At 40.1% G+C, this 137549-nt stretch overlaps 17 protein-coding genes and 1 non-coding gene across 26 annotated transcripts; 7 read left to right on the forward strand and 11 right to left on the reverse strand.

Moving 5' to 3' along the window:
- The first annotated feature begins 1380 nt into the window (after positions 1-1380).
- On the forward strand, positions 1381-5003 carry LOC104449979 (beta-fructofuranosidase, insoluble isoenzyme CWINV1). Its single transcript, XM_010064339.3, has 7 exons — positions 1381-1750; positions 1899-1907; positions 2394-3256; positions 3411-3569; positions 3722-3960; positions 4069-4159; positions 4593-5003. Exons 1-7 carry the CDS (start codon positions 1552-1554, stop codon positions 4770-4772), a joined length of 1740 nt encoding a protein of 579 aa, XP_010062641.2. The 5' UTR covers positions 1381-1551; the 3' UTR covers positions 4773-5003.
- Positions 5004-5525: 522 nt separating this feature from the next.
- On the reverse strand, positions 5526-11315 carry LOC104449978 (glyoxylate/succinic semialdehyde reductase 2, chloroplastic). Of its 3 annotated transcripts, none has more exons than XM_010064337.3 (12): positions 10841-11314; positions 10455-10536; positions 10166-10231; positions 9761-9836; positions 9629-9684; positions 8993-9077; positions 8803-8863; positions 8524-8576; positions 8377-8447; positions 8200-8272; positions 6014-6118; positions 5526-5937 (listed from the first exon to the last, which is right to left on the reverse strand). In XM_010064337.3, the coding sequence occupies exons 1-12, from the start codon at positions 11052-11054 to the stop codon at positions 5785-5787; spliced, it is 1095 nt and encodes a 364-aa protein (XP_010062639.2). In that variant the 5' UTR covers positions 11055-11314; the 3' UTR covers positions 5526-5784. The 3 variants fall into 3 exon arrangements, with proteins under 3 accessions (XP_010062639.2, XP_039170710.1, XP_018731471.2); XM_039314776.1 differs by having other exon boundaries at positions 8212-8272; positions 10841-11096; XM_018875926.2 differs by lacking the exon at positions 10166-10231 and having other exon boundaries at positions 10841-11315.
- A 461-nt stretch (positions 11316-11776) lies between these two features.
- LOC104449977 (cyclic nucleotide-gated cation channel beta-1) lies at positions 11777-14138 on the reverse strand. The gene is made up of 2 exons (XM_039315516.1): positions 13550-14138; positions 11777-12565 (listed from the first exon to the last, which is right to left on the reverse strand). The coding sequence occupies exons 1-2, from the start codon at positions 13977-13979 to the stop codon at positions 12063-12065; spliced, it is 933 nt and encodes a 310-aa protein (XP_039171450.1). The 5' UTR covers positions 13980-14138; the 3' UTR covers positions 11777-12062.
- A 161-nt stretch (positions 14139-14299) lies between these two features.
- On the reverse strand, positions 14300-20944 carry LOC104449975 (serine/threonine-protein phosphatase 7). 3 transcript variants are annotated; one of them, XM_018875924.2, is made up of 14 exons: positions 20728-20941; positions 20237-20407; positions 20087-20137; positions 19838-20002; positions 19175-19768; positions 18337-18804; positions 17860-18000; positions 16823-16924; positions 16339-16410; positions 15801-16007; positions 15660-15731; positions 15543-15575; positions 14929-15466; positions 14300-14788 (listed from the first exon to the last, which is right to left on the reverse strand). In XM_018875924.2, the coding sequence occupies exons 2-13, from the start codon at positions 20387-20389 to the stop codon at positions 15200-15202; spliced, it is 2325 nt and encodes a 774-aa protein (XP_018731469.2). In that variant the 5' UTR covers positions 20390-20407; positions 20728-20941; the 3' UTR covers positions 14300-14788; positions 14929-15199. The 3 variants fall into 3 exon arrangements, with proteins under 3 accessions (XP_018731469.2, XP_039171449.1, XP_039171448.1); XM_039315515.1 differs by lacking the exon at positions 14300-14788 and having other exon boundaries at positions 15357-15466; positions 15872-16007; positions 20728-20944; XM_039315514.1 differs by lacking the exon at positions 14300-14788 and having other exon boundaries at positions 15387-15466; positions 15660-15685; positions 20728-20943.
- Positions 20945-23157: 2213 nt separating this feature from the next.
- Positions 23158-25806, forward strand: LOC104449981. The gene is made up of 3 exons (XM_010064340.3): positions 23158-23482; positions 24090-24189; positions 25356-25806. The coding sequence occupies exons 1-3, from the start codon at positions 23218-23220 to the stop codon at positions 25426-25428; spliced, it is 438 nt and encodes a 145-aa protein (XP_010062642.2). The 5' UTR covers positions 23158-23217; the 3' UTR covers positions 25429-25806.
- Positions 25807-30758: 4952 nt separating this feature from the next.
- Positions 30759-32779, reverse strand: LOC104449983 (transcription factor MYB26). 2 transcript variants are annotated; one of them, XM_039315267.1, is made up of 4 exons: positions 32608-32779; positions 32201-32330; positions 31799-32012; positions 31193-31602 (listed from the first exon to the last, which is right to left on the reverse strand). In XM_039315267.1, the coding sequence occupies exons 1-4, from the start codon at positions 32738-32740 to the stop codon at positions 31345-31347; spliced, it is 735 nt and encodes a 244-aa protein (XP_039171201.1). In that variant the 5' UTR covers positions 32741-32779; the 3' UTR covers positions 31193-31344. The 2 variants fall into 2 exon arrangements, with proteins under 2 accessions (XP_010062643.1, XP_039171201.1); XM_010064341.3 differs by having other exon boundaries at positions 30759-32012; positions 32608-32778.
- Positions 32780-41231: 8452 nt separating this feature from the next.
- LOC104449984 (protein IQ-DOMAIN 1) lies at positions 41232-44289 on the reverse strand. Its single transcript, XM_010064342.3, has 5 exons — positions 44000-44289; positions 43352-43606; positions 42674-42901; positions 42435-42548; positions 41232-42156 (listed from the first exon to the last, which is right to left on the reverse strand). The coding sequence occupies exons 1-5, from the start codon at positions 44072-44074 to the stop codon at positions 41476-41478; spliced, it is 1353 nt and encodes a 450-aa protein (XP_010062644.2). The 5' UTR covers positions 44075-44289; the 3' UTR covers positions 41232-41475.
- Positions 44290-48634: 4345 nt separating this feature from the next.
- On the forward strand, positions 48635-54006 carry LOC104449986 (transcription factor GTE1). 3 transcript variants are annotated; one of them, XM_010064346.3, is made up of 9 exons: positions 48635-48763; positions 49117-49230; positions 49387-49590; positions 50380-50457; positions 51711-51929; positions 52095-52199; positions 52376-52434; positions 53000-53150; positions 53263-54006. In XM_010064346.3, the coding sequence occupies exons 2-9, from the start codon at positions 49126-49128 to the stop codon at positions 53470-53472; spliced, it is 1131 nt and encodes a 376-aa protein (XP_010062648.2). In that variant the 5' UTR covers positions 48635-48763; positions 49117-49125; the 3' UTR covers positions 53473-54006. The 3 variants fall into 3 exon arrangements, with proteins under 3 accessions (XP_010062648.2, XP_010062647.2, XP_018732040.2); XM_010064345.3 differs by having other exon boundaries at positions 48720-49019; XM_018876495.2 differs by lacking the exons at positions 48635-48763; positions 49117-49230 and having other exon boundaries at positions 49448-50205.
- Positions 54007-54913: 907 nt separating this feature from the next.
- Positions 54914-56370, forward strand: LOC104449987 (EPIDERMAL PATTERNING FACTOR-like protein 2). Its single transcript, XM_010064347.3, has 2 exons — positions 54914-55540; positions 55805-56370. Exons 1-2 carry the CDS (start codon positions 55417-55419, stop codon positions 56089-56091), a joined length of 411 nt encoding a protein of 136 aa, XP_010062649.1. The 5' UTR covers positions 54914-55416; the 3' UTR covers positions 56092-56370.
- Positions 56371-57894: 1524 nt separating this feature from the next.
- On the reverse strand, positions 57895-61936 carry LOC104452037 (probable LRR receptor-like serine/threonine-protein kinase At3g47570). Of its 2 annotated transcripts, none has more exons than XM_018875355.2 (3): positions 59193-61936; positions 58536-58999; positions 57895-58283 (listed from the first exon to the last, which is right to left on the reverse strand). In XM_018875355.2, the coding sequence occupies exon 1, from the start codon at positions 61879-61881 to the stop codon at positions 59548-59550; it is 2334 nt and encodes a 777-aa protein (XP_018730900.2). In that variant the 5' UTR covers positions 61882-61936; the 3' UTR covers positions 57895-58283; positions 58536-58999; positions 59193-59547. The 2 variants fall into 2 exon arrangements, with proteins under 2 accessions (XP_018730900.2, XP_039171295.1); XM_039315361.1 differs by having other exon boundaries at positions 59193-59547.
- A 1653-nt stretch (positions 61937-63589) lies between these two features.
- LOC104449989 (mitochondrial carrier protein CoAc1) lies at positions 63590-64916 on the reverse strand. Its single transcript, XM_039315167.1, has 5 exons — positions 64733-64916; positions 64562-64666; positions 64284-64468; positions 63991-64110; positions 63590-63743 (listed from the first exon to the last, which is right to left on the reverse strand). The coding sequence occupies exons 1-5, from the start codon at positions 64914-64916 to the stop codon at positions 63630-63632; spliced, it is 708 nt and encodes a 235-aa protein (XP_039171101.1). The 3' UTR covers positions 63590-63629.
- A 2691-nt stretch (positions 64917-67607) lies between these two features.
- On the forward strand, positions 67608-70678 carry LOC104449990 (coatomer subunit zeta-3). The gene is made up of 6 exons (XM_010064350.3): positions 67608-67745; positions 68723-68882; positions 69529-69676; positions 69783-69860; positions 70039-70123; positions 70345-70678. Exons 1-6 carry the CDS (start codon positions 67722-67724, stop codon positions 70402-70404), a joined length of 555 nt encoding a protein of 184 aa, XP_010062652.1. The 5' UTR covers positions 67608-67721; the 3' UTR covers positions 70405-70678.
- A 7963-nt stretch (positions 70679-78641) lies between these two features.
- LOC104449992 (probable phospholipid-transporting ATPase 4) lies at positions 78642-85351 on the forward strand. Its single transcript, XM_010064352.3, has 11 exons — positions 78642-78966; positions 79498-81523; positions 81622-81732; positions 82395-82671; positions 82772-82860; positions 83007-83094; positions 83186-83395; positions 83540-83665; positions 83828-83926; positions 84085-84276; positions 84406-85351. Exons 2-11 carry the CDS (start codon positions 79725-79727, stop codon positions 85054-85056), a joined length of 3642 nt encoding a protein of 1213 aa, XP_010062654.2. The 5' UTR covers positions 78642-78966; positions 79498-79724; the 3' UTR covers positions 85057-85351.
- Positions 85352-86603: 1252 nt separating this feature from the next.
- On the forward strand, positions 86604-92366 carry LOC104449993 (casein kinase 1-like protein 2). The gene is made up of 14 exons (XM_039315536.1): positions 86604-86888; positions 87005-87045; positions 88615-88684; positions 88801-88949; positions 89028-89123; positions 89235-89305; positions 89720-89781; positions 89906-89969; positions 90106-90190; positions 90309-90435; positions 90594-90676; positions 90764-90827; positions 90945-91087; positions 91707-92366. The coding sequence occupies exons 1-14, from the start codon at positions 86813-86815 to the stop codon at positions 91998-92000; spliced, it is 1425 nt and encodes a 474-aa protein (XP_039171470.1). The 5' UTR covers positions 86604-86812; the 3' UTR covers positions 92001-92366.
- Positions 92367-94218: 1852 nt separating this feature from the next.
- LOC104449994 lies at positions 94219-95049 on the reverse strand. Its single transcript, XM_010064355.3, has one exon. The coding sequence runs from the start codon at positions 94791-94793 to the stop codon at positions 94419-94421; it is 375 nt and encodes a 124-aa protein (XP_010062657.1). The 5' UTR covers positions 94794-95049; the 3' UTR covers positions 94219-94418.
- Positions 95050-96406: 1357 nt separating this feature from the next.
- On the reverse strand, positions 96407-100145 carry LOC104449995 (eukaryotic initiation factor 4A-14). The gene is made up of 5 exons (XM_010064357.3): positions 99989-100145; positions 98923-98991; positions 98710-98813; positions 97945-98375; positions 96407-97363 (listed from the first exon to the last, which is right to left on the reverse strand). Exons 2-5 carry the CDS (start codon positions 98988-98990, stop codon positions 96728-96730), a joined length of 1239 nt encoding a protein of 412 aa, XP_010062659.1. The 5' UTR covers position 98991; positions 99989-100145; the 3' UTR covers positions 96407-96727.
- LOC120295207 lies at positions 99124-99236 on the reverse strand. The gene has a single exon (XR_005552565.1). It is a non-coding gene; the product is annotated as a small nucleolar RNA snoR98 (small nucleolar RNA).
- A 19647-nt stretch (positions 100146-119792) lies between the features above and the next one.
- On the reverse strand, positions 119793-126184 carry LOC104449996. Its single transcript, XM_039315819.1, has 8 exons — positions 125686-126184; positions 124763-125296; positions 123198-124394; positions 122763-123090; positions 122095-122350; positions 121090-121999; positions 120634-120986; positions 119793-120481 (listed from the first exon to the last, which is right to left on the reverse strand). The coding sequence occupies exons 1-8, from the start codon at positions 125815-125817 to the stop codon at positions 120163-120165; spliced, it is 4029 nt and encodes a 1342-aa protein (XP_039171753.1). The 5' UTR covers positions 125818-126184; the 3' UTR covers positions 119793-120162.
- Positions 126185-137549: the final 11365 nt, after the last annotated feature.

The following is a 137549-nucleotide window of genomic DNA, read 5'->3' on the forward strand; positions in this document are numbered from 1 at the left end:
GTTCATAACCCTCTCGAATATTTAAACCAAGCTCTCCCCAAGGATTAGACTATGGACTTGTGGAGTTTGATGGAGTCGAAAAAACACCAAATCCGAAAGACTTTTCACTACTGATAACGTACACGTGATTTCCATGTTTAAGAAGAGCAGAGAGCGTTGTTGCTAATGACATGCATGTAATTTCTATCGTTACTATGTATGCTCTAATGTGGCACCACGATTCATCCATGTTCGATTAAGAATTTGTGTGTCCGTCTCTCTGTTATTTCTCTTCAAACGCTGGAAACCGAATATCATTTCGCTTCTTATTTACCAGAAAACTGACCTTTCCAACCCTTTGTAAATTGGTCCAAATTTGATTTGAATTTTGAACACGTGGAAGACTTCAAAGGTTCTATGTCCTTACGCCTTCGGCTGGGCCTCCAAAGAACGGTCAGCTCGTCAACAACCCCAAACGTTACATCAAATGGATATTGAAAAACCACACGAAAAGATACACGGATTAGGAAAAAGTCTTTTTGTCATTTGATGGCGAATCCACAAATCCAAGTGTTTGGCAGCGAATCTTATAGTGTACGTAATTGAATGCGAATTTATGATTTGATGCATATATATCAGTCGTATAGTTTTCAACTATGATATCGTGGACAACTATTAGAATGATATTATGCAAGTTTTTCCACATTCTACATCGCATCATTAATCTAAAGGTGCATCGTTATGATTAAGATAGTCCTAGGGTTCAATACACAACACAGGTCACGATATCTTCTTACGTAAATATGTACCCGGAACTAAGATGAATTCATCAGGACAAAATACTTGCTTTAGGCATTTATCGAATTTTAGTTTTGTCTGGCTTCTTCATAATTTCAACAAGCATCCCATCCAAAAAACTTCCTCAACCAATTGGGTAGATGAAGAAAACGGCAGTAGAAGCCGCAACAGGCGTAACTCGAGTTATAAATAAGAATAAATGCATGAAAAAAAAAATCCTATTTTTATAAATCACCAACTACTGTATTCTTTCTCCTCAACGCTCCCTTTCAATTCACGCATGGCCAAACCAAGTTATCAATTCGCAGCAGGAGAGTTTTAGGCAGCTGCAGAGTGCAGGCTCAAAAATGGGGACAGCCATAGCTGTCTTTCTCAGCCTCTGTCTTAACCTGTAGCATCATCCCCAATTATTTTAGTCAGCAAAAACCAGCTCCGAACGTTGACTTCACAACCGGCAACGAAAGATATGACAAAAAAAAAAAAAAAAAGTAAAGAAAAGAGAATCACGTTATTTTCTCTTTCCTGGAAGTTTCTGTGATATGAGAAGACCCTCTGATTCTTCAACCTCCTCCTCTTCGGCCCTTATCTCTTCTGCAGCCCCTATCTTTCTGTGAAAAAAGTTCCCCACTAACATGATGTGACCATTAGTCCCCACCGCTCGAAAAACACAACATCTTGCTGCCTATATATATATCCGTTCTCCTCGCAGCTCGTACTCAGAAAGCCGTAGGGAAGCACCATTCTTCCCAACATAGGAGATAGATACGCCTCACCATGGCCAAACCCAGCTCTCTTCTTCATCTTCTTGCTTCTGCTGTTCTTGCCATCTCTGTCTTGCTTGGCCATGGCGTCCTCCATGTTGGAGCCTCTCACAAAGTCTACCGGCATCTGCAGACCACTGTTGAATCAACCTCCGTGAAGCAGCCTTACCGGACATCTTATCATTTCCAACCTCCCAAGAACTGGATCAATGGTTCTCTCTCTCTCTCTCTCTCTCTCTCACGTTGCTATCTCCCACGAATGTAGCTAACAGTTTTGTTTTGCTTTGCTGGTTTATTCTTCGTGCTGATTTGACCTGGTCTGGTGGTGAAATGGACAAACTGGATTCATGGGATTCTCAGATCCAAATGGTCAGTCAGTTTCTCTCTCCCTCCCCTAGTTTGCTTACTGTCTTGATTTCTTCCCCCTAATAATTTAACTTATTTCTTGGTGTTAACTCATTATTTTATCATACCAAGACCATCAATAATTTTATTTTTTTGTTCCCCTGGTACCTACTATTAATATCTATATGAGTTGAATAATTAACAAATATGCAGCATCAGTCCATTTTCTTCATTTCTCAAATGCTTCAGTATATATTCCGTCACGGTCATAAAGAGCATATTTGTTGTCTACCTCAAATATTATTGGTTTTCAAATCTTGGGAAATTACCTGCTAAACTTAAAGCGCCGAATATTTTATCTTATGGGGCTAGGACCACATAGACCAGAGCGTTTGTTTTGATTGTAGAAACTATAATATGCTCGTCTCTTTGTATCACTTATTTACTACGTTAAAATTATGTGGAAATGACCTGCTAAAATTAAAAACAAACGGACACATTGCACTGCAGGGCCGATGATTTACAAGGGCATATACCATCTGTTTTACCAATACAACCCGAAAGGCGCGGTCTGGGGCAACATCGTCTGGGCCCATTCCACGTCGAAGGACCTCGTGAACTGGACCCCACACGTCCCTGCCATCTTCCCGTCTCAGAAGTCCGACATCAACGGTTGCTGGTCGGGCTCGGCCACCATCCTCCCGGGGTACAAACCGGCCATCCTGTACACCGGAATTAACCCCCAGAACCAGCAGGTCCAAAACTTAGCAGTGCCCAAGAATTTATCAGACCCGTATCTGATTGAATGGGTGAAATCACCCCGCAATCCTCTGATGGCACCCACAGCCATGAACGGGATTAATGCAAGCTCATTCAGAGACCCCACAACTGGTTGGGTGGGACCTGATGGGAGGTGGAGGGTGATCATTGGGAGCAAAAAAGACAGGATGGGAATGGCCATTTTGTACAGAAGCAAAGACTTTGTTCACTGGACCGAGGCTCAACACCCACTTCACTCTGCTGAGAACACTGGGATGTGGGAGTGCCCAGATTTTTTCCCCGTCTCTGTTCAAGTCCCTGTTGGCTTGGACACCTCCATTAATGGGCCAAATGTCAAGCACGTGCTCAAGGTGAGCTTGGATGACACTAAGCATGAATACTACACTGTCGGGACTTATAACTCCGTCACGGATAAGTATGTCCCTGACGAGGGATCAGTAGACAGCGATTCGGGGTTGAGATACGATTACGGCAAGTTTTATGCTTCCAAGACCTTCTTCGACAGTGAGAAGAAACGGCGGATCTTGTGGGGTTGGATCAACGAGTCGTCGAGCGTGGATGATGACATCAAGAAAGGATGGTCTGGGATCCAGGTAAATAATTTTTGTTCTTATTAATCTGATAATTGTTAAAGATGAGTGAATGGGTAAAAATCAAACGTTAGATTCAGTTAAAATTAGGTGAAGTCGGGTTTATTATGTTTAGTGGCCTATGCCAGTGCTGATGTTAGGAATGGTTGTGTGGCAGGCAATTCCAAGGACCCTTTGGCTGGACAAATCTGGAAAGCAGTTAGTGCAATGGCCGATAGTGGAAATAGAAAAGCTACGTACCAACCAAGTTGATTTGCCCAACAAATTGATTAAGGGAGGAACAGTTCTTGAAGTTTCTGGTATTACAGCTGCACAGGTGAGATTTTCTGGTCACATTTCCATCAGGCATGTTGATAGGTTTTGTTTCCAGCGGCACTATAGGCAGACCCGATTCTTTTGCGAACCTAACTCCCTGTTCTAGAATGCTGACTTGGGTGTGGTTCCCTACAATCTCCTTTTTCATTGCAGGCAGATGTAGAGGTCTCATTTGAAGTAAAGGAGCTAGAGAAGGCAGAAGTGTTAGACCCAACTTGGACCAACCCACAGATGCTGTGTAGCCAAAAGGGTGCTTCGGTTAAAGGTAGTCTTGGACCATTTGGATTGCTGGTCATGGCTTCAAAAGGATTGCAAGAATACACGGCAGTTTTCTTCAGAATTTTCAAAGGCCAGAACAAATATGTTGTCCTCATGTGTAGTGACCAGAGCAGGTCCGACCTCCCTCTCTTTAATTCGTTTCTTTATCTTAAGGGCATATGTCGCACCCACCACCACCTAAAAAGTACCTAATTTTTCTGGTCTGATTTTTTGGCTTTCAGATCTTCCCTTAACAATAACAATGATAAGACCACTTATGGAGCCTTTTTGGATGTGGACCCTCTTCACGAGAAGCTGTCGTTGAGGACCTTGGTGAGTTCATCCATAGATATGAACACTTTATGTTTTTAATCTAGACTTGGAAATTCTTTCGGCATGTGAAATCTGGTCGATCTCTCCATTATGTTCATAAACAAATGGATCATTATAAGTGTTAGTTGTAAAGTGCAACCCCAAGGTGCTGACGTCCATCTATGTTTAGTTGTCGTCGCTTGTCATGCCAATTTGGTATGATTGTCCCTCTTTTGCATGCTGTAAAAGCGAAAAGTTTCTCGAACCATCCCCTATTTTTAGCAAGATCCGTTTAATTTAGGCGCTCGTATGTTGCACTCCACAAAGGAAACAAAGATGGCAATTCAATGGCGAGAAGCCACGTTTCTGAATCCTAGAATATTTTAATTCACGATTTCAAATTATGGTTAACTTGCTTTGACTCTCCCTCTTTTTGCCCTTCTGCCTTCAACAGATTGATCATTCTATCGTGGAGAGCTTTGGTGGTGGGGGGAAGAGTTGCATCACAGCTAGGGTTTACCCTGTATTGGCTGTGGAAAATGGATCCCACTTGCATGTCTTCAACAATGGGACTCAGAGTGTTGGGGTGCCAAAGTTGACTGCTTGGAGCATGAAGAAAGCTCATATTTATTGATCCCATCTGTTAAAAGTAAAATGAGGGGAATGGCGCATGCAGGAAAGAGCACGGGCAAGAATCAGTGTGATCGAGATTCTTTATGGTTGAATAAAGATGTGAGAAAGATAAAATCGTTTGCTTGTTCAGTTATCAAATAAAAGAATTTCGAGTAACCGTTGCTACCGGAAAAAATAATCAGGGGTTTCCAATGTTCCCTCAACTTATAACAGAAGGTTATTTTCCGTCTTAGTTAGCTGAGCACCTGTGATTTGATATGGAGGAAATTGGCACAGATGTTGAAAGACATGGTTTGGGGGTTAAAACCTGAAAAATGCTAAGAAATATATCTTCCGCAACCAAAAGGACGCTAGTTTATAAAAGACAGCAGACCGTGTCGGTGAGTCCAACTTAAACAATTATAAGCACAAAATACGTACATCGCCACTAGGAAAATTGCAGGGAAAAAATGCGAAAGAAAAGCACGGATTTGACCTTATCGTTGCTACAAGCCTACTCCTCTTTCATCCCATTCCCCATCACGTCGATTCATTTGGAAACTGTGAGAGAATTCTCTATTCTTCACTTGACAACAATTGGCCCATGTTACTATGAAGTTAATCATGCGGAAACAATTACACTTCGTGGTTTATTTAACCAAAATTCTCCGATAGACAGATGATGAACAGTCTTTAGTCCATTACATCAAATAGATAACACGGTTCAAAGGAGACTAAGATCAACATTCTACGTAAAGGCATACAAATTCAAGCATATTGCAAACACTTCATTTTATTTTGCCTATGTTAAATTAATCGTGGAATGTCCCGTAACTACAGTCAATCAGATGCCAAAATCATAGAATTGAACTTGTTACAAATCATATGGATAAGACATGCACAAAATGAGGCATTTATCATCCATGGAGGAAGAACAATGTAAGCAACACAGCAGGAGGCATTGCCAACTTAACATATGACCCAGGGCATCGAAAGAAAGTAATCCGTGTTAACTAAGAAAATGCAGGCGTAGCTCATTGTTTTGCTTTAAGCGCCTCGATGACTGCTGAAAAGTCCTGGTCACTCAGACCATAAGACTTTGCTACTTTGTACAGTTCATTTGCTGCTGCTGCAATGGGTGTGGATTGGGAAACAGATTCTGCTAACCCCAGAGCAAGCCTCATATCCTGCCAAAGTAAATGATATTAAGAGAACACGCACTGCTTGTATATAGTTGACGGTTGTCCTTACAAATTTACAAACCTTCTGCTGATGCTTCAAAGGAAATGCCGTGGGATACTGGGATTGGACCATCGAAGGACCTTTGACTGAGTACATGGGTGCACTAATGGCTCCCTGTGACACCACCTGCAATATCACTAGGTCCCAGTCTCAATGTGTCCTAGGAAAGAGCTTAGTTTGATTGATAAGAGTAAACAATAATAACCAAACCGATGAAAGATAGGATTTATCTAAACAGTAATCATTTTGCCTGTCACTTGAGTTCAAACCCTTACTTGCGAGCTTCAGGCATTGTTCATTCACTTATCCCGTATAGTCAACAATCTGATTTGAAATGGAGTATGCTCTTGACTTGAACAGTTCTGTGGCATTTATATTACTTCGTTTACAAAATATCGTTAAATGGTTTTGAGTCTTGTTAAATTTTACACACAAAAAAACTCCATGGTTGCAATTTAGACATTTAGCATGCAAGGTTAAATCTGGTAGACTAAGGGGTTGTTTGTTTGTTCCCATAATAGAAACGTGTTTGTTAAACGTTTTTGTTCGAGACTTGTTTCTATTCTAGGAAACAAATTTGGAATAAAATAAAAAACAAAAAAACTTATTTCATGTTCCCGGGAACATTTAACATTTTTCTCTTTCCTATTTTTCCTTCTTCTTCTTTTCTTCTTTTTTCTTTGGCCAACGACTAGCCGTCGAGGGCCAGCGACCCCACCTGGAGCATCGTCGCGACCTCACTGGAGCGTCATCGGCCCTCGGTGATGCTCGGCCTCGCCTTAGTTGGGCAAGCTCAAGCTCACCCAAATCCGGCGAGGCCGCCAGCAACATCGGCCGGTCGCCGGCCATGGCCGAGGCTGGTGATTGGCCAAAAGGAAGAAAAAAAAAAAATTAAAAAATTAAAATAAACAAAAAAATTATACAAGTTTATCAAACGTGTTTCTATTCTTTTTCTATTTCGGAATAGAAATTTTGTGCAATTACAAAACGTGTTCTTCGTTAAAAAATTGTTCTCAGGAAACAGAAATAATTTTTTCTATTTCTGTTCTCTAGAATGGTTTTTTAACAAAAACGTTACCAAACGCATCTTAATAGACCTTTAGACTTCATTTGTTTTGTAAAAAATATACCATTTCTGGAAATGTTTTCCAAGATAAAATGACTATTTTCTAATATTTAGTTGAAAGCTGAATATGAATATGAACTAGAAAATATTTTCTTCCGTTTGGTGTGGAAAATCTAATCTTGAGGAAATTTTCTATTTCTTCCTCCTTGGCCAATCACCGACCGTGGTGACAGTCGGCAACGGGACATAGGTGAGCTCGAGCTTGCCCAAGGCTGGCAAAGGCCTACCAAGATTGGTGAGCTCAAGCCTTGCCACAAGTGTTTGGCAATGCCTCTCGAGCTCACCTGTGGCTAGTCACCGATTGGCGATTGGCCAAGGAAGAGGTAGAAAGAAAAAAAGAGAAAAAAAAAAAAAAAAAAAAAAAAAGAAAAAGAAAAAGAAATAAAAAATTTGAGTCTTCAAAATAAGAAAAGGGAAAAAAATAAAATAATTAAACGGAGTGCACAAATGAGAACAGGCTTGGTCAGAGTGAAAGAAAGAGGTGGGAAAATGATTCTCTTTTAAAAAGAGGAAATCATTTTTACCACTTTTGAAGGTGTTTTTTCCATCGGCGATAAATGTTTTTGTTGACTAGTTTACTTTCTATGAACTGAACAACGAAAAATTTCATGGAAGTTGTTTTCCGTGAAATAAAACGGAGCCTAAGCATGATGAATGAGCAAAGAGATCAAGCATCAAGTTTCTAAGCCAAGTTTAAGACCGTTCCGCCAGTGAACCTGACAAAATTCATGCAATAGATATCCCTACAATTTTGTGGTGTTAGAATTGACATAGCACAAATCAAAGGAAGATGATGCCATTGACTGGAGCAACAGAAAGATATAAACTCTGATCATCTTATATCAACAATACGTAATTCATCGATGCACTGACATCCTTTCAGAAACAGTAAAGTCAATTCAAGACATCCATATTTTATCAAAACCATATCGCAAATTATGATTTATAGACAAATTAGAGTGCATGCCATCAACAAGATGTAATTTAGATAAGTCATTACCAAGTGCATAAAGCACATATGCAGACAAAAAACAGCGTATGAAGCACATATTAACATAGATCTTCTGGTTATGAGAAATACCTCTACAAGTACCTTAGGATCCAACCCTACTTTCTCGCTAAGGAGTAATCCTTCGGAAAATGATGCCATCATACTAGTCAATGTCAAGAGAAGAGTGAGTTAGGGTTAGCAAGCATAATGATCAGCAAAGCATTCATGAAATAGATGAAACGGGGAAAAAAAAATATTCTGCAGCACCTTCCCATGATCATGTTGACAACAAGTTTCATAGCAGCTCCATTTCCAACATCGCCAAGGTAGAATTTTGACTGGGTAGAAACGCCATTACTATAAGCACAAGGATCATATTGGGCAAAAGGAGAACTCTAGAAAAAAAGAGACTACCTTTCCCATGATGTCAAGAAATGGAGCAACCATCTCATACAGAGCTTTGTCACCTGAACAATAATTAATACTACAATTACTCTAAGGCGTACTTCACTGCCAAAGAGATGTCAGTTGTATCTCAGAGCAAAATATATTCTTCAAAGTTACTAGGAACTATGCTACTGCTGTAGTACTCCATTCCAGGTATTTCATACAAGAATTAACATTGAATAGGAAACATACCATGAACCCACAGTTTAACTACTTAATGGATAAACAAAATGGAAGGGGGCCTACCTGCTGTGAGAAAGATCAATTGCCCATCTTCAGCGGGCTTTTTGGAGCCCGAAACAGGAGCCTGGAGGAAATGCACTTGCTCATGAAAAGAGTTTCACGAACTCTAATCATATCACAGTGTTTCAATTAAAATTTATTGATATGCTTCATCACAGTATAATCAGTATAAATACAAGATAAATAACCTTACCTCCAGAAATAGTGCTCCAGTGCCCTTGATATGACCACAAATCAACTTAGAAGTGGCCCCATCAACTGTCGAAACATCCACATACCTGCCAATGAAAATGCACACTATTCAATTTTCCTGCAATATGTTATTTTGCATGAAAAGAAGTATTTGAATATGTATAAGCAGACACCTACAAGATTGACTTGGAGACTGTCAGTAGAGCAATCATGCATGCAGTTCCCAAGTTAATGAGCAAGCCGTCAAAGATTGATGCAGATAGGCAGAGTGGACAGAGAAGATAGGAATTGCAAATCTGATAATATAATATAGGCTAGAGACAACTTGAAATGGCCATGGAATTTAACAAAATCAGGCTTCATATGTTATCTGCTTCAATGCATCAGAAACTATTCTTAAAGTTAACAAATGACTTTGAAGATTTTCTTTTGGCCAAACTAACTTCAATGATTAGAACCAAAGTTATGTAATAACTGAGCCTCTAACAATCAAAGGGACACAAAACATGCACCACAACAACGGAAAAGATAATGCACCATCTCCTCAAATGGTCTCTCACCAAATACATAGCACAGATGGCCATCTCATACAAATGTAAGCAGTACTCACAGAGAAAAAGAAACAAATTAATAGTACCCTTTTCCTGGACTCATTCCATTAGCAGCTCCATGCTTCCCACATGCAACATCAACCTATGTTCAAGCAGCTCTTAGTCACTGTGAAAAAGATTGAGCCACAACAAGAAAAGCAATATTGAAACATACGCACTGCACTTTCAGGGTCAGCGAGCATGGCAATTGTGACATCACAAGCTGCGGCGACTTCTTCAGGAGAGGATTTATATCTGCAATAAGGGCCAACAAGGAATTCTCATATTTGATCTTCCCTGACATGACTTTTGCATCCCAATCAGTTGAACATAGAGGCAACCAGTGCCTTTGACCCATTGTAGTTGGGATGATCCATTTGGAAAATACTAAGCAGCAGATTTGCAGAGATATAAATTTCCCAATACCAGTGCACTGTCAAAAAGATGATCTTCTTACAGAATTAAGAATCAAATGTCCAGAAACAAAAAATCACATTGTTAACTCAATTCCAGAGACAAAATGCATCACACAGTTCACTTGTGAACATGCTTATAGGTAGAATGGTCCGAAAGCAACGACTTACTGTGCACCCAGGCTTACAAGAGGATCACATTTGCTCTTGGTTCTGTTCCAGACGGTCAGATCACATCTAAAACGAAAGCAGAAAATCAGATTGTGGATTATACTAGTCGCTTCAGTTTGTCACTGACAAAGGGTGGCTTATGCAGGGCTTCAGCTTCTAAACAGAGTCACTCTTAAGTCTAAACACGTTTTGCTATAATGAAACTAAAAACCCAGCTACTAGTCCAACAAGTGAAAAGAGCAAAGGGAAAGAATAATATCAAGTAAAAAAGACAAAAAAGTTCCCCTACCCAGCCTTGATGAGATTCTGCGCCATTGGCGTACCCATGATTCCAAGACCCAAAAACCCAATTCGTCCGGGCAATTCATTCGCTGCAAGGACAAGAAGAAAAAGAGTCCAGCTGAGAGTCACATAACAATTGCACCAATCCCCCATCGTGACAACATCGCTACAACGAAAACAGAGTAACAAGAACTAAAAAACCCTTCACCAAGATGTCATTCAAGCAAAGCAACCCCGAACTCGTTACAAGAAGTAGATGCACACAACCAAATGGTTCCGAAAAAGGTTGAAACTTTGCACAGAGACAGCCGTCATCTAAAGAGCCCACTGCGCGACCATGCAAAATTTTTCCTCCAACCACTCTAGAGATAAGAGTAGGCAGGTTGAAATTACCAGGGGACGAGGAGGCGGAACTCGAAGCTCGAGCTGGGGAAGACAGAGCCCTCGCGGAGAGCCGCAACGGCGACGCTGGCGGGATCGAATGGAGGGCCGGCGTCGCTCCGAGGAAGGAGCGGCGGGGAACGCGAGGGCAGAAGGCGGAGCACATTGCCATGGCCATGGCCGCTGAAGATAAGCCGCGGCCGCTCCTGTGCACCCACGCGTTCATGCACCGTGCGGCGTCGGGAGCACTCTGCTAGGCTCGCGCTCCGATGCTCGCCCCCACCCTTGCGGATTTCGGCGTCGAGGATAAGACGAAAGACGGAGCGACTCGCGTTCAGATGACGAGATTCTCAGGGGCTGTTCAGTAAATCTGTGTGCTCAGAAGTAAATATTCCGAGAGGTTTATCTTCAGAAGGAAGGGAAACGGAAGAAGACAGCTTTCCATATGCGAAACTCCATTATCAAGCAAGGCAAAATGGACATTTTCGTTCTTTCGAATGTTGAATCGGCAAACTCGCTTTTTCTACTTTCGTCAATCTGAAATGATGACGTTCGATCCAACTGAAGTGAACGTCATCCGATCAAGAAATACTTACAGGGTTCTTAATTCGGAACTTAGAATCTACCAATAACGATTAATTTGCTCTTTTATTATGATTAATTCATCTCATTCATTCCAAAATTAGATTAATTAATCGAACAATGGTGCATTATTGACGTAGTGTCTGTCATTATGATATCTTCAAGATTGTGGTGACTTCGAGATGCACTAAGCGACCGCAGCTACTAGGAAGAATGAGCCTAACTTTGAACAATCCGTTGCCTTGGTGTGGGCAGTCAAACTGTTTTGTTAGAACGGTAATCTATGAGGAAACACTCTAAGATTGTGCCGGAAACTTAAGAAAGTAGAGCCAGTCAGAACTATGATAAGCCCATGGATTACTTTGCTTACAGTTACATCCACAACCGTTGATGTCCTACTTGGCATTGATCAACAGCAGAAACCAGCAAAACTGGAGAAAACTGACACCCGTAAATGATGGATGATCTATCATTTTCTCCAAAAAAACATATCTCACAACGTAAGAGTCAGCGACAGCCTATGGTACAGGACTTCTAACACTAATAACAAGGAGAGTGAAAAGACCAGATTACATGGTTTTCATTAAACATACAGCGTTCACCTCAGCTATGCACGTCAAAATTTTCTTACATCCCAAGTAAATTACTTGAACTATTCATCTTCCTCATCATCAGTGAATTCCTCCTCTTCCTCTCCCTCTCCCTCATCCTCACTTTCTTCTTTTTGTTCTCCTTCAACATCCTCCTCATCTACAATGAACCCTCCCAACGTTTCATCGTCTTCTTCATCTTCTGAACGAGGACTTCTCTTCTTCTGAGATGTTCTATCACTTCTTGTACTCTTCGGAGGTTTCACTTTCCTGTTGTCCTTGGATCTTGTCCGGTAAGATGGTTTCTTAGCCTTTCTCACAGTAGCCAAAACACCCTTCTCGTCTTCGCTCTCACCAGTCCATTCATCATCATCTCCGTTATCGCCCTCAACCCGTCTCCTCTTTCTCCTACCTCTGCACTTGGCTTTTGTCCCTTCATCTTCATCCCCACTGTCATCACTGCCTTTACTCGGGTCCTCAAGAAACCAATCCCAATGCTTTGCATTGCGAAGCATTTGCTTAGGATATTGATCAAACTCGTGTCCAATCACAAGAAAACCAAACTCTGCATCCACAATATAAGATCTTGATCTTGACTAACGAATTTTAGTAGCAACATACAGCAAACTACCAGTCAAATGAATTCATACAAAACAGAAAAACTGCCTTGAACATAATGTAAATTTTGCTATCAAGCCGGCAAAGGAGAAAAATTATCCCATTTCAGGAATATTTAACTCGCAAGATAACAGCAAAGCTTTTCCAGGCTAAAAGTCATGGACAACTTCAGTCCCTTATCGATAATTTACCCAGTTAAGAAAAGAAATAACATGTCCAATTTCAACTTATTCTATTTAAAAGCAAATGTGTCTGTTATAAACATCGCAGAAATTTATTTCCAACGATTGTCTACCCGAAAAATTTTTGTGCAAAACTCAACTCACAAAAAACTGCTGTGCTTTTCTCAACGCAATGGCATATACAGACAAACAAGACTTCAATCCACATGTCCAAAATTTCAAAAGAAATTAAATAACTCGTCTCAAATTATTTTGAATCATTTTATAAACAATTCTGGATAAGACTTGTTCTCCAGAAACTAAACTCAGCACAGTCAACTATCTCGAGGAAGCTACAAAATAAACTACCGACAGGGTCGATATTCAAGAAATCGACTTTCTTCCCTAATTTATTGACTAATTGCTAATTGCATAAAAACCGAACCGGGCTAAACCAGTTCCATAGCAAGAAACAAACTAAACTTCGCTCCAATGAAATAAGCTGGAAATTCTAGACTTTGGCAGCGTTATTAATTACAGAAGGAAGAGCGGATTATCTGGTCATTCAAAATGGAACTGACAAGGATGAAAGAAAGCGTTTCTAAAGCAACAGTTTCACAAGTCACAGACGCGCAAGAGCTCGACAGGAACGAAACTGCGCGTCTTACATGCTTGCTCTTCATCAACAAAGTTCGACTAACCTCCTCTTCCAGCAATCAAAATGAGCAGAGACGAACTCCAAAGAGGAAAGAGAAAGCTACCCAACTAACCTTTCACAGGGTCAATACTCGAGACATCAACAGATTCAGCACTCTCTGCCAATTCGCTCTCGCATTCCGAGTTCCTCTCGCTTCCGCTTCCGCCTCTGCCTCCTCCTTCAATCTTCCTCAGATCAAACCAAACGGGCCTCCTCCCGGAGACACAGAACCGGTCGCCGACTCCGATTTCGCCGCTCTCCGACCTCCGGTACACCCGAATCCCCCCGCCGCTCCTGCTCCGGACCCACACCGGGTTCTTCCCCAGGACCTGGAACGAAACCCTAGGCTCCACGGTCCCATCGTCGCCGACGCCTTGGAGGAGAAGGTGCTTGCGAGACACGCTCCGGTCGTCGGTGCTGAACCCCAGTCCTCGGCCGAAGACCGTCGTCGCCGGAGCTCTTCCGAGCGCGACCTTCGAACCTTCTTCGCCTTCAATCTCCATAAGAGCGAGCGAGCAGATTGAAGAAAGAAAACGCGCCAAGAGAACGAGCGAGAAAACGGTCGGCCGGTGAAGGGACGGGGAAGAGCGGCGCCGGGACACCAAAAACGGAGCTTCGTTTCGTCTACATGTTTCGCCTTTGAGGGGGTGGTACCGGTTGTCGTTTTAGCTGTTCGCATTTGGGAAGTTGTTTTCCCTTTCTCGTTTCACAATCAAGGCATCCATCTCGCCTGAATTTTCCGATGGAATCCCTTTCGTCCTAGCTCGACACTCGTTCTGCCAAACAGATTGACCTAATAATTCTCATGGTTAAAAAAGCAAAATTAATCGAAATTATCTCGTTCGTATAATTGCTCTGCATCAGCAAAGGTTGCTTTCAGGCCTATTTTAACAAAGTTACACATTTACTATTGCGGTACAACATGACCATTGCCGAGGTAATAAATATCCATTCCCAACAAAAGCGAGTTGCTAAGTAGAGAGCGACAGTGTGTGACGGACAGCATCGCCCCAGCCGGTTGATTCCTGCGTAAGCTTGTGAGAGGATAACCTCTGCACCACACAAGGAAGCGGAGCTGGGTGAACTCATGTGTGCGCTGACCCAACAAGCCTTCTTCATTGTCGCACGTCATTGTGTGTGAACCGCTTGAAGCCATCTCCAACTGGCGTGTGTTTCCTCACGCAAGCGGCAAGTCGCATATCAAGCTCCGCTTAGCAACCTGTGCTTCCTAAGTTAAGTTCAAAGGCCAATTCGGGCACTGATTAAATTCTCAAGGCCATTTGACATCCACCCGGCAGCTTGAAATCCCCATCTGGAGATACAATCTTTTAGTACCAATATTTAATTCTCAATACATAAAATTCTAGATCAATGACATAGTCGAACTTCCGCATGATAAACCTAATCACATGCACATATCGTGCTATCCAAACCAAAATTAACTGCAGTTACCTCCAGAGGTGCATTGACGTAAGCTGAATTGCCGACTGCTCTTCCAGAAAGCTGTTAAAATGGGTGATTTCATACAGCAGAGCTGCATAGTTCCATTGCAGGTTGTTGCTTAAACTCTGTTCCTCTTGTAGGAATTCTCATTGTCTGGGCTGGTAAATACCCATTTCTAGGGAGTAAATATCATTGTCGTCGTTTGAAAAGATTCTTTTCCCCAGTGAAACATTTATAGTTTAATGTAGAACCCTCCAGAGCAAGCATCTTCCCAATGAACCTAGTCCTTTGGACCACCCCGACTTCGGACTCTCTTATATGTTATTATTTGTTTAGAAGCATGATGAGGAACAGCCCTTTTATAACTAGACCTCAATTCATATGCTTCCTGATATGCACTCTCCTCTGCTTTAAGAGAGCCAGTTGGTGGGAGGGTGGAACTTTTCTCCACAACTTCAGTCTTGTCAGGGTTAGTATTTTTGCCAACTTCAATCCTATGTTCTTCTCTAGGATAAGCAACAGTCTTCCTTGTTTCCATCTCTTTTATCTGGTGAATTGAAAACACAGGACCAATAAGAAATTACATCAAGTCTTGCCCGAGACAAAAAAAGAATGCAACTTACCAACTCATGCATACGACTCCTACTCTGAGCATCCTATAGAGAATCTTATGTTAGAATTGTGAACTTTGGGAAAGAAGAAAATAATAATTAACTTCACTTGAGGTGGGCTTCACATACCCTTCTTTGGAGCTCATGTTTCAGGGCTGCAATCAATTTCAATAAGTACTCGTAAGCAGACTTGTGAGGTTCCTGTGTTATTGAAACATTTATTAAGACAAGCATGCCATAAAACTGGAGCAATTCTAGCAAATCCATCACCTGGGAATTGGAAGATAAGGGCAACCCTTCGACATCAGGAACTTCTGGAAGCTGAACACACTGTGGGTTACCTGCTTCATCTGACAAAAGCACACTCCAAGAAGGGGGATTGTGAATCCCTACTGCCCCAAAATCAACTTCAGAATTCATCCCGGCCATACAATGCAAGTGGTCCATTGCAACGGAATCACCCAAAGCCTCCAGACTCTAATATCAACAGAAAAAATGAGAGTAAATTTTAGCGCAACCAGTTAATCTATCTTCTAAGGGCTCAGGAGATCACAAAACTAAGAAATTTGAGCATAAATGTTAAGTGACATATCATGCACCATTTAAACTAGGGCACTAGCGTACAAGATAAGCTCATCTATGTTCTTACTTGATGAACTCCTTTCACTAGACATTTATAAGTACTAAATATCAGGCCTTTCCATCAATAGAAGATAGTTGCCGACACCAAGATCACTGCCATATCTAGAATCAAAATATTTGTTAAATAAAGATTAGCTTGTTTCCCCTAGAAGAGCTACTAACTTACCATGGATGTTGAGTCTTCTTCTTCATAAAAATCCACCTCATCTTCATCGTTTCTGACAACGTAATGGCATGCCTGCACAATGGATTCCACCAAATGGATTAGACACACCTACCTGATGAAAGACATAAGATATTCCAAAAAGGCTATTGCCTTAGTGAGATCTTCCTTTCTTCCAAAAGTAAGGGTCTACTCTAGAGTACAAACCTCAAACCTCGGGTGGTTTGAATTAAAAACAGGAGATACTGAAAGAAATCATACTATTAGAGTAACAGGCTTATGGATAGCCTATCCCCAAAAGAGAAATAACTCATCAAAACTTGGGCCTGGTGGATATTTCATAATATCCTCATATTTGCATCACCAAAAAGATAAATCCTCACATTCATAACTTTTCTGCTAACTATCCTAGAACGCACAGATCCATATTTGATTCCTGATATAGGAGTATGCATAATTTCGCAAGTTCAGACTGTAGCATCTATACCTTTGGTCTATCTACGGCTCTGAATGAGCAGAACATGGGCTTAAAATTGGGTGGCTTCAAGATAGCATATGCTCCTTCATTTTTTCCCATCTCTTCAGGAAGCTGCATGACACAAGCAGTGGGAGAATCCTTTAGCTTAGATATACTAGCCTGATTGCTCATGCTACATGTGTGCCAACTGAAAGAAAATACATGAAAGATTTGCTTCAATTAAAAAGAGAGAGAACAAAGTAAACAAATTTGAGCCAATTCTGGAAAACCCAATGCCAATGGACAGAAGTTGAACTGTTTCTTCAAAACAAAAATTTAAGCCTCAGGAGCAGAGATCATAGATGCCATTATTGTGATTATTAAGCTCCTCTAGCAACCAACATCCAGTGGGAAATAGAAGAAAATATCAAAGCACAAAAAAATAATGGAGGTGTGGCCAGTGGGAGTGGAACATTTGCAGGAGAGTGTCACAGACATTATGGAATAAACCAACACGAAAGTTTCTATTCATTTATTAAATATTCTCTAAACTATCTTGACTCTTCTGGATGGTGACCGAAAGATGGACAAAATATGGGAAGACATGAGAAATTTCATCAACAATAATTGCCTCAAAATATTTTAAAGATGGTAAAGATGCACAGCAGATATCCATATTCAACTTATCAAATAGGAGCTGATATTAGCTATGATAATGAGAAAATCAATGAAGATTAAATATGATAATGAGAAAACCAACAAAGATTAAAAAAAACAGTTTCTACTATTTCACATGTACCAACATTCCCGTGTCCAATTCTTCCCTAACTCCTTTTATCAAAAAACAATCAAACGGGAAACCTTGGAATTTATTTTATGAATTCAATGGCACTCGGTAGCATGAATAAAGCTTGTGCGGGGCAATATGAAACTCAACTTGAAGACAGTTACCAAAAAGAAGCATGATATCAAGGACCATGGAAAGATCCAAATAAAGCCATAATCACATGTTATAAAAACCTGTTACTGTTAGCAACTGGAAGTAAATAGGAACCAAAAAAGAGGACCTGCGTATATTCTGGAGCACTGAACAGAGTAAACAGCTTCCCTGATGCTCCACTGTGATCCTCACTGTAGCCTTTGGACAGTGCTTCTAAAACTTTTCGACAAGCCCTTTTTTTAGGCCCTTCGTGTGATCTAATGATGAACTGCAGCAAGATAGCCCTTAACAATCACTCAGCTGTCGTAACATACACAGGGTAAAAGCCCGAGACTCAAACATGACCAAAATCATATTCGAATGAGCACCAAAATTAAAATTCAGCAAGGTTAACTTTCTAGTTTATACATTTTGAGTGACAGTTCATACCATTTCTTTGATCATCACTTCATTCTCGTATTCAAAGGAAAACCATAAGCTGAGTGTGTAGGGTATTGAATTTGTCCAACGCCCGTCACTTACCAGCGAGAACAAATGTACATATGCTAAGCTGCATCATTAAAAACAAGACATTGAATGACATAACTAGAACTATTCACATTACCTTTAAGTTAGACTGGCTCAGAAAAGTCTCTGTGCAATCTGGGCCCCACCATAGACCTGCTTGGCGTACTCTTTTTTCCCTAAGACCTTCAACAGGTGATGGGTCTGAGCAGAGCACGTCATTTAAGATTAGCGAACCTCCGTGAATATGATCATCATCTAGAGTGTCTATCGTGTATCTATTAACTCTAGAAAGTTCATCCAAAGAACCAACCATCATCAGTCCTTTGATCGCTTCAAAAGATAGAACTTGTGTGCTTTGGAATAGCCCACCATGGGTAGTATATACACTATTGCTTATTATCGAGGCCAAGGGAAGGTTTTTGAAACATCCCAAAAACTTCTTATAGACATAGTCACCATGATCACCATATTTGGTCAGCACCTCCTCCTTAAAGCCACAGGATGATGAGAAAGACTTTGTTTCATGATTTCCACGGAGAAGATAGACTCTACTGGGCATTACTACCTAAACACCAAATATTAGATGTAAATAACAGCTCAGACATAGTCAACCGACAGAAAAAAGAACACATATCTGTTCAAGTACTAAATCTGAGAGAACGGGAGGGGGTGGAGGGATATTGACAAGTTGGTATTAACAGAGGAAGAGGATGCCAAATGGGAAAGGATCCGGATCAGAAATTAAGGTTTGGAAGACGTCAAATCCTACATAATGCCAGTAAACATGTATATGAAGTCATAACACTATCCAAAACCACTCTTCATTCTTTCCAGGTTGTATTTAATATGGGCTATGGAGACAAAAGTGCTCCTTTTCCAGAGTATGCTCCTACGGAAGTATCTACTCGTTATGGATAAAGAAAAAGATGGCTTACCTTCCAGGCCAACAACACGAGAAGTACTTCCAAACCCCATGGCTCTTTACCGACATAATTACCGTTGAAAACAAAGAATAGTTCCTCTGAAGGCACACCGACATGGTCATACATGAGAGACAATAAGTCATGGAACTGTCCCTCAATATCACCAATTACAAGCACTGTCGAATCCTTGCCAGTGCAATTAATAATCACACAGTTTGGTTCTTGACTTAAAATGTTGTTGGCTGAATCGACCAATTTGTCAACCACACCGACAGGCATAACAAATTGAAGGTCAGAGGGGACACCTTCCCATGAAGATTTCTTCAATGCCAACATCAAATCTTCAACCCAATCCAAAGTTACTTCATCATTTTGAGGCCAAAATATTGAGGTATGAGAAATTGACTGTGATATAAGTTCCACGTTATCATTTTGTTCTACCAATTCTCCACCCATAAAATAGTCCTCATTCTTCATTGCAACCCCTGTTAGTTCGTCCATTAACACCTGTCCTTCCATATTCAGAATGTGAACATCCTCATGGTTTGTTTGCATTGCACAGTCCATAGTGCTCTCTCCGATCCCGGCATCATCAGTCTCGTTAATCTGTTAAAAAATAATCTAAACTTAAAATCACTATGCGAGAAAGTAGGCTAATCTATTTTTTCGCCTTACTCTTTCAGCAAATTCATAATGCCATGCACTGCCGGTGTCCGCTTTTCTATCAGCAATGGCACCAGCGATTTCCTTAATCCTCGACATTAACTGAACTCTATGATCATCTAAGCCCTCATGCGACATCCTACTTATGATATCTAGAGTTTCCTTGCATGTGACCACCTGCACCATATCGGCGTGCGTTAAACACATTAAACACATAAACCTTAGGGAGTTTGCCAGCAAAATACTGCAATTTGGACCTACAATATCGTCAATAGTAGAGCGCAATGCCCTAGTCACATCGATCTTCGAAACCTGCCAGGCCAAAATAGCATTAAGTCAACAAAAGACTAAGGCAACGGAAGAAGAGACCGCTTCATAGAAGCCTGCGAAATATTCCGTTTTTCCACCCACCCCCTGAAACCGACCGCTGACGACCTGGCGCGCTATTTCTCTCATCGTCACCAGCTTGTGCACTTGCTCCTCGCTCAAATTCGCAAAAGACATCAAGCTTATGACCTCCAGAATCTCCTGGCATCCCCTGACCTGCTCGTCCCGCGATTCCATCGCCGCCCCCGGCCCAACCTGCAGTCCCCCGAGATGTAAACACAAAAACATCCGCCAGCCACAATTCAGCCGCAAAATCGAGAACTCTCAGCTGTTCGATCACAAACCAAAACTAAAACTAAAACTAAAACAGGACGGGCCACGACGATCGACTCGATCATTCATTTCCACCGGAAAACATGCTTGCTCGCCGATAAATTCCAGAAATCACGACGATGACGCGAATTTGACGAAACGGATTGGGCGATGCATCATTTCATCGTTCCCGCGCGATTGAGAGACGACGTCGAGCTCGGTTTCTCGTGCATGCGTGTGCGAGAGGGGCGCGAAGCGTGTACCTGGAAGCTCGTCCTCCGATGAAGGGAGAGGGAAGCGAAGCGGGGGGAAGTTTCAAACAAAAAAAAACTGGGAAACGGGGACGCCAGCGAGACCTGAAAGCGAGGCGTCGTTTGATGGAGAGAGAGAGAGAGAGAGAGAATGCAAACGACTCGCCGGCGCCGGGGAGGGGATTGAGTGTGTTTAGGTAGGGCAAACCACGAAACGACGTCCGCGTTTTATCTCATCCTCTCATCCAGTGTGCGTGCGCCGAAGCTTGGGTTCAATTTCATTCATTTTCTTGGTTAAAAGCCTTTCTTTTTCTCTCTTTTTTTTTTTTTTTTTTTGCCTTTTCGGTATATAGGAAATTCCACAAATCATGCCCGGCTCTCTCTTATTTTAACTTTTACCTCTTTTACTTTCGTTGAGGCACTGATGGTGTATATATATTGAGTATATATCCAACTTTCAAATATTTATTTATATATGTCATGGCAAAAATCGGTTAGAAAGTTATAATTCATTTTTATTAGTTAAGTTTTTATCGAAATGCAAATTATGCATTTTACACTTTGAGTCTTTGCAAAAATATAAACTTCGGAAGGTAAAAATTATTCAGGTATTTTGAGATCTTAAATGTGAAGTGTGAACTTTTGGTGCGAGCATAGAGTTAAAGATAAAGAATGGCATAATTGATTAAGAAAAATTTAGTGAATAATATTTGTAATTTTTTTTCAAAAAAGAAAAAAGAAAAAAAAGACCCATTGAATTCCATTTTTCAAATTAAAATGTTAGCTTGGGTTTGATACTATATGATGTTTTGAACTTGACTAAGAAATTAAAATATCCCTATGTCTAATATCATTATTAGAGATAGTTTTGTGATTTTTAAGGGACTATGTATTTATTATGATGATCTTATTGCGCATTAATTTTCGGGTGACGTTTTTCAACAATATCGCGCATCATTAATAATCCAAATGATCAGATCGTCTCTTTTCATACGTAATGTATTTTGATTCGTCTAGTTGATTTGAGAAGGGGATCTCCTACCAAAAGAAAAAAAAGGAAGGAAATCGAAAAATATGACATGGATATAATGTTTTTCTATGTATGAATAGAGGTGATTTACTCTGCTTGTCGACGAGCTTAGGAAAGTACGACGTGAATTGTAGATCATATAGTGGCACTTTGAACCGTGAAATGGCTTTATTTTATTTTTTTAAAATTAATTTCCCTTGCACCCACTGGATACCACTTGGCTTTTCCAATCTTTTTTCTCGAGGAAATAGCTGAAAGGGAGAATTACATTTAACCCAGAGATTTTTTGGGATTGTGGCATATCGCCCGCCCTAACATTTCAATTTTTGCAATTTGACATCCTGATTTTATTAGAATTACGATAATGTGTGTATATACATATGTGTGTGTATGTATGTATGTATGTATGAAAAAATTATTGGGAGTGCTCAAAGATATATTTTATAATCCTACATCAATGTGTATGTGATGTTAACTCAAGGTTAAATTCTTGCTGAGTACTTTAATGACATGCTCTCATGTGTAATATGTTTTTGAATTTTTTCTACTATTTTGTATGTATATCGTTATATGACGAATTTTCCCTATGCAAATTAGTCACGTACCATTGCAAGTGGTAGCTACTTCAAGTATCAAGAGGGATGTATACAATACAAGTTATAATCTCAAGTGTAGTTACTTGTTGTGGGTATTATAATAAGAGAGTGGAATTTTGCTTTGGAAATGCAGTCAATTTGATTGGGTATCAAGAGCTCGTAAAATTAAATGACTTACCAATTAAAGGATGATATGAGTATATTTTAGTATTAATTTTTCTCACGTGAAGCGACATCACATTTAAGATTGTTCAAATGAAAAGGAAGTAAAGAGTGATGAAATCAAAATGGAAAAAAGAAAGAACTTCATAAAATGATATGTTATTTATTCGAGAGAACTTGATTTTTCCGATTATTGCAATAACTATGCCTTCATGTGATTGTAATTTAATTTAGATATCTAATAGGAAAAGCACATGCAAATCAATCACTGCCTGCGGTGGTCTAGTTTGATAAGTACTCCCATGATCATTTGTGAGAGGGAAGGAGTTCGAATTCCGCTGGCCGCACGAAATCTTAAATGCGATGTCGGGGTGGTGGGTCCTCCACTAGCGTCGCCTGGGTTTTCGTTCTTGTTGCGCCAGGTTGTCGGGTTGTCGTGTTGATACGGTGCGTGGGTTCTTGGGTCATAAAAAAAAAAAAAAAAAAAGCACATGCAAATCAAACTTCTGATTTTTGCACATTGTAATTCAACTAGAGCCCAAGCATTGCACGGGCCTGGCCCATCGAAGACCTGATGCCCGGGTCCCCCGTAGTTCGAATTCGGGTCGGGTTCCGGCTCCGAATCAGGCACCTTCGCCTTCTTCACCGGTCGATTGAATCTCTCTAGGGTTTTAGCAGAGTCTACGCAACTCCAATCGAAGTCCGAGAACAAGGATGGCGACCAAATCGCTGATCCGAAACGGAGCTTCGCTGGCGAGCCGCCTCCTGACGAATCCTCTCCTCCGTTGGAACCCTAGCCCGGCCCAACGCCTCGTTTCTCCGAGCCTCGAGATCGCGCCGAGGCTGTTCCCTTCCGTCTCCAAACCCGATGCCGCTCTCCATTTGTACCAGAGCGACGCCGATTCGCTCGAACGAGTCTCTTCCCACCGTTTCCTTCATCCTTTCGGCCTCCCGTCTCTTAGCTTCTTCTTACCCGACGGTACTCTCTCTGTCTCTGTCTCTGTGATTGGTGTTTAGTTTTTCGTTGCTTGTCGATAGCTACTGCGTTGTTGCCTTGGCGATGCAAATTCATGGTACTACTACTACTGGGTGTACCGTGTACCGAAAATTTGTTTTTTTTTTTTTTTAAAGAATATGGTTTCTGGTGAATTTGACAGTTTTAGATTTGATGAAATAAACTGTTATTGACCATCTTAATCGCTCGAATGCATCGTCCTTCCCGTGACTTTAGTGGGGTTGGCAGGATAGTTCGTTTTCAGCTTAAAATTTGACTTGCAAGCTTTCTGATATTCAGAGTACTCCCTGCTTCTTTAAGGCTCGTGATAGTAGCTCTGTTTCCTTTTTGACATGACAGTGTTTCTTCAATTTGTGATTGTATAAATTCTCCTGTTTGTGTAGTCACTTTTGCTATATTTAGATTTAGATCGGATAATGTTTGTAGCAATCTGGCCTTGTGTAATGGGCGACCAAATCATCAATAATCTGGGATAAGGTTGACAACCCACTGTGTCTCTCTTGCATATGCTTGCTTGTCCGATACCTTTCTACATTCTCTTTATGTTTGCAAGGTTCGTTCTCGTGTGCAGGTGATGTCAACTCGTCGAGTGATCCAATGCTCATGGCCACAAAGCGGACATACCAGCCCAGTACCATTAGGCGCAAGAGGACGCATGGATTCTTTGCTCGGTATGGCTTGCTTTCTTCTTCTTCTTCTCTCCCAATGTGCGTGGTTGCATGTGAGCTTGCCCGTCAATGTGAGTTGTTTAAATCTGGTGACTGTGCCTGAGGAACGAAAAATAATGGATTAAGATAAGACTGTTAGGGTGCGCATGGATTTGTTTCTGTTCTTTTTTTGTTCCTGGGAACAGAAACAAAAAAAAGTGTTTCTGTTCCGGGGAACAGTTTTTGAACAAAAGAACACGTTTGGTAACGTTTGGTCCGGGAATAAAAAATGAACAGAAACACGTTTGGTAAATTTTATTATTTTTTTGTTTCTTTTAATTTTTTAAACAATTTTTTTATTTTTTATTTTTCCTTTCTTTTTATTTTTCTTTTCTTCGGCCGGTCACCGGCCTCCGGCGACCCCGGCCGACGGGGCCGGCAGCCTCGCCCAGCCACGGCGAGGCTCGCCGGCCCACGGCGAGGCCGAGCCGGCCGTGGTTGGGCGAGGCTCGGCCTCGCCTTGGCGGGCGAGCTCGGGCTCGCCCGAGCCTCGCCGGGGGCGGCGACGCTCGGCCTCGCCGGATCTGGGCGAGCCCGAGCCTCGACGGCCGGTCGCCGGCCATGGCCGAGGCCGGCGACCGGCCAAAATGAAAAAGAAGAAAAAAAGAAGAAAAGAAGAAGAGAAGAAGAAAGAGAGAAGAGTGATTTTTGTTCTTTTGTTCCTTCCAAGAAGTGTTTCTTTCGGGAGAAACAACTTTTTTTTTTTTTTTTTCTGTTTCTATTTCGTTCCAGAAACAAAAAAAAAAAAGAACAGAAACGCAACCAAACGCGTTTCTGTTCCTTTTTTGTTCCCGGGAACACTTTCCGTACAGAAGTGTGCCGGAAACACTTTTTTGGAGTGTTTCCATGCATGCCCTTAGTTCGGAACTAGCTCAAGAAATCATTCTTAGCTGGTGAATGACCCAGCTACTGCCTTGAGGAGGGTTATATACTGACCATGCTGTGATTGCTATGGCAAATGGAAAGGCTTCATTCACAATAGCTTTCCACCCGTTGCTGTTTCTCTCACTTTCATAGCATTGTTTGTCCTGCTTTTCGACAATATATTTTCCTCGAGCTATTTGTTGTTATGGAATTAATATTATTCGAAAGTTTTTCTTATGAATTGTAACACTTTGCTACATAAACAGAAAGTCAACCAAGGGTGGTCGGAGAGTCATTGCTCGAAGAATAGCAAAAGGCAGGTCGAGAATTACAGCTTAGTATCTCTATCATGGCCCAGTTGCAATCGATATCGTTGCAGACCTGTACCTTCCATCACAATGAGCCAATTTTTTAGTTAGAAGAGTCCGCTCAAGGACAGCTCAGCATGCTACTAACGTCCGATGTGGAATGTGAACTCATTTCTTAAATGACAGCAACGTTTTCTGTTGAAGTCTTCTTCCCTCTCTGTCATGCTTCTTGGAATGATCCTTTAAGAATTTCTCTTTGGTTCAACCATGTGTCTGTGTCGTCAGTTCGCATTCTATTTTGGCTCTTCTGGAAATAATAATGGAGCAATGACTTAATGTATCATGAATTTTCCAAATGCCCGGGATGTTTAATCTTTAGGGTGAGCTTTCTAGGGGAGCTCTGAATATCGTTTGGCTCTATGTCGGCGAGTCACCTACTTTGCTTTACTTTATTCTTATCGAGTAGTCCATTGTTTAAATAGTGGTATTACTGATGCTTCGGAGGGGACCTATAACAGAATAGTGGATCTGGTGGTTATTTTGTCTGATCTTGTCTGATCATACATAGCTTGAGAAATTGAATTTCCAAGGTTGACTTGGAACTTGGTAATGCTAATCTTGTTTTCCTTTTAGCCCTGTTGTGTAAAGCATTTGCGTTCTGGCATGATCTAAACAGCATCAAGTTCTTTCCCAAAACCTCACAATGTCATTGAGGCTAACGTTCTTCACACGACGAGGACATTTATAAAAGAAAATAAGGAGTATAATCCATGATCCCCTAGTCACCCATGTCTTAAATCTCAACATACTCTCTTGTTTTTCAGTTGGACACATTGTCCGAACAATAGGTATATTGCATACCAATAACCCGCTTGATGGGGAGAAAAAGCAATTTAAATTGAGAGATAGACGCAAAATAGGATGAGGATGCATATCATACCCGTTGAGACGGATGCATGCACAGCAAATACATAGCCTGTAGGCCCGTCAAATGGAGGAGTTGGGTCGGGTAGGAAGGAAAAATGGTCTAGCCCAAATTGACTCATTTAACTTATATTAATAACTTTTTATGTAATATAATTTTAGCAACCTAATCCATATTATTAAAACACGTCCATATGCATATTGAGACATTTAATCTATTCTTCATAAGAATATGTTACTTGGAAAGGCTACTAAATAAAATTTGTTAGTAAATAAAAGAAAAAAAACATAAAAAGCCTAAAGATTAAAATGCACATAAAGATTTACGTGACATGATCGGCGTCGGCGTGGATAATTATATAATTTTTTTAATTTTTTTTCTTTTCTATGTTCTTTTCTTTATTTTTATTTTCCCTTTTTCCTTCATTTTTCTTCTAAGTCCGACAAGGGTTGCTGGCAAGGATCGGGCTCTCGCCTAGACTTGACAAGGGCCGCAACCCTCTCATGGCCAATGAAGGCTTCACGGCCCTAGCCCGACCCTCACCTGCAATCGGGGGAGGCGAGGGCTATGACCCTCACCCATGGCAAGTGAAGACTTTGCAGCTCTAACTAGATTTGGGTGAGGGTCTCAACCTTCACCCACGATCAGGGAGGCTTCGTGGCCATTGCCCAATGGCCATGTCTTTGCTAAGTGTCAGCGAGGGTTGGTCGGCCCTTACCAGACTTTGTAGGATAAAAAAGAAAACAAAGAAGTAAAGAAAAAAGAAAAAAAAGAAGATAAAATTATGAAAAAATTATAAAAATTGTTCTAACATCTTCAACTCCACCTATGCATTGGACGTTTATTTATTACTAAGGGCGCGCATGACAAAATTTATGTTTCTCGATTTCTCTGTTTCTCTGTTTCCCAGAACAGGTTTGAAATAGAAATCCGTTTGGTAACACAATTTGATTTCTCTATTTTTGAAATAGATTTCTATTCTAGAAATAGAGAAATTGAAGAAATCGAAGTTGAAATTTTTAACTTCTCGGTTTGAAATAGAAATCAGAAACTGAAATCAAATCATATAAAATAATATTGCGTTTTCTTGCTAACTTAATTCACTCATAACCACAACTTCACAAATTATTGCTAATTTTCTTTTTCTTATTTTGCTCGTGTTTTTTTTGCATTTTTTTTTTATAACTTCCTCTTTAGGATGAAAGGCAATTGAATGGGTCCCCAATTTTAAAAAATGACCAAAGTTCTTAAATGCTTACTTAAAAATAATGAGGCTCTTTCCTCCTAGAAAAGGCACGCGCATGGCCAGTTGAAGAAAAAGTTCTTACGTAATAGATGAATAAAAAACGTGCCTAGAAATTTAACCTTATTTTTTTATGGATTCAAAATTCTTGCAAAAACAAAATAATTAGATTGTTACACAATCTTGAATTTTAATTCGAAGGCAAGAGATTCAAGAGAATCTCTCTCTTTGCTATGCAAGGGCCATTAAAGGTTCATTGAGCAACAATAAAGAAATTAGGGATGAGCAATTGGACTGATTCAATTCGAGAATCAAAATAACCTGATTGGTTCCTAACCATAAATATTACTTTAAGGGAGAATTCTCATATATTCCTTTACACCATTAATTTTATTTTGTTGATAATATTGTATAATACTAGTTTTTGATAAAATGACAAGGCTGTATAGGCGCCATTGATGGCACCCATATTCATGCTTCCGCAGTATTTGTCTGAACCTACGTAGGATGAGCTTGCAAACGATACATTGACCGAGGAGGGAAACCAAATAAATACGCTTAGGAAAATAATTGCTAATAAAATGTCAAGAGATAATAATATGCCGGAAATTCCATGAAATTGTATTTTCAACTTTTGTAATGTATTAGTATTATTTCGACTATTATTTTGTATTTGAGGATTTCCCATGTTGTTTTAGTATTATTTCGACTATTATTTTGTATTTGAAGATTTCCTATGTTGTTATCTAATCAATTTCTATTCCTAAAAATAGAAATTTTGTTTTGTTATCAAACGGAATTCTGTTTCAGAAATAGAAATTTTGAGTCGTTATCAAACGGGTTTTTTTGCTTAGAAACTTGTCCGGGAAATAGAAATTAAGAAATTGATTTTTTGCCAGAAATCAATTTCTGTTTCAGAAATTTTGTCATGCGCAGCCTAAAAGACCGGTGAAAAAGTTCTCTATTTTTCATGTAGTCCAAAAGACCCATTAAATTGTTAAGCATTTATTTCTTAGATTCACTCAAACTTGCTTTCAAAATTAAGGCAATTCATTCATGACCTGCACAATTAAATACAGATTAAAATGAGTTCTAAGACTCATTTTTCCATCTCCACTCAGAACTTAAACTTCAGTCGCCCTCTCCATCAGCCATCCTTTTGTCTGACTTCGGCATGCTGCAGGGTGATCACTACTGATCAGTACCACATTCGGTTCAGGACCAGGGTTTGTTTCTCCCTTCCAAAAAATTTCGAGGAGGGAGATGTGACCTTACACCAACTGGTGAAGGGCAACCTCCTCGAGCTCCTCCGTTTCCATTATAATGTCGTTCCTTCTGCCGCGAGCACCCTTGTTTTGTCGTCTTCACCTGGTTGAATTTTGCCCGATTCAATTCCATCCCTCTTCTTTTTGTTTTTGCCCTTAGAAGGTCCCTAATGGAATTAGGGACTACAACCCACAACTACTTTTTCTTTCTATCATTGTCTTATAGAAGGGAATTAGGAGCCCAGTCACATATGTTCATCTATATTGATATATTGTAATTAAGTATACATCATCCTATTCGTAGGTAATGTATATCGATAATGTATATCACTTAATATGCACCATCAAAGAGAGATATATTGTGCAATTTGAGAGATACACAAAACTAGCATAGATATTCTAATTATATCTAATATAGGAAAACATCCTAAAAAATTATGCTAATTATCTCTCCCTCAAACTTAAGGTAATTAAGTTAGCTTGAGTTTAGTTAATTAAGATATATATCTCATCTGGCTTTGTTGACTAAAACAGTGAGGATGTATGCGGCTGATGTGGTTGGCTTTGCCTTCAAAATAGTTACTAAACGACACAACTTGTGCATGACGTATGAGAATCAAAGGGATACATGAGTGGTTGATGCGGCTACCTTTGCTAATAAAAGGGTAACTTGATGGCGCATCCTTAGATGACAAGGCTCTACAGACTATGCCACAATAGTACAATCCAACATTGGCAAGATGAACAATGTTGAAATCAACATTGACAAGGATTTTAAGACACATTGGAAAAAATGACAAGAAGGGTTTCTTCAAGTACAATGCTCTGATACCAAAATATAAATAGTGTAAAAAAGACATTCAATGAATTTTGGTAGATTTCAATAAGGCATGTGAGATGACTATGTAAGCTAACATATATTAATCAGGACAATCAAATGAAGATATACGCGTAATTTTGAGAGATATAAAAAATCAATAAAAAGTATTATAATTATCTTTAAATATTTTAGAGAATTATCCTAATTATCTCTAATAAGTAGATAAGGCTCATCGAGATGTGTAACCGATTCTACCCCCAAATATGAGGGGCAACCGAGAGAAGCGGCTATGAGGAGCCGAACCACTTGCCTCTTGGTTGTCGAAAACCAAAGCTCAATGCACAGAGACTGTTGAGCTGACACTTGAGCGGAAAGACGTACATCATGAAATTTTTCGCCAACTTTTACTTATGGAAAGAAGAGAAAGGCATCAGCACCTGATAATTCATTTAATCACACTTTAGTTTCTGGTCCTCAGCCTTTGAGTGTGTCCAGACGGAATCATAAAGGTTCGCAGGAACCACGTCACGTTAGGACGCCATTCGCTCGAAATTCGCTAAGGGACATCGCTCGCTCAAAGGTCAACTCTCTGCACGGAGTGAATGCTCCCCCTTCAGATAAAATCGTACTCTCCTCTCACTCAGAGTCTCCTTCCCCACTTCCCCGTACTACGTGCGTATCCTATACATATGATAACAGACTGATTTACAATTGGCTTGAAAAGTGGCAATGCCATGTCGCAAGTGAGCACTCAAGTAATGGGAAAATCAGAATATACATGAAGAAACCTTTACACAAAGGGTCTCAACCGCCCTTAATTTGAAGGTAGGTGGGAAGGTGGATAACTAAGATCCTTAGATCAACTGATTGACTGTGTGAAAACTTGTTTCATCTTGCCACTGTATGCTAGAGTTACCGTTTAAGAATCTGCCGGACAAAGTTTACTGGCCGTTTTATGATTTGTCCTTACCGAGATTTCTTTTTTTTTTTTAATATCGAAATACTCCATAACAAATCGCTTCTTGTGAATATAATCAATATTAGAATCACTCATAGCATAAAACAATTGTCCAACACAGTGAGAGAGAGAGAGAGAGAGAGAGAGAGAGAGAGAGAGTAAATGATGTACATATAAGTGGGAAAACACTCGACAGGAGTCCCAGGTTTGTGAGATACAAAAATATAGTCGAGCTTGTAATAAGGTGAATAACCGTGTGCAAGAACTTACAACACATTTTCATGAATCTGCGGTGAGCATTTCTCTCTCTGCAAAGCATGCATCGACAAGGATGCCAAATCATAAGTTGTCCCAGATCCAGTATTTATCATGCTCTTTACCTTATTCAGAATATGTCTTCGAGAAGAAATAAATGCATTATTTTGCATTTAATGACTATATTCCATGAACACCGCTCACCCCCACATGATCAATTTCTATTTGGAGTCCAAGGTTGTCTGCTGCCGCCAGGTGGATGTGAGGCTAGGGTTCATACCAAATGGGCCACTTGGTGATAAATCTGCTACTAAAGAAGATGAAGAAGATGACGACATCACAGATGCATCAATGGCATTGTTGCAGTCCATTTGATTGATGGCGGTAGGAATGTATGGGGGATAAATTTCTTGACACGATGATGAAGACACTGTCGGAAGAAAAAGGCATGATGATGCTGAGAGTTTGGCGCCCAGTGGGTCTAATAACATTTCTTGTGAGGAAGAGGAAGAGGAAGTCGTAACTGGTATATTGCAGAAACCACCATCCATGATCTCGCAGAGCTTCGGCATCCCCAGGACCATCGGCGAGTATTCGTCATAAGATTGGAGAATCTCATCGGGATCAACAATCTTATTATCTCCATCGTCAGCGTAGTGTTCAGCGCCTTCACTTGTGAAGGGTCGATCTTCTTGATTCGGACCAATGATCTGATGAAGCGGGTGTCCAAAAGGCAAACCTTGATCATACAAAGAAGCTAAGTTGTTGCCCGATAAATGGGAGATCTGATGTGGGTAATGGACCAAATGATCTAAACTGAAACTGGGCATTTCTTGTTGTTGTGGCGCATCAAATTCAAAGTTGCCTTGACAAGGATTTTGCATCACATGAGGTAGTGTTGAAGCAGTTGTACTATTAGGTGTAGGGAAATAAACCTGGTCTTCTCCTGGAGATGCTAAGATCAGGCTAGGGTTTGAAAGAAGAGAGAAAAACCCTTCTTGATCAGCAGCATAAGGATTGTGGATCACATGATGATGGAGGTGATGGTGATGATCATGAGACATGAGCTTTTTCTTGATGCTTGAATTCCAAAAGTTCTTCACTTCATTATCTGTTCTTCCGGGGAGGTGCTTGGCTATTTGAGCCCATCTGTGTAAACGCAAAATTTATTGAACACGAAAAATAATTGCAGGAAAAAAAGCATAGCATTATATACTTGTAAACAGATGTCGGTCCAACCATATATTCTAATATGTTAAAAATTGATTTAAATCTTATAAAACCCGGATAAGAAAATAGTAGAATTTTCCGTATAGTGTACGTTTATAAGAATGAACCTGTTGCCCAAAATGCTATGGAGTTCAATGATGAGAGCTGCTTCCTGCTGAGAGAAGCTGCCCCGTTTCAAGTCAGGTCTGAGATAGTTTATCCATCTTAGTCTGCAGCTCTTTCCACATCTCTGAAGGCCTATAATTCAAGAGCAAGATAAACATTATATAGCGAAACAATGAATGAGTTTATGGTAATTAAAGACCATAGGACCAAAAAATAGGCAAGGAAAGGAATACCGATCAAGATGGTGAATTCAAAGAATGTGCGTGTATGAACTGGTTCAAAAACTTCATGAAATTCTAGTGTTAGCAACATATTTCAAGAAGAAATGCTGATCTATGCACAGGAATGTGAAGAATAATATGAAGGGAAAAAAGACTGCTTTGAGGCGGAAGGTATATATGATCATAACCTGCATGCTTAGGAACAGAGCTCCAGCATCCATGTCCATAAGTGGAGATGTAGTTTATGAGCTTCTCATCTTCTTCAGGCGACCACAACCCCCTCTTAACCTTCTGCTTGTTGCAGCATGAATGGTGTCCCATCTCTCTCTCTCTCTCTCTCTCAGAGAAAGCCAATGGCCACGACAGAGAAATAATTGGGGTGCTTGGTATTTAAGAAAAAGTGAGGAGGAAGAAAGATGACTTCATCAGCTGGATCTCTGTAGCCCTAGAACCAACAGGTTAAAAAATCATGACACTTCAAGAAAGCAACGGACAAAAAAGAAAAAGAAAAAAAACGGAGTGAGACAAACTATTAAATGAATGGAACATATCATAGATAATATGCATCATATGTGAGTCTGAGATACTCTCAGAGAGAGAGAGAGAGAGAGAGAGTTGTTATTATGAATTTAATATCGGGTTGCAGTACAATACGGCCGATGGTGGCCCAAGATTTGGAGACTTTGTTGGAGGGAGTGGAAAAAAATGAAAAGGTTAACTTACATGAGAAGACATTGAATGCTACTTGCGGGTCACGTAGGATGGCTCCACTACATGTGTCGAGCATCATACAATTCAGTCCAAATAGACGCACAAAAAAGCCGAGAGACTTTTTGTGTAGGTTAAATCTAATAGGTTAAGTCGTCAATATTACATCTATACAACGATAGCTATTTCATAAATTGTCCGATAAATCCAAAGATAAATTCATCTTCAAATTCGACAAAACGATTTAAGACCACGCAAAATCTTCCTTTCATTTTTATTTACTTAACCATCAAAATATGGTTGGGATCGACCTTTGAGAATGGTCCGTCATAGCTAGAGCTAGGAATGTGGTGCAAACAATCGTCTTTGGTAGATTGCATGCATGTGATCAGCTCTAAATTTGCCTCTTTTCCCTATAGGATGATATTTAGAAATTACTTGTAAAAATAGGAAATACTTCAAATAGACTATTTCAAATTTAAACAGATCGAAAAGTTTATTTATACACTAGGCTTAAAAATCAATGGATCTAACGTAATATAGTGATTAACATATGATTAATGTTTTTGTTAACATGAATAGTTTGATTTTGATTCAAAGACAGCAATGTCTAAAAGTATCATTTTCCACGAGTCCCGATGATTATGCTTATATATATATTAATACCAACTGTCAATTAATCAAGCAGGTACAATTTATAAAGATCTGCTTTCTTAGACCTTCTAAGCTTCCGTTATACTTGAAGCTCTTAACTTTTAATGACACAACCCCTCATGAAATTCATGATTTCCGTTTGAGCAAAGTTAAGAAAATCCCTATCCATGTTATAGTTGGTTTTGCAAGGAAAGAGAGTCTAATTACTCATTTTTTGAGATTTTATGATTTCAATATCATGTCATGGTTCACCAAACGATGCTTAAAAAAGGACCTAATTGCACTTCTTTAATTAGCTAAACTGACTTAGCTAAACAACAAAAAACACATTATCGTTGCATGAAATTTCATTATCAATCTGTGAAAATTTTGCCGCATCTATCCTACAACAAACAGAAAAAGCCTATACTAGAAAACAAAATATGGAAAATTCTATTTTAAAAGTCAGATGATTCCCCTTTATATCATTTAAGGCTAATCGTTGCCTTTTAAATTACACTAGTGTCATGTCCATGTGATGCATGGCTTTTCATATATAGTTTTGTTGTTATTAAGCTAATACAATCAATCTTTTGTGTTGTCCATGACTTTTTGCATATGATTATGTGATAATTAAGCTAGGGCGATAAAGTTAATAGTTCTTTCATTCTTGTACTTCCACACATCCATTTTTCTCTTAGAATTATGCTTCTTCCCCCTTTTTTTTTTTTGAGGTTTGCATTTTTTTTGCCTTTGTATTACGCATTGGTTTTGTAGGATGAGAAGTCATTCGGGAGAAATTGCATCATAGTCAATACGAGGAGTGGAGTTAATTAGTAATTAACTTGTGCAATGAAAAATAAATGTAATTTCTTTGAAAAATCATAATGTAACACTATACTATAGAACATCTCGAAAGTCCTGTTCTTGGTAAAGTTTCTTCAAACAAATTGATTATTCTTTATGTCCTTTCACCCACTTTCAACAGGAAGACTTGCAATCCAATACACGCCCATGTCAAATCCACATCAACATGACATCGGGTGCTTAAAAATCCTCTTTTGATGGGATACGATTATAATGATGATGAAGGTTGCCTCATGCACTTTAAAGTTCAGCCTTTGATGGCGAAGGTTGCCTCATGCACTTTAAAGTTCAGCCTTGATTAATCACAATCAAAATCGCAAAGGAGGTGAAACGTGCGGTCCATGCAATTGCCAAATCAAGACCTCCTGCTTGAGCACGAAAATGGAAGGACAATAGAAGTGAGGAAACCAAGGTCCGAGATGTTCATAATGAAAAGTATGGTAGTTCATTGCATTCATAAATGTCCCCAAGCCATGAGAAAGAAGGAAGAAAAAGAAAAGATCCATTCCATTAGTGTGTTTCTGTTTGTGGATGCTCTTTATTGCGTGTTCTCCCAAAATCTAGAGTTGATGTTGATGAGGACCTGTTGGAGATGACAGCGGTGACGGTGATATGATTAGGGTTTGACTGTGCCCAGAGGGAACAAAAAAATTAATGCGAATTTCAAGATCACTTTCCTGATTTTGCAAATCATGGCGGAAGTTTCTGGGTATTTTGTGCATAGGTAATAAAAAATCCAAACTTGCAAAGGCAAGAGAAGGTGCATGATGTCAGGATCGGATGCAGGGTTTTCAAAGTCATGATGAGTGTAATCACTTTCAGGGGTTGCGCCATTTTCATGCATTGAATGCCGCTCCACTTTTTCTCTTGGAAATACCCCCAGTTTCTTGAAGCCCTTTCCGGAAGTGGAGTAACTTGTTAGCAAATTCCCCTTGGCTAATCCGAAGTTGGTTCGAGTGGAGAAACCATTGAAAAGCCATGTGGATCATGAGGCGACGACTTCTTGCGACTTTCTTGGTCTTTTATGAAAGACAGGCCTTTAATCGGATTGATTATCAAGAACGTCACATGATCTCTACAGGACGAGAAAAAAAACAACTTGGGACTGAGTTGGTTATGATTTTTCCAATTTAAGGGTGGTTGAATTCTATCGATTACAAATTAAAATTTCCAAGGCATTTGTTAAGTAATCAAACGTGAAAATACTATGATTGTCTTGTAATATGTCTAATAAGTGCTTTAGAAATTGTAAATTATCTTATTATACACGCTTAATAAGTATATCATAACCTTCAACCAGAAATTTTTCCTTTGGGGTCTGAATAAATTGTGGGTTAGTTGGGAATAATCATGACTTCATCCATATTAAATACAAGACCCTCCCTCCTGCTTGAAATCCCTTGGCCTTTTCCAAGAGTTGGGAAGCTAAGCTTTATTGGGTAAGATTGTGTAATTAGGAAATGCTACCTTCATTATCATGGACGCAATTTATTCGATCGCAGAGTGATATCTGCATTTCAATGTCAGTTTTTCATAATTTTCTCTATTTTAGTCATTTGAAAGGGAGAACAAGCTGTATAAAAAAATTTGCTAATATTTATTACTTTCCCTTAAAAACTTTGAAATATCATTTGAAAAGCCACCATATATGTGCAACTCCACATGTCAATATTTTGAATATTTTGAAAGATTTCAAATGTTTCGGGATTAAATAAGAATCTGAGAGTGAAATTTGTATAATTTACATGAAGCCAAAGGGTTGAAAAATAAAAAGCTTAATCCCTCTTTACTTCTCTTTGTTTTTGTGTGGATTACTAATTCTTTAATGAACCGGCAATATGGACATAATTAATCCAGTATGTGAGAACCACTCACGATCCCACCATTATTGAAAAAGCAAAACTAAAGCTCGAACATACCAAATGACCCCAAAAGCTTAGATTTATATAGCATTTCTCTGATACTGCAAAACCAGATGAAGATCTTCTACCCCTTCTCGATGTTCTTTTCAGTGTCTCGACGGATTTTAACCGTTGGTAAACACTTCATTTTCATGTATCAAGTTTGAGATCTATGCAGAGATCAAAGGGATCATCCAAGGAGATAGAAGATCCACGTCCCACAGAACCTTTCTGGATCCATTTCACCGCAGCGTCAAGTTTTGTCTTAGGAAATAATTACCGTAAAAACAACGAACAGAAGCTCTTGTGTCAACGTTAATGATGGTTGGATGATTAGTTACCCTATCTACGACCCACACATGAAAATTACGGGGCATCTGACGCTGTTCTGAAAACGTTTATTACCCGATGCAAGACATTGAGAGAGGGAGAGGGAGAGAGAGAGATTGAAGAATCTTCAATCAACCTTTTTCAAACATCTTATCGAAACGCAAGTGCTTAAAGCAGGAGAAACATCTAAATTTTCACATTCGTTTTGAAGATTCTTCCTCGTTGTACCCAATAAGTTGCTTTCTGTCTTTTCTCTACAGGGCCGTTGTTTTCCATTATTGGTGCTGCGATCTTACGGTATTTTCAGCCAGTTTAGCAGTTTAAATTAAGTCTACCTCATCGCCTTTGTCGGAGACAGGCCATTCGCACACAAATTAAGGAAACTTGGATATGATGTACGTTGTCGCTATAGTTAACTCGTTCCTCATATTGTATCCTATGTTGATCAATGGTGCTTGTGGATGATTCTTTCGATACTAATAATGGGAGATCTACTTATTGGTTGTTTAATGGGATGATACGACATATTGAATCGATGGCATTCCAAAATCACATCAAACCTACATAAGTCTTATCATTTACCGACTATTTTATATATGATTATTATATAATTTATGATGGATCCAGTGCGTCTGATCATATTCTTAATATATTAATTGCCTAAAAAAATATTTTTTTAAGGTGATAAGTACAATCTCCCCTTTAAATGATTTGGCCTCTTTTTCCAATTTGCAATGATGCATGCCAGCCTAAAAACTTTATTCTCCTGTCCCTTGATTTCCAAAAAGTCTTGCAAATTTGATTGTAAAGCAAACTCCTAAGGAAAGAGTCATGCAAAACGTGGTTAGGGTGGCCATGCACGGAGAAGCAAGAGACAAACTATTTCACAGTTCCCTTTTTCGACAAAGTACAGAATCTCTTTTCTCATCTTCTTCTCAAAACAAGCACAGGCTCCATATATATTTAGTAGGATATGTTGCTAATAGAATATACAACTTGCTTTTGCAGGTCTTTTCAAGAAAGAGATTTTGTTGGAGAATAATCGTTTTCTTTTTATTATTGCTTTTTTTCTCTCGTGCCTGCACGCTCTACCGAAACAAGAGTAAGGAAGAGGCAAGTGGGTTTGTGATGGAAGATAAAGGGACCAAACAAGATTCTAGGTTAAATGTTGCCCATGCAACAATTAATACAAGCAGACCCCTTTTGCTTTATTTGTGGAGCCATTAGAGGACAATAGCTGTAGGAGTTCCTTTTTTTTCCCCACTCATGTCATTAGGGAATCAAAAGGCAAGTACATGAAAGAATGAGATTGGAAATTCTTTGTCCTCTCTTGAGTAAAGATTGGTTTTGGTATAACTCCTTTTCAATGCAAGTGCTAATTTTTCCCCCATATATATATTCTGTATAACATGGCTATTCAAACATTTCGAATCTCACTGATACTTTTGGAAATATACAAACTATTCCATCGTCGTGCATGGGAAATGATCCATCCATAGGAGGTAACGGAAGAATTATCTAAAAAGTCTTAAACACATTATAATTATGTTAATTCAATCTTGAACCTTCTGTTATTATGACAATTTAGTTTATTTGGCCAATTTTGACTAGCTGGTGCTAATGTGGATGTCAGTCGACATCCATTGCTCTATTGATTTGATGTGATAATTTTTTAATAATATTTTATTTTTTTGAATTCTTTTATTAATTTTTTCTTTTCCTTTTCTTTCCCCTTTTCCTTCCCCCACACTGGCCAACGAGGCTTCAACAAGGCTTGCCGACCATTGGGCGAGGGCCGCAAAGCCCTTGCCAGATACAAGCATAGCTGCATAAGGATTGTTACTGCATGCAATTCATTTATCTCCTATCTGCACTGTTTCAGCATCTCACGCTAGCAAAATCCAAGACTGATAATGGTTAAATTAAAGCACATCTTTCGGAGAGAGAGAGAGAGAGCTCTAGCCCTGATTCATGGCATTTTCTCAGGGGAATAATGAAAATGATGGACAACTCAACTGTGAAAAGGACATCCTTTACAAGAATCATTTTTGCACCTTTGACAAGATACAGACAATCCATTAAATCGAAAGGCATCACAGAGGATGAGAACGGTCGATTGAAAATTTGATTCTTCTTTTTTCCCTTTCGTCTGGTCACCAATTATGCCAGAGAGACATGCTACTGCAAGTCACTCCGGGATTTGTAAAGAAGATGAAAAGAAACGCAAGATGAGAATATCTTTTGGCCTTCAAAAGGCAATGCAACAAATCAAGAATGCCCCCACACAGATCAAATTGGCATACAAAGAATAAATGCGCCAAGTTAATATATACCCCACTGTCCCTACACTCTTGTTTCCTTCTCTTCATGGCAACATCCCCATGAAAGAAAGTCCATTGATTTTACTCAATTTTGAAGAAACCGTCTCATCTCATACACACCGTCTTTTGCTCTCTACTAAACTTCAGAATCCCATGCATTCAAGATCATCATGGAAGCTTTCAGCTTTTTGGAGTTGTCCGGATCGTTTTGCTTATTTGGTCTCTCAGCGACCCACGTGGGGCCAATCAGTGATCCTCGCTGGAAACAACGCTTGCATGCAAGTTCGAGAAGTCAAACTCTAACAGATTCCCGAAGCTGCCCACGAATCCTCTAGAAATGTGAAATTGACTTGCGAACTGTTGCATCGTCTGGTCTTTTTACACTGCAACTGCTTGTTTGATCATTTGATTTCTCTTTTCTCTTTCTTCTTATTTGTTTTATGGTTTCCTTTTCATGTCATTGCTTTACGATACAATGATTAAACAGCTCGCAATGACATCAGGTTAGGATGATAACAACCCGGGTGGTCCTAGCATCTTGCTTGAATGACGGGACCATAACAGATGGCTCATCGAACTAGTCACGATAATCAACTACCATAATTTGTGCATGTCTAATTCATCCCTACGGCTTTATCATCTCAGTAATCAGTTTTACCACTGTGATTTATCAGATTAATTAATATTATGGATCAAGGCCAGTAGATTCCAGTGTTAAAATCCTACTACCCACAGTAATGTGCACGAGTATGCTAGTACTACCAGGGGTCTGCAATCCGTAAAAGGATATGTTAGATTCCTATTTTCCTGCCCTAATGCTTCCAATATCAATTCTGGTTATTCAAGAACTGAAGTTTGAAAGAGAAACTCCAAAACCACGTCAATGCGTGCTATTCTTTTCCTAAATTTGAGTGACTAAGGGCGCGAATGATAATTATTCTGATCAGAAATTGATTTATGGAAGAGAAATAGATTTTTCTATTTCTATTTCTAGATGAGTTTCTAAGCAAAAATAATCATTTGATAATGATATAAAATTTCTACTCCAAAAATAGAAATTCGTTTGATAACGACAAAAAATTTCTTCTTTTTGGATGGTGGCGGATCGGCGGACGGCGGTGGACTGGTGATTGGTGATGGTGGCCGGCGATCAGTGGTAGCGTCCAGTGTCCAGTGACTGGCGATCGACGGTAGCGTCCGGCGGCGACAATCGATAGCGGTGGTGGCGGCCAGCAACCGGCGGGTGGCGACCAGTGGCGACGGTGAATGGTGGTTGGCGGAGATGGATGGAGGACACGATAAGAAGAATTTTTATTTCTCATTTCTATTCCGAGATATAAATAATTATAAAATTTTTATTTCGATTTATATTCGAACCTATTTAGAACAAAAATCTATTTCATAAATAGAAAAATAGAATAATTTTATCAAACGGATTTTTATTCTAAAAACAAGTTTAGAATAGAAAAATTGTTTCTGGAATGGAAATTACTGGTTGTCATGCACCCCCTAAAAAGCCTTCCACAAATCATTAGCCAATGAATTTTGATAGTTAAAAAAATGATTATTCTTTCTCTATTGAAGATCCTGCAATATCACCTTACCTTAGAAAAGGAGTCCTTTCTTCTGAAATGCTTTTAAGCTAAAAGTGGCTCAATCAACCTCCTTGACGATAGTTTTAAAATTAACACGAAAAAGGTAAGGATAATCTTGTTTATCTGTTTCTTCTTTTTGCAGGCTTTAGTGAATTACTAATTAGTCTATTCAAGAGATGACTGATTGGATCGGAATGATCATAATGGCAAACAGTATACAGATCCACAATCTCCAACGCCATTCATTTCGATGAGCAATACGAGGAAGAATATTTGCCAACTTTGTTCAATTTGCCATGCCTCTATCAATTATAGATCGAGAAGAATTCTCTACACAATAACGACAAGATTCAAAGTTGAAAACACGAATATGGTTCAGTGACCATCATCGGTGCAAATCAACTGTGAATCCTATTCATCGCGTACACGCATGAAGCTAGAAATCAGGATCGTTTAATCAAGGCATAAAAAATTCAGCAATCATAAGTTATAAGTAAGTATCTCAATCCAGTTCAAGGAAAAGTAATTCGACTTCTATGAACACAATCGCTATAATTTCTATCATGATACACTCCTGTAACTGTCCCTAATTTGTTTTGACAATGTTTGTATCTTCAGCATCAACAAGTCCTTTGATGCCATTGTATATAGCTTCACAGTCTGAGTTTACAACAAGCCGTTGAACCCATCTGATGGACTCTTCAATGAAGCTGATTGCTTACCTTATCTTGTCTCTCGAATTGTATAGGGGGATAAAGATCCCTAGAAAAATTCATTGACTGAATGGAACCAGAGATACTTCTTGTATCCCCACTGCAAAGTGCCATCGATTTGTTACAATACTGTAGCTCTTCCATTAATTGTCTCTGCATATCATGATAAGAATATCTGCAAGCTTGTTTAGCCTTAGCTGATTCAGTGAGATTCATGTAGCCTGGTTTATAAACTTTGGTCTCCTCTCCTCTTTCCACCATCAGCACCTTAGACACTGGAGTCAGGGAGGCAGATGTTGAAGCTGACGTTGTGCTATCGCCATAAAGGGATTCTGAAATTGGATCTGAAGATGAGCCAGTAATTTGACCGCTGGTAGGAGGTTTAGCACAGACTTTGGTAGTCATATTGTTACGTCTCACTCTAACCAAATCATGTTCAGAAGAACATGAATGGTTACTGACATGATGGTCTTGACTTTTTCGAGAAAAAGCAGTTGTTTCTGACTGTCTACTATGGGTCTCTTCCATCAACCTGTTCTCCCACGGCTTAGCGGCCATCCAACGATCTAGCCAGCTCCATCCAGAGCTACTCTTATCCAATCTATTATGTCCGAGAGACTCTGCAGGCTTGTATTTCCTTGAATTTGGGCTGGCACTTGATCTTAATTGCTGATACAAAGTATGCATCAAAAGATCAACCATATTGCACACAAATTTGAGTAATAATTAATATTCACCAACATGAAAAATCCTTCAACAATGCAAAATTATGAAATTATGCAAGCATTCTTTCGAGCTTCCAGAAAATGAATGTAATCGCAATGGAAAAAGGAGACGGTTGGCAAAGACTTCGCAAATCCTTGCAAAGAGTTAAGCCTATGCTTTCAGAAAATGAATGTGTAACTGAAAAAGGACACAGTTGCCAGAGATTTTTGCAAATCCATTACTTGTTGAGATAGAGAGTATGCCATTGCTCTCTCTCGCTTAATGATTCCTTCTTGTCTCATTTGTAGCTTTGTCCTAACGTCTTGCAGAGTACCAGGGCTAGCACACCAACGTTGCTGAAAATCACCGTAGCATTGAGATTTGATTATAATTCCCATACCAAAGCAACAGTAAAAGAAAGAGGATCAGGTGAAAAGAGTCCCATTTTTTCATGATAAGCAAAAGTGGCCTTCAGCTATACCTCTGCCTGCTTAGAGGGATCTGCTTGAACGGAATGGTCACCAAATAAATTCTGGACATCTTGCCCTTCTAAAGATGTTCTTACAGACTGTGCCCTCGCACGAGCTTGAGCTCGAACAAGGGCCTGCATGCACCTAAGTGTTATGGCAGCTTGCTTACGGACCTGGCGGCCCCGAAAAATGGCTTGAATACGGACAACTGCTCTCAATGCCCTCAAAGCACGCCTCGCCTGTTGACACAACCATGAGTTGACTCCGATACTAAGCATGCACAATGCTGCTAAGAACTGCTTACTCAAACTGAGATGATTTCAAATGCATTAAAAATGACAATTTCAATGGAACTTAGCCAATAAACGAGGTTTCTGACCTACACAAAAGATCATGAGTGCCTAAAATATTAGCTTGCAGAAGATAAACCCATAAGCAAATCAGAGGATTCTTCATGACCCTAAAAACGAGTGAAGTTCTACAATTTCCGTAAGCACCAAGTAACATGCTAAGGAAAATCAACTTTTAATCTAGCATTATGCAGATTCAAGACCTTGGATCACTCAGGATTAAACAGCAATCCATAGCAAAGCAAGAACAGAACTCATAAAAACAACATTTCTTAATTTAGCTTGAATCTATGACTTAAAAAAGCGGAACCGGAACCGGAACCGGGAGAACAAACGTACCAAGAAAGCCCTAAATGCAGTCTGGATCCGGATTGCAGCCCATTCTTGCTTGATGACCACAAAATTCTTGGGCGGGGCGCGAAGCAGAGTAGCCATCGCGGCGGCCAGTGCGGCATCATCAAGGGCGTACGAGGAATCGGAGAGCTCCGAAGCCGCCCTGTGGCCCCCCTTCAACCCCTTCACCATCAACCCGACCCCCTCGGAGGAGCTCCTCCATAGCCTCCATTTCTTCTTTCCCTTCTCCACAACCTTCTCCTGCGCGACATTTGCACACATCCAATTCAAAAATCCACGAAAGGACGATAACATAGACCCCTCTAAGATTCGACTAAATGCGACCCGACCGAGCGATCCAAATCCTCAAAATGCAGACTTGATTCAGGTGCCCAGTTCTACGTAGCTTCAAAAACGCTGGACACTAACTGGGCACCCCTAAAATCCGTCACCACCGCCAGAAAATCTAAACGGCTAAAGAACCTCAGGAGACAATAGATGTTTTCTGTAGTTTGGAACGAAGGTTCAGCCCGGAAGTAGAAGGAAACGGCCTAAGACGCGATTCGCTGCGGCGAAGAAGATTAGACTTCTTTCTTTTTCGGTGGACAGAGCGGCACGCGAACATGACCCGAGCGCCACCATGACGTGCTTTACCTGATCGCCGCTGCTGGGTTGGGACTTCCTCTGAGGGAGAAGCGACTTGAGCCATTTGCCTCCCGACGCGCCCATCGAAGACGAACGAGAGAGAGAGACGACGACGACGACGACGACGACGAAGGAGAAGGAGAAGAAGAGGTGGAATGAGGCTGTAAGTAAGTACGTACGTGAGCTATAGAAAGGGAGATGAAGCGTGAAGTTGGCTGCTGGTTCAGAGAGGGAGAAAGAGAGACGTTTGAATTTCGAATTTCGAATTTCGAGAGGAAAAGGAAGGGGACGACGACACCACGCACGCACGCCGTAACGGCCATGGAGGCACCCCATAATTGACTTCCCTTTCCCTTTTCTTTAATGCAGCCATCCATGGTGTTCTTCTTCCTTTTTCTTTTCTTTTTTTCATCTTTCGTCTCTTTTTTTTTTTCAATTGTTCCGTCTAATCTCTCTTTTTCTTTTTCTTTTTCTTTGTTTGGGGGCCTTGCTTAGAGTCCTTTACTACTTCCTCCTCCAACATTTTTTGAATTGGGTTTGTTGTCTTCTGTTTGATTTGTACAATTAAATTTCGATCGTGGACCTTAAGATTTTGCCCGTTTCGTCTCCTTGCTTTAATAAGGGTCGATAATCCTACCAATCAAAAATTGCTAAAATTGCGGGATGTGTGCATTGATTTAAGTGAGGGTTGATGACCCTTGGACGATGGTGACGAGCCGTGTCTGATAGTGATCAAGGCTAGGTAATGGGCTCCATCACGATGTACAAGTCGATCTGTCGTGACTAAGATTGCTGCTCCTCTAACACATTGTAGACTAATAAGGATAATTGGAGCTAACAAGCATTCTCGAAGGTCTCACTATCTTTGTCTGGCTGTGATCTTCGCTATCTTTCTTTTTAATGAAAGTAAAAATTTAAATTATTTAGTTTAATTCATGATATTGTTGTTATGGCGAAAACAAATCAGCATTGTAAGAATACTTGTGAAAATAAAACAAAATAAAACAAGTGATCGAGATGTAAATGTCCATAAACAATATTAATTTGCCAATTACCGAGAAAAAAGTGGATGATTTAGTGCACGGTCTAGAGAGAGAGTATCTTTAGTTCTCTGATGCTTCAACGCACTTTCAATCTCCTCCATATCTGAACTTACCATACACAGCAACTCTGCTACCTTGGACGGATTGTCAATAGGGGTAACCCTACAGCTTGGGCTTTCACCATGGGCCTTTATTGTGGGTTACCGGTAGATCTGCTTTAAACTGGAGGCCCATCTCACTCCATTTTCTGGATTCTGACGCACATCATTTTTCACTCCTCGACGCTGGAAAATGGTGTGCCCAAGAACCAGTTCCTCTCAAAACATAAAAAGCAAGGGATATTGACAAAAATAGTTACTGAATTTTGATTCAATATACAATGTAGTCCCTAAATTTTAAATTTATTCAATAAATCCTTTGAACTTCATCCCTATGTGCAAGACAGTAGTTTAATTTTCGATTTATTCAATATAATTCACTGATTTTTAGTGCATATTCAATTTAATTCTTAAACTATATGGAAAAAATTCAATGTTGGATGTTCACATTGTTGTCACGTAATGTGGATACTCACATGGACATCCACATTGGAAAACATCCTGAGCATTCATAGTGGTTAAATTCAATCCACGTCATACTTCAGCACGGTCTTAACTTTAGTTAAATCTTTCCAGGCATGTCTACCAGGCTACCACGACTGAAGTTAGTGGGATGCGGGACCGGGAGATTTGATGAAAAAATTTGTAAGGTGGCATTACCTAGGCGGTTGCTTTCCACGAACCTACCTGTGAGAAACGAAAAAATGTTGACCCCACATTAGCATCGGTAAAAATTAAAATCACCGTCTTTCATTTTACTAACTAACTCCATTTGATAAAGCTCTGCAGTTTCTGACCCTTCTCGGAGATCTGATTCTCTTTTCTTTAGCAGGAGGGGTGGAGGGAATAAATGGTGTCTGCAACTTTTGATTTCTTTCTTCCTTTTATGGGAGTAAGGCCACAGCCATCAGATGAAAAGAGGAAGTCCCATTTCACCATTTGTAATATGTCTCCAGCACAATACACAGCTAATAAGAATTGTCTTACTTCGACCCAAAAAAGAAAGAAAAAGAATTGTCTTCTTCCAGAGATTTTATTAGTTATTCATGAGGTACCTCCTGCCAGGGACCTTCTCAGAGATACCCCAGAGAAAAAGATTCTTCCATAGAGCAGTATCTTTAAGGCTGGTCACAGAGAGAGAGTAGTTGACTTGCATTCCGTCGAAAGGAAAAATATTTGGTTTTCTCTAGGGAGGGGGAGAGAGATGATTGCACCAGCTTTTGAGTTGTCAAATGGATAAGGAGAAACTGATGACTCCACCAGGCTTTTCTTCTTCTTAGCTATGTAAGCTAGAAACGACTTTGCTTGTAGAAGGAAAGAAGATATCTCCACTCCAACCCACCAATGCCAGAGGAGCAGCAGATTCAGAGAGATAAAAAAACCCTCTGAAAGAAAAGAATATATTTGACACGAGAACTTTTGATTGCTTTTCGGGAACTGGGCTCTTTTGGCAACTTCCATTAAAGAGAGATATATATACGTCTGTCGATCGTCGTCATCCGTCGCCTTCCGCATCCGCTTCCAAGCCGATCCCTTTCGCTAATCATCATCTTCATCATCATTAGCTGAAGCAAGGGAAAGAAAGGATCAGAAATATTCCCATCATTTGAGATCGAGGCTGAGCGAGCGAGAGCGGAGTGGAGAGTAGGGATGATGATGAAGAGAAGTTGCCTGACTCTCGTGGTGGTTCTGCAGTTGCTGAGTGGGGTCTCCGCAAGGAGCTCGATTTTTGCACATAATGGTGATGATCCTCACGGTGCTGCTCTTCCTCAAACTGGTTAGCTAACTTTGCCTGCTCCTCACTCTTTCCTTCGTGACGGAAACCCAGTTCACGTGTCATGATTTATCTTTTTAGGAGATCCCACAACGTATCTTCATCATCCTCAATTGAATTAAACGAGCATTATTGACCCATATCACCATATGTTTCAATAATGGCCAAGCAGAGACCAATCCGGAGGCGCTCCCTTCTTCGAAGCACCCAAGGACATCACCAGAGAGAGCACAAGAGATCAGGAAGTAGCGAACAAGGAGAAGAAAGGAATCAAATGGGAGGGAGCAAGATCGGGTCGAGGCCACCGAGGTGCGAGCACAAGTGCTATGGCTGCACGCCCTGCGAACCCACCCAAGTGCCGGCCACCCACAACGGGCACGCCCATGTCAGGGTCCAATACACCAACTACGAGCCCGAGGGCTGGAAGTGCAAGTGCGGCCCTTCCCTGTATTCCCCTTGACCCCACCTCCATAGACGCAGAAAACCGCAAGATTTCTCAGTTCTCTTTTCTTCAAATTCGGTGGAATTGCTTGGCGTTTCGATATGCCTAGGCTTGTGGGGCTGACCTGAGGATGATCATCGGTTCTGTCATGTGAACCCACTTTTGTATAGAAGAGCTGAAGGTTCGCAAGCGATCTTATGTTGGTAGTTGTCACCTAGTTTCAAGCTTTCATTTGAATGTCGCTTACGACTCTGAGGCAGATATAACTATTATAAATTTTGAAAAAAAATTATTCTGTGTCTCTTTATTTCTTGGTTATTTAACTCATCATAGACACAGCACAATTCAACTCTCGAAGACGATTTATTTTTTAATTTTTTCCCCTTAATTTACTGACACCTGAAAGCGTTGTTTCACGAAAAGAATAGACAAGGGGAAAAAAAGAAGAAGAGTACCCCTATGAATTTTTATTTTTAAAGAGAAAGGCTTGGAGCCTTGTGCTGATTACTATGGCGTCAGCACTATTAAAGTGAGTTGAGCTTTTATCCCTTGTGCTGATCACTATGCAAATGACGACACATTCCTCACAGTGTTCGAGCAATTGCGTACGTGACTTTAGCTTCGATTGCGTTCCCTGAAAAGGACCGGCTTTCAAGATAGAAATTGCAGTCTCGGATCCAGCCACGAGTGAACTCAATTCGATTGATTACCAACATGAAGTTGCATTAATGTCCAGTCGGCCTCCTCTCTATATTTGCCGAGCTTTGATGCCAAACCATGAACTGCGCATTGAAGGATTTAGCTTCAGTCGAAGCCGTCATGCTATGTCTGCAACATGTCATAGAGAAGAATGCGCCGGTTTAGTAAAATTCGTGTCGAAAGAAAATATTGAGAAAAGAAGAACAATAATAACCAGAATCTTTGAAGAGGAGGCATGGGGCTCTGATTGAGATCAGAAAGTTCCAAGCAGGACGGACCTGAGCGATAGAAGGAAGAGCATGACCGGTAGCTCCGACGCCACTTTTCCGGCGACCAAAAGAGGGAAATAGGCCTTGGGCCATTGAAGTCTACTGCAATTATTGCGTCTAACCCATGGCCTTGGTCATCATATATGTGAATATTGATATATTTGGGCTGTGTTATTTGAAACGGTCGGATCAAATCGGGTCATGACCCATGATAAATTTGTTTATTGAATCATAAAACGGTGAGATTAAATTTGTTTTCTGAATCAAATATATATATTTTTTTAGAAATAAGTTTTTGTCGGAGGATTATTCAAGATAACATAGACGTGCGGAGAATTACGATGAATATTCTAATTATCTGAAAATATCTCACCAAAAATATCTCGAACTCATCCGTGTCGGGTTTTCTTACCGTTTTGACTCTCAACAGCAAGCTCGTCTTCTTCCGGTAATCTCTCCCTCACGTTCTCTCTGCTTTTCTTGTATAATCTCTTGCCTTCCATTGATGGAATCAAGTCCACACGTTGGGTTCGCCGGGGGAGCAATTGTTTGTCGTTTGATCGCGTGGAAAGATTCGAGGGAACAGAAACTTCGACGAAAAGGAGAGGCGGGGTGTACTTGTTAGGCACGTTTTAGGAGCTGCGAGCTTGAATTGAGGCCCCTTTCGGCGGAGTTCTTGCTCGATTGCGCTTTCTTTCTCTGCCGTATGGAGTTTTTATCTAACCCACATGACTTCTCTGTTCAGCTGTTCACAGTAAACACTCAAATTCAGGCCTTTTTTCTCTTCTTTTTTTGTGCCAGATAGGAGCAATGGAGTTGGATGGTTCGATTCCGTATGTGGGGACGGGAAATTCAACGTTGGAGATTGAAGCATATAAGCAAGAAGTGGATCAAATTCTCGAAAGGGTTAATGAGGTAAGGTTGTGTTGTTCGTTATCAACTAGCGTCAGCCTCTGAAAATTGCACCCCAATTTTGCTTCTCATGATTCTTGTCATGTTTATATATGTATGCTTAGTTTTGTTGTATCTGGAAAACTGGGATTTCGTTGTGATTTTTTCACTCCCTTACAGCTGGAGAAAAGGGTTAACGGGGTCGAGCAATTCTATCAAGATCAAAGTAAAAAGCAATTAAGTACCACCAGAGGAAGCACGCTCAGCAAGGACGAAAGGCAGGTGAATGGTCTCAAGAAGCTGCAACAGGGAGGTTGTAGCAGGGGAGACACTGCAGTGAAGAGAACGCGACTTATCAGTCAGTTTGGCGTAATACTCCGCCAGGCAAGAGGTTTCTTGCTTGCATGAGCGGACAGCAATTGTGCTAGAATCATGCATCCATCCTATCATTGCTCTAGTAAATCTTGAGCACGTTTGGTTCTAGTCGATATTAGAACATTTATTTGGATGGTACTTTGACCTCGCTTGTCCTATTTTATGTCCCATGCTGACAATTGACACTCCTCTTTTTCATTCCAAATTCACGAATACAGACCACATGCTCGTTTCTTTGCGCTTCTCTTATTATCTTTTTGCACCCTGATGTTCGAAATTTAGAAAGGGATCCTTCTGGATCAAAATCGATTTGGCCAAACTTAATCTCATCCCTTATCATCTTTCCAGATTCATGTGCTGCTCACTGAGAACCAGTTGAGGATGCTTCCTTACATGATATTTAGTTTGCTGAGATATAATTCATCATGCTATTCACTTTGCCGTGGCAGAATTTGATCTTGTAGTTGTCCATCATTTTATTGTCACGGTATTCAAAGCTGCAATACCAGAGGAAGTATTATGTTTCTTAAATATGTCTCTGCCTTTTTTTGTTCAATTACTGGGAGCATAGTCTTGGTCCAGAAGAGGCATAGTCATTCTCCCAATTGGGCAACAAGTATTAAGTTCAGTGGTTTTGCTCTATACTCCCAATCAGTATTTTGCAGTACTTTTTGCCTCTTATTTATGGTGAAAAAGGTTTTGCTGGGAGCACCAAGGAATTTTGCCTTTTAAGGAAGAGAAATTTGGCATCCTTCAATGATATTGATAGGAGATATGTATTTTACATTTTGCTCTCAGATCACTCAGCACAAAAACGCGTGGCCCTTCCTGCAACCTGTAGATGTCGAAGCTCTTGGTTTACATGACTATCACAAGGTATGGCTTATGTACTTCCGATCTCTTCATCTATCTGATTCACATGCTCAGATATTATTTTGATAGGTGTTCAGAGTGTTTAATGTTGCTGTCAATGTTTGTTGAGCGTTGCTAATGTTCTCTACACCTATAGCTTCTTGCATCTAAGAATGATGCAACTTTTGTGAAGATCAAACTTTTGTTGTCAATGTCAAGTACTCCTATATTCAAGCAAGTGGATTTCCAAACTAGCTAAAAGTGATGTACTGAGATGTAATCACAATTTTTGTCTAGCATGTTTTTCCATGGATAAAAAAATTGATGTATTCACAATGCTTACCTCAGAAGAATGTGCGCAGTTGTGAAGTAAGTTCTCTGGTAACATTTGCCACATAATGTTATTGGGATCTGAGAGATGATCTACCCGGCCATCCTCATATGTAGGTCAACAATTGCAGGATCAGTTTTCCTGTTCATATATGTCATTGGTTTGTTGGAGATTGATACCCTGGCCCAAAATGCACCAAAGTTGTTGTAGATTGTTTATAAGAGATTATTGGGTAGCTCTATGTATAAGACACTTGGCTATTTGAGACAGTGTTTTTTGAAAATTGCCTCTACACAGATGTGGATTATGCAATTTGTGCTTGGTAAGAAGTAAATCATGTTAATGTAGAGGAACCTGTAGGGCTTTCTCATCTTATGTATATAGTTGCATTTGGAGAAGGAAAAAAAAAAACTCTCTCTTCCATTGAAAGAATAGCTTTTTTGTTGAACCATCTTCGATGACATCTGCATCACGTATTTTAGCAACTTGTTGATGATCATTTTCTATGATATTTGGCGTATTTTTGTATACCTTTTCCCTGGCATAGTGTTTGTCCTTTAGTGGAAGTTTTGGCTCATACTGTCCTTTGGTAAGACTGCAAGCATATTTTTGGTCCAGCTATATAGGAATAGTTGACATCTCTTTATTCATTTTCATTTTTTTTCCTTTTGGGTGGGTGTTGGTGAAAAGTGATTGGCCAATAACAGTGTTAGAGGGGAAAACATGAAGAATGGAAAGTGAGGAACATTGCCTCTTGGGCCACACTACTCATTTCGTTCAATGTGGGAAAGATGAGAGTAATATTTAAAAAAAATCATAGAAGTGCTCAATTTTGTCGATAGAATCTATTTATGACAGTGCACTGCCTGGTTTAAATATGGCTACATCTTTTGTGAATGTCTTCTACCACTTTTTTTTTATCTATTGGGTTCGTGATATATTCTAGGTAATTGAGAAGCCAATGGACTTCGGTACGATTAAGAAGCAAATGGAGGCCACTGATGGTACTGCTTATAAGAATGTCCGAGAGATATGTGCTGACGTGAGGCTGGTCTTTGAAAATGCAATGAAGTACAATGATAAAAAGAATGAGATTCATGTCATGGCCAAGACTTTGCTCGAAAAATTTGAGGGGCTCCCACAACTTCGTAAAGTTATGGAGGAGGTTAGTTGGTCTCTAAGGATCCAATCATGATTGGTTGTTTGGGTTTTCATTACCGGTTTGGCAGTCTGCTGAATGTGCTCAAGTGTTAATAGGTTTCTTCTACTTTGAGGTACTAATCTTTTGACAATTAGTTTGGCTTTTCATTTCGTAACCACGTTTGTGTAGGAAAAAAGACTAGAACAGGAAGAGGCAGAGGCAGGGGCACAGTTAGATATGGAACTTGCTAAGGAAGCTGCTTATGCCAGGATGGCCAGAGAAATAAGTAATGAGGTACTTTCATATGAACAGGACTGCTAAAGATTTTTTGTTGTAATGGAGAAATACTCCATCAAGGACGGTCAAGCCTTTTCATTCAGAGTATAGTCAGCTAATAAATGGGAAAGACACCATCTTCTTTGGCATATTCATCTTCTAATTGCTGACTATAATTTGTGGAACTCTTTCAGCTTTATGAGGCTGATAAGCATTTGGAAGAACTCAGGGCAATTGCGCTGTCAAAGTGCAGGTCAGTAGTGTGTTGTTTTCAAGTGAAGTCATGGTAGGAATTGAGAATAAGAAATTGTCTGCAATGGCTCTCTTTATCCAGGCTCTGGTCATGCGAATTTCTCACTTTCATGTAATCACTAATCAAGCCGGCTCTGTCATTTTATTCTATTTTATTTTTGGTCAGTAGGAGTGTTTATAATATGTCCTGTTACTTTTTGTATATCTCTGTGGATAGTGCACATGCAATGTAGGTAATGTATGTAAACTTGTTAGGGTCTCAAGATTGTGCTTGTTAGGCTTTAAGCTTGTCGTTGCATAATGGCAACATCTTTTCAACTCATGGTCCAGTCAGTTTCATGTTGCTAGATTGTCGTTTGTCCTTTTTGGTTTCCTGCAGGACCTGCAAATGAGAGATCCTGGCTGCTTGTTGCGAGGCAGTTACTATAAAATGCATTTGAATAGTGTATCTCCCTTGGCAGTGTCTGAGTTTTCGACTGAATTTGATTTGCTGTTGTGCATGCATTTACTCGATATCCTAGAGCATAAACGTCTAACAAAAGGTACGCTTGACAATTCCATCACAGGAAAATCTCAACAGAAGAGAAAAAAAAGATAGCAGCAGCCCTTGATAAATTGCCAGTGGAGGATGTTGACAAGGCTTTGGAGATTGTTGCCCAGAATGATCCAAACTTCCAATCAAAGGGTGATCTAGTGGACTTAGATTTAGATGCTCAGGTTAGAATCTCTGTGTCTCTCTCTCATATGTGCGCACACACTCTTGAAGTTTTGTGTTGCTGGAGTGGAGAGCGATAAATTGATTGTGTCATTCACTGTTGATCTGATGCAGAGTCAATGCACTTTATGGAAGTTGAAATTTTTCGTTAAGGGTGCCCTGGAAGATCAAGGAAAGGGTTCGGCAGTTGTTGATGTCGATGACAACCACCACGATCGCAGTAATAACAACAATGGCAACGACAATAACACCAAGAAGAGGAAGGAGATATGCAATGCTAGTGCTAGAACTGCCAAGAGGAGGAGTTTGAAGGCCTCGTCCTAAAGATGTCAAACCATAAAAAGATTTCTAATAAGCACTTTGTTACGTCAACGTTCTACGAGCTGCTTCGGGAGCACCTGCTAATTTTTCCTCCAAGTGGACCCCATCATGGAACATCTCCCTCCTTACAGAAGTGAAAAAGGGGAACACAGCTTGCGCTTCCATCTGGGGCCTCTGTTGTTAGTACTAGTAGATCTGCCCTTAGCTGGAGGCCCACCCATCTCACTCCATTTTCTGAATTCTGATTCACAGCATTTTTCACACTTCGATGCTGGAAATTGGTGTGTCAGAAAGAACCAACTGCTCTCAAAACCCAAAAGGAATAATATTCTTTCCCAGATAAAGAAAAAGGAAATATATTGTCATTCTATGTTTGCTAAGAAATTTAGCCACATGCATTTGTCTGCTGGGATTTTCCCAATTATTCCTCAATTCTCTTTTTTTCTGTGTAGGGGAAAAAATGGCCCAAGCTATGTAAATCTTTCTGGTTAATTCGTTGATAACTCTCTGACAGATATGCTCCGTTGATATTCCTGACCTGCTAAAATCTTTCCTTGATAATGTAAAGTTGAGACTCTCCATCTCAAACAACATTATTTTGTTCAACATGCCATCCATTCGTTCTTTTTTTTTTTGGAGGGGGTGGATAAAAGAGAAGGGCGCGGCTAACCCAAATTGTGAAAAGCATCAAATTTTTCGTGTTTAGACTTTCTTTCGTGCTTTTTCAAATTAAATTCCCGTACTTTTGATTTGCCAAAATAAACCATTCTATTTTCATAAATTTTATAATCAAGTCCTCCGACATAAAATCCAATCAAATCTAGTTGACATTGTTATGGGATGATATTGTAATGTAATAGATTAAATCTTTCCACTTCAAGTCGGTTGAATCTAGTTGCATTTGGCATTAAGGGGATCTGATTAAAAACTGTAAAAGGGAAAGGTTCAAATAGAAATAAAGTGGTAATTTTTTATCTAGTAAAAGATAAAGGATTTGCATTCCACCCACCAACCTGCGAGAAATAAAATTGACCCCATATTAGTACCGAAGAAAATAAAAATCGCCATCTTTTTATTCTATTAACTAACTCCATTTAAAAAGCTCTGCAATTTCTGACCACTCCCGGGGATCTGATTCCCTTTTCTTTAGCAGCAGGGTCGAGGGAATAAATGGTGTCTGCAACTTTTGATTTCTTTCTTCCTCTTATAGGAATAAGGCCACAGCCATCAGAAAAAGAAGAAGTCCCATTTCCACCATTTATAAATGTCTACAGCACAAAAGGCAGCTAAATAGAATTGCCTTCTTTCAGAGATTTATTAGTTATTCATGAGGTAACTCCTGCCGCGGAGCTTCTCAGAGATACTCCACAGAAAAAGATTCTTCCAAAAAATAGTATCTTTAAGACTGATCACGGAGAGAGAGAGAGAGAGAGAGAGAGTTGTCTACTTGCCTTGTGTTGAAAGGAAGAGTATTTGATATTTTCTAGGGGGAGAGAGGGATGATTTCATAAGCTTTGAGTTGTCAAATGGAGGAGGAACTGGATACTTCATCGGCCTTTCTTTTTTCTCAGCCATGCATGACAAGAAGCCAGAACGACTTTGCTTGTAGAAGGAAAAGAAGATATCTCCACTTCATCACACCAATGCCAGAGAAGCAGTTTCAGAAAGGAAAAACCCTAAAAGAAAATTTATATCTGACGTGAAAATTCTTGATTGCTTTTCGTGAACCGGGCTATTTTGGCAACTTCCATTATATATATAATCTGTCAATCGTTATCATCCACTGCCTTCCGCATCCGCATCGAAGCCGGGCCTTTTGCTAATCATCATCTTCATCATCAACAGCAGAAGCAAGGAAGAGAAAAAGATCAGAAATTGCCATCATTTGATTTTGAGAGAGAGAGGCAGAGAGAGAGAGAGAGAGAGAGAGAGAGAGAGAGAGTAGAGATGATGGAGAAGAGAAGTTGTGGGGCTCTTGTGTTGGTTCTGCATTTGAGTTGGGTCTCTGCAAGAAGCTCGATTTTTGCACAGAACGGTGGTGATCGTCGTGGCGTTGCTCTTCTTCTATCTGGTTAGCTGACTTTGCCTTCTCCTCACTCTTTCCTCTGCGATGAAACCCAGTTGCTTGGCTTCCTCTTCGTGCATTCTGTCCTCTTCATTAACAACAGTCCACATGTCAGGATCATCTTTTCAGTGAGATCTGTCGTAGGCTCCTCACGACTCCAATCTCTAGTTGCCACAACATGTGTTCTTCATCCTCAATGGAATTCTCGAATTACCATAGACACGAGCATTGCTGACCCATCTTACCTTATGTTCAATAATGGCCAAGCAGAGACCAATCCGGAGATGCTTCTGTCTTCGAAGCACCCGAGAACCTTATCGGAGAGAGCGCAAGAGATCAGGAGCTGTGAACAAGAAGAAGGAAGGAATCAAATGGGAGGGAGCAAGATCGGGTCGAGGCCACCGAGGTGCGAGCACAAGTGCTATGGCTGCACGCCCTGCGAACCCACCCAAGTGCCGGCCACCCACAACGGGCACGCCCACGTCAGGGTCCAATACACCAACTACGAGCCGGAGGGTTGGAAGTGCAAGTGCGGCCCTTCCCTGTATAACCCTTGACCCTTCCACAGACAAAAGTACACAGAAGATTCTCAGTTTTCTCTTCTTCAGAGTTGGTGGAATTGCTTGCGTTTTGATATGTCTAGGCTTATGGAGCTGACCCGAGGATGATCACTGGTTCTGTCTCATCTGAACCCACTTTTGTCTAAAAGGGCTGAAGGTTCGCAGCGATCTTGAGTTGGTAGTTTTTACATAGTTTCTTGCCTTTAATTTAACGACTAGTAAATTAGGAAATGTATTCTGTGTCCCTTTCTGGTTATCTAACTCGTCATGGACAGAGGCAGCCAAAAAGAATTTCATAGACGGCACAATTGAACCCTCGAAATTCAATTATTTTTCGTTCATTCTTTTCTCAATCTTCTCATACTTGAAAAGCTTCATTTCATGAAAAGAATAGACAAGAAAAAACAAAAACGTGCACCTCTACGATGTCTTCTTTGTCTTCTCTTTCTAAGAGAGAGGCTTGGAGGCCTTTTACTAGCGCAAATATGACGCCAGCAAATATTGGTTAATTCCATTCATGTGTTGAACAGAACTACTAAAGTTGTAAATATTCATGAAAACTCGTGTACCTTAATGGAACCCGAAACGAATCGCAAACGTTTTCTTTTTATAGGAAAATTGCGACATCAATTATTAATTTATTATAAGAATTTAAATTAGTCCAAAACATCCTAATTAAGTCAACAGTCTTGAATTTGAAGTGAAAATGTAATCAGTATTCTTGATCAGTCCAGTCATGTCGTTCTACATGTTATGTTTAGTGATTGGATGAGGACAAATTTACACCAAACGATGTCCTTTTTCCGAATTTTTTGAAGTTATAAATATTTTTTTTAGCTCCCCACGAAGAACAAGAGAGGCTCGCACAGCCACCCGGAGCGACAATTCTCTTCCCTTGAGCTCTCGACAATAGTGAATTACAGATAGGCACCGCTTGCACTTGGTTGCTTCGATTAGGGCTTCGTTGGAGCTGGAAATGGTAGTCATGAGGAAGATGGCCATGGTCCAAGAAATGTTCGGTCAGCCTCTCTCTCTCTCTCTCTCTCTCTCTCTCTCTCTCTCTCTAATGCCTGCAATTCGAAGAATTCACCCTCCATTACCGTGCTTCGGCACCACACAGCCGGTCGCGCAGCAAGGGATCAGCTTTAGCCAAATACGTTGTGCCACGTCGGGAGGCGCCGGAGAGATAAAGCCACCGGCTCAGCTCGTGCATGTCTAATAGCTCCTGCAAGATTCAGTTTGAAGGAGACTTTTTTTTTTTTTAACGGTAAGGTGAAAAGAAGGAAAGAAAAGACAAAAAAAAATTTGAAAATTCAAATAATTAAGTGGAACAGCTCATTTCGCCTGAAATTGTTTACGTCAAATTGTTAGTCATGATACATAAGACGGCCAAGAAAATTTTGATTGCCACATCAAAAATTTCATATGAGATTTGGCCCATACGACTTATTTACATTTTAAATCAAAGGTTTAAAACTACATTGATTCGATAGAAAAATTTGAAACTAAATTTATATCCGTATACTTAGTTTATGGCTAATTGTGCAATTCTTCTTTTATGGAGTATGGTACCCCACTGAGATTGGGGTGAAGGAATTTGTCCATGAAAGTTGTTCCCATCAAAACCTTGTGCATTCAACTTGGTGAGATTTCCCAAAGAAGAAGGGATTGTCCCTCCATGTAGTAATTGTGTAATCACGAATCGACATATTGGTGGTTAGTAATTTCTTGATGTGATTGTCCCACTCAAGTGATTGCTTATCCATGTCATTAACGAATTATTGCACAAGAAAAGTCGCGATGGACATATGTATAAGTAAGGTTTATGAATACATAGTGATTTGGTAACTCTACTAAAATGTGAAAATAAAAGTAACGATGAGTAAACTTCAGAATTAGCAATGCTCAAGGACTTGCACTTACACCCTTTGGAAGATCCAATACACACAAGTGACATTATTTTACTAAGCATTTTTGGATAATTCTTGCTTCGCACATCAAGCATCAATATGCGTCCTCGAATTACCACATGCTAGAATGCTGAATCCGAAAGCTATACATCCTTATTCACCCACCAGAGCAACAGTATTGTCTCTACTTGATTCAATAGGTAGCTTTAGGGACAGAGTTCAATTGCTGACCTCGGATTGTTTTGGAAACAAAGCAACAGCCTGCCATTCCTAGTCGATCTGCAGAAACCAAGCTTTCCTTTAAATAAGATTTCCAATAGCTAATTGATTACAATTCGTCTCCATGAGCATCATACAAATGAAAAGAAAATAATAATAAGCAAGGCAACATATCCTGGATTCATTTTCAATTGCTACAGCAATCCACAATACTCAAGATTATGTATTCCATGATACTGATGGGGAATAATGATTAACTATCATCTTAACGGATAAATAATGCATGATTCTCTCTTCCGTTATATATTTTACCTGTTCACTTCCGTCTTCATAAACAACACTAAACGATAACAGCTATATATCAGCTGTTAGTAGTCTGTCTTGTCCATGTACAGCCAATTTAAGGAGTTTCTCCCTAATCTGATGGAGCTGATTTGCAACTCCGCTGATGCTCATCCGTCTTCCAGGCACTTCATACGAACAAGCAATTCCAATTTTATACACCACAATCAAACCCTCTCGAAATATGTCATCACTTTGAGAAAGCCAATGCTGATGACTACAGAGGCCTACATGGCTTTCTCTTTCTTGAAGCAAAAAGTTGTCCGTAATTTCAAGCACTCGTTCAGGCAAAGCTTCTACAACAAAACTATGAAGAGTGAAGTTGTCTTTGAATATGTCATTTGTGGGATTCAACCCTGTGAACATTTCTAGTAAGAGAATGCCGTAACTATAGACGTCGCCTTCTCTTGAAACCTCGCATTCCATTGCATATTCTGCTACACATTTAGATAATAGTACAAGTCAAATTGTAGTGCAAATTATCAAATCAGAATTCAATGTACATAAGACTATAAGATTTATCATAAGCTACAAAACTTCACAGTAGAAACCCATCAATAACCTTCATAGGTAAATAAACTTTCTTGGTTTTAAAGAGAGAGAGAGGGAGGGAGAGAGAGAGATTACCTGGTGGAGCATAACCAATTGTCCCTCTAAAACCCACTGAGCTCATCTGATTTGCAACCATGTCAAAGGATGACCCAAGAAGGAATTTTGCCAATCCAAAGTCACCAACATGTGCAATCATCTTAGCATCTAAGAGGATATTGCTTGGCTTTAAATCACAATGAATGGTGGGGATGTGGCACTGGTAGTGGAGATAATCCAGTGCAAAAGCAACATCGATGGCAATATTTATCCTTTGAATGAAATTCAACTTTTTCAAGAGCTCATTCTGATGAGATGATGTAGCATTTGGGTGGAGCCATTGTTCCAAGCTACCATTGTCCATGAATTCATAGACCAAGGCCTTAAAATCATTTCATTGATAGTCACTACCCGAGCAAACTGTCAGTATCTTCAAAAGATTTAGATGTCTGACATTCCTTAAAGTTTCGCACTCGACTATGAAACTCTTCAGAGCACCATGACGAACTAAATGAAGCACCTTCACTGCAACATTAGTTCCATTGTCCTCGAGTATTCCCCTATAAACAGAACCAAAGCTTCCAACACCGATCAAATTTGTTGAAGAAAAACCTCCGGTTGCTTTTAGGAGTGTTCCATAAGATACATTTGGATGTGAATCATTTATCCAACTTGAAACTGGTTCATTTACTTTCTTCTTCAACCAACAGAGATATATAAAAGTGAGAACAAGAGCTATTCCTAGAACTCCGAAAATTACAGAAGTGGACAATATCACTATTTTGATTTTTTTGCTCTTGGAGCTTTTGGAGATACAATTGGGGAGGTGAAATTCTGGCAATCCGCCACAGAGCTCATTATTCCCAATAATAGAAGTAGCGGTAGCATTCTCAAAGACTCCACCATCTGGCAACATGCCTTCAAACTTATTGTATGATAAATTCAAAAGTTTCAAGGAATGGAATATAGCTAAGAATGCTGGAATTTGACCCGATAAATTATTGCGTGAAAGATCTAGTTCTTCAATGCCGCCTAACCATCTGATTGATTGAGGAATGGAGCCTTGGAATGAGTTACCTCCCATCCTCAATGATGTCAATGAAGTGCAACCACCCAAGCTACTTGGGATTTCACTTCCCAACAAATTGTCCGAGATGTCCAACTCAGTCAAAGCTCTCAAGTTGCCAACTTCTATGGGTAGAGCCCCGGTCAGACGGTTATGAGACAAGTTCAGAAGAATTGTTAATGATGAGAGACCTATAAGCTGTGGGGGTATGGCACCACTAAGATTGTTGCTAGACAAAGCAAGCAAATTAAGAGATCGGCAATTTGATAGATATGATGGAATTTGCCCATGAAAGTTGTTCCCACCAAGATCTAGTTGAACCAACTTGGTTAGATTTCCTATAGAAGATGGGATAGTCCCTCCCAAGTTGTTATCTCCAAAGTCCAAGTACACTAGATTTTGTAGATTCCCCAAATTTGAGGGGACAACACCTGAAAGCTGGTTGAGATTCATCAACAACATTTCCAGGTTGACACAATTTTCAATTTCTCCAGGAATCTCACCAGATATTTCATTTTGGTTTACTGCAAAGTATGTGAGAGTGGTGGATAAATTACCTATGCATTTGGGTAACACCCCACCAAACTCATTCCCACCAATATACACACGCCATAATTTGGTGCTATTAGTTAACGAGCAAAGGAAGCTCAAGTCTTCAGGTTTTCCACTTCCAAGCTGATTAGCAGCGATTCGCAATGATCTAAGCTCATACAAATTTTCCAAAGATGGTACTTTCCCGAAAAATTTGTTTTCACTTAGTTGAAGATCATCTAGTTTTGTGCAATTCGATATCGATGAAGGAATCGGCCCCTCAAGTTGGTTCCCGGAAACACTAAAAAATTCAAGACCTAGGAGATTGAGGCCTATGCCTACAAGAAGAGTTCCTTGAATCTTGTTGTTTGTACCATCAAACACAACTAGCGAAGAGAGATTGAGTATGGAAGATGGAAGTGTACCTGACAATCTATTTCCTCCAAAGGCAATGACTCGCAAGTTTGTCAAGTGGCCTAGAACTTGGGGAATGCTCCCACCCAAGTTGTTCAGGCTTAAATAAAGCTGCTCTAGTGACGATAAGTTCCCCAAAGAGGAAGGCACACTCCCGGTGAGATTATTACTATATAAAGTTAAAAGTCGTATCTTGGACAATGAACCGACTTCTGCAGGAATTTCCCCAGTTAGTAGGTTATATTGAAGGAAGAGGCTGACAAGATTAAAGCAAGATGATATGTTTTTGGGAATATCACCGACCAATGAATTATTGTCTAGCCTTAATTCACGAAGGCGGCGTAATTGGCCCACTTGCGGGGGAATTTCATGATCAAGACTGTTGTTTTGGAGCCACAATTGCCTTAAGAAGCTGAGATTCCCAATATGAGGAGAGATAGATCCAGAGAGTCCTTGTGATTGTAGGTCCAAGACCGTGATCCTCTTGTGTCTCTGGCCGCACGTAACTCCATACCACTTGCAAAACCCAATAGTATTGTTCCATGAGTTGAGCACGCCAAAAGGATCTCTAGTTATGCCGGCCTTAAATGCGAGTAGAGCGAGCTTATCTGTTTCATTGGTGGTGGAGGAGACTTGGTTAAAGCACAGTGCAAGAGCAATACCCAGAAGCAAGTGGCACGCCTGAAGCTTTGCAAAACTGATGCTTACGAGTTTCATGACTGAAAGCTCAAGGAAGCGGATGAAAATGGAAGGAAGGCAAGAAGAAACAGGAGGCAGAAGGTTTCGATATTTCAGGACAACTTTTTGAAGCATTCTTCTTTTCTCCCCCTACTAATTTTTCCTGCAACTAAGAAACGTGAGCAATCATTCAGCGCCTCGATAGTAAAATAAAGAGTTGGTTGAAGCACATGGTGTTGACTCATTAGTCATTGAACAGCGAAGCCGGCCATATAAATTATAAATATGCCTTACTAAGTTCATAGTGGTGGACAAGACCAGGTCAGGTCAAGAGAACAATACTAACACATATGAAACCAAGCACATGATCATCAATGAGAAATGGACAACATCATATACTAATGTTATCTGAGTTCAGCCAAATCTCATACTAAGTCTTCGTAAGATTCGGAACTCAAAACAAAATTAAACCCAGAGAAAGACTAATGACTCTCCAAAGACGACTTTTTCCACACAAAAAAAGCATTTATAAAGATGCCGTATTAAGTTCATGTAGGTGGACCAAGATCAGGTCAGTTTAGTAGAATAAGATCACCGCATTTGAAAAAAAGCACATGATCATCAATGAGAAATAGAAAACATCACAGACTAATGTCATATGAGCTCAATTAGTTGGTCAAGATTCCTGATAAAGGAGTTTCCTATTGTTTAATATAACATTTGAAATTAGCATCACTGAGAAAGTAAATGTCATCATCAGAGCTGAAGGTTTGCAAGCGATCTTGAGTTGGCAGTTTGAAATATTTCTTTCTTTCAATTGAGGGAATTTGTCCAATTAGCTCCTAATTTATTGTACCGATGTCAATTTAATTCTAATTTTTTTAATTTTATCCATAAACATTTGCGCATGATTTCAATGTACTCCTTCAATCAATTTTTGCTAGAAATAATTTGAGGTGATAGTGTGTAATAATGGCCGTCAAGACCATTACGTCAATGATTTCTTCCGAATTGGTCGGAAGGATCACATTAGAATTTGGAGCGAGGGTTTAGGGTTCAATTGTCAAAATTTGAAAATTAACAACTGAAATTGGCATCCGTATAATAAATTTAAATTAATTAGATTATTTTTCCCTTCCCATTCAATGTGGTTTGCGACTTCAAGGTAAATATAACCATTATTATTCTAGGAAATTGTTTTCTAAGGTAATTTATCTCTTTTTTTGTTATTTAACTCGTCGTTGGCGAAGAGCTAGGCGAAAAGAAATCCATAGCACAGTTGAATGCTCAAAGTAAATTATTTTTCATTAATTTTCCCTAATATTCTGACGCTTGAAAGCTTTATTTCATGAAAAGAATAGACAAGAAAAATAAAAATAAAAAATCGCACCTCTACGATTTGTTTCTTTTAAGAGAAAGGGTTGGAGGCCTTCTAGTAGACGACACATTCTCACATTCTTCGAGCAATTACGCACCTTGATTTTAGCTTTGATCGCTTTCACCATAAAGGACCGGCTAAAGATAAACGATATTCCGATATTGATTTTCATGTAAAATGATTTCGATTCGAGAGCATCACTCTCGAAAAATTTCGCTTCACATCGACGGTGAACCTCATATTCCGGCCATTCGGTCCGGTTTCTTGCTATTCAAACTTCTGTATTGAGCAATATTTTGGCCTCTACAGCAAAACTTAGAAGGCTAGAACCACCCTTGAATCCTTCATCGACTCTAATGCTTTCGCGTCTCATCGTGATCGGGCATCGGACGACTATTTTCTCTGCTCCTTAATTTTGTGCATTCGAAGATGACGAGTGATGAGCGTTTTGCTGGGTTGAATAATGCATCCAGGACTTGAGCACATCATATGCTGTGAACCCAATGGCCACTGAAGGCACCACCTGCAAAATATCCCCCATACATATGCATATCAACATCCAGCTTGAGCTATAATATTCACCGCAGCTACATCTGTTTGCATTCGAAATATGTAATCAGACTCTTCATGCTTCTATAAATTGACAGAAAAGAGATCTATGCAGCGAGGGCAAAATTTTAATCTTTAAAGTCTGCACGGACGTATTGATCAGCACTGGACTTGTTGAAATAGCAAATTGGCGATCCGGATTAGCAGTAACGAGAGCTTGCCTTGATGTAATTGACGCTTAAACCGGCATATAATTGTCTCCACCCTTGATTGCGAACAATGTTTGAAAGACCTTCTACGGTGTTCTTGATCCGGGCCTTGCCCAGTACCACATTCTCAACCTGAAAATTTGAATGCAGCAAAACGTTGTTGTTGAGCCTGATAGACAGAGCTGATGTGCATGTTGATGTTGGCTTAGGGTAAGTTTTTTTTTTTTCCCTATTTTCTTGGCGTGGAGATGGAGAATCAAAACATTGGAGCATATCATCACGAATCGATTGCTGTAGAGAGTTACCTGCATTTGTCGCCTCACGACATCCAATGGGTACGTGAATGTCTGCCCGAACAACCCAGCCAGAGCGCCACAGGAGAGGCGCATGGCGATCGAATCTTGGCGATCCTCAGGAATCTTGAGCTTGAGCTCCTCGTAGATGTAGTACTTCAAGCCGGCATTCGGAAGAATCCCGACGAATGTTGGACCTGCATATGGCACATTGTATGAGAAACGTGAAATGGTTAGGATGATTGATCTTGATCTTGTCCAGTAGTGACTACCTTGTCACGGGGATGTACCTATGCCTCGATAGAAAGCGCGCACTCCGCCTTCTCGATAGACATCCCTGAAGATATCGCGAAGCCTCAAATGTCGAGGTCGAGAATGACGATTTTCAACGGAACATGAATCCATCACCTGGCCAAACAGAGCACATGAATTTGCCAGGAAAAACTTTAACGGGTAAGGTTCATGCAAAGGTTTTGCCCATTGCCGACCTGGTGAGCGAGCTTTCGTCCGAGCCAGATCCAAGGGATATGTACATAACACAGACGTTCCTCCGGAGGCAGAGCCCGCCAGGAGGTCGATAAAAGGCCCCGTCCCGAACGAGGGACAGTTATCCAAGATCCAACCCCGGTATTGCTCGTACGTCATGTACCGCAGCGCTGCATACGGGACTACCCGGATGACGCTCGCCCCATTTCCTCTACATGTTATTTGGAAAACCATAAATACCATGTAGAATGAACACTGTTTCAAGAAAAATCGCATGAAACAGAGGATTAGGACTCACCTGTACAGCCCTTGAACACCTTCATGCCTAAGGATCTTCTTGAAGGACTCGTACACACCGATGGAATGAAATCCTTCAGTTCTGGTCTAAACACAGAACAAGCATTATCATCGTACGAAGGATTAAACTTTCCAAGAGGATTGAAGGGACACGTTGCAAATGTTAAGCACCCAAACGCACCAGAAGAAGCCTGATTTCAGGCAAATAAATGTGATATATCAGTAAGTACCTGTAAGAGAATTTTAATCCTTTCGAGGGGCGCAACGGCAGTCTTGGCGAAAGCGCCGGCGGCACCTCCAGCAATCAATTCCCTTACGCAAACCGGCAAGGCATCGACGTAACAGTCATCCCCATTCTCAGAACAGCCATGCATGAAACTTCCCACAGGGGAAGATTCCATGGCTGTTCTCGTGGGTGACCGACGGTGTCAAGAATAATCGACGCAGGAAAAAGATGTGACACGGTGTCGAGGGGTTGCCATCGTACAGTTTTAGGGAGGCTCTGAATAGTAATTCTTTATAAAAATTAAATTTTTCCCTTCTTTTCTCGGTTCAATCTACCTTTAGGAAGATAAAATTAGGGAGCTCAGAAAATGGGCCACAAAGGAAAATCATGAAATGGCAGAGCGGGTGAATTTTAGGATGAGTTTGGGACGGTCTCATTCGCAAATTTTGATGCTCAAATTATTGCAATTGAGCATGGGCTTGAAAGGTGAACTCCAAGAGAAGCGACACGTCGTTTTGCAAAATCCTTTCTTCCTTTATTTTTTTCTTTTATTTTTTCAAGCGCAAGAATCTCCATCTCTATGATTTATTTATTTTTTTAAATAGAATTTTCCTATGGAACTTCATTGTTCATTTTTGTGCTAAGAAAGATGATGAAGGAGAGTACAGCTATCTCATTCAATACAATGGCACGTGCTTGTGGTGACATAATCAGGGCCATCAAATGGGTAAGTCAGGTCAAGTTCCGATCGAGTTGAAAATGGTCCAATTCATATTGACTTATTTAACCTGTTTAGATCCATTTTTATATAATGTTAATTTGATGATCTATACCTAATTTGACCTGACCTGTATTATGAAAAGACATTAATATTTAACTCAATTCAGAAAAATTCACTTCCACCTATCTAATCCACTTTAAACTCTTCGTGCATGCACACGCAAATACACACGTTATATCAAATTAAAAAAGTATATTAAACAATAAAAAAAATTAGCAAATAAAATAAAAAAGTGAAATACTAAAAAATTCTTGATAAGAAAAAGTTTGATTAGTTAATAATTCATATTAAAATAATATTTATTTATAAAAAAAATTATGGGATGTGAGAATGCGTAGCTTCTTAATTGTGATTTACTAAATTAAAATTATGTTATAATATTTAGAATTTCTGTTTCGATATTGATTGAATTTCGATCTAGACAACATTGAGCTTCCTCTAAAAATACTTCTTAGGTATGTATATAGATATCTATCTACCAATTTAAAAAAAATAAAAAATCGAATTTTCAATTATTTTTAAAAAATTCATTTTTATTATTATTTATTTTCTTTTCTTTTTTTCTTCATTTTATTTTCTCTTTTCTTTCTTCTTCTTCCTTTTTCTTCCCCCTCGTTCCTCCGCCGGCAGCGACCAGCCCGAGCTCCATCGTGGCCGACAAGCTCGCGGCTTGCCAGACCCAAGCGAGCCTAAGCTCAGCCAAGGCTAGCGAGCTCATGGCTGGCTAGGATCCTAAAGAGGCGGAGCTCACCTATGGCCATCACCGGCCTTCCCATCGCCATCTCCACCATTGCACACCCGAGCACCCAGATGTCTGAGGGCGAGCTCAGAAATTAAGGGGGGTCGAGGTTGGCCATGCCGCCAAAGGATATGTAGACCATGGAGTGGGGCGGTTGACGATGGAGCCAAGCAAAGATAGTGGAGGTGGTGGTCGGGGTGAAGAGGTTGATGTCGTAAGCGGTATTGTCAAGCAGAAGTTCGTCTGGGTAGGGGGGAAGAAATAGAGAGTGTTGACATCAATGACCCATATTGGACTTAAATAAGACCAATTTTGTTTGGGCTTTTCTTTTTTAAACCCATATCTCTTTTAAGATGAACCATATACGACCTGTTTTCATAAATGTGAGTTAAAATATGGGTCTCTGACCCATTTGACAGCCCTGGATATTATCAATGCTTCGTTTGTTTCACAGAAATAAACTATTTTGTTAAAAAAAATTCTTAAAATGATTGCTCATTCTGCGTATAAAAATAAATAATCGAAAAATATATTCTCATCATGAATCAGAAAAATTAAATATAAATCGTCATCGATAATGAGAATATTTTCAAAGAAATAGAAATTAGAAAAATAGGAACATTAAATTAAAGAAATAGAAATTAGAAAGTGCAATAAGTGGGCCTGGGCTTAGGCGATTCCAGGTCCAGCATACCAAAAGAGCAAAGCCCAGACCACACCAGATGGGCTCAACGCGGAGCCCAGGTTCGTTTCAGCCCAAAACGACGTTCAACACACCAGATACAGTGGAGGCAAAAACGACACGTCGTGTCAAGACCAGATCTCCGATCTAAAAAGCGAAGAAATACGAACTCGGAGTCGAGCCCGAGCAGTTTCGCCGTTTCGCCATAAGCCTGTTTCCGATCGCGACCGCAAGCATCCATGGCGCATTTCTCTTCTTCTCACGTAACTCTCTCTCTCTCTCTCTGTTCGGAGACAAGTTTTCGTGTTAGACGAGTTTTGATTCTCCTGAAGGATTGACTGTCTTGCGAATGACATGATTTGCGATGTTTTTGAGTGATGCGAGCTGCGGCGCTGTGTTTTGTCGATTTCGATTCGATTTTCGATCTCTGTCGTTGCTCGGAGCTTCAATGGAAGCCTGCTCGCATTGAGCAAGAGGCGCGCGATCCGGCGCTTCTGCTCGTGTATCTCCGTAGATCTGTTCGGCGGCGATCTGGATTCTTGGCGCCGGACTTGTCTCGCCGCGCGTAGATTTTTAGCCCGTTGCAGATTGATTGTGCTGTGCAACTGATCTCCCTCCGCCCGCCGCGCATGTGGGGCAGGGACTGATATCGAAACTTTTTTTTTTTTTTTTTTTTTTTTTTTACAGTTGTTTATAGATTGATGTATGCTGTTATACCTGTAAAATTAGATCGGGTATAAGTGAGTAGTTTTGGTTTAGGTGGAGCAATGGTTTTTGCGATTATGGATCTTTGCATCGTGATTTCTTAACATGTCAGGGGAAACTTAAGAAAATGCAGGGCAGTTCTTTTTAAGAAGTTTAATGACAGTGGTGACTGGAAAATGTCTTGAATTTGGAGTGCGCCGATGCTAATAATTGTCGCACGTAGGCAATTGCCCCCTCTTGAGTGTCTAGGATAGATGTCAGCCCAATTTATTTTGGCCAACATTATAAAACTGCTTCTGTTATGAGATCTGTACTTAAAGATTCTGATTTGGTCTCTTATGAAAAGACCTCCTGCGATGTTATTTCCTTGATTAATGTGTCAATCTGTGACAACAGAGCTAATTAAGTTAAACGAATGAAATTATCTCAACTACTTAGTCGACTGGCTTAATGAAATTAGATCAGCAGTTTTTCTCTCAACGTGCACTTATGAATTTGTATTTTGCCACTTAATGTATTGTCATTGTGTTCGTAGGATTTGTGCCCTTTGGTGAAGAACATTCTTCTGCTGGATTCTGAAGGAAAGCGTGTTGCGGTCAAATATTTCTCAGATGATTGGCCAACAAATAGTGCTAAATTAGCCTTTGAGAAATCTGTGTTCACCAAAACTTTGAAGACAAATGCTAGGACTGAAGGTACTTCATCTGTAGAATATATGTTAATGAAGATTCTGTTGTCTGAATCCTTTTGGCATTGATTTAAGTGAGTGGTGTTTCTTGTTCTATTATGGTGCTTCATCAATTTCATGAGTTCGATACCATTGTGGCTTGAAGGTGGCCTATGACATACTGACGATTTCAATAATTGTGCTTGTCGATGTAGATAATTAATCTCTCGTGAAAGTCTCTTATCTTATGCATTTTGCCTTAGTGTAGTAGACCATACTTGAATTCAGCGAGAATTTCTGTGGTTTGTCACTTTCTAGAAACTTTGGCAATCAACTATAAAGCAGTTTCCTTGTCCTTACATGCTCTGGTTGATTTTTTTCCACCTGCTCTGATGCTATGTCCTGCTTTGTGGTCCGAAATGGATTTTGTGAGGCAGAGATGGAAAGGGCAAATGAGATTCGATTCAAATGTCATGGTTTTTCTTTGTCAAAATTTGTGAGGGATGCATCTTTTATTTGTGGCCGGACGAACAGGTTGCATATAGAACCTAAGAAATGAGAAGTTAGTGCAAATTGCTTGGCTTATGGATATTTGTAGTTGGATGTCAGGTCTTGTCTTCTTTAATTATCTGATCACTTCCAATATTGATCTAGAGATATATCATAACTTTCAGCGGAGATCGCAATGTTCGAAAATAACATTGTCATCTACAAATTCGTACAAGACTTGCACTTTTTTGTGACTGGAAGTGATGATGACAATGAGCTGATTTTAGCTTCAGTACTTCAAGGGTTTTTTGATGCAGTTGCCCTTATTCTGAGGTATTGCTGTTTTTATTTTTGCATGTTGAAGGAATTTTGAAACTTGCAGCTCTCTAGTATCTTCATGGTTCATGTGCTTATCTTTTTTCTTCTATGTTCCACTCAGGAACAATGTTGACAAAAATGAAGCACTTGAGAATCTAGATCTTATTCTTCTTTGCATTGACGAGATTGTGGATGGAGGGTAAATAGTCCTTCTGCACTTCCTTTTAGTTAATTAGGTTCCTTTGAAGATCCATTGTGCTAAATTAGCTTCAGGAAATCCTTCTTCAGTAAACTAGAAGGAGAAAGAAAAAGCTTGTACACTGGCTTTGTTCAAATTGGCCAAGCTTATCTAATATCTTATGTATCTGTTTCTGTAGGATGATTCTTGAAACAGATGCAAGTACTATAGCTGGAAAAGTCGCATCCCACAGCATTGATGCAGCCGCCCCATTGTCTGAGCAGGTGTTGTGTCTCTCCATGTGTTCTTTCTCCTACTACCAAGAATAGTTACAAGCTCAGTTGATGCTCGATAACTACTTCTGATAAGTTTAGCTAAATATTTTCTGATAGGAAACTTAGTCCCTGCTTTGCTTTGCTTCTTTAGGCTCTTCTGCTAGATTTATTTATTCTGCCAGATTGATCTAACTTCTCTATCATTTTTTACTTGTTTTAAAATCTTGCAGACTTTAACCCAAGCATTGGCTACAGCTCGCGAACATATCACAAGATCCCTCCTCACATGATTTTTCTGCTTGTAATTGATGATATGTATGCTGCTTCTCTGTAGTTTTTATCCCCCCCTACCAAAGGAAAAAATATCCTTGCGTGACGATTGAGTTGTTTTAACAGCCATTGATTGATTGGGCAATGAGATTTTGTAATTCAGGCTGATGCAGATCTCCTTCTATTGAAATAATTAGCATCTGTTGGAGTTTTTCTTTTGGACTTTATTACGAAAATTCTAGTGGCACAAAACTCTTTGGTTATTGATTAATGCACATGATACATGTTACGACAGCTCTCTTCTCTCATTGGTTGTGTTGTGGGTGAGGTGCAATTTGCTCAGATGGTTCTTGGTTATTTTACAGCAAGATGATCTCCGTGCATCAAATTTTGTGATAAAACTACTTGATGGATGATGCAACGCAGATAAAAGTAAAACCTCGCATCGCATGGGAAATGTGACGGAAACTTGCATGCGCAATTTTGTGAAATCCACCGTGTGTTTGGTGTATCTCTAAATGCGATTGGCTCAATCCTATATAATCTATTATACACGTGCATTTGCTTGGTGGTTCCGTGGTTCTGCATCGAAGGGATTGATGATGGTATCTCGGCTAGGTCCACTGAAAGTTGTTGGGAGTTAATTAAAGGGTTTTTGAGTGCCCGGGCTATCCAGGGTGATGACATGACATTCTTGTGTGCTGTTTATGCTTTCATTGCTTTGGTGGGTGGGAAAGTCAGAGTGAGTCTCGATTGCCTTGCTTAAAGAACCAGATATGAGACTTTATACGAATCAGATCGAAGCAGAATTTGACAATTGTCTTGCCAGTATGAGCTCCAATCATAACAATTCCGTGTTTGACTGATATATCATGATTGTTCAAGGATCACCATAAGTTAATTTTCATATCTTGTGCCTACGGCAAGTAGCATCTCATTAATTGATGAACCCTACAAACATGTCCCTCTTCGTTATCGAAGCCCTTTTGTTCTTTAAATTTGATTGTGTCTTTAGATGACAATAATTCGATATTAAATTACTGAACATGGCTCGTTGGGGAATATGACTGCAAAAACATTTGAAAACAAGGCCGCTCAAACCCTTTTGGGCCCCCGAGGATTTGAGACTAAATTAAGTTGCAATCCAAACTCTAGCCTCTCTTTTCATTTGCGATCGAAATCAATGCTTTACTTGGGACATCACGCCGGTTGCCCTCCTCCTTTAGCCGCCAAACATCATCAGCTGAACCCTGTCCCCCTTTATGTCTTTCTAAGTCCACGGCACCCGTCATTCCTCCCTCCACAACCAGCTTCAGTTCTAACCTCTAAGTTTTCATTAAGACTCATTTGTATGCTTGGTGGGAATTGCAGCCTCTATTGCTCCGCTCAGAAAACCAAATATGAAACTTCAAATCGAAGCAGAATTTGACAATTGCCTCGCCTGTATTAGCTCCAATCATATATATTTCGTGTTTGACTACTATATCAAGGTTGTTGAAGGATCACCATAAGTTTATTTCCATATCTTGTGCCTCCGTCAAGGAGCATCACGCATTGATGAACCCTTTAAAACACATTTCTTGTTGTTATCGAAACCCTTTTATCCTCTAAATCAGGTCGCATCGTTACTGGTTAGTCTGCCGTTCGATTGCTTCAATCCTCAATTGTTTTTAGTATGTGCCTGGCGGGACCTTCCCTTGAGTGATATGTTACAACTAAGATTTGGACTCCATAACAACTCTTTGCCTTTAGTTGTTAGTGCATGCTACTGCCGCTAACACCCACTAGTTCTCTTCGGGTCCCTTATTTCTCTTGGACTCGTTCAAACCCATCATTGTCTAGTGAAGTAGCTCTCACATCAATCATGCAGAAACCTCTGCCCCTCTCCCTATCCGTATTAGCGAGAATTCCACTAGAAAGATGCTCAACCAGCCCACCCAAAACATCAACTTCGAGTCGACTAACTCTCTGATATATGCATGCACATTTGTTTCCACGTCTGGTACGACGGCGATAAATTGGATTGTCGTTGAAGGGTAGAACCAAACTCTGAATGCCATTTGGTACGGTATAAGAGCCAAATCCTGGGAGGCTTTAGTTCCAGAGGACTATGGACATACATAAGCTTATATATTTTGGATTAGTTTGTCAATATTAATCCCAAAAAAAAAGGTTGTACTATAAACAAATTAAGAAATGAAAATATTGGCGCATATTGTTTTTCTCATGTATTGAAAGTTAGACTTAGGGTGTGTTTGTCCGCGGAAAACTTTATTATAAAGGAACATACTTTCCAATAAATTATTTTTTACTTTTCATATTGGGGAATTCGTTTTTTATTTTTAAATGCATATTTTCACTAACCGTAAATAATTTTATATTGACTGATCATATTTTAACAAGTCAAGTGTGTGAAAATCTAGATAAATAATTTGTGGAATTGTTTTCACCCAAACAATCAGTCAAGCACAGCTGTAATTTATAATAAAATATCTTATCTTCCATCATTGTCCACTTTTGTATCACCTCGACAAGTGGATCTTATACGATTTGATTCGTACCTGTCCCTCACCTTCTAGCTAAAAAAATTAGGCTCATTGCGTGTCTCTCACCATTTGTAAGTCATCATCAGTGACAGAGACTTGATCCACATCGAAAACCTAAGCGCGCAAGAGATTCCCTTAAATTGCCGAAAAATGTTGTCCGACCCCTCAAGCTGATGTGGTCTCGTGAGATGATGCCACCATCTAATTTAACTCTTTGCTTTTTCTCGTGGGCAGTACGAGTCGACTTGACAAATCAAAACACAGAGAGAAACACCAATCCTTTATTCTTTGAGGAGCAGGCTGCAGCAAGCTTCCTAAACTTTAGTGGGAATCCTCTTAAAAGTTTGGAAAAACTTGGAGGTATCATGGATTCGAACTCCTCAAACTCACGCAGGGGGGTGATGAACGTCTCGCAATTGCTTGACTTGATTTTTTTGGGTAGAAAGATGGTTGGAAACTATAACGAGTGCAAGACTGAAAACTACCGACACCCAAGAGCATTTATGCTGTAGCACACTTTTCGGACAAGAAAGTCTGGTGCGCCTTTATCACGTGTCTCCACCATGAGACAAGCGGGGACATCTAAGAGATTAACTACTGGGCAACGTGTTTTGATCAGGATAATTGTTCAAAAAAATTTAAATCTATTGTACGACGATCATATCAATCTTAGACTTTTTAGTTGTGATAATTTAATTTTTAACCTATTGATGACTTATTATTTCAGTCTTAAATATTTCAATTGTGTCAATTGTGTCATAAACATTTTGATAATTTATCTTCTTCTTCTCTTTGTGATCCGAGAATTACTGTACAACCAGCAACTGGCGATGTAAACCCGGAGCGCGCCACAGGAACCCACCTCCCAGCGATGTAAAGCAGGTAAGTCGTACAATGGGAGCGAGAAGTTTCGAACCTCTACCATTCCAGCTGAGAGGTCAAGGCGTAAACCAATTCGTCCATTGCGAGATGGATATAATTTATCAATTTAGTTCTAAAACTTATTGACAATTTGCTAATTTAGTCATTCCAATCATATTTTGGTGAAAATAACTAATGTGGGCGCCAACCATCATTTATGGCGTGGTTAGATAATTTTTACATTTTTAGAATTGTTCCTTTAATTTCCTTTTAGCCTTGGTTGGTACTAAGTTATGGCCTGTGACTAGCCATAGCTGAGGGTTCAACAATTGTGACCTAGGCGAGGGTGGCTCTCGCCAAATCTCATCGGCGATTTTCCAGCTAAAATTAGTTTGAATGATTAAATTGGTAAATTATCAAAATATTTATAATTAAATTAGTAAGTTATCAAAATATTTAAGATTAAATTGACACAATTAAAAAATTTATGATTGAATTGACTAATATATAGTAAATTTAAAACTCTTTGGATAATTTTTTCCGTTTTGCTCGATTCACACCGATCCATCCAATGACACTCAACATTGGATGATTAGCTTGGGCGAAATCAAATCATACTTTGGCATCGACTAAACAGCACGATTCACGCCAAGGAGAACTATTCGAGCTCGGCGTTTTTCCCGTGTCCTTCGGAGTACCGTACCATGTTTTTCCCGAAACACGATCTCGCACAGTGAGAAGAAATGCGGAGTGCGTTCGGAACGGATCAGGCCCCTCTTCTGGGAGCTCCGACCGCTGTCAAATCGGTCCTTGAATGCCCGTCCATTCCGTGCTCGAAAAACCCTCGTGCGGACGAGGCCCATCTTCGTCGCAGCTTCGTCCCTCGTCCTGTTGCGAATCTAGAAGGACGGGCAAAATACATCCAGCACGTTACGCGTGCCGCCAGCCCCATACTTCGTCAAGGATAATCGGGTTTCCTGGAGACGAAAGCGTATATGGCGTTTCTCCACGATTGACCCGGCGAGGAAGGGGGAAGGCAAGCCATGTCCTGGAGTCAACGAAGCGATCCGACAGCGACAGGCCAGCATCACACACCGCCGCAACGAGGGTCGCACGTTTTCATACTTAGTCTTGCCGGCCAATTCGAGGGTTACCATCCTTTTGTTTATGTTTTGTTAATGCAATCGTCAATAAACATGGCATCTGCAAAAACAGGGCAATGATGTACGAGGAAAGGGGATGGCATGTTTCGCGTTTTTTTTCTCGTTTTTTCGGTATAACCTATGGTTCGTCTGGGTCGGCATACTTCAAGGGAAAGGAAGAGGGAAAGGAGATTGTCAAGATCGTTTCTTCTTTATTATATTCTCCTGTACTTTTCAACTTTTTTTTTTTTTTTGGTCTTCCTCCCTAAAAAGCCGCCTTCGCAATTTCAAAGTTTAAAAATTAAAGGAAAAGCACGAGTGGTGGAGGCGTGGGACACCAAGAGAATGAAGGTCCTAAGACGTTTTAGAAAAAATAAAATAATAAAAAATCTAGCGCTCTCTCCGACATAATTGAGATCGCAATTGACTAGACAAGGGTATTTGACAAACATCTCAAATCGTAAGTGCGACATCTAGAAAGTTGTGTTCCGATTTTTTGAAAATTCACTCCCGACAAATTCTAAATATTTGCGATTCTAAGAAAAGAAAATTGCGAAATAATTGGTCATTATAGTAGATCATGATGCATTAAATTGTCCACATTATTTACAAAAAAGAGGCTTCATATTGCTGTCTTTTCCAACCACTTGTTTTGACAAATACCAAAGTTTTTTGAATTGGTTTTTAGTTAAAAGGGCATAAGGGAAGTGTGCCCCAGTACTAATATCCTTTTATATATAGAGAGAGAGAAGGAGAGATAGACAGATATTATGAACCAAGTTATTATTCTCTAATAAAATCGAAAAGAAAAAAGGAGAAAGCATGCATGTCCTTGCGCTCGGATCCATCAAACGTGTTTGACGTCTTCTTGATTCTTGTAACCAAAGCCGTCCAAAACGCGTTTTTGATAAGATAGAGTAATTGCAATTGGGAGAAACGTTCCAAATTCGCGGGCGGGATAGCACCTCTTAACACTAGATGTTCAAAGGGGCTCCTCAGATTCAGTGCATCATTAATTAGATACCATTCCAGCAAATTAATTATCATAAATTTTAGGCCAAAAAAAAGAATAGCACGGTCAACCCTTCTAGAGGACGACCTAAACCATTCTAAATCGATGGCGAGGCTGTTAATGTTGGTTTCGTTTATTTTACGGAAAATGAATGGTATGAAATATATATTTTTAAAATAATTATTTGTATTATTTTAAATAATAAATTAATAAAAAATATTTTCACTTTGAATAATGATTAATGTTTGAATATTTTCGCGAATAATTATTTTTTTGTTCATTCATTTTACAAGTAATGTAAACAGTTATTTTTATAGAGATATTTTTGAAACTATTCATATTTTTACGAAATAAATAGAGTCTTGTTATAATAAGATTTTAAAATTCAAATCGAAAGTTAAACGAAGGTCTTCACACGCCATCGACCATTGAAAATTAACGAAAGACAAGAGCCCGTCGAGGCTGGCCATTCCAAATACCACGTGGGCCCCCCACAAGACCCCAAATTTTATAGTTGATTTTCCTCCCTCTTTTTTTCCTTCATTTTCCCTTTTTCTCACTAAAAAACAATATATCAATTTTCAAATCCAAGCCATCCGATCTGACAAATCTTAGTGGAGGTGGTGGTGGATTTCAAAAAATTTAATTGCATGTGTTGGAGCACATGGGGTTTCAATGCGACGTGTATGGGGACGGACGGCAGATGAGACATGCTTCGGTTCCCCAAAGAGGTCACCATAACAAGTTAACAACCCTGAGATTTTTTAAAGAAGTATTGGAAAAATCCTAAAATTATTATGTTTGTGTTAATTTAATATCGGAACTTTTTAATGTCAATTTAATCTTAAATCTTTTATCTTTGTACCAATTTAGTCATTAACATTTTGAACTAATGTCAATTTAATCTAAATTTTTTTGAACCGATGACAATTTAATCTTAAATATTTTCATTATATGATTCAATCATAAATCTTTTGACTTGATGCTAATTCAATCATTTCAAATAATTTTAGCTATATTTTATTAATATGGGTGCCATTTGACTTACGTGATCCTGTCGGTATTGACGTTGATAATTTTTAATAAGATTTTAATGATTTTTTTATTTTTTACTTTTATGAGCTTTCTTCCTTTCTTCTTCTTTTAGGTAGTGACCGGCTAGTTGGCAATAGCCAACCACTGGCCATGGCTAGGTGGACTAGCCTTGCTTGGCTAAGGGGAGGCTGAGCCTCGACAAGTGCTCCCTTTTGCTAAATCTAACAAGGTCGCTTTGGTTTGGGTGAGGGTAGCCCCCATGAAGGCTTCCCTCCCCAAATTTGGGGAGGGTTGGCCTCACCAAATCTAGCCTAGGTGAGGTCGACTTGAGCTCTTGCCTTGGTTAGGCAAGGCTAGCCCTCTTGGGCATGGTCAATGGTGGCCACCTAGAGGAAAAAGATAAAAATGAAAGAGAAAAAAATAAAGAAAAAATCATAACATTATTACAAATTGTTCACATTAGCGCTAGTGATGTTGCGTAAATTGGTCGCCATTTATGTTAGCAAAATCTATCCAAAATTAGCTGGATTAATTAAATAGGCAAAAAGTAAAAAGATTCAAGACTAAGTTGGTATTAGTTCAAAATGTTTACTTAAAATATTTATAATTGAATTGATACAAAGTCAAAGGGTTTTAGACTAAATCTGCATCATTAAAATGTTTATGATTAAATTTGCATTGATGCAAAGTAGTTTTATGACTTTTAATACTCTTTATAATAAATTTCACCTAAACTTCCAAAGTCAAGACATTATTTGAATTTCCAGAAATTACACGTGTAATGTGCATTTTTATACATCAACACTTTCATTTTATAAAAGAGGTTCTAGATATTTCAGATTCAAAACGCGTTAAGACGTGTCAATTGATACGAAACCTTAACGGAGTAAAAGGAAAACATAAAAAAGTCAAAAGGTCTATCTACCCACGTCCATTATTCGGAAAAAGACCGTTCGAAAAACTTTATCTCGAAAGACAAGATTTCTGTTTCTTCCCCTAGTAGCTCAACTTAGCCAAGAAGAATCCAGTGCCTCCATCAATGAACACAACCCTTGAAAGCATTACCTAAATCGGCCCTATCATATGCTTTTCATACAGTATATAGTCCCGATTAAGGCGAACCCAACTTGTCATTGATTAACCCTAATTATTTCATACCCACCCACGATTTTTCTTTCCTTATTAGAAAAAAAAAAAAAAACAAACTTCCAATTTTCCGTAGGTGGACCGTGGATATTTATTCCATCTAGAGGAAGAAGAAGACGACATGGAGAGCAGGCAGAGGCCAGCCAAGTGACTTGAGCCGACGCCACGTGGCGCTGTGGGGGCCTGGGGACGTACATTCAAAGGGCACCTAAAGGCAAAATCGCTTGTCTTGCTTCACCTTCTCAGCTCTCCCTTTTTTCTTTTTTCTTTTTTTTCATTCGGGATGGAGTGTTGAATATACATTGGTTATATCATTATTATTTTTCCTCTTTTGTTTACTCGGTCTTCGATTGGGTGCTGCTGGTGGACAGGTCACGCTTTAGGGGACGAGGGAAGAACCAGATTTGACAAAAAAAAAAAAAAAAAAAAAAAAAGAAGGAAGAGGAAAAATAAAAATTAGAAAAAAAAAAGAGTAGAGGGAAAAGGAAAGGAAAAAAAAAAGCGGTGGGGGAGGGAGAAAAGTCCGCCGGCTTGATGACATAAAACAACAGGGGAGGAGGTGGAGGAAGCCATCGTTGAATGTGGTTTGGAGCTCCCGTTTCGAAGCTCAAGAAGAAGACGTAAGGCACGCCGAGAGAGAGAGGAGACCCGCCCCGGCTATTCCTGGGTCCTCTTCTGCCCGGAGCTCCGCCGGAGACAGCGGGCCATCTCTCTCTCTCTCTCTCTCTGTTCCCCACCTTGATCTGCAATCAGAAAGGAGGCTTCTTTGTCTTTCTTGAATTCTTGATTCGGAAGTGGGTGTTCGCCGATTCGCTGCGGAGACGAGGGAGCGATTTTCAGGTACCCTTTTGGGATTGCTCTCTTGGGTTGAGGACTTTGGGTCTGCATTTTCTTTGTTTTTTTGTTTTTGTTTTCTCGGGTTGATTTGTCTCGTCGACCCATCTCTTCCTGAAGAAACGGCATTTGCCGATTCTTGGTGGGTCTGACTTTCCTGCTTCGTTCGGTGACGACTGTTTCGAGAATTGAATTCTTGAGCTGATTCGCAGCATCTGTTATGTGCTCAATTACCGCTGCTTTTGTTGTCCTTCGGGTATAAAATGTAATCTGTCAAAAATGCAGGCTTCAAGAAATGGACTCTTTTAATTCCTAATGTCTCATAGTTTAGATAAGTGCAGCGCAGCTAAGCATACAAAGGGCATCTAGTGAAATTTTGAATGCGATCCCTATTGACTCTGCGGTGTTTGAAATGAGATATTCTTCTTGAAATTAATCACATTGAATTCTTCAGGATTTGGTTGTTTCTTGTGCAATTTGTGCATAGCTTATTGAGTTTGGTGAATTGATACATATCTGTTCTGTAAATCTCATTAGGTCGTGGAAAGGTATTGCGTGCATCAGTGACCCCATCGTAGTGATGGCTGAAGTGAAGACAGTTTAAACAGTTAGCTCTCGGATATCATCGGGTGGAGCTGGAAAGATCACCTGGAATCCATTATAAGAGGCACAATGATGCTCCATGCTGGAGTCAACATTTAGTTCTTATGCTTAAGAGGATTATAATCGGATGGTATAATCTTGAACAGAAGTGAAGACAGAAGATGACTCGAGGTAGGATAAGGGGAAGGATCCGCCAGAGCAGCCTTTATACCTTCGGATGCATCCGGCCCACCACTGCTGAGACTCAGGACCCGCAGTCATTACAAGGCCCAGGCTATTCTCGTATAGTACATTGCAATCAGCCCCATGTGCACAAAAAGAAACCTCTGAAATACTGCTCGAATTACATATCGACCACAAGGTATAATGTCGTCACGTTTTTGCCCAAAGCATTTTTTGAGCAATTTAGGAGGGTAGCGAATATTTACTTCCTCGTGGCTGCAGTATGCTCTCTCTTTTCTTTTTCTCCGTTCACCCCATTGAGCATGATTGCCCCATTGGCATTTGTTCTCGGGGTTAGTATGGCGAAGGAGGCTATAGAGGATTGGCATAGGTTCATCCAGGATATGAAGGTTAATACCAGAAAAGCTAGTGTGCATAAAGGAGAAGGAGTCTTTGGTTATAAACAGTGGCGGAATATTCGTGTAGGAGATGTCGTGAAAGTCGAGAAAGATCAATTTTTTCCTGCAGATTTCCTTCTGCTGTCATCTAGTTATGAGGACGGTCTATGCTATGTTGAAACCATGAATTTGGATGGTGAAACAAATTTGAAAGTAAAAAGGTCATTAGAGGTGACTTTGCCTTTGGATGGTGATGAAAGTTTCAAGGACTTTACTGGGATGATCAGGTGTGAAGACCCGAATCCCAGTCTTTATACCTTTGTGGGCAATTTTGAGTATGACCGGCAGATTTATCCACTGGATCCTAATCAGATACTCCTCAGAGATTCCAAGCTCAGGAATACAGCTTATGTTTATGGAGTGGCTATTTTTACTGGTCATGATAGTAAAGTAATGCAAAATGCAACAGAATCACCTTCCAAAAGGAGCACCATAGAGAGGAAAATGGACCGTATCATATATGTTCTTCTCGCTGCTCTACTTGGTATCTCATTGATTAGTTCTATTGGATTTTTTGTCCGGACAAAGTACCAAATGCCTGACTGGTGGTACTTGCGACCCGAGAATCCTATGTCCTGTTATGATCCAAACAAAGCAGTGGCATCGGGCCTGTGCCACTTTGTCACTGCTCTGATGCTGTATGGGTACTTGATACCCATCTCTCTGTATGTCTCCATCGAGATGGTTAAGTTCTTGCAAGCAATCTTTATTAACAGGGACATAGACATGTATGATGAACAGAGCGGGGTCCATGCTCATGCAAGGACCTCAAATTTGAATGAGGAGTTGGGCCAGGTGGACACAATCCTCTCTGATAAAACCGGAACGTTGACATGTAATCAGATGGATTTTCTCAAGTGTTCCATTTCAGGTACTGCATACGGTGTGGGATCCAGTGAGGTTGAGCTCGCTGCTGCAAAGCGAATGGCCATTGACCTCGAGGAGCAGGATCCTGAGATTTCTAGTCCCTTCACTGTGCGGGACAACAGAAACCAGTTTGGGGCATCGGAGATTGAACTAGAGACGGTCGTTACTTCTATGGCTGGAAAGCGTGAGAAACGCACCATAAAGGGCTTTAATTTTGATGACAGCCGTTTGATGGGGGGAAACTGGATGAAAGAACCAAAGCCAGATATGATTCTGTTGTTCTTGCGGATACTAGCACTATGCCACACTGCGATTCCTGAGGTAAATGAAGAGACAAGTGAAATCACATATGAAGCTGAGTCACCAGATGAAATAGCATTTCTGGTTGCTGCTAGAGAATTTGGCTTTGAGTTTTGCAAAAGAACTCAAACAAGCGTATTTGTCCGTGAAAAGTATCCTTCTCCAGTTGAAAGGCAAGGAACTTGCACAGAAGTATTTTCTGCCCCTATGTTCTTTGGTGACATAATATGACTGTCCTCGTCTTATGGTATGTCTTTTGGATGTTTTCCAGGGAATATAAAATTCTGAACCTGTTGGATTTTACCAGCAAAAGAAAGCGGATGTCTGTGATTGTGCGGGATGAGAAAGGGCAAATTTTTCTTCTGTGCAAAGGTGCTGACAGGTTGGTCTTATGACAGCAGTTCATATATAATATCGACCTTTTTATTTTAAAGTTATCTCATGAGAAAGCAAGTTAGCATGGTTCTCTTTCAGGTGCCCTCCTGGACATGAATGTGCGTGCCTCCGTGCGTCTAGATATATATGTGTGTGCGCATGCACGCGTGCGTGTATATCTCTGTCATGTTGACCATTTATATTGGACAATTGTCATTCTGACATTACAGTTTCAACTTTAATAAGTTTTTCTAGGGTTTCTTTGCATGTGATGAGCTTTGCTTATTGCCTTTTTTTCTTTTTCCAGTTATCATGGGGGCAATCAGTTAACCTTGCTGTCATATGGTTTTTTGCTATCAATGAGTACTTTAAGAACTGATGATTGAATATAAAAATTTCCGTGTTTTTCTAGCTTCTATTTTTGTGCTACTGTGGATTAGGGCATTCAAAGAGATTTATTTAAAAGGAAGTGCTGTAAATTCGCATTCTCTTCTAAAAGCAATTACTTGGAGGGTAGCACCAAGATGGTGTCTCTTCTCACTTCTCTTTTCTTTAAAGAACATCTGGCCATCCTATCATCATGCTCCTAATATTTTCTCTATCGAGAGTATAGATGAAATTATGCGGCATCTCTTTGGACCCAAAAGTTAACTTCCGATAATTGTGCAGTATCATTTCTGATCGGTTGGCAAAGAATGGAAGAGTATATGAGCAAGTTACCAACAAACATCTGAAGGAATATGGTGAAAATGGTTTACGTACGCTAGCACTTGCTTATAAAAAGCTTGAAGAGTCTGAGTATAATGCTTGGAATGATGAGTTTGTCAAGGCAAAGACTACTATCGGGGCAGACAGAGATGCCATGCTCGAAAGGGTGGCTGAATTGATGGAAAAGGATTTGATTCTTGTGGGTGCCACTGCTGTGGAGGACAAATTGCAGAAAGGGGTAAAATAAAAAAATTGTTCTCCTCAGTTTATTTACTCACATAAACCATTCATTTAGTTCATCTGAACTTGAAGGTGATATCTAGTGTTTTTCCCCATAGGTGCCCCAGTGCATTGACAAACTTGCCCAAGCTGGTCTTAAGCTGTGGGTTCTTACTGGAGATAAGATGGAAACTGCAATCAACATAGGGTATGATGGTTGTAGCTAATAGAAAGCTTTCCCAATACCTCTTTCATTCAAATGAGATCTGTTACTGTTGGGAAACTAATTTCTCATTGGAAGCATGCCGGAATAGGAAACCTGATGGGTTTTCAAATCCATTGTGTCTATTGCAGATTTGCTTGCAGCTTACTTAGGCAGGGGATGAAGCAGATCTGTGTAACAATGACAAGTGCAGACACATTAGGGCAAGACTCGAAGAAGGTAAGGCTCTGGCTGGAGAGTTTGAACATTTTGATTAGGCATAACTGTTTTATTTGACATTTAGTGCACATTGCATCTTGTTGCTGATCAGGCCATCAAAGAGAACATCATACTGCAAATCACCAATGCTTCACAAGCGATCAAGCTAGAAAAAGATCCACATGCAGCATATGCTTTGATAATTGATGGAAAAACTCTGACCTATGCCCTTGAAGATGATGTGAAGCATCAGCTCTTAGGATTGGCAATTGACTGTGCATCTGTCATATGCTGTCGGGTCTCTCCTAAGCAGAAGGCACTGGTAACTTTTTTTCCCCTCTCATAATTGTCGTAGTCCTCCTGCCTACGTTTTAGAGGCATCTTTATATATATAAGCTTGCAATGCCTGTGGGTCAACTTAAAGAGGTTTTGGTACTTATATTAGAAAGTCTGAACCTGACTCCAGGTGACGAGGTTAGTGAAGGAAGGAACTGGCAAGACTACATTAGCAATAGGTGATGGAGCGAATGATGTCGGCATGATTCAAGAAGCTGATATTGGAGTAGGCATCAGTGGGGTGGAAGGTATGCAGGTTAGTGCCTCTTTTTCTATCTCCTTGTGAAGGCTATCATCTTGTCTTCCCTGATGATTGGGGTGTGTTCAACATATATCCTATGATAATTAATGATAAGGATCATCTCCTGCTACTGACTCTGGATCTTCATAATAATTTGATATCATTACTGTTTTGCAGGCTGTGATGGCTAGTGATTTTTCAATTGCTCAGTTTCGGTTTTTGGAGAAACTCCTAGTGGTTCACGGACACTGGTGCTACAAAAGAATAGCCCAGATGGTAATTTTGTGACTTCCTTGCTGACTTTATATTTTATTCTACTTTCTCGATTTATGCTGAGCAATCATATAAGGGACAACAAACTTGCAGGTCATGTTCTTGTGTCAGACATCTGTATCTCTCTTGCCCACTGACTTTTCTTCCCTTTCTTAATCCAGATATGTTACTTCATTTACAAGAACATAGCATTTGGTTTGACCTTCCTCTACTTTGAAGCTGTGACAGCCTTCTCCGGGCAATCAATCTATGACGACTGGTACATGATATTGTTCAATGTCTTTGTCACTTCATTGCCCGTCCTTTCGTTAGGAGTATTCGAACAAGATGTTTCTGCGGAGGTTTGCTTGCAGGTAACCATTTCTTGACCACTGTAATTTTAAAAATGAAGACAAAAGGGCAATAGCTGATACACACTCAACCTAGAGACTTCCATGATTGCTAATTCGTGTCCTCTCTCTCTTTTTGCCCACTTCTTGTAGTTTCCTGCGCTGTATCAGCAAGGACCCAAAAACTTGTTCTTCAACTGGTATAAGATATTCGGGTGGATGGCGAATGGTCTCGTTGCCTCCATCATTGTTTTTACCTTCAATGTTCTCTTCTTCTTCGAGCAAGCGTTTCGCCCAGGAGGCCAAATGGCCGACATGACAGCCGTGGGAACGGTAATGTTCACTTGCATTGTGTGGGTGGTGAACTGCCAGATCGCGCTCACCATGAGCCACTTCACATGGATCCAACACTTGTTCATCTGGGGAAGCATCGCGTTTTGGTATCTGTTCCTCTTCATCTATGGAATGTTCTCTCCCATTTACACAGGGAACGTGTACAAGATTCTCATCGAGGTCCTTGCTCCTGCCGTGAGTTTCTGGGCAGTCACCTTCCTGGCGACGATCACTTGCAACCTATTTTACTTCAGTCACATATCTATCCAGAGATGTTTCAATCCCATGGATCACCACATCATTCAAGAAATCAAGTACTACAAGAAGGACAAAAGAGACCAGGTCATGTGGACGAGGGAACGGTCCAAGGCCAGACAAGAAACCAAAATCGGTTTCACCGCGAGGGTGGAGGCGAAGATCAGGCATTTGAGAGGGAGGCTGCAGAAAAAGCGCCTCACCACTGCGTCGTGACGGGCACTTAGAGCGGTTTTGGTTCTTGATTGACATGGATACCTTTTTTTCTTTTTTCATCAGTAGGGTTTGAGGCCATTGCAGATTTCTTTGTTGAGGCCCTTTTCTTGCTCCATTTTTTTTGTACCAGTAAAAAAGAAAAGTAATCAGATGAAGAAAAGTGGGGGATGATCGGATTCCCTCCCGTGCACAGATAATCTGAAGTTAGTCATAACCCTCCCTGTATTGTAATCTCTGTAAAATTTTGATGAGTGATAGCTCTTAAGGTATAGCGAAATTGCTTCTATTCTGTACAGTCTACCACATCTCTCCACTCCTCTCTTTTTAAATGCCTATGTGTAGCATGTCACCGCTCATCCTGATGGTGTAATAAGTCCTTCAGATCGCTTGTATTGATTCTTTTAGCCACCAATTTCCGTCAAAACAGGTGCTTTTTCTCTGTTTGGATCACTACATTGAACTGGACGTGCAAGCAAAAAACTGACTAATCTAATCTACTAACAGAAAATGTTAAGCATGGTTAAAATCGGGTGAGTTGCATACTGAGGATTGATTCTCTCGGCTCTAGCGAGTCATACTCGATTTCGAACTTGTTTCGAATGACCTTTGTGCCGAGACGTGGCTTATCAGGTCTAAATTTGATCAATGTGAATGCGCAGAAATACAAGATTGAGTTTAAAAATTAAGAAGGTGTACAATAAGCCGTTCAAGTGTCGTCTATGGGATAGTATCTAATTCTAGGAGGAATTTAAATGGACAGGCAAGGTGATTGTTTTAAGAAAAAAAAATTGAATAAAATGTCGGACGGAGGCAAAAAATATAATATCTCGAATAGATTTCACAATGCTTGCATGCGCAATTTTTAAAATTTTTTTGGATAAAGGTTGACTATTTAGGATTAAAATCGCATAAACAAGCAATATAAGACCGGCCGCCCTACTTCTATAATGCAAGAATCGTTTCCAAAACAACGTCGATGCATCCAAGAATCAAGATTCAAATAAACAAAAAATAAAAAGAACAAACAATACAAAACATAATTTCAAGAAAAACTAAAATATAAATCTCGGACGCTCTATTAAAATTAAATTATAAACGGTATATACCACAAAACACTTTGAATATGCCAATCATAACACAAATCCTCCAAACTTATCTTGTGTAGTAAAAACTATAAACTCTCCTGTCATGATACAAATACCTTAACTTTTCATTGAGTTTCAAAAATTATATACCTTTATTCAATTCTATTTCGGGTATATTTAGGTTTTTTTTTAGCATTTATGTCACAGCGGGCATTGGATATTCTTTTGTGATTTTTTTCCTAAATAATGAAAGCGCAATTGAATAATAGTAGACAACATTTTCTTCGATGGGCAGCCAAACAAGAGCCGACACAACTAAGCAAAGATGAGATCAAAAAACCCAAAAAAAAAAAAAAAAGAAAAAGGTTAAAAAGAAAAGGAAGTAAGCAAAAGCGACCGTGATTAGCAACGTAATCACCCGATTAATAAAAAAGGTCGATTAGATCAAAGCTCGTCACCGTCTCGCTCGGTTCGGTATACCAACACTCTTCTTTTCTCTCCTTCCTTCTCTTTCTCTCTCTCCTTCTCTCTCTCGCTCGCTCGCTCGCTTCGTCGCTGGCTCAGTCGTCGCGGGGGTTCGACGGCAATGGAGTCTCCCCTGTAGCCGCCGCCGCCGCCTCCTCCGGATCACAGCGGGCCGCGCGGCTAGGGTTCCTCTCCCTCTCTCTCCGATGGAGCCGCGCGTCGGCAACAAGTTCCGGCTCGGCCGCAAGATCGGCAGCGGATCGTTCGGAGAGATCTACCTCGGTGGACTACTCGCTGACTGATGCTTCGCGTTCTTTTTTTTTTTTTTCCGATTTTGGTGCTCCGTCCGTTCCGTTTTTTCGCTTGATTGTGAGATTTTCCGTGAATTGTTTTGCCAGGTACTAATATTCAGACGAACGAGGAAGTCGCGATTAAGCTTGTGAGTGGCTCGCTCTTCGCCTCCCGGTTGAAATTGGCCCTTTTCTTTTTCGAGTTCTTTGTGCGTTTTGATTTTTGATTTTATATTTTAGTGTCGTTGGAGTCATCGCGTCGGTATTTTGTTGATTTTGAATTTTGATGTTCCGCTTTTTACGATTTTTAAGGCGGTATGGATTGTGCTCTTTTCCGATTTCTTTCTTCTCGGGTGTTTGACTGGCGTTGATGTTGGTTCACTTGCTTCCGGACTTCCGGTTGGCGGTGCTAAGTTCTGTATTTTAGAATGATTATTGTTTAACGAGTGGAAGCTTCATCCATTTGTGGCCTCCGCATGCATGTGTGTGTATGTTTGGAGCTGCAGTGAGTGAATTCATGTCGTGCTTCTGCTTTAATTCGATTGTAAGTTCAAGTGATTTGCATCTTTGGCGATTTTTTACAATGTATGTCTCGACTTTGTCGAGAAGTGAGTGCTTCTTGTCCATTGTTGAGTATCTACTTTTTGCCCCGAAAGATTACTTAAAAGAGAAAGATAAAAGATTGATTTTTCACTTGAAACTTGTATATTTTTTGCTGAATGAGATTAATGAGGGGGTTGAGTGGAAGGAACTGAGGCAACTATAGTATTCTCTTTTGATGACGTGAAGAAGCTCCATTAACAATTAACGAGTGTGCTAGTGTTGCTAGACCTATGTGGACATCCTCCTTGCCAAAATGGTACATACCATTCGGTGGAAGACCTATTAAAGGCACAGTAGCAAGTGCCCATGCAGATGATGAGAAATTTGTTTTTGGTGAAACCGGAAATTGTGAACGAAAGAGACTTAAACAAGCTTCTTCGGATTTTTGTTTTCCTTTGTCTGTTCTCACTCAGATAATGTAGTCTGCATGCAAAGATTCATGTCATGCATAAATTACCGTGAATTGGTATGAGAAATGAGTTTGGATAGTATGAGTGAACTCTGTCGGTGCTGCGGGTCTGTGGCTCCGCCAATTATGATTAGATGGAGAATGCTACTGCCTTATCTACTTGACTTAGTAGTGGAGAAGATCCTTCATGTTGGACCATTATCTGTTGGTAGATAGGGAAATTTAAGTTGATGTTCAGTGGCAGACTGCTGAAGTTTGTCTGTTTGTAAATAATAATTAATTTGATTTGAAATGTTTATGAACGCAGATGCTGACAAACTCGAAAGTGACACAAATTTTAAAATACATAAATTCCTAAGTGTGCTCAACAAAATATTACGTTTTGCAATGACGCGACTTGACACAATCTCATAACTTGACTTTGACATTTGAATACGAATTGCCAGCCTTTTGCGAGGGATACACCATTTTATTTATCTGCATTTCTGTCAGAAGATAGAAGCATAGTCTTTTAAGTAAAGTGAACTGTACTTCTTAATTCTTTTGATTATTTATTTTGCAGTGCAGGCACCATTTTGTATTGATTGTGCCTTTTCTCTGTACTTGAACACATTAGTCAAACATGCTGTTGAATTCTGAAGCACATTTTTGGTGCTATCCATGATAGTAAATACTGATTGAGTTCTATATAATGCCACTTGTTTAGGAAACTGTCAAGACAAAGCATCCTCAGTTGATGTACGAATCAAAGTTGTATAAAATACTTCAGGGAGCAAGTAAGGCCTCAACTTATGGTGCTCTTTTTCCCCCCTGGGATTCAACTATGTGTGCTCTATGTCTGTTCTGTTATTTATCATGATGCCATTGGTTTGCATGTGCTTATTTTTGGCAGCCGGTATTCCAAATGTAAGATGGTTTGGTATCGAAGGGGACTACAATGTGCTTGTGATGGATTTACTGGGACCAAGTCTGGAGGATTTATTTAACTTTTGTAGTAGGAAATTTTCCCTTAAAACTGTTCTCATGCTTGCTGATCAAATGGTAGGTTTCTTTATGCTCATGGTCATTTGTTTTAACTCCTTTTCTTATCATTTTATAGAACTTTGATATTTTTTACAGATGAATCGCATCGAATTTGTTCATTCTAAATCATTTCTTCATCGAGATATTAAGCCAGACAATTTCCTCATGGGTTTGGGTAGGCGTGCAAATCAGGTTGAATTCAGACAATCTCTCTCTTTTTTTATTTTTTTTAATGGTCGGTGGACTTCGTATCTGCATATTAAAGGACTTGATTTTGATGCCTTCTTGCCTGCTTGAATATAGGTTTACATTATCGATTTTGGTCTTGCGAAGAAATACAGGGACACTTCAACTCATCAACATATCCCCTACAGGTTGGTTATTACTTTAGTACTTTAATGTCTTGAGGATTTGACATTTCTAACGCTTGTTAGGGGTGGGGTGGGGTGAGCCTTTGCTACTTTAGCAGTGTTAAACTTGCTGCTCTCATATTGGCTGGCTTCTTATCTCTCCTTGTAATAGCTAATTATTCATTAAAATGCGATTGCTGGTTGATAAGTTCCTCCTATTATTTTCTGTTTCATTTATGTGTTTTGCAAGTGGAGCATGCATGATTTGCTGGTCGGTATGATTTCTCTGCATTAAATGTAAAACTAGCTTTATGAAGATGTAATTAATGATTTTTCCGGCCTTTTTGTCTAGAGATTTCAACCAATTTGATATGTGTTTCACCAGTTACGTGTTTTTTTGTTTTGGTATTTCCATGCTGATGCTGATGTGGTTGACAGAGAAAACAAGAATTTAACGGGAACAGCCAGATATGCTAGCATGAATACTCACCTTGGGATTGGTATGCTTAAAGCCTATTTCTTTTATCTTCTCACGTTACCCTTATAATGAGACTGTTAAATGGCTCTAGTCTTTGGCTACTTTGCCTCTAGAAAAACTCACTATATTTTGCCTGATATTGACAGAGCAAAGCCGTAGAGATGATTTAGAATCACTTGGATATGTTTTGATGTACTTTCTCAGAGGAAGGTAAAACTCTTGCTGACTCTTTTCCTCATCCCATCCTCTACTCCACCCGCTCCCCCAAGAACCCTTTCCAACGCTCTCTATCTTCTTCTTTTTGTTCTCTTTTTCTTTTCCTCTTTTAAGTTTCGCTTTTCTCTAGCCTACCCTGGCAGGGATTGAAAGCCGGGACAAAGAAGCAGAAATATGAAAAAATCAGTGAAAAGAAAGTTTCAACTTCTATTGAGGTGATCACTAGCTTTTTAAGTGATTTTGAGTCATTGCTAATTTAATTTTTTTTCTCTGGAACTGCTTAACAAAGGAAGATAGTCTTCTAAAATTGATACTTGTTCCCTGTTTTCCCAGGCATTAAGCCGGGGTTATCCTACAGAGTTTGCATCATACTTCCATTACTGTCGGTCGTTGCGATTTGATGATAGACCAGATTATGCTTATTTAAAGAGGCTGTTCCGTGACCTTTTCATCCGTGAAGGTTTGAATTTAATTAGTTCATTTTTATCTGTAGTGATGTCATGTTAAGTTGTTTTATACAGTTCTACCCCATGTTAGATTGTCCACCCCCCCTCCTTTTTTTTTTTTTAGTGAGTTTCTTACCAACAGATTGGAATTGAAAGTATTTTATTGCACTAGGCTTTCAGTTTGACTATGTCTTCGATTGGACCATTTTGAAGTACCAGCAATCTCAAATTGCCACTCCTCCTTCCCGTGCTCTGGTGAGAATCATATTCCATAATGAATTTTGTTGCCTTGGATGGTCAGATTCATTGGGTTCTTATGCTTCGTCACATTCTTACGAACAGGGTAATGGGGCTGGTCCAAGTTCTGGTGTACCTCCAGCTGTTAATAACACAGAGAGGCAATCAGGTGATCCTCCTTTCCTTTATGACACAATTTGCTCCATACTTGGAAGTTCAGAGCAGTCATTAGTACATTGCAAACAATCTCCAATAATTTGATATTGCTTTTAACCTTCCAATGAAGGCGGTGAAGATGGTAGACCTGCTGCATGGTCTCTGGGAGAACCATCTCGTCGGAGGCACTCTGGACCAATTGCGACTTCTGGAAGTTTATTGAAGCCAAAGAATCCAGTTACAAATGATTCTGTCGCATCTAAAGAAGTTCTGGTGAGTCGTTCGTATAGTCAGCTAAGGAAATATGCCCCAAAATATCATTACGGTTGTTGGCTGTTTTTAGTGGCGTAACATGCCTTAGTTGTATTCCATATCTTTGATCCTTGTCACTCGAAATTAATCTATCTGGATCCAGCTATCCCAAATGATGCCACTCAGAATAATACCGTGGTGAGCTTGGTGGGATTACATGATTGTGCCTTGTGAGGTTACAAGACAAGTGGTTAGTTGCTGTGACATTATTCATGTCCTGTGTTCTACTTGCAGTTTGTAGTATCAAGATTCAGGAGGGGAAAGAAGTGATGCCAATTTGTTTGTTTGGTTATCGGATTTATTTATGCAACTGATCAATTGCCTTCAAGTTCTACCTATCTATGCAGTGCCAGCATCTGCTTGGAATTTATTTATTTAAACACTTTTGTCTGTTGGAAAATTCTATAGGGAACGTGTTGACATACTTTTACTTTGCCAGGTGGAAAAGAGCAGGTCTACCGTGATAATTGGTTTCTTAATCTTGATGCACGTTGCTTGGTCTCTGTTTCTAATGTGCATGATATAATGGATGATTGGTTCTTTATGTTAATGAGTCATATGTTCTCTTGAATGCACGCAGTTATCTAGTTCAAATTTCTTGCGGTCAAGCAGTTCATCAAGGAAGCCTGCAGCTTCTGGCAGTCGGGATGCTGGGGTTTTCAAGAGTGAGTTGGATGCCTCTCACCGTCATACCACTGATGTGAGCCCAGGAATTAATCATAAATTTTCCAGTGCCCAAAGAAATTCGCCTGTTGCACCATCAGAGCAGAAGCAGGCTTCTAGTAGGAATGCCTCAAACATAAACAATTTTGAGTCCACCCTGAGAGGGATAGAGAGCTTGCATTTCAACAACAAGGAGAGGTTGCAGTACTAGCAACGCTGAAGTTCGAATCGCCGCCCTTTGTAAATTTGTTAATGGTATAATATTCGTGCACTGAGTTTGTGAATTCTGTTTTATCCTGCTGGGGGGGTTCTGACTGTAGCTATACAATAAAGACCATGCTCCAAGTGAATCCCTTGCTTAACCCAGTTTGGTCTGTAAGAGTTTCTACCATTCCAACTCAGTTGTATTAGATGGGTAACAGTTATGTCAACCTCTGCTTGAATCATGGTTTGAGGAGTGTCGTAAAGTCCGGGTTGAAACCGTTTGTACACCTTCACATTATCAAGATGAAGAGCGTGTCATGCTCTGTCGAGAAGCTGAATAGAATTTATGACATTACTTTTTTATTCGGGGTCATATCATGACATTACTTTTAGAATTGCCTTTTATTCGTCTTTTTCCTTGCTCATACCGTTGCAGCAATCCTTTATCGTGCCTGCCTAAATTGAATTTTTGCGTCTAATTGACATTTCTCGTCCGGCAAGTCCTTAACCAGTAGAGGCTTTACTCGACTTGCCCATTAGGTGTTGGAAACTTGACGCTAGATCGATTGTGTATAAGTTTTCCTGCTCTTGCTCCATTCGATTAGAGAATCGAGATACCCCAGCTCTACTCCAGTCGGCCCGATTGCAATCCGCTTATGAGTAAAAGATGAGCTTGAGTTGGAGCCGAAGCTTATTAGCTCGATATTATATAATTTTAAGTATTTTAGTCTATTTTTACAATTATTAAATTAATTCATTTTTCCCTTAGAGAAAGAGAAATCTTAAGATGTGATCTCTACGAATATACAATTATATGGTGTGCAAATCTTAAGTTAATCTTAATATCCAAGCTAAATCCCCTCTCCGTCTCCGGCTCCTAGCTTGGTGACTATGTTCTTGTGTGTGTATTAGCCAATGAACGAACACAATGGTAAATCACTTTTACTCGAATATTGGTTTTTATATATTCTCGATCCTTTAGTTTTCACTTTACAAAATTGATTTACTAAGTGATGTGACAGATTATAAGTGAACATTTTAGTAAGTGGATAGTATTTTGCACTTAATAATAATATTTTATTTCATACTAATTCAGTGTTTTAGACTAGTGAAAGTAGACTTAGCTTGCTCAAATGCACGACTATCTTGGCACTCTTAAGAAATACAGAAAACATGGGGAGTAGTTTGTGGGAGCTTTGAGTGATTCCAAAAGGAACATGATCAACTTCTTTCGACTTTATTCTGCCTCGAAACCCATTGATCGGTCTATATGCACTTTGCTTCGTGTCCTCACCAGTCACCCCCTTAATTAACATTCATCTTTTCCTTTCCTTTTCAACGCTAGATACATCGTATGTTAGTTTCCCAAAGAAAAAGATCGGCACAAAAAATGAAATTTTGAATGTATTTCGTTCCTCAGACCTAGGATTTCACACAATGTAACCATGAAGCAACCTCATGGATCATCTTCTGCATGTTCTACATGAAGCCTCCTCACGTTTTCCAAAGCACACTCCTTTAACACAGTCCACAACATCGCTTCCGACCACATTTGCAGAAATTGAGGTCTCGAATTCGCCGTCAGGGTTGGCCAAAAAATAAAAAATAAAAATTCACTGCCGGGGACTCCGCCAATCACCCTTTTGCCCCTCTTGTGACAGATAATTACCCTTTTGCCTCCTCTCCATTTGCTTCCATCTTAATCCAAATCCTTCGAATTGCAGCTAATAAATATTTCATTAATCTCTGACCAATATATATATATATATATATATATATATGTATATTCCATTAATCAAACATAAGTTAGCCATTGAACCGGAAGTTAAGTTAGGAACATATAATCGCATAGATGGAGAAAGGAATCAAGGAAAGACGTTCCCTAAAAGTCCTTTTCATCGTTAGTTATCCAAAGAATCTTTGGCAAAGATCGAGTATGGAAACAAAAGTTTCAAATGGAGACCTTTTCATCGTGTTTCAGAGGCTTTCCAATTTTTAACTTCTGTGCCAGAAGAAGCCAGTGTGGATTGGTCAATTTAAACCCTGAAACTTGAAAAGTACATAATTACCATCATCTCTCAAGCGAGATCAACCCCTTGACTAGACAGATCTGATGAAACTAGATTGAGCCAGGAACGATGGGGTCTGGAAATACCTAAAAGATCCTCTCTTTTTTCTCCCCCTCTCAGGAAGGAAAAATAACAGAGACAGCAAAGACACAGCTCCACATCAATGTGCTACATTAAGTATATGATTTATTTCCAAAGAGGAATTGGGAGATTTGGCATTTGCAGACAGGTGAAATCCACCGCACCTTCAGCCTCAAGTACAACACAAAACAGAGGAGGAAAAAAGAAGAAGAAACACCCTCTCTTTTTTTCTTTTTAATATCATCATCATCATCATCATCGTCAGTCATCATTCATCACCACCATCCATAGACAACTTGGGTACACGTGTTCTTGATCCACCTGAAGCTCTTCTTGAGGGACCCTTTCATCTTGCCCTCCACGGTGTAGGCCTTGTAGCTAGCGACCCGCTTCTTCCTCTGGAGCTCAGGGTCACTGAAGGCCCAGCTCTTCGACGACGCAGATCCGACCCTGCTCTTGCTCTTCTTCATCTTCACCTCCTTGCTGGGCATGAATGTCGGTGGGTTCGAGGAAGAAGAAGAGGAAGAGCCCGCATAATTGGCGCTGTAACTCCTCAGATCATGCATGCTTGTCGGGGCCGGCCTCCCTCCATAGTAGCTTTCCATCTGCATTCTTCCATCTCTGCACGACTTGGATCTGTACTCTTCCATCGATTGCAACACAAACCCAAAGAAGAAGGAAGAAGGAGAAGAACCCACGGTGTGAAAAGTGTGAAAAATGGAGTTGGTCTAGAGAGAGAGAGAGAGGGAGAGAGAGAAGACTAACTAAAGACAAAAAGGAGAGAGAGTTCTTGGGTTCTTTCCCATTTTTCTTTGGCGGTGATATAATCTGAGTTTATTGCCTTTTGATATTTCCCTATGATATTTTTTCTTATGGGTCATCGTATTGGGTTGGGAACTGCTCAGTTTGAGTAGATGACGGGCGTTGGGCATTTAAAGAAAATTTCGGGTAGGCAGTGGCCCGCCATGTATATTATAATTGCATAAGCTTCAGTGACTTGCTAATTAGCTTAGTTGGGAACAAGAAAATTGGCAAAGAAGCAAGTAGCTGCATTCGGTTGGCCGCTATGTTTGAATGGGCATGTGGAGGGCCCGGTGGTGGCTGCTTTGTATAATTAAAGCCAGCTTTGACCGCTTACTCAGATCTGAAAATGACTTAGCGTGAAGAAACCAAATGTGCTTTGCCGATTCTTTATTCTGGTCAGTACTAGTACTAGCGAAATTCTCGTTTGCGGTGATATATATATAAACCAAAAGTGACCAGCGAGCACGAAATGGTTGGACTCGGTTGATTTCGCCGACAACAGATCGAGACCATCGCGAATAGCTCCGACTGCATGCTGCTGATGATCGGATTCCTTTGGACTGGTCACGAACTGAGCGGATGGTCAGGGTCGCGGAGACGTTTTTAGCATATAGTGGTCGTGATGGACGGGTGTGCTTTTTGGTGGGAATTTGGTTCGCTCGGGACAACGGGTTAATAAGCCTTCCAATCGTCTTTGATTATGGCGACATGGGTGGGTCCGAAAAGCATAAAGGAAAGGCACGGTAGTTGAGCCGAAAGGCTCCTGTGGATTTGTACATTATGGCGATGATGGTTGCTGTCAGCTGAATATTCAACCCCTCATCAAGAGAGCTTGTCGTTAAGCCGAAAAGAATGACTTGGCAAAAGGAAAAGAGAACTACAAACTCCGTTATAATGCTGAGATCAAGAACCTTGACAATCGAAACCGATCCCATGCGTCTCAACTCTCCGAATTTCGGAATCAGTACGATCTTTCCTCGAATCACGATGCGTCAACGAAGGGTAAGTAGGTTGCCGCACGGTTATAAACTATCTCGTACCATCTCTTTTACATTTGCCATTAATTGAGAAAGAACATCTTTGCCATAGGAATCGGCACCTAATCATTGAGGACACGTCGATGTCCTTCGAGACAATCACGATAGATTTGGCTTAAATAAAACTCAACACTCAAATTGCTTGCTGATTTACTCACTGATAAACACGACTTTTTTCCTGACTTCCGCTCAATTACATCAGGCGGGAGAAAAACTAACGATAATGATACAGTAATTATAAACCTGAATGACACTCGGATTTTTTCTGCGAGATAATTAAGAACAACAAATTGGTCTAGCTGTGCACAAACGCATATTAAACTGGAAATCACTAAATCCTAAGGTGAATTGGCAATGAATAAATACCCTTTAGACGAGAGAATACAAAAATAAAAAATAGCAAGCACCGCCAGAGAAAAGAAGAGAGAAAGGACCAGGCCACGACACATTGCCACTATGACATACAACATGAAAAAGTAATGCGGTCACCAGAACGAAAAGACCATGCTTAGACCAACTAACGACTTTGTCCATAACCTTAAATGATAAAGATAATACAAAACCTTCCCTACAACAAAACTTGAAGCAGTATTGCAATTGCACCAGGAGCATTATGAGTTAATCGTCAGATCCGTTTGGACATCAATAACTTAGGAAACTAATTTTTGAGGAACCAAAACAGAATGCTGTCGATACCTTGAGAATAAGAAAAACCTCCTGCTTCGACCAATAAGAAAAACTCATCAAAGAAGATCAGCAACATTGGATGGTAGCTCCTCGACCACCACATTGTAAAATTTCTGAATATCAAATAGCATTCTCTCATCATCTCTGTTCACAAAATTAATTGCCACACCCTTTCTTCCAAAACGGCCACTTCGTCCTATACGATGGAGGTAATTTTCTGGTTGAGTTGGCAAATCGTAGTTTATAACAAGCGAGACCTGCTGCACATCAATACCACGAGCCAGGAGGTCAGTGGTGATAAGAACCCTAGAAGATCCAGAACGGAACTCACGCATAATAATATCCCTGGTGTTCTGGTCCATGTCACCATGAGTTGCAGAGACTGTGTGGTCTCGGCTTCGCATCTTATCAGTAAGCCAGTCAACCTTCCGCCTGGTGTTCACAAAGATCACACTTTGGGTAATGGCCAAGGTTTCATAAAGATCACACAAAGTGTCAAGCTTCCATTCTTCCTTGTCAACATTGACGTAGAACTGCTTGATACCTTCAAGGGTGAGCTCATCACGCTTGACCAAAATCCTCACAGGTTTATTCATAAACTTCCTTGTGATCTCAAGAGCTTCCGGTGGCATAGTAGCCGAAAACACTCCAACCTGAATCTTAGATGGCAGAAGCTGGAAAATGTCATAGATCTGCAAATGAGAACAATGCCATCAGTCAATAATGTCTCCAAAGTAGGCTCATTAACAACAGACAAACGCCAACTAGTTAAAGTTAACAGGGACCCAATGCTCACATCATGCAATAAGAACATCTAGCATTTAAGAGACATGGGACGATTCAACAGATTTGCCACTAGAGATGTCTCAAATACACCAGCCTTTGTGGCATTGTGGTTGGGGTACCTCAAGGTCACAGGAACAAAGGCATGGGTTTGTGAGAGAGAGAGAGAGAGAACAGAAGCAAATCAACCAGGTCATAAATACATTTTCAGAACACAAATTTCTGCCCCAATATTATACGAATGATGCTTCTATAGCATCTACAACTGAGTGAGCTATTATTGTCAGATTAGGAATTTTCTTTCTTGCATAATATCAATAAGATGTCTACGATATCCAACGGAAATGCTCATTTTTTTTTCATAGGTAAGATAAATTGATTGACCTGGACACATAATTCATGAAAAACTCAGTTTCATTGTATTTTGTTCAAGCTTTGAAATAAACATGATAAATCAGTGAAGAATACTGAGTCGAGGAAGGAAAGAAACCTGATCCTTGAAACCTCGTGAAAGCATTTCATCAGCCTCATCCAACACAAACATTTTGATGTAGTCTGGACGCAATGATTGCCTTCGCAACATGTCAAAAACACGACCAGGGGTGCCAACAACAACATGAACACCACTTTGAAGAATGCGTTGATCCTCGCGGACACTTGTTCCACCCACACAAGCATGCACCTTCACACCAAGATAATCACCAAGGGCCCGCATGACCTTTTCAATTTGTTGAGCAAGTTCCCTGGTTGGTGCCAAGACCAAGGCCTGGCACTGGACTAGACCATAATCAAGCTGCTGCAGGACCCCGGAGCAGAAAGTTGCTGTCTTTCCAGTTCCAGATTGAGCCTGCTGAATCACATCAAGACCCTTGCAGAAAGGAACAATTCCTCTTTGCTGGATTGCAGAAGGCTTCTCAAAACCTTCAAATTAGATTGAGTAGCATTTACTACAACTTTCAATTGACGATGTATACCTAGACAGCAAGTAGGTTGCCACCCTATTTAAACTACGTTATAAAAATTCCAGCACTTGCGAGATCAAAAAAGTATATCAATCTACAGGGAAAACCTAGTCCACTGGATATATGTGTGCGTTTGTATGTAAGTATGTTTTTGATTTAAAAATAAGCAATCCAGTAAAATTGGAACTTAGCATGTCCCCAACTATAACAGTTCTCCAGTTAAACAATCTTTTAGTCAGCAGCGCCATATATGAGGCAAATGGTAAACTAGGAAAAAAGATCCTGGAAGGTACCATAAGCATAAATGCCTCTCAAAAGGTTTTCCTGCAAACCCATAGCATCAAAACTATCATAAACTTCATCATACGAGGTGAAGAATTCTCCTCCATCAGCAGACCTACAATCCATCAAGAAATTACAATGTTATCTCCTTTGGGCCAGGAACGACTATTTTTGGTAGACTGAGACATAATACCAGAGCTACAAAATAGAAGTAAACTACTTACAATTCACTTATCTTCTCATCATACTGACGCGGATCAAATTGTGAACCTTCTGGTGCTAGTCCTGCCATACTGGATGGAAAGGGCAGTATGCTCAGTATCAAGATATCAATAGCGTGTCTGCATGGGAGTATGTGAGTATGTGTTGTGCACGCGTGCATGCTCACGTGAGAAAGAGAGAGAGGTGTTGTTTCGAATGCAGAAAAATGTTACAGAAAAGCCAAACTTGCAGACCACTAGGACAGGGCTACAAGCATTAAATTCTGTTTCAATTTCCGAAGAAGAACTAATAAAGGGCAGCTGGCCATCTGATATATAAGGAAAGACTCCCTGAGCACCAGAAACCACAGTGCCCGCTTCTCCAGAGTTACAGAAAACAACCGAAGTCTTAACTAAGAAAGAATAAAATTAAAAGTACACCTTATAAAGACTCTTGTGTGAACATCAGGGAGGAAGGAAAAACAAACGCAAACCGTAGGCCAGAGGAAGCGGGTCTTTGCAAAGCAAAGAGCTTGACACGGCGAACATCGTTTCATCAAAATATTCTCCAACCAACATTAATGCTTCAATAAACGAGCGTAGCCAGAAGTGCACATACCACACAGAAACTACTAGAAAAACTTTCAACCCCACGTCAGTGAAAGTACCACACATGAAAACTACCATTCGCCGTCCAAGAAAAACTTCTGAATAACGACTTAAATTAAAAAAAAAAAAAAAAAACAAACTTTCGAATGCGAAAAACTGACATCAAGCCACGACAACAAAAGTGCTAACTAAAAAGCAACATCGACTCGGATACGCATGAAATTTTCACACGGACGATACGAAAACTACCAGCGAACGACGCTATCAATCTCCTTCCGAAGAACTATCGTTACGACTACAGAGAAAAGACCGCGAAAAGAGGCGGGCGCGCGAGAAAGCAGAGCCAGCAGGCCTCAGATCCGGTGCAGAAGAGAAGCAAAATCAACCAGTATTCAGCCATCGAACCAAAAGCCCGCACGCTCTATCAAGCTCTGAGAAGGAGAGAGGGAGAAAGGGAGAAAGAGAGAGAGAAGGCAATAACCTGGTGGTGAGGAGGGAAGGGCGCAGGTGAAGTGGAGGCTGAGGGAGAGGCGAAGAGAGGAGGCGGTGGTTGCAGTAGGGTTTATTCCCAAACTCCTCGGATCTGCGCCGTGGAGTCGAAAGGAGGAGCGACGGGAGAACGGCCCTTCGTATTTATACTCCCCCTCGGAACCCCCGGTCCGCCCCCCCAACTAGGTTTTCTCCTTCTCCCCTCCCCTCCCTCTCCCTCGCGTCCCCGCTGGGCTAATTTCCCATCTTGCCCTTTCATAGCCAGGGTAAATTGTCTTTTTCTTTTTCTTGGTCTGAAGGGTAATTTGTCTTTCTCACTCGCATTGTTCCATTTTCTTTTTCCTTTCGCAAAGTAAAATAAACCGTCTCCACCTATATTTACCTCATTGACAAATTTACCTCGTTGAAACTCACAAATTAGTATATTTGTGATAAATTTACTTATTATTAACTTCCATTTAAATTAGATTAATATTATAAAAACTAGAAATTAATATATTTATAACAAACGGAAAGCAAACTCTAAAGCGATATAATTTTCAATTTGAATTAGCAATTTGATCATAAAATTTAGGATAAACTAATTAAAGGTAAATTTGTTATGAGTGTATAAATTTTAAAATTTTTAAATCAAAAAATTAGTTTGAAGTAAATTTATCACATATTTATTAATTTATCGTTTTTCTTAGTATTAATCTTTTATATAACTAGTTTTCAATCTTAAAAATTTTGCGTGAAATGTACCTTGAGTTTTGTAATTGAAAAAATCGATGGCGCGTAAAGAGTTTTATCAAAAGTATCGAGGGACTAATATGCATGATCAATCTCAAAATTCCTTATAAATTAATCTTTCTTTTTCTTTTATAGGTAAATGGAGTTAAAATAACTTGAAAATCAAGTGAGTTTTGATTTTTTTTGAAAATTATTTAAGGTCAACGCAACTGTCATAATAAATTTTAAAAAATAGAGAAGTTACTTTTACTTCGGTCGGTAAAAAGGAAGATGAAAAATCATTCTATTTAAGTAGAGAATGAACAAAGAACCAAAATATTAAAAAAAAAAAAAAAAAGAAGAAGAAGAAAAGAAAAGGAAATAAAAGGAGAGAAGGAAGGAAAAGGAAACTCTTGCTGCATAATAAAGAATCCCTCAAGCGCCGCTGGAGTTTCGATCCCTCGACCTGCGCCTCTCTCCGCCCTCCTCCCACCGCCTCTCCGCCCTCGCCCTCCGCTCCCCCTCGTTCCCGCCAAAATCACGCCTCCCTCCATCCTGACCCAACGGTCATCGGTATCTTTCTCTCCCATGGACTCGATCGTGTCGTTGGCCCTCGGAGAAATCTGCCGGCGGGGCAAGGGCGGCATCGCCCTCGTCTCTCTCTGGCGCGAGCTCGAGCCGGCTCTCGCCTCCGCCGGCCTCGGGCTCGGGCCGGGGCTCCAGAGCGCCCTGTGGCTCAATCTCCTCGACGTCCCCGAGCTCCGGTTCCAGCATCGTAGAGGCGACAAGGACGTGCTCTGCTCTCCTGCCGACAGGTCGATCCGGCGCGTTGACGACGCGGAGGAGATGGATTTGAAGATCGTGGCCAGCGATGGGCTCAGGGGATGCTTCCTCGGCCTCTACGACGATCGCCTCACGGACTCGGGGGTCTCTAAGTCTCAGCGGAAGGCTCTCGAGCTCCTCGCCCTCGCTAGGTTCCCTCTGATTCCGCCTCTTTTCTTCCTCTAGATTGAGCACTTTGTAGGTACGATTTTCGTAGAGACAGTGGGAGGAAAAATGCGCAAGTGTCCGTTGACGTTTTGGCTGAGCAGCGCGAACTTCGGTTCATTGCGTTTTTAGGTGAATTTTCATGGCCATGGTCGATGAGATTATTTAATCAGTGACCTTAATCGCGGCATCTCATTGCATAATCACAGTCTGATCTCTGAAAATTAAGTAGTTCCGTGGTAGAGAGAGGGCCTCATCATGATTCAAGATGGAATCGTGCCACTTGCCTATCGATATTTCACGTTCCTAGCTAGCTTGTTTAAGGACCTTATTTAATCAGGTAGATAGTGAAAGCTGTGGATTTGAGATGATAACTCCCTGACCGTGTATATCTACAGAACGGACGGAATTGCCCAGAGTGAACTTTCTAAGGGGCTTGGAATCGAGGCTAACAACCTCGCCTATGAACTGAAGTCCCTCGAGTCCCGAAATTTGATCACGCGGCAACCGGCGATCATCAGAACGGGAAAAGCTCACTGTCCAGAGGACTCTTGCAAAGTGGTTTCTACAAACTTGGTATTTATGTCTCGATATTCGAAGAGTCTAGGGTCTCAACAGAAGTTCGAAGTTTCGAGACGAGAGAAGAGATTGGATGTTCTGGCAAGCGTCAATGGGGATTCTATTGGTGAAGATGGTTTTGCCGGTGATGGTGTGAAGGAAGAGGTGCTCGTAAAGGATTATCTACTCGCGATGAAATCAGTTTGCGATAGACTCGAAAAAGCTGATGGCAGGGTACGTTAGCAAGGTTCACAAAGGTTGAGTCTGCAGAATAAGTTGCATTACATAGGCATTTGCACTACCGCATATTGATTTGGTTAGCCATTGTTCTCTTCTAGGTTCTTGCTGTAAAGGATATTAAGAAGGAACTTGGCTTTGTTGGATCATCTTCAGCACACAAAGCCTGGACAATTGTAAGTTATCGACATTCCTACCTGCAGTTTCGCACTCGGTTTGCCACCTCTCTCTTGAAATATATTTTCCTCTAGCAAATAACATTTTTTTTCCTGGTCGAAATTCGGTTCAGATTCGTCGGATGTTGGAAGATGCGGGCTTCGTGAAGGAACACACTCGAGCCGGAAACAAGGCGAGGGTAAGAAGTATCGCGGTATATGTTTTCCGTTCGCTTGTTTGAATTCAGCATATCTTAAGTGACTGATGACTGTATTGTCATCACCTCAGAAGTATTTCACGCATGGTCTTCAGAACGAAGTCTTCTGATGCTCGAATCGGTATTGTCATCGTAAATCTTGAAATTAGAACATCATGTCAAAAAAGAGACTAGGACAAGCAAAACAACAATGTTTGGACGTCAATCTTTTTGCTTGATCCTTCCCTTTTGAGCCTGTCAATGAGTTGAGAGTTTTTAGCTTGCCAACGCTAATGGGTGGATAACTGGAAAAGCTTATCATCTAAATTAATTCAGAGGCAAAAACACCGTGCACAACATTAAGTGAATCTTGATCAGTGGCTGGGATCTTTCTGTTTGACAGGATAAAAATTGCTTGCAATTGGTGAAGAACTTTTCTCCAAATGTCTTTGTGCCTGGAGCCGAAGACAATGATAATGAGCAACAAGTAACGTATGGAAGGATAAATCATCACAATGAGATTATCATGGAGCTTCCTATACAGCAGCAGATATATCAGATGGTTGCTGATTCTGGGTCTAAAGGCGTGACTTCAATGCAGGCAAGTGCATTCTACTTATGTATTAGTCTGCAATAAGTCTATTACTTCATATGAGTAGTTTTATTGCATATATCTGCCAAATCTATGGTTTGTAGAGTTAAGTTCTTTCTTACCATAGCAGAGTCTATAAGCATATTGTGGAAGAATAATTAAGTTCTAGAATTTTTAAATGATGCAATTAAGTTGTAAAAACTTGTCTATTTAGAATCGAATACGTTTCTTATTCTGTCCAATTTAAGTGACAGAACATACTGATGCGGCGATTTCTAACATTTTTGGAGAGCACATGGTCCCCACTCGGTGCCACGTTAGGAAAAGGACCACATTCGGTCCACCGAGTGCCAGCCAGCCCCCGTGCAATGCCACCAACTTCTTTTTTTCTTTCTCAAACCTTTTAGCTTTTTTTCCCCCTTAAATTTTGCTTTTTCCGATATGGGCCATGTCAGTGCCATGTATTTGCTAAAAGATTAAAAACGCCCACGTCAATTTTTTTTACTTTTAATCAAAATTGACGTGGGCAAATGGAAGTAGCTCGATTCAAATTTTGGACAAATTTTAGGAGTGGGTTTCCACTACTTGAGTCAGTATATCCAAGTCAAGTAGTTTTACAGGATGCAAGTAATCTTTTTCAAAGCATACCAAGAAAGGAAAGGTGCCCTACTTATTAAAGGTGCACTCTACTGGATATTCACTAATTATTCTGTCTTCACACTTCTCCGTGCTAGCTTGGCCCGTAGTAGGTATCCATTTCACTAATATAGGTATAAGCACTATGGTTTTCAACTGAAATGATTTCAATATAAGCCACTGCTTAGTTGAATCACACTTGACGCTCACCCATATTTCTTAATTTGATCCATGACATTTGTACACTTACCTCCCATCCCCTGACCGTTTCACAGGTTCAAAAGAGGCTTGGAACTAGCTATTCGCGTTGGTTCTCAAAAAACTACTCTAGGCTTGGGATAGATAGGGAGAAAGTAGGGGTTGTTAGGGAGGAGGGAAGTTATTCAAAGGCAGTTGCCTATCGATATCGGATCCTTGGTAATCTCGATCTTACACGGTCGATCGGACTTCCAAGTGAAAGCCAGTATCTCCCGGTACAGGCTGACAGCCAATCTTCTAATTTAGACTTTTCTGAAATAGGAGAAATTACCATAAGTGATTCTTCAACTCCCCAAGATGATGGTGCTGCTGAGGAGAGTGTTCTGTTTAACCCAGAAGAGTTCCATCTTGAGCAAATGAAGTGGATTCCTGATGAAGATAGTCGTCCTCGACGACATACACAGACAGAAGCAAATGTTATTCAGGCAGCTCTGTCCTCGACAGTTACATCATTAACTACCAATGAAATTCGAAGACGACAGAAGATATTGGATCGACTCCAGGTACCTGGATAATTTGTAGCAACTCTGGAGGTAGAAAATGCTGCTGAATTACTACAAGTTTCAGGGCTGAAGAATTATTGCTTGCTTCTTTATTTTCTGCAGGATGAGAAGTTTATTTTGAAACGTGAGCTTTATGGTTGGCTTGTGAATCTTGAGAAGGAAAAGGGTATAACTATGTGCAGGAAAACCATGGACAAAATTCTAAAGAAACTTGAGCAACAAGGGCTCTGCAAATGTGTACATACAAATGATAGTCCTAGCTGTAGTCGTACTGTTGAAGTAGTCTTGCATCCATCCGTATCCATTGAAAGTATCACTGCAGAACTTCAAGGAAAAATCAGGTCCTTTAAACAGCCAAAACGAGGCCCGGTCAAGACTTGGGACCCCGTGTGTCCAGACCCTCAGACTCCCAGACCAGAAGCCACACAAGCTGATGGGTCCACTCTTGTTAAAATGGTCCCTGCAAAGTCAACCTTACAGAAGGTTAGATTAAATAAGTAACAGAAGTGACTGGGGTCCATGCGTTCTGTATTTAACTTCTTTCTGTTTTTGTCATTTGGGATGACTGATATACATTTGCGGGACTACTTGTAGGCAATACAAGTTTTTTATCGGCAGTATGAACAAGAGCACCATAAGTATCGAGGTGACATTCTTACCGATCAGGAGACTAAAGTAGAAGAAACACATGTTTCAGCAACTCACAAAAGAAAGAGATCTCAAGAAGCTAAATCTCGGAAGTGCACAGAACTTGATATAGGAGGATGTATGGGGAGACATAGTCCTACCAGACAGCTCGATAGAGTCGAAAAATTCAGGGAAGTAGAAGCTGTATCAATAGCTTCTTCCAGACAGCACGACAGTAATTTGCAGATTTATGACAAAGCAGGGGATTTTCCAGCAGATATTGAAGGGTCTGAACCTAATAAAAGCAAAGTGTCTTCTGCATCCATTACCAGGAATGCCTCTTCATATACGAACCGCACATTTCGAAGAAGGTTTAGATGGACAGATGAAGGGGATAAGTATGTAACATTTTACACAACCTGGATAAGTTCAGGGTTTTCACATCAGTCTACCTTGTCAACTCCAAGCTACAATACTTCTGTTTATCTTTCTCCCGGGAAGATACATGACTCTCTTTTATCCTATGCATAATGTCCATGATGTTTTGGTTATTGACTATTCCTTAATCTTTCTCAGGAAGTTGGTAATCCAGTATGCAAGGATCCGCGCAGCAAAAGGTGCAAAGTTTCAACGCGTAGATTGGAATCAACTCCCTGATCTTCCAGCACCCCCAAAATGCTGCAGAAGAAGAATTTCCTTGCTAAAAAAGAACTTTACATTCAGAAAAAGCTTGATGGGTCTCTGCAACATGCTAAGCAAACGGTTTCTAAAGTACCAAGAAGAAAACCGGGAGGGCTTGCGTAACAATAGCAGCAAACTTGTGATGAAGGATTTATCAAAGGAATTTCTTAACATAGGTTTATCTAATAATTCCGAAATCAACTCAGTGGTGGGTTCTCAGAATGGAGAATGGGACAACTTTGAAGACAAAACATTAAAGGCAGCACTTGAGAAAGTTCTCCAGTATAAGTGCAGAGCCACATTGGAGGAACCCCATGATGAACGTATATACAATGAAGAAAATGTAATCATTAACTCTCCTATTAAGTTACATCTCAATCATAATACCATGACTGATATAATAGACTGTATATTTTATAATGACATTGAGCTTTTCTGAAATTTGAGTGCTTCTGCAGGATTCCCTGCCCTCTGATTTGGTCCTTTCAAACAACTGCATTGATGATGTTAATCACCATACTTTGGGATGGTATAAAGATTCTGTAGACCAATCAAACTCCTGTCATCTTCATAAGAAGCATACCAAGCCATCGAATAATAGGAGGAAGGTCAGCAGAAAAGTCCATAGATCCGTGGCTGTTTCTAATGCTGTGGAGCTACTGAAACTTGTCCTGTTAAGCCCCTTGAGAGAAGACGGCCTGCTCAATCAGAGTGCAGAACTCCTACGTCAATTTTCAAATGATGAGCTCTTTGCAGCGTTTAGTTACCTGAGTGAGAAGAAATTCATGGTAATTGACCTCTTCCTTTTCCCCATACTCCGTTAAATGGTATGCTGGGTATGTAGGCGAAACTGCAGCTAAAGATTGCACGTGAAGCTGTTTCACCTAGTTGGAAAGAACTATTTATGCGTGCCAACACTAAAAGGATTCTGAATCTATCTATGTTTGCGCCCATATTTCTCCTATAGGTGTTGTTCTCTTCGCACTGTGCTAACGATAATTTCACTTTAAGACTGTTGTAGTCCCCTTTTTCAGCAATTCCAGCGAGCTTCTTATGTCTTCCATGAACATGCCTTCTCTTGTACTTTTCACTCCACTATACTTACTAGAAATGGATTCTTGACCTTTCAAGTAGAACTTTTACACGCAATTTCACCTCATTGCTTAATTGTATGTACTTACCTTTCCCCTAGAAGAATTTCTCTTTTGGTGCTTGTTTAGAGCTGGATGGATCATGGAACCTCCCAATCGTATTGTCGACCTGATGAAATGGGTACATCAAGACTAACCTTTTAGACAAGCCCACTCACTACAGAAAACTTACATAGAAAAAGACCCGCCTAATTTACCTTCAAGCGCAGACTTGGGTAGGCTGCCAGACCCATGATCAGTCCTAGCACAGCCACCGAACGATTTTTATTGACTTGGATTCTTTTGACAAGTCAAGCTTCCCTCAGATCTGCTTCAGTAGCTGTCATTTATTTTTTTCTAGCTATTACACTTCTTTATTTGCATCTGTACACATATATGAACTGATTTTTTTGTCTTTTGGGAGATTTTGCACAATGGAGATCAACCTTTACTTTCTCAAACGTTCTTGGAGAATATTTCAAAGTCACGGTTCCCCCCTGGCACTGGACAGCAAGCAGCTGAATTTTCCAGATGGCTTCGAGAAAGACAAAAAGATCTTATTCAAGGGCAGGTTTTTCTTGACCGGGAGTTACAATGTGGAGAACTCTTCCATTTGTTTGGTTTAGTTTCTTCAGGAAAATTGAATATTTTACCAAGCATGCCTGAAGAAGGTGTTGGAGAGGCTGAAGACTTCAGAAGCTTGAAACGTAAGTCTGCTGGTGATGAATTTCCAGACTGTGGAAAGGCTAAGAGACCAAAATCTATAGCAACAGATGTTCTCGAAAACCGACGGGAGAAGGGTTTTCCAGGGATTAGGGTTCTGGTGGAACCTGCATCCATTTCAGCAGCTAATGTCCAGGAATTCCTCAAGGATGGAGATCTCTTAGCTGCCGAAACTCACTTTCCTCAGGAAACCGAAAACAAGGCTGTTGCAGAGCAGTTCAATAATATCTGGTTTGCTTCTGGATGTGACTATAATGTAGTTCCAGAGCCTGACAACGTAGTCCCCATAACCAGAAAAAGTGATGAGCCATCTTGGGATGCTATGACGCGGTATGCCGGATATTTGATGTTGACACCCTCATATGGTAAGCAAGCAACTTACCTCACATCTGACATATTTAGAGCTGTCTATAGTTCCCTTAAAAGGGCCGGTGAACATGGTTTAACCGCCAAAGAAGTCTCACATATGATAGAGATGCCAGGTGGGTTGCTAATCTTTCATTGAATTTTTCTTCTCCAGTTAAAATGAAGTAGGAAAGTTAATCCACTGTTTTGATATATTCTGTGTAATGTTTCAGGTGAGGCAATGCCCGAAATTGTCATGGATGTATTCCAAGCATTTGGATTGGCAATAAAGGTCAGTTGTGGTGAAACTAAATCAAATTCAAGAATATTGTTGTCTAACAGCAAAAAATTCTTCTATTGAACTTCGCAAAAAGTATTAGTTGGAGTTTCCCCTGGCTTATTTTTGGTACCTCTTATTCCTGTATTTCTTGTGCTTATGATTTTTCATTTTTCCCGTTAATCCACCAAATTTTCTGGATTTGATATTTGAGGTGGGTCTCTCCATTTAAAACTAATTGAGAGAGAGATAGAGAGGGCGCCGGGTTGGGGGGACAAGTGTATTTAATTCTAGACAAGGAACCCAGGAGTTTTTATAGCCAGAGATGATAAGCAGCCATGATTTTCTTAAGCCGCTAAAATTTCTAAGTTTAAGGGGTCATAATAGATTCGTAGCTTCATAAAGGACTACATCTAGCTCAGAACTTTAAAAAAATGATATTCAACACTGGAATTTTTATTGGAAAAGATATGTTAAACTTCCATTTTCAATAATCTTTACAGGTCAACGGATACAACTCAACTCGTCTAATTGATGCTTTATATTGCTCCAAGTACTCTTTGTCCTTTTCCGGTGGGGACAGTAGATATGTTTCCTGGATGAAGTCTCAGGAGAGGCATGATGACTGCACGGCACCTCATATCAAAGATGATAATTGTGGTGTTGGTGGTCTCAATTCAGAGGGAGTTACACATAGTAATGCTGATGGAATTCCCACATTAACTTTTACCGACTGTCGCAAAGGTGTGGGTGCATCGACAAATACAGTACCATCCAGCCGTACGGTTTGTTTGCTGGATAATATTGTTGTGCCAGTCGAAGATTCTGAGGAGGCTCCAAGTATCAGCATCTCTTGTGATGACACGTATAAGCCAATCCTGCCATGGTTAAATATAGATGGGACTGTCAATGAGACAGTCTTTAATGGGCTAATTCGCAATATCCTTGGTTTCGTGATGCAAAATCCAGGAACATTAGAGGTACTTTATCTTCCATCTGCACTTTTGCCAAGTAGATTTACTTCTCGTTATTATCAGAACATAATTTTGCAGTCATCCTTCGCAGCTTGACAAGTAGTCAAGAATTTACAAAGTGCAAGCAAATGCTAATTTTTTACATGAAGTAACTCGCCCTCTAATAAAAGCTACCAACATCTATATCTGCCCTTGGGCCAATCCCAATAATTCTGGCAGTTTTCCTTGTGAAAACAATTTGTCGATTCTGTCTCAGTCAGGTCTAGGCAGTGGCCATAAAAATAGTGTTGCTGCTGCATTATTCTCATATCTTACACGTAATGTTTGAAAAGAAATAAACCTCGCAGTTGACTGGTTGACCTTTCTTCTTCCTCATGGTATTGCAGTAGTTGATTGATATTTGTAGAAATAACTTTCTTTTTCAGTCACAGTAAGGAGGTTTTCAGTGGAGTAAGGTAGATCATAAGCTTTTTCGAGTAGCTCCAAAAATCCAACCAAGAAAAAATAATGCATGTCCACTCACCACATTACTATTGATTTGCCAGGATAATATCATCCGTCACGTGGATATTCTCAACCCTGAGGTAAGCTATTGATTTCTCACATGTTTGCATCGTAGAACTTGTAGACTGAGTGCAACTCCAGTGCTAAATTAAAACCGCCATTCAGCAGCTTGGGCTAAGAAGTTTAAGATAGCAGACAGGAGGAAAATTTTTGCTAGTTTTTCTTTCTTCGGTGTCTTTTCATCCCAGGTAGAGAGTTACCAATTGTCTCCACTTATTGTCCCCCTCATTCTCGTCCAGGCATGGACTTTGAAAGAGTCTCAGATTATTGCTTCATAGCCATACTTATTGTCCCGGTACATTTTCTTTGCGCAATGGACTACAAAATACTATCTCAGATTGAGGCTTCATTTGCATTAAATTTATTTAAGATCGCTATTGGTATATTTTAAAGCTTCTGAAGGCAAATGTCTGTCCTAGGAGCTTTGACATAGCTGGTCAGCTTCTGGCAATAATATTTTTTTCATGCTAAGTTAAAGAAGCTCATCTTCACGATCCTTTTGCCGCATTTAAATTGATCTTTTAGTTCATGGCATCTAATGGATCTTCTGGAAACATCATAGAGTTGTAGAAAGCTGTTGAGTTTGATGATTCTGGATAAACACCTCATTGTGAGGAAAATGCATCAAGCTATATCCTGCGGTGGTGCCCCTCCCATATTGCAGCCCATCCTTGGGAAGAGGTTCCTAGATTTGAAGTCCATTGTTCGTGATCATTATTTTGCCAATCCCATGAGCACAGCCGTCTTATAGGTACTTGAATGTTTGATTTTTTTCGGTGGAAATTGTTGAGGAAAAAAAAAAAAAAATCTTTCGAAGAGTCTTGTATATCCTGCTAAAATCTCCATTATTGGTGTGTGGCTCAGGTAGATCCAGACAGAAACATTTTCACCGTTCTAGTCGTTGGTATTTATGCCGGCTGCTATGCCAATTCAAAAGAAATAAGGTCCCAACTGTATATCAGCCAACATGAGAGTGACCAGAATTTTTCACATTTGATAATAATATTTAGAGTATAAAGTCAATTATTAATTAGCTTTGAGTTTCGAATGGTATTTGTGAAATTTTAGATGGCGATGGCAATGTGTCGATGGGCGAGGTTGTTGATCCATAGTGTAACAACTTGACTTTTGTACAGGCAAGTTTTTGGTGCAGGAATATAGTGATGATTGTTGACCCAACCCTCTTCCCAAGATTGATGCATTTTATTCGTATTTTTTATGCTTGCACTAACACTTGGAAGAGGAATATTAAGGGAAAGGTGCATATTTAAGTTACTTAAACTTGTCAATTTCCTTTTTCATATGATGTGATTATTTCATTATGCTTCTGCGTGCCTAAAAGGAAAATAAATAATTCATTGGAAGATCTTGTGCCACTCATAATGTTCAAGGGCGTTACAATATCAATGCTATCATCGATGTCAAAATTTGTGGCCATCAAAGCAAGGTCATCCTCAATCGGTATATATGTCTTTTGCAGTCCATGAGGGTATCTTCAAGAATGTATTCGTCAAATGGTATCTTGAAGAAATCATTCAAATTTCGCATGTATTGCTTATGTTTAGGGTCTCTCATAAAAGACCCTAACTTGGACCAGTGGCTTTTAAATCTATCTTTATGCATTATGCATTAAATGGTAAACCCATATTTTTTAAAATCTCACTGATAATACTATTTTCGAAGCAATTGATGCCGAATTTTATTAAAAAAATAATAATAAAGAGGTTAATGGAAGACAAAGTTATAACTGAACAAGTTCCTTCTCCCTTTAAAGAATCTTTTTTCTAGTAAAGAAAGCAAGTATTTAGACGGAGTAAAAGAAAATGCATAAGAAAAGTCTTTGGACCCGACTTATTTCCCTATATTATCGATTTAGTGGATGATCTAAAGACTTCTGATGATGCTATGTCTAGAACGGATGCTAAGATAAATCGCAATGGATGATGAGATTATCTATTAAACAAAATAAACGTGGTCATTAAGCTAATCTTCCTCCTAACACTAGAAATATAGGTTCTAAATGGGTGTTAAAAGGGAGCAGAAAAAGAAACAAAACGGTACCGTAGATGAAGACAAGGCAAGATTAGGAGCTAAAGTAAAGGGTATAGTAAAAAGGGTTCGATTAGTTTGGTGTTTATTCTCCCGGTAACAAGGATAACAACAATTATCAAATGAACATTAAACTGACTTTCTAAAAGGTGATTTAGACGAAGAGTATAGTGATTAATCGGAAGCCTATATAGAAATTGGTCAAGAAGACAAAGTTTGTATATTGGATGGATAAATCTTTGCATGTGCCTAGGCAATTGTATAAAGGACTGAAATTGGATGAAATAAAAAGTTGGCTTCAGATCTAACAAAGCTGAAAATTGTGTTTTTGCAAAAGTCACATATGAGGAATGTGTTGTTATTACCCTTTACATTGTTGATTTACTTTATATTTGGATCGAATTATGAGATCGCTGAGGAGACTAAATCTTATATCAATAATGTTTCGAAGTTTAAACTTCGGTCCTGTGGATGTAATTTTGGGAATTATGGTCATTAGAGAAGATAATAAGAAGTGTTAATCATGTTATATAGAATGTTAATTGGGTGCGAGTTTGGTTTCACAAAAAAATCAATCGAAGTCTACTAATGGGTGGACTTCTGCTATGGGCGGTGGAGCGGTTGCATCTGAAAAACAATCGAGCGTTGCATTGTCTGCAAAGCCATCCGAGTATGTTGCTATATCATCAACCAGAAAAGAAATTATTTTGGCTAGGCGATTATTGAGAAATACTCCTTTTGTGCATGTATCCCTTTGCATCCTATAACCATTTATTGTGACAATGAGTAAGTGGTTTGAGATCGCCAAGAAGACGAAGGTTTCCGACAATGACTATGTACCAACCGATACGATGGTCTTGAAGGAGCTGGGATTAGTACCAATTACAGGACATTCGCATTTGCTAGTGTGGAAGTTAGGTCGCTTCCTATAATAAAGGTCGTTAAGTCTACTAATTCCCTTCAATTCTATCCCGGTCGCCCAATCCAAAAATAGCTAAATGCCCAAGTTCTTCTCATGCATGCGAAAGAAAAAATAGCTTTGGCAAGTTCACGGGAATATAGAAGAAAAAAGAAGAACTAAAGTCCATGGTGAGAAATAGGCTAATGGAGGAAATCGATTCTTTCCATTCCAGTTACGAGATGATGGGTGGAGTCTCCCGATCTTCCCCACACTGCATATGAATTGCCCGCAGGCCATCGTCATCCACAATTATTCATATCACCACATCCGCCATTGCGGCCACCGTCCTCATTCTCTCCATGATCTTCGAATTTATCTCCCACACTTCCTGAAGTACCAGCTGATGAGCCCACCGCGGCTACCGGTTCCACTTGAATACTGTCTAGTCTCTCAGTGAATTCTACCCAGTCCATATCCGCAATATCTATAGGGTGATTGCAGAGACCACTATCATCCAGAGCATAGAGGGTAACTCTATAGCCTGGCCATGATTTTTCAACATCAACTACATTAGGCCTGGCATTTCCTCCCGTGTATTGCACCCATGCCTCGTGCAGGGCTCTTGCGAGATCCTCGTAGCTTGCCAGCCCAAAAACATGCACCTGGCCTACTTCGGAAATCTGTTTCCCTTGAGATGGTGATGGGAAAGGTAAAGCGAGATATATCGAAACCCCTTCCTCCTCCATTCTCACTGCAGTCTGCATGTCCTTCTCTTCATCTTCACTTGAGCCTCCGTCCATCATTTTCACACGAATGAAGCATAGTTCATACTTGAATTCTTCCCAAACCATGGCTGTACTTATGGGAGCCTCCCAACCAAAAAGAGTAATTTCGTAACCTGGCCAAGAACTTCCGATGTCCACCACGTTAGGACTAGGATACTTTCCCTTGTACCTTGCCCACTCAAAGTGCAGGACATGTGCAAGATCCTCGTAGCTTCCCAAAGGACGAAGATCCGCTTCACCTACTGCCTGTTTTGCTTGATTATGCTCAATGAGATAAATCTGAACCAGCTGATGGAACATGCGCACGCAACTCGCAACTCTTCTGAATTCTTCCCATCTTAGCCCTTTTACTTGCATGTCAATGGGATTGCCATCTGCATCACAATAAAGCGTGTCGAAGTTCGGCCATGGCTTGACTATGTCCAATTCTGGTGGTGGTGTTCTACCTGTGAGCTTCGCCCACTCAGCATGGACCGCCTCCACAAAAGGTCCATAATCCGAGAATTCACTGAGCTTTAGGGAAGCTATTTCATCTTCAATACTATTATTGACGACATTAATGATTTTAAACACTCTTCCATCACCATCATCATCATCATTATCTTCATCATCATCATCTTCATCATCATCATTATCTTCTTCTTCTGTGGCCACGTCTTCCTCCCTTTTTGGAGCATCATTCAAGTCCATTTCTTCTTTCGTGTTGTCTGGTTCTTCAATATTTCCCGCATTGCCTGATTGCTCATCCCCGTCATCTTCATTCTCATGACCATCTTCCTCCTCCCCGTTTATGATCACTTTCATCTGCAGGCATGCGCTGCTGATTGAAGGGTCCAGAATCTTCAAGAAGAGATTCGTCTGTCGAGATATTTTCTGAGAAGGGTCTCTCTGACACAACATCATTCTCATGAGTTTTCTTCCCGGATTGGAGCGAGCTGGACTTAACAGAGCCTTAAATGCTGTAGACAATAGGAGAAGCTCAAATAGGAAGTGGACTAATCATTGGCAAGAATAAACAACACAAGGAGCTACCGCACCCGGAAACATGTACGCATTCATCTGAGTACAATGGGCATTTCACGGCCGGCAACAATTTTCACTCGTCAAATAACTTGTAGACGCCTAAATAAAAAAAGATCCGAGGAAGGCCAGGGGAAATTGGCATATAATGAACGACTAACCAGCAGAGAAACACAGATGACGAAACGAATACGGTCCAATTTCACATTCCTCCACTCACTTCATATTTCAATGCGGCCAAAGAGAAGGAGCGTCCACTTAGAGAAATGAACTCTTTAACTTCCGATAGAAATCAGAACCTAGAAAACCGTAGCCCCATTGGCATTTTCGAGAACAACGAGAGGAAATCGAAAAGAAAGCAAAGAAAGGCAAGTCGAACATTGCGCAAGTAAAAGACGGCATACCGAAAAGGAAAATCATCATTAAGCATCGATTTCGAAAAGCTCGAAACTAGATGGTTCTCCTTCGCGCGCGCGCGGATGGTGTTCTGATTCACACGTCTCGAGCGGAGGGTTTCTTCATATAAAAGAAAAGGAGAAACGGAAACGAGGACGAGGCGACACACACCCGCACTCTATCGCACCGACATGTCAGGAACCAGAACCCACAGCCAGTGCCACAGGCATGAAAGAAGACGACAAGTCCACGATGCTCGAAACAGAGTAAACAAAAGAGAAAGCGACTCGCTAAGCCGCGGGAGTTGTTAGAGGGAAGAACTTGACGTCGCCATACCGAGCGACTCGCGGGAGCTGTAGACGAGCATGGAGGCGACGTCGTCCACCTCCATGAACGCCGCGACGAAGAGGTCAGCGTCGTAGTCGGCCTCCGAGCGGAGATCGCCGGTGTCCACCGCCGCTATCGTTTGCTCCCGACCGTTGCTCTTCCGCAACGACGGAAGGTGCCGTAGCTGCTCTTGAGCTTCACCTGCCGTCGTCTTCATGAGCAGGAATGCGGACACGCCGATCTCGTCGCACGCTGTCGCAGAGAGAATGGAGAAGAAGCGAGGAAAGAAAAAGTTGTCCGTTGTCTGTTTTGCGTGGGGCTAAAAGTTTCGTTTGTTATAACGCCCAACGTGGGGAATCCCCGCCGTGTAGTATGCACGTGCGGCGACATATGAACAAGATCACACGCGCGCCATGATGCTCACGCGCGGGGGCGCGTACGGATGGGGAGGAGAAGATTTTGCTTTTAGACTTTTAAAACCTTTTGAGCAGTGTTGCCGAGCATGAAATTTGCAACTCCTAGGACGTGATTACCTTGGTTTAATAAAGTGAGTTTACATAACAATTAAATTTATTTTGTGTTTTGTTCTTAAACCCATCTTAATGTGATTTTTGATGTATCATCTTCCCTCAAAAAGATAATAGGCGTATTAAAATTTTTTCATTGTTATCGTGAGATTTTAGTAAAACTACTACTAACTATTTTAAAAGCTTAAGAAGTTTGACTTTCAACTCCAATATCATGTGAGATTTTTGTAGATAGGATAAAACACATCGTTCAACAATTAGTGTATTGATAAACATAAAGGAATTTTAAAAGTAGTGACTACATTGGTAGAGCTAAATCCAAATTTGTCGACATTGCGATATCCATATATTTGCGGGGTTTATTTGAGCTTAAGATTGGCCTAAATGTTAGGAAAAATTCTAAATAAGAGTTTGAAGTACATTCATTTTCTTAAATAGGGGTATGGGATGAACTTTATTCTAAATAAGTGTGCGAGGGCTTACACGCCCTCTCTTTGGTCGGCGAGGGCCTCCCAACCCTTGCTTAGAGCTAGTGAGGGTTGGCCAACAACCATTGCCGGCCCTAACTCCAAAACTCAAAAAAAAAAAAAAACAAGGAAAAGGATAAAAAATCATAAAAATTTCGAAAAAATCTATTAAAATATCATGTAAAAATGTCAATGTTAGCACTGGTTATCTGCATCAAAGAATTTCGACCAATTTTGGCTAGATGGGCTCAAACAACAAAAGGTAAAAAAGTTTATGACTTAATTAGTAAAATTAAAATATTTAAGTTGGTAAAAGTATAATAGATTTAGGACTTTTTAGATAATTTATGTTGCAAAATATTTAGGATCAATGGAGTAATTTTTTAAAGCTTTTTGCCCAATGCATGTGGCTTTGCAAGACGGGCTTCTTCATCGTTCCACACTTTTGCAAAGCGAAGGAGTTGAATCCCACAAACCAACAAACGAAAGTTGCTTTGGGTAAAAACGCTTGTTAAGCTTACTCGCATTTACATACACACTGTTTTTCCTTGTTTGAAGTTACTGGTGTCATGAACCATTGGGGGTTCGCCCCAATGGCCACCCTTCCAACATGGAAGGGGGAGGTGAGGGGTTCAAATCCCCACCTTCTCAGGGGGGATGGGGGTAGGGACGCGTAAGTTTCGAGAGTGGGTTGCGACTCCCACGCCCTGCAAGAGGCAGGGCACAAGTCTGCGAGTGAGTGTAGAGTAGGAATAGAGTAGGACTGACCAAAAAAAAAAAAAAAAAAAAAAAAAAGTTACTGGTGTCATGAATGTTTGGAGTTGGGATTTAGATTAACAAGCGCGTGTTCCTTTTTCAGTTTTAAATGACCAGACGTGTGTGTACACGCGACTCGATCTTACGACTGGTTATGGAAATTAGGAAAGAGATGTGGTCGTGATTATTAGTACAAGAGTACTAAGATTATACGATGAGGACCTAAAACCATAGTCCCCCTCATGTATTTCAAACTTACGTGCGACAGATGGATGAATTGTCTCTGTACATGTTTTCAGGGACGGTAGTACATGCTAGTGTCGATTAGCCAACTTGCTTTGCGAAACAATTCATTCGCCGTTATAGAATTCCAACCTTTGAGAGGATTAGTTCCTCTTTGGGTGAAGGGTACCATTGCATAGCTGTATGGGCTTTTTGGCTCCTTTACACGCTCCAAAACAAACGCTCCCTCAAGTTACGATTTTGCTTATGGTATAACGAGATAAAAGTATCTTATCGTTCATTTCCCATCATTTTCACTTATCAATAGGCTTAATTCCAAAAAAAAAAAAAAAATCAATTTTAGATCAAGTAACAATTCTTGTCCCAATTTTTTTGTCTCATAAATAATCACGAACTTTCACCATTTTCCCAAATCTGGCCTCCATTATTAACTCTTTGTCTAAAGCTAGTCGTGAACTTGGCGGATCTTGTCCATTGTGTCTCTCGACGGGCGATGGTCCACAACTTCATATTATAACAAAACTGTAAAGCTTGGTCAAAGAAATTCAATCCGAAGATTTTAAGTGGCGGAGATGGTGAACAATTTCACCATTATTTTCCAAGCTATGGCTTAGAGAAGAAAACAATGAATAGTGCTTTAAATCCAACCAACAAGTGCACATGGATTCATTGCTAAGGACATCAATGATTCTAAGTTAAGGGGGCCAGATTTGGGATTCAAGTGAAAGTTGATGTTTTTTTTCGAGACAAAAAAAAGTTTGGGCTATAATTGTCACTCAACCTAAAGTTAATATGTTTTTACTAGACAAAAAAAACTTAGAATTGTCACTCAATATAAAGTTTTTTTTTTTTTTGGAATTACCCCCTTATCGATATGGAATTTTTGAAAAATAAATAGTTTCAGAAGTGCTTTAGTCAACTGCTTCTCAACTACTTGGGGTTCGCCCCAGTGGCTTGGAAGGGGGAGGTGATGGGTTCAAATCCCCATATTTTTAGGAGGGGATTAGGGTGTGGACAGTTTCATTTCAGGAGTGGGTTTCGACTCCCACGGCCTGCAAGGAGGCAGGACAAAAGTTTGAGAGTAAGTGTTAGAGTAGAATTAGAGTAGGACCGACAAAAAAAAAAAAAATTACTTCTCTTCAACGTCCGCTACACGCCAAGTCAACATTCACTCACGGTTTAAAAGACAAAATACTGATCAACTACTAATGATAACTTATTTTTATACGGGCGTGCGGCGTTCGCCATTGGGTTTTTTTTTTTTGTAAAGCATCACATGATATAAATCCTTTTCACCAAAAAAAAAAAAAAAAAAAGCATCACATGATAATAATAAAATACATAACTTTTGCAGAAAAATGGAAAAACTCGACATTAGTTTTTTTTCTCCTTTTACAACCATACAAATTATTTCCTTAGAATTAGAATAATACTATTTTTCAAAAACTGAAAACAATCGGGTATTTAAAATTAAAAAAATAAAGGAAAATAAGACAAACATTTTTATTTTTTTCATATAGATGAGGGCAAAAATGAGGTATTTGCAACGTAAGAACAATTAAGAAATTTGATCAAGTACTCTTTCTCAGTCGAAAATGAGTCGTTAATTTCTGTGTTTTACCATTTTATCATTTTTCTTTGGTCAATTTTATCACTTGAATCACAATTAAAAAGATGAATTTACGATTTCTTTAACGATAGCAAAGGAATTCAATATTTTCCCTTAAGCTTCCGTTTGTTTTGCGGAAAGTATTTTTCAGGAAAACACTCTCCTTATTTTTCGTTGTTTGGTTTGATTAAGAAAATGAGTCAACAAAAAATATTTTCTTAGTTAACAGATGGCCTATACCTAAATTCAGAAAAATGATTTTCTCTTTGAAAAATTGGAAAATATTTTCCAAAATATGAGTAGGTATCCATGTTTGAATCTAAAACTTTACACTTGAGCAATATAGGTCTTCAATGCTTGGATTTGGATGCATCGAGGTTGAGCCTAGGACCCTAATGACTACTATAGGGTCCATTGCACATCGAGGCTAGGCTTGAAGCCTTGGTGCCTGTGCCCGATGCCTGGCACATGAGCCCGAGTCCATAAAGGTTAGCTTAGATCCAGGGCCATCAAATGGGTGGGGATGTTATGTAATGTTGTCTTTGAATTCACAAACTCACGTTGGCCAAGTCACCCAAATCCCATATTAAAAATCATTCATTTTACATCATTATAATGAAAAAGCAAAGTATAAAAGGAAGCTATATACATTCTTGCGTGCGACCCTGCACAAAGTATAGCATGCAAAGACAGAAAGCGAAATCCGAAGTATAAAGGCAATCCAAGCCATGTCCAGAGATAAATTTTCACCCTATAGTTCTGTGTGCGAATAAAGCAACCAAATATATACAAGCGTCAAACTAGCAGAAGCTATATAGTTGAGAAGTTCCACGCCTTACTCGAAAATACCCGGCACGGGCACTGAAACTCTGGCCCGAATGAAAAGTTCGTTGCAAAGAAATGGTATTTTCCTTCCTGATAAAAGCATCAATCAGCTCCTTCCCCTGAATCTGTCAAAAGCACTGAAGAGGGAATTCAGAAAACCGCCGAAGGGGGAATTCTGGGAACTCTTCTCTCGATTTAGCTCAGTTGCTTCAGATGCAAGATTCAATTCGCTGTTGGGGACCTCCGGTAACAAGTGCCTGACTACACTTGATGATGAGGGGTAGAATGTCATTGAAAGCAGGCTCTCTCTTGCTCCTGGATTCGACGTATTGGCGCCAGAACTGCTTCCAGCTTGAACTTGATCCAGACCGAGGATACGAGCGATGCCGTGAGGACAATCCCATGTCTTTGGAACTTGCCAATCCCTATATAACAGAAGATATGTGCTCATATAAGATAGCAGTTCGAAAAAAGATCTATTCAAGTCAGCTCTTGTGATCATTTATCTACGGAAGTGAATCTTATAGACTATTGATAAGCCTTCGATTGGAAGTTAGGTAAAAAAGATGATACTTACCCCTCCAGACATTTCTCGTTGCAGCGACTAATAAAATTGTCTGCATATGCTTTGAACTCGCTGTCGAGATGTTCAACCAGTCTCGTTGCGTCACTTAAAGGCAATACATCCCAAATTTTCAAGATTTGGATGTATCTAAGTCCCTTTAGTATATCGACAGTGCACAGCATGTAGAGACCTTCAACCTCAAATTGCTTCACCATAGGAGAAGAGCTTTTAGGGAGTAAACCCCCGTTGCTCTTTTTAGGTCTCCAGCCACCGGCGAGTTTTGATATGAGGATCATGATTGACATCTTGGTCCCAGGTGACGTCAGCTTTCTGAAAGACTTCACAAAGTTGTCGCCAAAGAAAACCTACAGAGACAAGATAGTTGACAAGAAAACGTAATGTCATTGATTCTGCAAAAGTCGAATGTCCATTTTGAAAGGAAAAAAAACCATCTGTAAAGTGAGTTACCCTCCACCGAGCATTTCTAAATAGGACACTATTTCCACCAAGCGGATCATCTAGCAGGATATCCTCTTTCTTCCCATCCAAAATGGCTTTGAATTCATCAGTACTGGAGGAACATTCTCGACTCTCAGCATCCTGGAAGCATTTTGCACTCCACTGCGCATTTCTATATACTACACTACTTCCATCAACCAGACCATCAAGTTGATTATTCTTCCCATCCAAAGCGGCTTTGACATCAACAGCACTGGACGAACATTCTCGGCTGTTAGCAGCCTGGGAGAATTTTGCACTCCACTGCGCATTTCTATATACTACACTACTTCCATCAACCAGACCATCAAGTTGATTATTCTTCCCATCCAAAGCGGCTTTGACATCAACAGCACTGGACGAACATTCTCGGCTGTTAGCAGCCTGGGAGAATTTTGCACTCCACTGCGCATTTCTATATACTACACTACTTCCATCAACCGGAGCATCAAGCTGATTATTCTTCCCATCCAAAGCGGCTTTGACATCATCAGTACTGGACGAACATTCTCGGCTCTTAGCATCCTGGGAGCATTTTGCACTCCACTGCACATTTCCAAATACTACACCGCTTCCATCAACCAGACCATCAAGCTGATTATTCTTCCCATCCAAAGCGGCTTTGACATCATCAGTACTGGACAAACATTCTTGGTTCTTAGCATCATGAGAGAACTTTGCCTTCCGCTGTGCTTTTCTATTCACTACACTACTTCCATCAACCGGACCATTAAGCTGATTATTCTTCCCATCCAAAGCGGCTTTGGCATCATCAATGCTGAAGAAACATCCACGGGTCTTAGCATCATGAACCAAAGATTCCCATATAGATTTACTTCCCGTCAGCGTTCCCTCATTCCCCAAGATCCAAAGAGAATATCTACATAGAAGCAGCAAAAAGCAGGGATTGTTCATAAATAACATCTTATGACAAAATTCAAATCACCTTGGTTAGGCAGGAATAGAAGAGACTACCTTGCCCTGGTGATAGTCACATTGGTTCTCTTAGTGTCAGAAACGAACCCGATAAAACCACGAGGGTTTGATCTCACGGTGGATACTATTATGATGTCTTCTTCACCCCCTTGGAACCCATCCACTGACCTCACTTTCACTCTAAAGCCTTTGATATTCTCATAACTTTTTCCAATTTTCTTTTGTATTGCAGCAACCTGAGCCCCATATGGAGATATCACACCGACACTTACATCTTCGCCTGAAGATTTGCATGCTGCAGAAAAACCAAGACGACATATTTAGATTAGCGAAAAGTTTCAACAATACTGACATGAAAGTGTTATGTACACCTGCAATTACTGTCCTACGTGTCCCGTAAGACTAAGTTAATGACCCAAATGACAAGAAAGCACATCATCCCCAGTTTCAAACAGCATTTAAAGCTATGCAAATCTCTCCAGACATCCCAAGAAACTAAATGGACTTCATGCTAAGATTGAACAGAAATATTCTTCTCTTACAGCTTCAGCAGTCAACTGCCTGCCTGCCCATGCTCTACGACAGTATAGTAAAAGGTGCATCCACATATATAACCAAACATGTACAAAGACATTGTGATTATTTGCTTTAATTCATACTATTTGGCAGGAAATGATATAATCTAGTGAAATTCTCTCGTGGCGTACCTCCACATAGATTCCTCAAAATCATCGAGACAACTCCTACCTCAGCAGTGTTTCTAAGGCTATGTCCATCATCCCCACCTTCTTCTCTTCCAATAGAAATATTTATGAAGGAGTACGGGCCAAACATCGGCCACGGCAAATGACACTTTCTATAACTTTTGCTTGTAACATTCGGCCCATTTTGAATTTGATTATTGTAAAAGGTTGATGTTGGAAAGCGACTTATGGCGGGATGCATCCTGTACTGGATATTGAGAAGGTGCCTTGGATGACCCAGAGAACCCAACCTTTCAAATAGACTCCTTCCAAAGCCAGCGTTGCTAGAAAGCTATAGAAATGAAAACATACACAAACTCAAAGGTCAATTAAGCATAAAATCATCATGTTTATGTATGCTTCCGCATGTTGTTAGTCAAACACTCAGCAATGACATACCTTGCTCTCAACCATTGCAGGCAACTGACATTCATCTCCAACTAAAATTGTGTGCCTAACACCGCGAAGCTGTAGCGGAATCATTGACTCGCATTCTTTTAACTGCGCAGCCTCATCAATCACCAATAAACTGAGAGGCTCCATTTTCGTTTCCATGGCATAGAGCTTATATGAGTTGGAGGCAGTGCAGAAAATCAAGGAAGCTGCTTGATAACAGAACTCAGCTATCTTGTTCTCACCTATCTTGCTCTCACTCTTAAATGTTGCAAGGTTTAGCTCTCTAAGAGATGTGTTAAGAGTTTGCAAAACAGAGAGGCATTCACGTCTCTTCATCAACAATGCTGTATATAGTGGATCTGTCACAGTTTTTAATGAAGATGGGTCCGATGAAAATGCTTCCTTCAACTTCCCCGAATCCAACTTCTCTCCACATAGTGAAACTTCAAAAGAATCCAGTAAGATAAGAAGGGACTTTATATACCGGAAATTATGTTCCAAAAGGAAACTTTTGGATATATGGGTGCATAAGATAGAGAAGCACCTACGGAGAGGCTCAGCACTAGACTTGAATTTGTACTTGAAAAATTCCAGAAATGATTTAACTTTAGGTTTGGATTTGTTACCATTAGGCTTCGATTTAATCATGCGTTCATTCTCCATAAAAATGGGGTATTGGTCAACACAGTCATTGAGAGTATCAATCATGGAAGGTAGACAATGCTGCCAACCGGTGTGTACAGAAAAGCACCACGCAACACAATCAACTCGATGTTGCAGGAATATTTCCTCGGTATCTGAATCTACTTTCATCCGCTCCTTGCTCCCAAAACATAGCATGTCTCCTAAGTAATAGGGCAAGCTTTCCCCATGAGAATTTGTGCAAGCCGATTGTTTCACCAGCTGCAGAACACGAGACACCAATTCCTTGATTGCAACATTTGTTGGAGCACAAACAAGGGTTCTGTGTTTCCTTTCCAAGAGAGTAAAGAGCAGCGCAGCGACAGTTTTGGTCTTCCCTGTTCCGGGAGGACCCTGTATCATTTCCACAGCCGACCTGTGCTGACACTTGATTGTATTGAGACAAACCCGAATGGCTTTTTTCTGGGATTTATTTAGACTGGCAAACAAGTTCTTATTGAGACTCTCATTTCCAGAGCCATGACTTTGAGTAATACAGAGATTGCAATTTATCTCAGCCTGCAAACAAACACATACTCTTCTGAAAATCCACACCCAAATAACCTATGTAAAAGTTAAAAAACTGTGAAAACTGTGTTGATTATGTTCCACCCCTGTACGACCTGGACTAATATTGAGCACGAAGGATCTTGTTATATATGAACGAGGTCTATGACTAAATATCCTCGTACTACTGCAGAATTGAAATTTAATGTGATTGAGTGACTTGGGGCAATCTTCTTTTGACTGTTTGGAGGAATAACAGGCTGACTCAAAAGAGAACAGAGTTCTGTTTCTTTTGTAATCAGAATCAAGTTCTGTTGGAGCCAATAATATGTTTACCATAAAACCTTATGGAGATGATAGGTACAGAAAAAAGTCCTTACCGCTGAATCCTTATGGAGAACTCCCTTTTCAATCTTCAACTTTCGATATCTGTGAAGCACATTCCATATCCTATTGTTGGGGACTGCGTTTATCACGTAAACTGCATACATTTTCTCCCAGGAACAATCATCCTTCACTTTGTTATCCAAAAATGCCTTGACTCTAAAGTTAGTTGATGATTGAGCATTCCCGTCAGCATCAATTTCAGTGACTGATGCAAATGCCCATCCTCCTGCAAACCTTTCTAAGCTGGGTAGGGTGTCCGGTTTAGCATTAGTTAATATCAAAACATCCCCAGGCAAAGTTTTGTAGGGCTCCTTGCCATGGTGAGTGGATCTGTTTCTCCAGTGATCCACTCCCACATGATACTCATTCTTCTTGCCTTCAGCAAAACCAGTGACTTCCGCGAAAGGCAGGCTAGATACAGTCTGCATACTTGAACAGAGACTGGCTCGTGTTTCCTCAAGCAAAGGGAAAATATAAGAAGCAAGGTATTGATCAACTGATTGAAATGACTCCGGGATGCTCTTCACCTACAGAACGGGTGTATCGAAAATCAAACATGACCAACCAACTTCACTCGATAGATCGAGCGACTCTGTTCTCTGTCTATCAATGTCACCCAGATTGGATAACATAGCATATTTAAAGAGCAAATATCCCCCCCGACACCTAATTAACTTCGCCACACACAGACAGAGAGCAAGGTCCTTCCCCACTATACAACATTCCAACTTCACACAGCAAGGCTCACAAAAGAAACATTGCCAAAGAGCAAAGAACTAACATCATTTAGAACATTTTCAAGCCAACATCCATTAAACTTATACCGATGATCATACGAAAGCGAGATCAGAACAGCAAACATAGCCCAAAAAACGGGGAAAAACAAAAGAAAGGAAAGAGACAAAGAAAAGAGAACCTTGTCCCCGTAGAGATTGATATTGAAGATTTCTTGAAGAGACCAAGAGAAGATAACATCGAACAGGTCAGTGCGCTTGTCTTTCTTCCAGCTAGATCCAGCCCCCGCACCTACTGTAGAATCCATGGCCATCTCTAAAGCCAAGAAAACAAATCCTTACTTTCGACGAATATGTCTGAGAATTCCAAGCGAACGAGAGATCAAGAGAGCAAATATGAAGAAGCGAGCAGCTTTGTCACTTGCGAGTCACCCTCATCCGAGAGACGAGCATTTGAAAAAGGACGATCGGCGAGTGACCGCGGGCGGTGTGGAAAAGGGACCGGGAATGGAAGCTGATGACGACTCGTGAAAAGTCTTGGTCTCCTCGTATCTGCTAAAGCATACGACCCGATTTCGCCAAACCTTCTACCTGCTAAAGCCCGTTGCGCAATGCACGTCGCTCCTCATTTAATGCGAATCAAGCTAAGACGGATGCCTTTCCGACCCCAAAAAAGGGAAAAAAGATGCGAGTCCGAAACCCACGAGCAATGGTTTGCTCGGGTTAAGCTTTCTTGCGTGCTAAGCTTACGTCACCGTCGCAGTACACACGGTCTTTGCTCGTCTGACATACATGGCGGTCGACAATAATGTCTGGAGCTTGGATTGAGATTGGCAAAGACCCGCGTTCCTTCTTTCCTGGATTCGAATGTCAAGGATGCGTACACGCGTCTACGGCCGGTGCTCAACGTACATGAGCACTGAAATCACTTGAGGAGGACCTAAAAACCAGGGGAAACTTTGGGTACACCAGTTGGGCCCGCTAGCAAAATATTAATGCTTTCATTGGACGAAACGTGTCGCGTTGGCCCACTTTGCGTTGATTCTCCTCTCACCTACTTTTCCCTCCCTCCCTCGCTTTTTCTTCACCTTCCTCGTCCCTCGTCTTTTCTCTGTTTAGCACTTATTTTTCTTCTCCATGCCCGAGGCTCGTGGCTACTTTGGTTGATGGAGCTCGACCTGGAACTCGGATGCGCCATGCGAAAAAGCAACGGAGAAGATGATAAAAAGCAAATGACATACTGAGAGAGGAAAAAGTAACGAAGAGAGGAGAGTTTACGTAAGGTGGACCCGATAAGACACGTATCGCTTAATGAATAGACTAATACTTTACTAAGTTGGCTAACTAGTGTTCCTAATATTTTCTCATTAAGGCTTGCCTTAATTAGGCCGGCAAGTAGGTATTTATGCATCGGACAAGTGAAAAAGTACTGTTATATGGTTATTTAGGCTTTTTAGAGTGTTAAGATAATTTTGGCAACCAAATCTAATGAGTGTTACGTAAAGAGATATGAAGTTCGAGTTTCCGTGATAATTCTAATTAGAAACATTGTCAATGAAAAATTATGTGAGATTCAGGAAATTAGTGCCTGACAAGTTAAGAATTTAGTTAAAGAATAACGAGATAGAGATATGATTCGTTCCCCATCATTTGCGCTTATCAATATGGTATTCTTGGAAAGCAAAGTCTTTTTATTTCTGGGTCGAAGAAAGAGAAATAATTGGAGAAGTGCTTTTTAGTTTACTTTACGCCTGGGAGACTAGAAAGCCTGCATCGGAGACTACGAGTTTTTTTTTTTTGGAACAAAAAACCCTATGAGTTAAAAATCCATCCACTAGTGATTTTATAAATTAAATAATGATTATTTAAGACCTCAGGTCAAGTAGGAGGGGCGAGAGAGAAAGATGATGGCTCTTGGAAAGTCTTTTGAGTCCCCTCGCACGCCAGATCACTTTTTGTTCTTATTTGAAAAATTATCCAAATCAATCTTAAACAACTATATAGATATAGTTTCCCTCCTAAACTTTCCATTTCATAAATTAAAAATTTTAAATTTTCTCACTAAATTCCAATGCCATCCTTCCAACCAATTTCGTCGAAGATGACCAACGTGATGATGTGATTGATACATTTTTGGTTCATGAACATATTAATATTATGCGATGCCTCTTATTTTTATTAACATGATTGGTCGCTTAATAATAATAATACTTGAATCATTGTTTCTTTTCATCTCTGGAATTGTGTAGCTGCCTACCTAAGCCTTTCTATCGCCTTTTGTTACTAGGTTACCCTTCAAAAAGTCCAATAAAGATAATCAAAATATTGTTTTCCTAGTGCCGAGGTCGTTTAATAGGAACAATATCATGCAAATAATTAAATTCCTATTGTTTACACTCATGCATGCAATTCTTGATTAGGCATCGGTCATTTGTATTTACTGCCATTTTAAGTAGTAGGAAAGAGGGAATTGAATCTTAAAATCGACCACAATTTCAAGAATCATCTCGAAAGCCCCTACGAAGTATAAAACAAAAGAAGAGCAAAAAAGAAAAATTGGGAAAATCTTTCATGCATATCATTCGTTTTAATTAATGTGAAACTAGAATTTTAATGGTTAGGATTAAGGTTAGTGTAATATCGTCTTTGAATTCACAATTTCACATAATCGACTTCATTGCACCCTATACTATATCAGGAAGGCAGGAATCAACATCCAGATATTTATAGATGAATTTCCACTTCGTAGCTATGACACCTAAACTGAAAATTCTGCCCCATTCATTCAATCAAATATATCCACACATAAAACTAGAAAGAAGATGAATAATTAAGAAGGTCCCTGCCTTTTCCAAAATACCCGGCATGGGCACATAAATTCTGACCCGAATGAAAAATTCCTTATAAAGAAGTTGCATTTTCCCCTGCTTCTGTCAAAAAGGCTCCGTTTCTAGAAGGGAGCAATATGGATTACTCAAATACGAAGCGCATCGAGCCGAGATCTCATTTCTTGATCTGGCTCGGTTACTTCTGATGTGAGATTCGCTTTGCTTTGGTGGTCCTGCGAAAGCAACTGCCTTACCACATGTGATGATGAGGGGTGGAATCTCATTGAAAGTAGGCTCTCGCTGGCTCCCAGATTTGAAATACCAGTACCATTTGGTTTGACTAGACCCGAAAGATCTTTTGGTCTTTCAAAATTCCATAAAATTTTTGAATTCAACATTTATATTCCTAAATCATTCATTCAAATGTTTGACTAGACCCGAAAGATCTTTTGGTCTTTCAAAATTCCATGAAATTTTTGTATTCATCATTTATATTCCTAAATCATTCATTCGAATCACCATTCTATAAATAAATCTATTTTGAATTTTATAAAATAGAATGAATATTTTATGGATTCATTATTCAATTTAAATATTAATTAAAATCGAAAAAAAGAAAAAAAAAAGAATTTCTGAACGAAATGAAAACAGATAAAATTAAAAGAAATAGAAGTAATACTTTTAGAAAGTCCTTCTAGGGGGTGAGCCATCAGCGAGATCACTCTGGAAACTGGAGAGTTAGAATTCTAACCTTATATAAGAACTTATGGAACTTGATGAAGATTAGCCCTCGAGTGCAAGGGCAGAATGGAGCTTGATTGCAAGACCCACCCATGATCGCTTTCGCTTGAATTTGATCTGAACTATGGAGACGAGCATTACCACAAGAAGAATCCCATGTCTTTGGAACTACCTAATCCCTATACGACAGAAATATGTGCGCAAATGAGATAGTAGATTGGAAAACTGGGGTACAGGTAAGCGTTCGTTTGGTAGAACTTGGCATTCAAGCCAGCTTACCTGCAGGTTCTAGTTGCCTAGAACCCATGCTTGGTCGCCAGGTAGCCTCTCCATTTAAGGAGGTTAGCATTTGGACTCACCGTAGTATTTCTACTACCCTACGTTACCCCGCAGGCAGCATGCCCCGTTCCCTCCCCTGGCTTTTCTTCCCAGGGAGGTTGGGAATACGGCAGACCTATCAGGGACTCCCACCCTAGGATGGTTCTCCCATCATTTAGGAATGCCTTAAGCAGTTTAAAGACCTGCTCAGGTCTCATTTGTTGAGGTGATTTATCCAGGAAAGTGAATGATATCCAAGATGAGACTTATCTCTCGAGACATTTCTCGTTGCGGCGACTAATGAAATCGTCTGCATAGGCTTTGAAGTCGATGCCATGACATTCAACCAGTTTCATTGCATCCCTTAAGGGCAATACATTCGAAATTTTGAAGAGTTGGATGTATCTCAGTTCCCAAATATTCAGTATATCGACGGTGCACGGCACGTAGAGAGACCTTCGACCTTGAACTGCTTCACCAATTGAGAACAACTTTTCCGGCTTAAACCCACATTGCTCTTCACTGGTCTCCAGCCACCAGCAAGTTTCGATAAGAGGTTCATTATTGACACTTTGGTCCTAAGCCACGTCAGCTTTCTGAAAGACTTCAGGAAGTTGTCGCTGAAGAAAACCTATAGAGACGAATGATTGACAGTATTATCATTGAATCTGCAAAATGAACATTCTGAAATGACGAATTAGCAAAGAAAACCATTCGCGCAAAGCTGTTTACCCTCCACCAAGCGTTTTAAAATAGGACACCGTTGTCATCGAGCAGATCATCGAGCTAGATATCCTCTTTCTTCCCATCCAAAATTGCTTTAACTTCATCACTACTGGAGGAACATTCTCGGCTCTTGGCATCGTGAAAGCAATTTGCCCTCCTCCTCTCATTTCTAAACAGTACACTACTTCCATCGACCGGATCATCAAGTTGATTACTATTCCCATCCAAAATGGCTCTAACATCATTGATGGGTTTTTATGTTTGATGGCTTACTTAAGCTCGTCCACTCATGTTGGGTCAAAACCCGGACCATAAGTGAAGGGCCCATAGAAGAGTACAATTACCGTAAAATAAAGAATAAAACAAGGGGGATTATCTGAGCAATTACGATTATCTCAGTAGTACCGTTATCTGAGTGGTATTATTTTTGAAAAGAAAAAAAAAAGAGAAATATGTTTTCTCTATTCTATGTTCTCTAAGTTTTTCCCCCACAAATAGTATGCTCCTCTTTACGAACGGAATCAGAGCTTCCAAGAATTCCTCATAAAACTACGACGACGGTGCTTAATCTGTGAAAACTAAGATATGTCCGACTACGTGATATACTTTTGTATCGGTGTAACATTTTTTTCTGGACATGTTTTCCACGTTCCTTTTCGGTGTTCGATTGAATATCGGATCATTTTAGGAATTTGTTTCCCAACAATCATCAATGCTGAAGAAACACCCACGGGTCTTCGCATCATGAACCAAAGCTTCCTATACATATTTACTTCTCGTCAGTGTTCTCCCGTTTCCTAAAATCCAGAGAGAGTATCTACATAGAGGGCAGCAAAAAGCAGGAATTGTAAGTAGCATATTATTATAGCAAAATTCAAGGCGCCCAGATAAGGCAGGAATGGAAAAGACTACCTTTCTCCGGCGAGAGTGACATTCGTTCTTGTTGGGAATGACTGATCCCCGAAAAACCGGATTCGACACTAAATCGAACCCCTAAATCAATGCGGAAGCAAAGTCCGGGAAAAACCACGTATCACCGATCCTAAAGCACACCACGGATTCGAGCGTACCTTGTTAGCCACAGATTAGACACCAACACTAAAGAAGGGAAGAAATTCTGATCTGATGATTTCAATTGAAGGGTAAACAGTGCCGTTTGCCTTACTGTTCTTTTTGTCTTTTGGAGAGAGAGAACGCGCACAGGAGAAAAGCGTACGTACGTCTGTTTTTCCAACCAGTGTCTTCTCTCTCTCTCTCTCCTCCCTTTTATACCTTCCCCTTCCACGGGCCCTATTCCCGTGGGCCGGGCCTTTGGGCCGGCAAAGATGGGCGGACGGGCCTTAAGCCCATCTCATAAATCCATCATCTCCCACTCGCACATGGTGGTCCAAAACCAACATGGGCGGACAGGCCCTACTCAGCCCCATCAGAGAAAAATCCATCATAGATTCTCACTTAACATGATGGGCCGAAACAGAATCCTCTTTTCCTCTCTTCAACATTCATACCGGTGAATAATCCGTGCGACCAGCATACTTTGAGAGCTCGTTGCCATACATCATTAGGAATATATAGCAGCTCATAATGGGCATTTCACTCCGAGTAAATTTAGTATGCAGTACTCTAGATCGATCGATCACATTTATATCTCTCTTGATCTCTTTTAAACAATGATATATATATATATATATATATATATATATATATTGTATTCACAATTATGATTATCCCAAAGATAGTCATAATTGGTTAATCGGTGAATACAAAACTACAATGTAATTCTCCAAAATCGATCTTCCTCTTTCCTTCAAACTCTCAATTTCAGTTCAGCTTGCTTTTCTAGAAATGCCCCATCAGATCGAATCAAACTCATGACCATTGGCAACATCCTAAGATAGCAAACACTAAATAGAAATCTTGAGAATAAGTAAGAGTCATGAGGGGACTAAAAAAAAAAAATTGAGGAACTCTTTTCCTCAAGAGTCTCACACGACATAAAAAAATTGAGATCAAACTTTTGCCACTCTTATTGGTCGTCTCATGCATACGTAGTATGAAATACGTATTACGGTATCAACTCCTTTCCCATGGAGCGTATGTCTACACCTTTCAATACCGTACAGATGATAGTTCAGACATACCCAATGTCTAACTTGAGTTCATGTATCTACTCATTCACTAAATTCATCAGAACTCACATCTGGTATCATAGACAGATAAAGTAAAACGTGTGGGGTGTTTTACTTTCGGACATAGTAAGTATTATGTCCTCATCTTAACACTCAGTTAAGGCGACATGCGTATTTTAAGCTTAAGCTCTCGATTATCACCTAGATAATAAGCTTAAAAACAGTTTCATCTCTATTTATCACACAGTAAATAGAGGCGATTACCCGTGTGAGTGGGCTAATCTTATATCTGTCCGACATACTTCCTCAACTTAAAATAATGCACTGAGCATTAAGATGCATAAGGATCAAACTAAGATTCGTAGGCATTAATGATGAAAACACAAATTCATCAAATGTGAACTCTTAGGGAAATTACAATACTCAGTACATCATCCTCTACGCAATCCTAGAGATTTCATATGGCCACAAAACACATCTCTAGGTATTGGCTTTGTCATAGGATCTGCTACCATTCTATGCGTAGTATGTACTCTAAGTTCACATATTTTCGTGCAATTATATCCTTGACAAAAGTATACTTGGTATCTATATGTTTGGTCTTGCCATGATATTTTGGATCTTTGGTGTATGCTTTTGCTGCTTGGCTATCACAGTTAACCAACAATGAATCTGCAGCACTTCAAATAACACCTAAATGATCCAATAATCTCTTAAGCCAAACATCTTCTTTTATTGCTGCCGATAATGCCACGAACTCATTTTCCATCGTGGACAAGGCTATACACTTTTGTTTCTTACTTGCTCCAACACATGGTGCCATTATTCGGTAAGAGAACAAACCTAGAGGTAGATTTCCTTTTATTTAAATCTCCTCCCCAATCAACATCAGAATAGCCTTAGAGTCGCAGATCATTTCCATAATAACTCAGCGTATAATCAGCAGTCCCCTTTAGATACCTTAGTATTCTCTTAACAGCTTTTCATTGTGTTAGACCTGGATTGGATTGGTATCTACTCACCATTCCAACTGTAAAACATACGCCAGGTCTTGTACACATCATAGCGTACATCAAGCTCCCAACAGCACTAGCATAAAGAACATGTTTCATTTGTTCCTTTCTCTTGTGGAGTCCTTGGACACAGTCTGTGGTTCAATTCTTCACCTTTTGCAATAGGAATGTCTATTGGTTTACAGTCTTGCATACGAAATCGTTCAAGAACCTTATTTATATAGGTTTCTTGCGAAAGAGACAACGATCTCTTCGAACGATCTCTCGAAATCTTAACTCCAAGAATGTATGCAGCCTTACCCATATCCTTCATCTCAAAATTAGAAGACAACCATCTCTTGACAGTATTGACAAACTCCATATTACTTCCGGCAATTAGTATATCATCAACATATAATGATATGATCACAAATTGATCATTGGATATTTTGATATATACACAATGATCATCATCTATCATTGTAAAGTCATATGCCATTATGGCATTATGAAAACGTATATATCATTGTCTTGACGATCGCTTAAGGCCATATATCGACCCCCAAAGTCGACATACCTTTTCTTCTTGGCCTTTCACTATGAAACCAGCAGGTTGTTCCATATATGTTCTTCCTCTAATTCTCCATTGAGGAAAGCAGTCTTTACATCAATTTGATGTAACTCAAGATCCATACTAGTCACTATTTCCAGAATAATGCGAATCAAGGTAAATCTCACTACAGGAGAAAATGTATTTTACATAATCAATTCATTCATGTTGATTATACCCCTTCGCCACAAGGCGAGCCTTATGCCTTTCTATCGAGCCATCAGCCTTTCGCTTTATTTTGAGAACCCACTTGTTCCCAATAGCTCTGCGTCCCTTTTGGAAGATCAACCAGTTCCCAGACTTGGTTTGACTTCATTGACTCCATTTCCTCTTTCATTGCATAAATCCATTTTTCCTTACTAGGGCATTTAAGAGCCTCATTAATATTTCTTGGCTCATCCTCATCTTGCGGAGCAATCATAAAAGTTTCCCCTTCAATGTCAAGACGTTGACGGGGAATACTTTGGCAACTTTTTCGCCGTATGTGAGATTGTACACTTAGCACATCATTCCCAATTATGCTCCCACTCGGATTAGATAGTGATGACATCGTCTCATCATATGGTTGTAATTGGGAATGAGTTGAATTCAATTCATCACTTCTCATATTACTCCCACTTGGACGAACTCCATTAATATAATTATCTTGATCCAAGGTTTCAAATAGGGAGTGATCTTCTCCTATTTCGCCCTTCTTAAGAAAATTCATCCACTAAGAATGTGACATCCCGTGATTCATATTCAGTTATACTCCCACTTTCCTGCTCACCTACGAACACATACCTTTTCGAGTGTTCGAAGTATCTCATTAAAATACTCTTCCTTTATCTGAGACTCAATTTCCCAAACTTGTGAGAGGATTCATGAGTATAGGCAGCATAACCCCATGACTTAAGTAAATTTAAGTCCGGCTTTCTACCTGTCCATAACTCATATGGAGTGGAACTAACTGATTTGGAAGGCACCCGGTTAAGTATATAGGCAGCAGTTAACAACGCATCACTCCAAAAAGTAATATGTAAGTTAGCATGCGCCATCATGGGCCTAACCATTTCCAGTAGGGTTCTGTTTCTTCTCTCTGCAACACCATTTTGTTGAGGAGTATATGGAATAGACAACTGTATTTCTATTCTTTTTCACCACATAATTTTCTGAACTCATCAGATAAATATTCTCGACCTCGATCGGATCTTAATGCTTTTATTTTCTTGTCTAATTGATTTTCTACCAAGTTCATAAACCTTTTGAAAATAACTTATTGCTTCAGATTTATGAGAAATCAAATAGACATATTTGAATCGAGTATAATCATCTATAAAAGTGATGAAATAAACAGCCCCATGCCTTCCTCTCACATTCATTGAACCACAGACATCAGAATGGATTAAATGCGGAGGAAATTCAGCTCTTTTACCTTTTCCAAATGGTTTCCTTGTCGTTTTCCTTTCTAGGCAATGCTTACATATAAGCAAATCGACTTTTTCAATATTGCCCAACAAGCCCTCTTTGGCTAGTCTTTTCATATGTTGTTGGCCCATATGACCAAGTCTAGCATGCCACCATATTCACATCATTATCATATAAAGTAGAAGATGTGAAACAAGGGAATAACATATTGACATCACCACAGTCAACATTTAGTACAATAAAACCATTCAGAAAATGACCACAATCATAGTAGTTTGTATCTAAACACAAATCTACACCTTTATTATGGAAGTTTATACCAAAACCAAGCTTAACCAACGCCAAAACAGACACAAAATTTCGACGAATCTCCGGAGCATATAGAGCATCATGTGGGAACAAGTTGCGTCCACCACGCATGTTCAATTGGCAGGTGCCAATCCCTTTAACTTCAGCTCTGGAGTTGTTTCCCACATAGATCCACTTAGTTCCATTTGATACTCGTCGGAATTCCATGAAGGATCCTCTATCCTTCGCTACATGGTCTGTCGTTCCTGAATCTACAGTCCACAAATGATTGGATTAAGCCAATGATGCAGAACTCGACACATAAGCAAAGTTCTCAAATGTGCAAGAGGTGTTTAGCTATTTTGGCTCACGACAGTCGCGAGCATAGTGACCCTTCTTGTCACAGTTGTAACATCTCACCCTTGACATTTTCTTCACTTGAGGACGTTTTCCTCTCTTGTGTTGGTTAACTCTTGATCTCTTGCAATAAGGACTTAATCCTTTGCATTCCCACATATTGAACGAATCAATACGCTTGCGCTTAGAGCACAAAGCCCTTTCTGAGCTAGAACCAGCATTGCAAATATCTATTTTCTGCTCAAATGCTGTTAGTCGGTCCTCAGCTAGCTCAAAGTGGCGCACATCATTTATAAGATCTTCCATAACATGGTCAAGAGCTTCTAGTGCTTCTTGCTTTTTCAGCACATATTGAATCTTCATATTCAATATTTCACAATTGCTGCCGTTCATATCAGCAATTACATTCTTAGTTGCTGAAACCATCGATCTGAACACATCAGACATATATGCACGAATAATTAATGCCTATCATTTATGCATCCACTTTTACATAGACCCACCATATTAATGAATAATTTCAAGTAAGGCTTCAGAATCAAAAGGTCACTATGTTTCCAATCATCCTCCAAAAATCCTAACTTAAAACTATCATCAATATGATTATCATATGCAAAATCAATTCTATGAAGCTACAAAAAAACTTCTAACACTACCCACAGCTAATTACCCACAGCAATCAGCAGTAACAGAAAGCAAATATTATCTAACATCCAATAGAATAACAGTGCTTTCACATAATACAACTATACATTACACTAAGCAATATATAAAAAGAAAAATATCAACATGGAAAGAGATATTTACATCCATAAAAAATCTCACAATTAATCTAAGAAATAATTAGAGAATGTCCCCTCTAATCTATTAGTCAAAACATCTCGAGAAAACCGAAGGCACATTTGCCAACCATGGAAAAACTTTTGGAGAGCTTTCATGTCGCCACCAAGGCGCATTTACTCTGCGCCATGTGGCGCTCAATCTAAGGGTTGAAGTTTTGGCCAATTCAATCCTATAGTACTCTCTTACAAAAGCATCCACTAAATTCCTATAATCCGGGACCACGTTGACTTCCCATAGCCGATCTAACACTGCTTGCCATTCAGGTGGAAGAGTGTTCATCAAAGCCGGCTTCTTCTCAAAATCCGGCATAAGATAACCATTCCAGATGATTTCCGTATCATCTCGATTGACCTTGACCATGTGTGATACTAAATCACCATCAAGCCACCGATAATCAGCTAACTCTTTCATCAGCCTTTTCAGTCTAGCTCTTTCTTCGTCCGTTCTTAGGATTGCAGGTATCCGTGCATAACGCATCATAGTTCCTGCAACAAATGTAGAACTAAAATGGATCACTTATAATCCATAATAAACAAATGGAAAATACATAATTTTCCATGATTCATGCAACAAATGCAGAATGAAAAATGGATTACCTACAACCCACACAGACGTAATTGAAAAAGAAACAAATTCTTTTTTTTTTTTTTTTTTTTTTTTGTTTTGTTTTTTGTTTTTGTTTTTGTTTTTGTTTTTTTTGTTTTTTTTTTTTCCGGGTCAACGGTCAACGTTCGTCGGTCAACGGTCGGTCAACGGTCAAGTTGTCGGACCGGTTCGCTCGAACCACCTGCACGTGCCGCGCGCGTG

The sequence above is a fragment of the Eucalyptus grandis genome, chromosome 6, assembly GCF_016545825.1.
Source record: "Eucalyptus grandis isolate ANBG69807.140 chromosome 6, ASM1654582v1, whole genome shotgun sequence".
Classification (NCBI taxonomy): domain Eukaryota; kingdom Viridiplantae; phylum Streptophyta; class Magnoliopsida; order Myrtales; family Myrtaceae; genus Eucalyptus; species Eucalyptus grandis.

Excerpts from the sequence above, each read along its gene's own strand:
- LOC104449996 (XM_039315819.1), bottom strand. The coding sequence starts at position 125,817 with ATGGCCATGGATTCTACAGTAGGTGCGGGGGCTGGATCTAGCTGGAAG. Across the intron at positions 120,987-121,089 it reads TTAGAAATGCTCGGTGGAGG|GTTTTCTTTGGCGACAACTT; the intron begins GTAACTCACTTT and ends TTGTCTCTGTAG. Across the intron at positions 120,482-120,633 it reads AACGAGAAATGTCTGGAGGG|GGATTGGCAAGTTCCAAAGA; the intron begins GTAAGTATCATC and ends TCTGTTATATAG.
- LOC104449993 (XM_039315536.1), top strand. The coding sequence starts at position 86,813 with ATGGAGCCGCGCGTCGGCAACAAGTTCCGGCTCGGCCGCAAGATCGGC. Across the intron at positions 88,950-89,027 it reads TCATGCTTGCTGATCAAATG|ATGAATCGCATCGAATTTGT; the intron begins GTAGGTTTCTTT and ends TATTTTTTACAG. Across the intron at positions 90,677-90,763 it reads CTCCTCCTTCCCGTGCTCTG|GGTAATGGGGCTGGTCCAAG; the intron begins GTGAGAATCATA and ends TCTTACGAACAG.
- LOC104449979 (XM_010064339.3), top strand. The coding sequence starts at position 1,552 with ATGGCCAAACCCAGCTCTCTTCTTCATCTTCTTGCTTCTGCTGTTCTT. Across the intron at positions 3,257-3,410 it reads AAGGATGGTCTGGGATCCAG|GCAATTCCAAGGACCCTTTG; the intron begins GTAAATAATTTT and ends GTTGTGTGGCAG. Across the intron at positions 3,961-4,068 it reads ATGTGTAGTGACCAGAGCAG|ATCTTCCCTTAACAATAACA; the intron begins GTCCGACCTCCC and ends TTTGGCTTTCAG.
- LOC104449995 (XM_010064357.3), bottom strand. The coding sequence starts at position 98,990 with ATGGCAGGACTAGCACCAGAAGGTTCACAATTTGATCCGCGTCAGTAT. Across the intron at positions 98,814-98,922 it reads GATGAGAAGATAAGTGAATT|GTCTGCTGATGGAGGAGAAT; the intron begins GTAAGTAGTTTA and ends GATGGATTGTAG. Across the intron at positions 98,376-98,709 it reads GAGAGGCATTTATGCTTATG|GTTTTGAGAAGCCTTCTGCA; the intron begins GTACCTTCCAGG and ends TCTAATTTGAAG.
- LOC104452037 (XM_018875355.2), bottom strand. The coding sequence starts at position 61,881 with ATGAAACTCGTAAGCATCAGTTTTGCAAAGCTTCAGGCGTGCCACTTG.
- LOC104449994 (XM_010064355.3), bottom strand. The coding sequence starts at position 94,793 with ATGGAAGAGTACAGATCCAAGTCGTGCAGAGATGGAAGAATGCAGATG.
- LOC104449990 (XM_010064350.3), top strand. The coding sequence starts at position 67,722 with ATGGCGCATTTCTCTTCTTCTCAC. Across the intron at positions 68,883-69,528 it reads GACAAATGCTAGGACTGAAG|CGGAGATCGCAATGTTCGAA; the intron begins GTACTTCATCTG and ends CATAACTTTCAG. Across the intron at positions 69,677-69,782 it reads GCAGTTGCCCTTATTCTGAG|GAACAATGTTGACAAAAATG; the intron begins GTATTGCTGTTT and ends TGTTCCACTCAG.
- LOC104449992 (XM_010064352.3), top strand. The coding sequence starts at position 79,725 with ATGACTCGAGGTAGGATAAGGGGAAGGATCCGCCAGAGCAGCCTTTAT. Across the intron at positions 81,733-82,394 it reads CTGTGCAAAGGTGCTGACAG|TATCATTTCTGATCGGTTGG; the intron begins GTTGGTCTTATG and ends ATAATTGTGCAG. Across the intron at positions 82,672-82,771 it reads AGGACAAATTGCAGAAAGGG|GTGCCCCAGTGCATTGACAA; the intron begins GTAAAATAAAAA and ends TTTTCCCCATAG.
- LOC104449986 (XM_010064346.3), top strand. The coding sequence starts at position 49,126 with ATGGAGTTGGATGGTTCGATTCCGTATGTGGGGACGGGAAATTCAACG. Across the intron at positions 49,231-49,386 it reads TTCTCGAAAGGGTTAATGAG|CTGGAGAAAAGGGTTAACGG; the intron begins GTAAGGTTGTGT and ends ACTCCCTTACAG. Across the intron at positions 49,591-50,379 it reads TTGGCGTAATACTCCGCCAG|ATCACTCAGCACAAAAACGC; the intron begins GCAAGAGGTTTC and ends TTTTGCTCTCAG.
- LOC104449977 (XM_039315516.1), bottom strand. The coding sequence starts at position 13,979 with ATGGAGATTGAAGGCGAAGAAGGTTCGAAGGTCGCGCTCGGAAGAGCT. Across the intron at positions 12,566-13,549 it reads GAGTATTGACCCTGTGAAAG|AGTTTGGTTTTCTTGTGATT; the intron begins GTTAGTTGGGTA and ends TTGTGGATGCAG.
- LOC104449975 (XM_018875924.2), bottom strand. The coding sequence starts at position 20,389 with ATGGAATCGCGGGACGAGCAGGTCAGGGGATGCCAGGAGATTCTGGAG. Across the intron at positions 19,769-19,837 it reads ATTATGAATTTGCTGAAAGA|ATTAACGAGACTGATGATGC; the intron begins GTAAGGCGAAAA and ends ATTTTTTAACAG. Across the intron at positions 16,411-16,822 it reads GAGCCGTAGATAGACCAAAG|GCATGCCATTACGTTGTCAG; the intron begins GTATAGATGCTA and ends TCCATTGTGCAG.
- LOC104449989 (XM_039315167.1), bottom strand. The coding sequence starts at position 64,916 with ATGACGTACGAGCAATACCGGGGTTGGATCTTGGATAACTGTCCCTCG. Across the intron at positions 64,111-64,283 it reads TCGTGAGGCGACAAATGCAG|GTTGAGAATGTGGTACTGGG; the intron begins GTAACTCTCTAC and ends TCAAATTTTCAG. Across the intron at positions 63,744-63,990 it reads TAAGCGTCAATTACATCAAG|GTGGTGCCTTCAGTGGCCAT; the intron begins GCAAGCTCTCGT and ends GATATTTTGCAG.
- LOC104449981 (XM_010064340.3), top strand. The coding sequence starts at position 23,218 with ATGGCGACCAAATCGCTGATCCGAAACGGAGCTTCGCTGGCGAGCCGC. Across the intron at positions 23,483-24,089 it reads TAGCTTCTTCTTACCCGACG|GTGATGTCAACTCGTCGAGT; the intron begins GTACTCTCTCTG and ends TCTCGTGTGCAG. Across the intron at positions 24,190-25,355 it reads ACGCATGGATTCTTTGCTCG|AAAGTCAACCAAGGGTGGTC; the intron begins GTATGGCTTGCT and ends CTACATAAACAG.
- LOC104449983 (XM_010064341.3), bottom strand. The coding sequence starts at position 32,740 with ATGGGACACCATTCATGCTGCAACAAGCAGAAGGTTAAGAGGGGGTTG. Across the intron at positions 32,331-32,607 it reads CTCTGTTCCTAAGCATGCAG|GCCTTCAGAGATGTGGAAAG; the intron begins GTTATGATCATA and ends CTTGAATTATAG. Across the intron at positions 32,013-32,200 it reads CATAGCATTTTGGGCAACAG|ATGGGCTCAAATAGCCAAGC; the intron begins GTTCATTCTTAT and ends GCGTTTACACAG.
- LOC104449978 (XM_010064337.3), bottom strand. The coding sequence starts at position 11,054 with ATGAACGCGTGGGTGCACAGGAGCGGCCGCGGCTTATCTTCAGCGGCC. Across the intron at positions 8,864-8,992 it reads CTGGAGCACTATTTCTGGAG|GCTCCTGTTTCGGGCTCCAA; the intron begins GTAAGGTTATTT and ends CATTTCCTCCAG. Across the intron at positions 8,273-8,376 it reads GTCAACATGATCATGGGAAG|TATGATGGCATCATTTTCCG; the intron begins GTGCTGCAGAAT and ends GACATTGACTAG.
- LOC104449984 (XM_010064342.3), bottom strand. The coding sequence starts at position 44,074 with ATGGGCGCGTCGGGAGGCAAATGGCTCAAGTCGCTTCTCCCTCAGAGG. Across the intron at positions 42,902-43,351 it reads CTGCATTTAGGGCTTTCTTG|GCGAGGCGTGCTTTGAGGGC; the intron begins GTACGTTTGTTC and ends TTGTGTCAACAG. Across the intron at positions 42,549-42,673 it reads ATCCCTCTAAGCAGGCAGAG|CAACGTTGGTGTGCTAGCCC; the intron begins GTATAGCTGAAG and ends GGTGATTTTCAG.
- LOC104449987 (XM_010064347.3), top strand. The coding sequence starts at position 55,417 with ATGATGGAGAAGAGAAGTTGTGGGGCTCTTGTGTTGGTTCTGCATTTG. Across the intron at positions 55,541-55,804 it reads CGTTGCTCTTCTTCTATCTG|AGACCAATCCGGAGATGCTT; the intron begins GTTAGCTGACTT and ends ATGGCCAAGCAG.